This window comes from Nelumbo lutea, chromosome 7 (assembly GCF_056320005.1).
Source record: "Nelumbo lutea isolate HS-2025 chromosome 7, American lotus-T2T, whole genome shotgun sequence".
NCBI classification, from domain to species: domain Eukaryota; kingdom Viridiplantae; phylum Streptophyta; class Magnoliopsida; order Proteales; family Nelumbonaceae; genus Nelumbo; species Nelumbo lutea.
The window spans coordinates 59,694,650-59,816,545 of NC_142690.1; the positions used below are offsets into that span (position 1 = coordinate 59,694,650).

The 121,896-nt window shown below is 39.2% G+C and overlaps 2 protein-coding genes across 19 annotated transcripts; both read left to right on the forward strand.

Annotated features, from left to right (window-relative positions):
* Positions 1-5,390: 5,390 nt before the first annotated feature.
* Positions 5,391-12,243, forward strand: LOC148846604 (WAT1-related protein At4g15540-like). The gene is made up of 6 exons (XM_088952899.1): positions 5,391-5,616; positions 5,728-5,790; positions 5,926-6,241; positions 7,636-7,794; positions 9,862-10,013; positions 12,009-12,243. Exons 1-6 carry the CDS (start codon positions 5,417-5,419, stop codon positions 12,151-12,153), a joined length of 1,035 nt encoding a protein of 344 aa, XP_088809025.1. The 5' UTR covers positions 5,391-5,416; the 3' UTR covers positions 12,154-12,243.
* Positions 12,244-49,591: 37,348 nt separating this feature from the next.
* On the forward strand, positions 49,592-115,847 carry LOC148846605 (translocator assembly/maintenance protein). Of its 18 annotated transcripts, XM_088954882.1 has the most exons (13): positions 49,707-49,847; positions 50,076-50,218; positions 51,343-51,475; positions 51,597-51,653; positions 51,765-51,827; positions 51,945-52,013; positions 62,550-62,642; positions 65,551-65,655; positions 65,724-65,801; positions 97,109-97,237; positions 112,101-112,206; positions 112,489-112,653; positions 115,604-115,847. In XM_088954882.1, exons 3-13 carry the CDS (start codon positions 51,350-51,352, stop codon positions 115,702-115,704), a joined length of 1,092 nt encoding a protein of 363 aa, XP_088811008.1. In that variant the 5' UTR covers positions 49,707-49,847; positions 50,076-50,218; positions 51,343-51,349; the 3' UTR covers positions 115,705-115,847. The 18 variants fall into 18 exon arrangements, with proteins under 18 accessions (XP_088811004.1, XP_088811015.1, XP_088811003.1 ...); XM_088954878.1 differs by lacking the exon at positions 50,076-50,218 and having other exon boundaries at positions 49,592-49,847; positions 51,346-51,475; XM_088954877.1 differs by lacking the exon at positions 50,076-50,218 and having other exon boundaries at positions 49,597-49,847.
* Positions 115,848-121,896: the final 6,049 nt, after the last annotated feature.

The window sequence follows — 121,896 nt, forward strand, 5'->3', positions numbered from 1 at the left end:
TTGAAGGTGGTGGAGAAAGCCCCGCACATACAGGATTCACTGGCCCTTGCTAGGTGCATCTGTGACTGGAAGGCATCCACATGGTCGTTCGGGTCAAAGGATCCGTCATACTTATCCAATGGATGAAGCTTGAAGTCCTTCGGCATAGGAACAACAAGTTGTTCTGGAAATAGAGGAGAAGGAACTGAAAGGAGTGGAGTAGCTTTTACTTCACCCAAGATTACCTCTTCCTTACCCTGGAGCTCGGACAGATCGTGAGTCAAAGCTCGGTGAGCTCGGTGGCGCCTCCGCTCCTTCTTTGTTGGCTCAGCGTTAGTGCTGTTGGCCTCGGTATTATCGAGCTTGGTGGGGCCAGAGAGGGGCTTGGACTGCTGTCGGTAGCTGCAAACTGATGGGTCTTGCCTCAAATCTGCGGCCAGCACCTCGTGCTGAGGCGACGTTGGCCTAACTGGCTGGGAGGCCCCTGACCTGACTGCAGGCTGCGACGCAGGGGTAGCTGGTCTCTCTTTCCCGCCATGAGACGATGCCAAGGTCTCTCCCCGATGAGAAGGAAGTTCATTCCGGCGGCCGGGCTTAGCTTGTTGCATGGCCGGATGCCGAGGAGGGAGCGGCTACTGGGCCTAAGGCAGTGGAGGAAATTGTTGTTGATACTGATACTGGGAAACTTGGTGTAGCACTTGCTGCTGATAAAGTTGGACCTGCTAGAACTGTTGCATTTGAGCTTGCATACTTAACATGCATTGCATCAGGTCCTCAAGCTGGCTTTGGCTAGCCGTCGGAGGGATGATGGAGGGTTCAACGAAGGTTGTTCCAATCGTGGAAGGAAGTGGAATGTTCACGGGTGCCACTGTCTGAGGCACATTTAGACTGGGAACTCCATTTGCAGAAAGGGGGACGGTGAACTGTCCAATGCAGATAGTGGGAAGCTAGAGTTGTTCCTCAGAGGAATTTCAGTTTGCACCTCGTTCGGCATTGCTGGAAGAAGCCATGGATGCTGAGTTCTGAGAGTTACAGAGATTGGAGAAAGGCTTTTTGAAGTGCTTCCCACAGACGACGCTAAATGATACTGCGCGATCCAAAAACTCCTAGCTGGCGAAAATCTGGCTCCTAGTTGGTGATGGATGGTGCCTGAGATGAAGAGGAAGGTGAAGAATTCCCGGGGAGCTCGCCCGGCGGGAACACTCCGATGCTTAAGTTAGAACTCTGAGAGAACTGAAGAATATAAAGAGAGAGCTAAGAGTGAGATAGCACAAGTTCAGTACCTTGGCTCCTCGAGGGTCGGGGTCTTTTTATATTAGGGATCTCTCAAATCAGGCATAACCGCCTCTACCACAGCCGTTACTGCCAGAGCCAAGGTGGCGGATGCGGGTAGCCATTGCAGGGTCGGACGTGTCAGGTGTGCCACATCTGGCAGAAGTGGCAGGCACGACACCGCCTGACAAGAGACGTGGGCGTAGCCTCCAGATTCGGTAGGTACTATTGTCAAGCAGATCTTTCCTGCAGGTTGCGGAGCTACTTTGCACCGAGCTGCCTTGGTCTGATCTACCTTATACCAGGGTGCTGGGGGTACGCCGAGGTGCTTATGCTTGAGGCGAGCCTTAGGTAAGTATGGGCAGTAGTGTTAATGGGGTTGTCCCGAAGTGCTTCCACTTTGGGATACTTACCCGTAGATTGGGGTGTTCCCTTCTCAAGAAGGAAGAGTTCGGGGCCCGCTGGGAGGAGTTTGGAGATCCTCGCTTGGAGGGAGCTCGGGGCGCTCCTCCCTTAGGGAGAATTCAGGGTAAGCTGGATGCTTCTTCCCGGCAAGTTGCCATGCCCACCGAGTTGTATCGCCGGGCTCCGACGAGTTCATTACGCCGAGTTATGGCCAGGCTGCCACGCTAAGTTGTCATTTATGTCATGTTGTACCCACGTGTCCCCATACTATGAGGTCAGGCCAAATCACCCTCTATCAATATCCTTGCTGATAGTGGATAGGTTGGGTCAACGAGTGTTGTTTGCAATTGGTAGAGTTTAGATGTTTGTCTCACAATTAATGGTTGGAGGAGTAATGGCTGCCAAACTCGGAGATCATGGTAGGTTGAGCAAGGGAGACACTTATTTAGTATTAATTTTGATTCATAGTCCATTGGGGTGGTTGGTTTGAAGTGAGATTTTTCCACTAGAGATGGATTAGTAGGATAGAGTATTTTGTACAACTGAACAGCCTCGACTGCCTTGGAAGCCTGGAGGACAAGCTAAGGAGATTGAAAGTTGCAGACATTGGGTTCCTTAGCCATGTTGAAAAGTCATGATGAGTTTTAGACAGATTCCTTATAAATTATAATTGGAGTGAAAGTCAATTCATCGATGACCTGTTCATGGGCCTGACCCCAAGCCCGAATTTGACACAGTGTAAAATCAAACCAAAAGCCCAGCTCATGTAGTTGTTGGTTTGTTTGGGTACTGATGTAGGCATACTTGGCAGGCTTTAGACTGTGCCATGTGGCGTTAGCTAGATACAATCTTGACTGCACATCTCCAACTGCCTCCAACCACTCCAAGGCAAGTTCAGCTATAAAAAGGGGTTCCCATCCTAAGATAAAGGCACCTTTGCTCTCTTGCATTCAGAATCCCAAAAGATCTCTCCTTAGCTATTAGGCTGCATCGGTTCAATTTTGTAGGCGTTTGGAAGGAGCGTGTAATTATGATCGACGTAAAACTTCACTTCGGTTCAGTTTTGCATGTGTTTGGATGGAGTGGAGTTTTATGCCTATAATCAATGTAAACCTCATCAAGCATAAAGTTTTACGTCGATAATCGATGTAAAAACTACATCAATTTTATTGATGTAAAACTTTGCACTCTTCCGCCCATCGCGTTTTTTCAAAAAGTAGCGGTCACTTTTACGGTTCAGTGTAAAACGATATCAATGTATTTTTACATTGAATTCAAATGCAGCCTTGAGGACTAAGTTCTGAGCCCTCATCTCAAACCTAGTCTGATTCCTCCTTGGCACTTGGCTAATATAACCGTTGGAGTCTCCACCCCTAGGATAACACTTGGGGCCTCTGATGTGTATTCTTCTCCTGTCTACAGGTCGGACCCATCGGCATCAGACATCAACGAAATTCCCTTTTTTTCCCTTAGCCCCAACTTTAGCAGCAACAGGTACAAAGTAGTGACATTTAGACCTGTTCATGGGTCGGGCCGGGTCGGGCCCAGGCCGGGCTTTCACTTGTCATTAAGGGAAATATGCTAGGCCCAAGCCCGAGCCCGGCCCGACCAATGGGCCTATAACTTGGGCCTGAGCCCGACCCTATTAAAAAGCCCGAAGCCCGACCTAATAAAAAAAAACAATTTTCCCTATTCAAATTAGAATTAAAAATTCAGATAGTTTTTTTTTCCTATTTAAATGAACAATGGGCCTACAAAATGGTTTTTTTCCCCTTTCTTTTATATTTTAAAACACAGTTTTACATTCTTAAATCAAAAAATTTATTCAAATGGACATAATCACATTACTCATTTTAAGTATAATATTAGGTGAGACCGGGCTATTTTGATAAAACCTGAGCCCTGCTCGAATTTATTGTGGTCTGGGCTTTTTGGCCCGAATTTAAGCCTGCGGGCCTATAACCGTGTTCAAGCCCATCCGGGGGCCGGGCCGGCCCATCGGGCCACCCGACACATGAATAGGTCTAGTGACATTAGCCCCCTCTCAACTTTATTTTCACAACAAACAAAACCCCTCAACTTTTTACATTGTAGCACTTTGGTCGTCAATCCCACAAATAGATTTTCTCCACTCCAAAACTCCCTCTACCTCAACTGGTCTACCATCTGGTTAAAGATTTTAAGGTCCGTTTGGTTTGCAATTGGAATCAAAATCAAAATGATATATTCCCTGTTTGGTTCAGATAAAAATTAGAAAAGGAATTGGAATAGATTGGAATAAAAGTAAAATATTAATATACATTTATACTTACACTAATATGGCTTCCACTAACTTTCATAAAGTTAGATTTCTAATCAGTCCACTACGGATGATGTGCATCCACCCATGATGAGGGTCACATAATTTCTTTGTATGGATAATTGTTTATGGCAATTCAACAATTTAGTATGTTCAACAATTTAAAACCATAAAATAACATGGGTTCAACCCAATTAACATTCTAACAGAATGAGCCCAAAACAAAAATTATGTCAACTATTTTATAGTTGTCATAATATAATATAAAATAGGGTAAATTGCCGAAACTTCCCTTGAAGTTTTTGACTATTGTTGAAACCTCTCCTAAAGCTTGCTAATTACAATCACCTTCCCTGACCTTTATAACTCAATTGCAAGTAGACCCTTTCTATTAGAATCCTTTAATGAGAGACATGAAAATGTCCAAATTACCCATGAAGTTACTATTGAGGCTACTTTCTACAGGAAAGAGTGATTGATATAAAGGGAAGTTTGAAAAATAAATCAATTTCAAAAAGTAGGTGGTTTGGGCCAGTGATTCATACGAAGAGAAAATTTGGAAAATAAACATTCTGGTCAAAAGTAACTGCATGGGTGTAATAGACATTTCCATGCCTTTTTTAGATGATTATAACAAAGAAGGTCTATTTGCAACTTTGTCAGAAATTTCAGGGGAGGTGATTGGAATTACCAAATTTCACAGCAGGTTTCAGTAACAACTAGAAACTTCAAGGAAGGTTTCAGCAATTTACAACATACATATATTTGTATAAATAATAGCTACATAAATACGTGTGTCCCGGACTGAAGTATTGGGCCAAGGGCCCAAAAATTTGCAGCCCTGAACCCAAGTCAAGCTTGAACACAAAACCTAAGCCCAAACTGGGAATTTTCCAGACTAGATTGAAAATGATCACCCTAATTTGAGACACATGATGCATGCCTAAACCTTGTATAATTCGATCTATTTTATTCAGGCCTACTGGACTCAAAGACAACACTATTCATCCATATGAGAACTAGGATTTCCAAATCGAGCTTGAACTCTATAATTACTCTGCAAAGAAACCCGTATCCATGGCATTACTATCAGGTTAAGCCGGTTTAGTTGACAAGGACAACCATTACTACAGTCGAATGGCTGGCCCTGGTTAACCCCCATTCCAACCTTTTTCTTTAATAACCCTCAAAGGTGTTGCAGGCTATATAACCGAGTTTATGCATGCCTATCCACCCATTTGAATATATGAGCTATTCAAATTGCTACCTAACTCCCAAAGAAACTACACACACTAGTCGTCGATCCCATTATAATTTAGAGTCGACCTAACATTCCTTCTAAAACCCAGATGGATATTAGCACCTAACAGTCAGGTAGTGTGTGTGTGTGACTGAGAGAATGTGTATAAATAGGAAATCGAGATAGAGAAGGGCAAAAAGTTGCTCAAGAAAATAGACGAGATGGTGGGTTCTTCTATAATGAGCGGTGCAATAAAGATAGCTCCACATGCAACCATGATCGTTGTTCAGGCTATCACTGCAGGTTATTTTGTACTCACCAATACCATACTCGTTACAGGGATTAGCTCTACTGTTCTACTTGTGTATCAATACATATTAGCAACAATTTTCGCGGGTGCTCTGTCATTCATTTTTGAAAGGTAATTAATTCCAACCCCAATTGATCAAGATTCTCTCTTATTCCTTTTGTTTTGCCTGTAATGCATGCATTAATATACTACCTTCTTTCTTGTATTATTTCTCTGTTGCAGAAGGAACAGGCCCCCTCTCACATTACCCATTTTCTTCTGGATATTTTTTCTAGCTTTTGTTGGGTAATTTCTCTCTCTTTATATATATATATATATATATATATATATATATATATATATATATATATATAGATAGATAGATAGATAGATATTTTGTGTATTTGTTTGTGGATTTTCAATCTTGAGAATTCCTTGCAGGATAACATTGGCTCAGAACTTACTAGCAGCCTGTCTCTATTTCATCTCAAGTACAATAGAGACTGCGGTTCTCAACATGGTCCCCATTTTTACTTATATATTATCTGTTATCTCAAGAGAAGAAATGCTTGAATTAAACACATTGTGGGGCAAAGGGAAGCTGTTTGGTTGTCTTTTATGTGTTTCGGGTGCTCTCACCCTAATGTCCTGGCGTGGTTCTGCTATTATTCTCAAAACAAGCCTGGGAGAATGGATTCTTGGATTGGTTATGGCTGTCATAGGAATTCTTGCATTTAGTACATGGATTCTGATGCTGGTAAGTTTAATAGTCAGAGGGTCACCACGTCTCTTTCCAATTTTATCATCATCATATAATTTTTTTTTTACTACTACCTCTCAAGGAACCATTCAACCTAAAAGTTTAAGCTATAAATGAGCTGTTAGCTGAGGTCTATGAATAGGTTTTTATTTTTTAACACGCCCATGCAAAAGCCACAAAAACACCCATCCCTTGGTGTGTGTGTATATATATTATATATATATATATATATTCAAACCATCTTAATATACTTTTCCTTCTTATTTTATTGGCTATTGGAACTATTCCCAACTTTTCAATTTTATGACCATTACTTCATTCAAAGGTTGAATACCATTTTCTAACAAATGTGCTACATACTTAATATTTCCATTGTGTAAATGACCAATATTATTTGCCAATAAACAAGATGGGAATGGTAGAGTAAAATGGATATAAGCTAATGGAGTCAAAATTAGATAAAATCTTAGAAGTTGGGGCTAAGGTGGTGTTTGATAAATTTGAAATCTGAAAAGTTAAAAAGATATATTATTTGTATTTGAAATTTGAAAATAAGGATAGGTGCTTTCCTACTTTTTAGAGGCTCTGAATCGATAAATTTGTTTGTATTGGATCAACTCTATCTAAAATTCACTGATTTTACTATTTTACCTCTAGAACATATTATTTGGAAATGTTGAGTTCAATTCGCACTATCTCATAACAAATAATTTTCATCTTCAAAATAATATTGTAACAATACGAATAAAATTAATAAATTAATAAATAAAAATTGCTAATTAATGAATGAAACGATTAAAATTAAAAAATAATTAATGACATTCAAATATTAAAATAATTAATAATTAGTAAAAATAATTTATAATTAATAATTATTATTAATTATTGATCCCTCACCCTCTTGATAGCAAGCGTCGCTACTGAGAGTTGCAGCGGCAGTGGCGGGAAGACTAGAAAGAGATCGAAAGGGGTAGGGGTATTTTCGACTTTATGCCATGTCTAAAACGTATCTAATGCGTTAAGTAACGAAACTGGATCTTACAATTTCAGATTTAAAAAACTTTTCAAATTATATTTCAGATGCAACATCAAATAAGCATTGCATCTGAAAAGCAGACATTTCAAACTTCAGATATCTGAAAACTGTTATCAAACGTCACATAAGACAATAAAACCAAAAGTTATTGTAAAAATAAAATGTTTAAATGGGCGGATATATTCAGCCTAGTCTATTAAAAATAATAAAACCTAACGTAGGCCAAAATAGGTGAAGGATGATGCTAATAATGGTTTGAAGTTTAAAATATAATTTCTATTGTTGGATATGTTGGCAAGAATTAAGATGTTTGTATTTGTGTATAACTATGGATTTTACGACCATGATTGTGCAGAGACCAATGATGAGAAAATACCCAGCTGAGTTTTCACTGACCGCTATCATGTTCTTCTGCACAACATTACAAACAGGTGCATTAGCCGCAATTGTAAGTCATAAAGCATCGGAATGGCGCCTTAAATGGGGTCTAGAACTCATACTGGTATTATTTGGTGTAAGTATCAAGACATTATCAATCTTAATTAATGCATTACTCAAAAATATATATCAATATCAATGAATCTACCTGGCCGTTTATTTGAAACAATGCTAGTTAATCATTATATAGTTATGTTTATTAGATAAATGTTTGTTTTGGTTTGTGTGAGAGCTAATTATTGGGAAAATATAATTTTTAGTGTTTCTTCCATCATTCACATTATTTATTGTTCAATTACCTTGTTTCGTTCCTGCCCCAAACCCCATTGGGGTTTGAAATCCCAATCCCGTCCCCTTCCCCATGGGGAATGGGGATCCCTGAATTTGCCCTGTTCCACCCCGGTTATTCTTACTTGTAATTTATTTTTTGAAATCCACCTAGAAATAGTCGGGGTCGATTCGGGGTTGGGGCTAGGCTAGAGTGGATAAATACCATCCTTGCCCTGTCGTTGATCCCAAAAGTTTCAAGTTTCTCCAAAACGCACCCCAAACCTCGACCAATGGTCAAAAAACCCACCCCAACAGGGGTAGAGAGGGTGTATGTAGAGCCCTATAGGAATATGCCAAATTGCCATCTCTATTCTAATGGCACCTAATCGTCAAACAATAGTGATAAACATTTATACTCATTTTTCAAAATAAATCTTGTACAAAATGTTTCTTCAATAAAACAACCTCTATATTTTTTAGGTTGACCGAAATCAATCCCGATTAGACTGAGTTATAGATCTTTATACTCATGCATTCAATGTATTCGGGGTGTAACATAGGCGGGCCAGGTTGGGCTTTTGTCAAAACTTCAAAGAATAGACTTGAAAGACTAACCCCGAAGTAGTGTAAAGTGTTAATATAACACCAACCCTAGTTGCACCCTTATTACATATTTACATGTAGGGTGGTCTTGGAGTAAGACATAATTTTGCCCACTATTTTAAACCAATCCAATTAAATTGCACTCTTTTAGATGCCCTATATAGGATGAACTTTGTGGCTAGAGGTGTAAATTGGGCTGTGTCGAGACAACATGGCATGGCCCGCAGGCAGCCTGTGTTTTTAGCTGGTCGTGCCATGCCAGCCTATGGGCCGAGTCAGGCCATGCTTCTCTTGGGATACTTCGAGGGGTCAACCCGTCATGGTCCAGAACCCATGTCATGTCATACCACGAGCCAGCCGAGTCGTGGACCAAGCCAAGCCATGAAAGGTATATTTAAAAAAAAATGAAAAATTTTAAAGTAAATTAACAAAATAGACAAAAAAATAAAAAAAAAATCTTTAAATTTTATTTTATATGAATTTTGATGTATACAATTATTTACATATGCAATAATAAAATGAAATAGTATAATAAAAATTTAAATATATTAATATATTTTATATTTTATATTATTATAATATATATATGGGTCATGCTGGATCGTGCTGCATGTTGGGCCTTATCGGCATGTAGGCTACAAGCGACACAACCTGCTCAATCATGTCGTGCCATTTCGGTGCATGAACCTAGAAACCCAAGCCTGGCACAACTGAACCCATCATGCCGAGCCATGCCAGACTAGCCCAATTTTATGTCAGGTCATGGGTAGCATGGCCCGATTTACACCTCTATTTGTGGCATGTTCAAGGAAGAAAAAATATGTTGCAATTGTGATCACATGTAGTGGCAAAGCCAGGAATTTTCTCTTGAAGGGGCCAAGTTAAACAAGAAAATAAGATGAGTAGAAGAGGTATGGTGTGTAGGAAAATGGGGTAAAAGGTTTGGGTTTATTATAAATTTTTTTAAAGAAAAATAAACAAAAAAAACTTTAATTTTGAGATCTAGTTAGAGGAGCATTAGAGAATGATCCTACATTTTTAGTTCAAAATTGGGGCAAGTACCCATTTTATTACATTTTTAACCTTAGGGGGGAGGGGGGAACATCCCCACCAATATACTTGGCTCCGCCCCTAGTCGCATGTGAACCCATATTTTAATTTATTTCAAATTCTGGTGTATTTCCACTTCATGATGGATAACAGTATGCTGGATGTATGCGCAATATTCTTTCTTCTATTTGATAATTTGATCAAAAACGCATTATTGTAGGGTTTATTGAATAGTGGCTTATCAAATATCTTGTATACATGGTGTGCATCGGTCAAGGGGCCTATCTTTGTGGCCACATTTTCACCTCTAACATATGTGTTTACTATACTCATGGAAACAGTGTTTCTGGGTAGCAGCTTATACACTGGAAGGTATACTACTATTTATTGTGTTTTACATTTTAATTTTGGACTGTTTCAGTTTTAATAAGGATTAGAGTATTTCAGTTAATTTATCTTTTGGCTCAGTTTGGAAAGAGTATAAATACAAATATATAAAGTGTAAAACCTTATATTTTGTATATATTTGTATTGTGTATATTCGTATTTATACTTTTTTTCAAATTGAGCCTTAAACTCAGTTCGGAAGGAATACAAATACAATAATGCAAAACTTTGTATTTTGTAATATTTGAATTTATATTCTTTCCAAAATGAGCCTAAATTATGAGAACCAATGCTAGCCCCAATCAATGAAGTGTTAACAGGACAATACAGCTGTATATCAGAAACAATACTTTCACATGAAGGATCATATGTAGAAAACAGATTCAGTCAGTGCAAAGTTCGTCCCAAATAAAGCATAGAAATACAGAGATGTTCCCCATGCAAGGTTGTAAAGACTGCTCATATGGTGTTTGAAGTGCCTTGTACTGACTGAAGTTGACCTCTCGTATGCAATTTGGGCAGATGCAACTTGAGACCTAATTAATAGAATATACGTCTGCGTCCCACAGCACATCCTGATCTTATATTGGTAACATCTCTCCCAATGATGTTTTATTATCTCCCGATGTCATTGGGAGATGTTTACAATACAAGTTCAGAATGTGCTATGGCGCATTGTGGGGCACCCCCATGTGGGGTGCAGATGTGAACTCTAATTAATCCAGCTTAGAATATTACATGGGTTTGGTTTGGATTTTTGATCTTCAGGCTGGGTTCATGTCCAAAAAATTCGGATGCTTTAATTTTTCAGGCTGGACTGAGGCCTAGCCTTTAAGTAGCCCAAATCCAATCTGACTATATATATACATACAGATAGATATATATACATATAAGTGCATATATACATATTTGGGCCCAGGCCAGACATAACATTAATGCATCAAATTACAATATGGGTTGGACTCAGATGGAGAAGATAGGGCTTAACCTTGAGCTTGAGCCTTATAGTCTTAGGATTGGGCCTGGGTTGACCATAAACCCAGTCCAACCTGCCTGACTTGCATCCTATCTCTACTCCCAACATCGATTCCTCTGTGGACAAGGAAAAAAACACAGCAGATCCAGGCAGGCCAGCCCGAATTGCTTTGTCCACGTACAATTCGCAAGTAGAGAAACAATTGGGCCCTTTTCCGTCCCCCAGGTCAGCCCAAAGCCCAAATCCAATGGGTTGGAGCAACTGAGCAAGATCATTAAAGTGGAAATTGAGCTTGCTTTGATCCAATTGTTTCTTCTAAAAGACTATCCTTTCCCTGTAATCCAATCCAGGCCAACCTATATATTCCGAACAGGCCGAAACTCATACCACCCCTACGGACCTGATTGATTACATTTAGGGTGTCAATTGGACTGGATTTAATTCAAACCGATCCAGTCCAATGTGAGTCCATTATAATTAGATCAGGTTCAGTCCAATTGAATGAATGTTTTGGATTAATTTGGACCAGTCCAATTCAATGTCTGGACCGTTTAATCTGTTCAAATTTAATTTGATTTAGATTGATTTTAACTCAAATCCGGTACATTGACATATATATTCTTATCTTATATGAATGGATCAGATATTGGCTTAATCCAACCCAATCAAATATGAATTTATTACAGACGGACCAGGTTTAATCCAATCTAATAAATATTTTGGACCAAATTAGTCCAATCCAATATATCTTGTTGGTCTGTCCAATTCATCCAAATTGATTTTGGATTGGACGGGGACCAACCCAAATCCGGTCCATTGACGCCCTTAATTACATATCTTGTGCACCCCCTATTCTAATCAATTTTCATCCCACGAAAATTTTCAAAAAATAATAAAATCTAGTGCACTGCAAGTCTGCAACACATTTAAAGAGAAAACTCGTCTCTATGGTTTCAGCTGATTTGTTTGAACTCTGAAGGAATTTCGTATTTCTCAAATTGCAGTGTTATTGGATCCATTGTTATAATCGCGGGGCTTTACATCTATCTATGGTCAAAGGCTAAGGAAGAAGCTTACACATCAATGAATGGAGATGACTCTATCACTTCTTCACTTATATTAGATGCAGCTCCATCACAGGTTCCTTAAAAGCTTATGAGCTTCACTTATGTGCAAATTATTTCTCTCTTGTTATTATAAAGGGAAATCATTATTTTAGTAAAACTAGTTTCAGGTAAATTATTTTCTCTTGCCACACAGACCTGGGATCAAATCCCACTACTTTCAGGGTTGGGGGATGGGCTACTTCGATTGTGTAGCCCCATTGAACTAAAAGCAAAAGAAAAAGAAAAAGAAGAACAAAGAAAAAGAAAAAGAAAAGTTATAAAACAATTAGACACATTACCGTTCTGTGCCACCTTACACATGAGAGTGATTTTTTGCCTTTTATTCTTTTAAAGTTTTCTGCGTTCTTTTTCTTTCTTGAAAAATAGCCTTATGCTATTCAGTTCACTCACTATTTAAGGTGGCACAGAATGGTAATGTGTCGGTTCGTATCGGCCGATACGTATCATTCTGGGACCCTTTTGATACGCCCCTACAGTGGATGTATCGGGGGTCTGACCGATTCAGGGTGTGGAGGAGGCCTAAACCGGCTCCCTTGAACCATTTGTGAAAAAAAAAAAGTACCAAAAGCTGTATCAATTCATCAAATACGTACACCCATACCGGCGTATCCGACGTATCAATATTTCGAACCTTGATAGGGAGTTATAGGAACATATGTCCTCCAATAGCAAATTTTTAATACTCTTTCCAAAGGACAGTTCAACCAGCTCATAGTCTCAATTAGACAAAGAACTTTGAGCAAGAGAGTATGAGCAATTTGGTTACCATCCCTATTTTAAATGAACTAGTGGGAGATCCATTATGCACAAGCTTTGTATGTGAAATTGAAGAGGAAGGAGCCTATGACATATTTCCAATTGCATTATTTTTTGGGTTATGTATAGTCGGTCCAAGTATAGTTTTACTCATATATCATACCCAGTTGAAGTTTTTATTGTTTAAATGCAAACTTTCTTGGATTTCTAAAGAAAATTTATACGTGGATTTCCTCTCTTCTTTTCATCTATTTTGATTTCCTATAAATAAGAAAATTGTATGCCATTTGCTTGTCCTAAAATAATAAAATTATTCTTATTTATTTTTGAAATGGAATTTATATGAGTTTTAAAAATTAAATTTCGATGACTTCTATAGGGATAATTTAGCTTCACCCATTTAATGATGAAATGCATGGTGCCATGTATCATAAACACAAAGGAATCTTATCCCTTGTATAGTTGTATTATCTCAATGGTCAAGACCAAATCTGATTAGGTCACTTTTTGGGGGCGTTCTTTTTTCAGATTTTGAGAGGGGGAAGTTGGTCAATGGGATTTTATTTTCTATTGACCAAGAAACCCATGTTCTTTTATCAAATTTATGGTTAAAATAGTCATTGCCTTATTTACATGGGAAACAAAAGAACATGAACAAATGCAGTTACACAAGTAAGTCTTTCATGGGAAACACTTACCTATAGTATAAGTGCATTTACCTAGGTAAATAACTTACCGAAAAACAAACAGAGCCTTGAAGACCTTTGTGGTATTAGTAATTAAGCACATGCATTGCATATGAGAAAATTTTCTTCATATTAATTATTTGAATTTTATATATATCATAGTTGACTCCATAACCTCACCCACATCTACCCACAACACACTACCCCTGTACATTAGGAACATCTCCTCGTGCATAATACTATGTAGGAGTATGAGATATTTTCCACGTGTGATTGCGATGTTATGTGTGTAGACGTGGGTAGAGTTCTTATGGGTAGGAGATTTGGGTTCATCATAGTTAATATAGATAATGAAAATTAACAAAAGTAACAATATGATTAAAAATAAACTTAAACACTTGTAGTAATGTGCATGTGCATTGCATGTGGAAATTTTAAATTATGATAACAATTATTATTATTATTATTATTATATTTTTTATACCATTTATGCCATAAATAAAAATAATTTTTATTTTAATAATTATTTTTATTTAATATGATAAGTATATAATATTAGAAATGCTCCCAAATGTTTTCCACACAATTCTCTACTTTATCATTTTGTGTTCAATTTTTTTAAAATATTTATTATTCAATTATGGCATCATGAATTTCTTTGAAAAGTTGGATTACTTACCCACCATCTAGATAAGAAAAAATTTTGCTTTCAGATCAGTTTTCATTAATATATTCCATCTACATTATATATATTATTACTTGTATGTTTTATCACATTCTCAAGATTTATTATTTAACTATTATAGATTATTCCATTTAACTCAAACCACTAACCCACCATCCAAAAAGAAAAATTTTATAGGGTGCCATTAAATTTTGTATTACATTTTCGTCAATGATAAAATTATTTCTTATGTATAATATTTATTTTTGTTTAATAAAATGAATGAATAATATTAGAGATGTACCCAATATTTTATTTTTTATAAATATATAACAGTAGATGTGTGCCCAAAATTTTTTCTATTTTTTACTTTTTGTGGTTATTTGTATTTTCTGTTTTTACATAACAATAGATATGCACCCAATATTTCATTTCTAGGTTATTTTAAATTTAGCATTTCATCTTCATCATTAATAACAATTCTTCTCACATTCCATATTTATTTTTGTTTTATATAATGAATATACAATATTAGAGATATGCCAAATTCTTTTTTTGTATTATATATTTTATATATTTTAATTTTTATTATTTAATTATGGCATTATTCACTAACCCATTTGACCCCAAATGGTTGAATTGCTTACCCATCACCGGAAGGGAAGAAAATGGTTTTGTTTTCAAATTACTTTTCAAAATATTTATTTTTATACTATTAAAATTAATGTTGTAGATTTAATTAATAGAATTTAATGATGAGATAAATACATCTTAAAAATAGGATTTAATGAAAGAATATACCTTAGATATGAGACTTAATAAGAGAGAATATGAAAATAATTTTATTTCCAATTGGTTCTAAATTTTACATTCCATTTCCATTATTAATAAAAACATTTATTATTTATCATACTTATTATTGTTTAATATGCCAAATATATGATGTTAAAATTTTTTCTTTTTTTTTTAATTTCTATATATTTTTATATTTTATCTATTCTTGAATTTTATTATTTAATTGTAGCAACATGGATTGGCCCATTTGACCCAAAATGGTTTAATTTCTTACCTCCACCTAAATGAAAACACTATTTAAGGTAGATTTTAAAATTATAATTTTTTATGTTATTAGAATTATTAATTTATTATGTATGAATTTAATTAATATAATTTAACAATGAGTAAAAATGGCTTAAATATATGATTGAATGAAGGTGAATGCAAATTAATATCTTAAATATTGGATTTAATAAGGAATTGAATGCATTGAATATCTTAAAACAACCTCTTTTCAACTCATTTAATATCAATAACCAATTACCCTCATTTTTATCAATAAATTTAAATATAGAAGAACAAATTTTGTCCTCAGAAAATTCCAGAAATATTCTTGACCCTATTTGTGCTTTTTAAAGTAGTACAAATGTTGTTCACCCATCAACTTTAGCTTGCTCGTCTTCATCTTATCTTGGATCTTACCATGTGCCAAATGCTACTATTTGGGCTTCAGATTCGAAAGCCATCTATTCTCACCCCTCATCTCAGCCTCAAAACTAGAATGATCGCAAGCCATCAAATTATGGTAAAAATCCTTGTCGTTTCTATGGAAGCAAAACCCACATCATGTCAAATATTGCCATCTGCCATCAATTATATGAAGAACCAAAATCATATATGGCCACTTCTAATGGGTTCTAGATTCTGGTGCAACAGATCATCACTAGGTATAGGATCATAAATAAATGTCATTGTCTTTTTGAATACCTTTTAAAAACAATGTTGAAATTAGTCCAAAATCATCATTTTCAATGCAATATTATTTTATGGGAAAATCTATGATGCCATAAAGGCATGATACATGAAGTACTTTAACTAAACAAAATCCATCCATGAATTTTAATAAATACCATTTAATTGGTTAATACGTTTGTGATATCAATTAAGGGTGTCAATAAACCGGTTTTGGATTGGACTCCATCCAGTCCAAAATCAATTTGGGCGGATTGGACGGACCAATAAGACATATTGGATTGGATCAATTCGGTCCAAAATATTTATTAGATTGGGTTGAACCTGATATGTACGTAATAAATTTGTTTTGGATTGGGTTAGATTAAGCCAATATCTGGTCCATTAATATAAGATAAGAATATAGGTGTTAATGGACCAGGTTTGGGTTGAAACCAATCTGAATCAAAATGAATTTCAATAGATTGGATGGTCCAGGCACTGAATTGGACTGGTCCAAAATATTAATCGGATTGGATTGGACTTGGTCCATGTATAATGGACTCACATTGGGCTGGATTGGATTGGACCAAATCCAATCCAATTGACACCCCTAAGATCAATTGATTGGTTATAAGTTTTTCATATATGTTGTCTTTTTAGTATCATAGTCAAACCCTTATAAAAATAAGAAAGCTTATATATATTTTGGGACAAATTGTTCATAGAAAAAAAAGGATGTTTACTCTTAAAAATATGCCTTTGAAAGTGATGCTGAAAATTGGTTGTTTAGGCTCAGTTTGGAAGGAGTACAAATACAAATATGTGCAGTAAGAATACATACAAAATAATACAAAATGTAAGATTTTGCACTCTACATATTTGTATTTCTACTCCTTCCAAACTGAGCCTTAGTGAAATATCATGACTTTTGCGAATGATGTTGAAAATAACTGTTTAATAAAAGGGTAAAATACAAAAACCTCCCTTGAAGTTTCTAACAATAATAAAACCTCCCCTATAGTGTCATTTTAACAAATACCTCCCATGAACTTTGGAGAAGCTCAACAAAAACCTCCATTCCGTCACTATTCCAGACGGAAAACGTTAGATATAAATTATTTTACATACAAAATTACTAAAATAACCCCATTTGAACTCAACAAAAACCTCTTTTAACGATCATTTCAGTAATTTTACATACAAAATTACTGAAATATGTTTTTTTATTGAATTAAAGTGAGATTTATTTCAATAATTTTGTATGTAAAAGCATTTATAAAAGGGTATAATGGATATTTGGAAAAAAAATGGTGCATCAATCTAACATTTTCCGTCTGGGACAGTGACGGAAGAGAGGTTTTTGTTGAGTTTCTCAAAAGGTCTGGGGAAATATTTGTTAAAATGAAACTATTGGGGAAGTTTTTATGATTGTCAGAAACTTCAGGGGAGGTTTTTGTATTTTACCTTTAATAAAATACTGAAATGTTGTTGAGATTACATTTGTTTTTCTAATGAAAAAAGTTGAGATATTATGTATCATTTGAAAATAATGCTAAAATCAAATGACTCCTTAAGATAATGCTAAACTCGTGTGTGTTTTTAAAAAACAGGCAGAAATCACTTTAGGAAAACGATTATTAACCCAAAAAAGGCATGATAAAAAGTTGAAACTGTGGGACTAGTTAATGCTTCGATTTCAATTAAGACCGACAAATTTACATAGCTCCAGAAACAAATTATTGTGAAATGCAACACATCAAAATTTTGATTGACCATCACAAACATTGGTGCGAATAATTATACAATATGCCACATAGTTGTAAATATAGCACAATTATATTGTATAAACTACTTGGCCCTAGTTATTGTTATATCAGCACCTGTTTTTACTTGGGTTAATTGCTTATATATACCCTATAAGAAACTTTTTTTGTGCAATATTCATTTAAGAGACTTGAACTTTGCAAAAACAAAGAAAGTCAATTTAGATCTTAAGGCTTAATTTAGAAGGAGTATAAATAAAAAATAATATAAGGTTTTGCACTCTACATATATGTATTTGTACTCCTTCCAAATGGAGACTAAAGAATATGGTCATTTTTGCCCTCGAAGAGACTTAAGCCGGCGGTTCAGACTGCCTCCTAAAAATAGAAACAACATTTTGACCAAATTTAGGCGGTGGTCTAAAGAGTTCTAAGCTGGCGGTCCAGACCGCCACCTAAAAACAGAAGTAACATTTTGACTGACCTAAGGCAGCGGTTCAAAGAGATATAAGACGGCGGTTTAGACTGCCACCTTTATTAACTCTGAGTTGATGGTTCTGACATACTGCTGCTTTAGGAATGGTTGAACCGCATCGGATCAGTCTTCAAAGGTGGCACGATCTTTTCTGTCTAAGCCGGAGGTCTTGACCTAGGCTAGCATGGTTTAGGGGGCAGGCTCATGATCGTCGCCTTACCTGAGGCGACGGTCTAAAGGGCTAAGCCGGTGGTCCTACGACTGCTGCCTTTGACTGTTTTTCTTACAGTGAATGTTAGAAACTTCGCTAATAGATCCTTAGACAATGATAATAAAATAATAAAAACACGCTTATGTGTCAATGCTCAATTTTCAAAACGTCACTTTTAACCCTAAAGTTTGAAAAAGCCACTTTAATAAAGTCAATTAAATAAATTTCTTTAAAATCTATGATCGTATAGATTTAATTAAATAACGTACGCTAATTAAGATAATTAAGTAAATTAATCAACTATGTAAATTTAGCCATTGAATAAGTAAACTAAACTAATTTAAGAAAATAAGTTAATTAAGTAGAATCTAAATAAGTAAATTAAGCTAATTAAGCAATATTAAAAAAAAAAGGCTGGAAAACATAACCGCTTTGACCACCAGTTTTCGAGACAATGATTTTATCTTTTGGTTTGAACCGATCAGCTTATGACAAATTAAAAAAAAAAAAATTATAAAATAAAATAATATTTGAAATAAAAAATAACAATTCAACCACCTAAGTCGCATGTCACTAACCAATTCAATCATTTTTTGGCCAAATAGTAGTTTAGGGTAGAAACGAAATTGGTCTCTTAACCGATTTTCAGGCTAAATGGTCTGACCGTCTAGGTCAATAAAAACCAAAAGTCGTTCAACTATTCGAATCAGCAATTTGCTGACCAAGTGAACGTTTTTTAAGGCCATGTATAAAATAGAACTAGATAGTCGACAAGTTCTTGGGTCAAATGGTTCAACTGCCTAGACCAGACCAATGATAGTTTTAAAACTATACAATTAAGGAATGGATTAAGTAAATTAGGCTAAGTAAATAGAGTAGTTAAAGAAATTAAGGTAATTAAATTAATAAGTAAATTAAGTCAACTAAGTGAATTAACTATTTAATTAATTCAATTAAGTAAACTAAGTTGCTCGATGCTGGATTCATTAGGGAAGTCAAATACTCCAATTGGTTGACCAACGTAGTGATGGTGAAGAAGACCAACGGAAAGTGGAGAATCTACATCGATTTTATCGACCTGAATAAGGCCTTTCCCAAAGACAGTTTTCCCCTGCCAAGGATCGTCCAACTCGTCGATGCAACGGCAGGACATGAGCTCCTAAGCTTCATGGATGCCTTCTCAGGCTACAACCAGATCCGGATGGACCCGGACGACCAAGAGAAAATGACCTTTATCACTGACCGCAGCCTGTACTGCTACAAGATAATGCCCTTTGGCCTCAAAAACGTCGGCACCACCTATCAACGGCTGGTGAATGAGGTATTCAAAGAACAGATTGGTAGGAACGTGAAGGCATATGTCAACGACATGCTCGTGAAGAGCAAAAAGGCTGAACACCACCTAGCCGACATTCGCAAAGTCTTCGACACACTGAAAAAGTACAAGATAAGGTTAAACCCAACCAAGTGCGCCTTCGGGGTTGGCTCCGACAAGTTTCTGGGGTTTATGGTAACACAGAGAGGAATTGAAGCAAATCCGTAGAAGATAAAAGCCATTCTTGACATGCCATCCCCCTGGACCCACAAAGAAGTGCAACGGCTCCTTGGGAGAATAGCTGCCCTTGGCAGGTTTATGTCCAAGTCCACGGACCGGTGCCTTCCCATTTTCAAAGCCCTCAGATGGCCAAAGGACTTCCACTGGATAGAAAAGTGTGAGCAGTCTTTCCAAGAGCTAAAGTAGTACCTGAGCTCACAGCCCCTCCTCACTAAGTCGAGCCTAAGGGACGAGCTATTGCTCTATCTTTCTGTCGAGGATGAGGTCGTCAGCTCAGTACTGGTCAAAGAAAAGGGTTGGGTATAGAGGCCGATCTACTACACCAACAAGGTCCTCAGTGGTGCAGAGACCCGGTACTCCAATCTCAAGAAGTTGGCTCTGACCCTCATCATCACAACCAGAAAACTCAAACCCTACTTCTAGGCCCACAACAATCGAGTACTCACTAGCCAGCCCCTTAAGCAGGTGCTACAAAGACCGGAAGTGTCGGGCCGCCTAGTCAAGTGGAGCATAGAGCTAAGTGAATTCGACATCGAGTACGCACCCCGGCCAGCGATCAAAGCCCAGGCCTTGGCAGATTTCATCGCAGAATGTACATTTTCCATCGAGGAACCAGCCCCACTGCCCCTAGCATGGACCCTCCATGTAGATGGCTCGTCAAACCAGCAGGGCAGCGACACCAGCCTTATCCTCCTCGGCCCGGACGACGTAGTGTTGGAACACGCCCTCAAGCTTGAGTTCATAGCATCCAACAATGAGGCTAAATATGAGGCCATGATTACTGGGCTCCGACTTGCTTTGGACCTTGGAGCACGACGAATCGAGGCCATTAGCGACTCTCAGCTCGTGGTCAACCAAATCCACGGCCAATTTGAGGCTCAGACTCCCTCTATGGTGAGCTACTTACAAAAGGTGTAGGATCTCATTTAGCAGCTCAATCATTTCGGCATCTAGCAGATCCCTCGAGCTGAGAACACCCGAGCCAACACCCTTTCAAAGCTCACCAACTCGCCACAGACCGACCTTGACTCAACTGTTCGGTTAGACATGCTGGCCCAACCGAGCATCGCACCATCAGCCATCCTCAACCTTCCAGTGCAACATGGCTCATCTTGGATGGACCCCATAATTGAGTATCTTCGAGAGGGCACTTGAGGATCGAGTAGAAGCAAAAAGACTCCAACACAAAGCAGCCAAGTATTGCCTAATACAGGGTCAACTCTACCACCGTTCCCACACGCTTCCGTACTTGAAGTGCCTCCCCCCAACTAAAGCAGACTACGTCCTTAGGGAAATACATGAGGGCATTTGTAGAGATCACCCCGTCATGCAAACACTAGCCCATAAGGTGCTCCGACAAGGGTATTTCTGGCCAATGATGAAGCAGGATGCCGCCTAGTTAGTCCGAAAGTGCGATAGTTGCCAATGTCACTCTAATCTCCATCACCATCCTGCCGCCCCTTTGAAACCGATCGCTAGCATATGGTTGTTTACCCAATGGGGAATAGACATCCTTGGCCCCTTCCCCACCACGATTGCACAAAAGAAGTTCCTTCTCGTAGTAGTGGACTACTTCACAAAATGGGTAGAAGATGAAGTTCTGACATGCATCACCGTCCACAATGCCCAAAACTTCCTTTGGCAAGGAATCATATATCGCTTCGGTATCCCGCGCATGCTCATCACAAACAACAGAACACAGTTCACCAACAAGAAGTTCGAGGCCCTTTGTGCCCACCTAAGGATCGATCACCGGACTACCGCAGTACATCGACCTTAGAGCAACAGGAAGACCGAGGAAACCAAACTTATCCTGCTACACGACATGAAAACACGCCTAGATCAGGCCAAGAGAAGGTCGGTAGAGGAGCTGTCGAGCATTCTCTAGGCCTACAAGACGACCCCGCGAATTGCCAGTAGAGAGACCCCTTTCAGTTTGACCTACGGGACCAAAGCAATAATCCCCGTGGAAATAGGTTCCCTAACCCTTTGGACCAAGCTCTTCAACAAGGGGCAGAATGACGAATATCTGCGCACAGAGTTGGACCTAGTAGAAGAAGCTCAAGACCGAGCACATGTAAAGATGGTTGGACAACAACAGAAGATGACATGACATTATGATTCTAAGGTAAGAAGATGCGAATTCAAGACAGGCAACTCCATTCTATGCAAAGTCATAGTCCCCACACCAGGAGAAGGAAAACTCGGACCGAATTAGGAAGAGCCGTACATGGTCACTAGAGTCCTCGGACCGAGTACTTATAGGCTTGAAAACCTCGAATATCGACCAATACCGAGGAGTTGGAACCTGGGAAACCTCAGGATGTACTACCAATAGACCTACAAGCAATAAAAGTCTCCTTTTAAGCTACTTCCTCGACATAGAGGCGCGCCCACGCCCATTGCACACACCACATACGCACATGCTAAGTCGTACTGCCAACTGAGCTAACTCCACCAATCCCCAAATGGCTGAGCCCAATATGCCCAGCTCAATAGCACATTGTCGAGCAAGCTACCCTACTCAGCTGCCAATGGTTAAGCCTAAACATGGCGGAAGAACACCCTTGCCTGCCAAGGCTTGAGGGCGGTCAAGGAACTCTACACAACCGCCGGCTTAACGACTAAGCTAGTTGGGAAACGGCTAGCCCTAAAAGGGTTCCAAAGGCTCCCGAGGCCAAAAACTAAACATCCCATGGCTGAGACCTCGAGAACCAAAAGATCTTAGACAACGACACCTCGGTCAGCACAAGACTAGGGACACCGAGGCATAGCGCAGCCAGCTACACCTCAGCCAGCACAAGACTGGGGGCACTGAGGCATAGCCCGGCCGGCTACACCTCGATCAGCACAAGACTGGGGGCATTGAGGCATAGCTCGACCGGTTACACCTAGGCCAACGACACCTCGATCAGCACAGGACTGGGGACGTCGAGGCATAGCCTGGCTGGCTATGCCTCATCCAACCATACCTTGGTTGACTATACCGTGGCTAACGAACTAAAATCACGAAGTACAAAGAGGACACCCAAGGCACAACCGACCTCGGCCCACTCAATAGCGCGGCCGGCCACACTCCGACCAACAGAATCGCACAAGATAGAGGCATAGCCCAAACCGACACACACAACAACCCGACCAGATGGGCTTCGGCTGGAAAAAGAGGCACAAGTGTAGCAACACGTGATCAGATAAAGAAACATTAACATTTAACTAAACTGTTCATTACATCGTCTAAGGCTTGGCATACTGAGCCCAAAAAAAAAAACAAACATAGAAAACATAGGAGGCAGCCGATCAATCCTCGACGGCAAAGTCAATAGCACCGCCAACGGCTTCAATCTCATCTTCAGCTCCCTCAACAAACCCTTTCGGAGAATTTGGATCAAAGGCATCCAAACCTTGCAACTCAATGGCCAACTCCGGATGGTGACAAAGGATCCTTCGTCGGAAAAGATTGGACCCGGCTATGAAGGAAACCTCGACGTACTCGTCCATATTCAACTACATCTCCTCGAATGCCTTGTACTCATTGACGGCTTCCTGAGCAGCCTCCTGCCTCAACTTGTCTCACTCAGCCTTAAGCTCGGCGATCTCTCGCTTGAGCTCCCGGAGTGACTTTTATTAGGAATATCTAGCCATTTCTTTCCTCCCAACCTTCCCATAAAATAGCATCAGGTAGAGGGCCTAGAGGCTGCCACTACTAGAAAGTTTACTATTCCACAACTTTGTCACCAGTTTTGACTCTAGATCCAACATTTACCACTTCTCCAGCTACATTTGTAGCTGTTCCACACATATGTTAATCACAAATAATACATAGGCACATGGCAAGCTGAGTTCATAGTGGAGCTCTTAAATCACAAGACAGAAAATTGAGCCAGAGCTACACCTGTACTCTTGCCTTTTTGCACCAAATCCCATGTTTTAATTTGCCTTGCTTTGATTTAAAGTTCCATGTTCCTACTCATGATGCCATTAAAGCACCCATTCCGATTCCATCCATTTGGTTGGGCAGAATCGGAACCATATTTCTGTTCCTGGTGGAATAGCATTCCCCCGTTTGATAGAGTCAACATTCCGTTCCTCTCCCTTAGGAATGAGATCCTGTTCCAATTTATTCCAATCCCATCTGAACCAAATACACTATGGAAACAGACCATTAGGATTCCAATTCCGACTGCAAATTTTGCCTTTGAAACTTTTTCTCAGCCAACCCATAATGCAAGATGTTATTGGCACATTTTCCAGAAAAATTATGCCTACATAGAAAACCCAAAAAAGAAAAACAGGAAAAGCACTAAAAAAAGAACAATTAGTGACCAGAATTATAAAAAAAAAATATCATCATTATGTAAAAATGATCCTTATAATGCTTTTGACTGTCAAACTTTAAACCCCATTAACAACAATAGTTACAGCATGCACACTTGAAATTAAGTTGATCGCAGGTTTGTTCCTATTGAACCTTACTGGTTTGTACATTCACAGCTTTAATTTTCTCCTACCATGGTCATAGGTACGCCATATTTTTTCATGGATGATGTCCACATCATCCAACATGCAAAATTTTAGAAACAAAGAGGTAAGGCCTTATCCTCCACCATGACTCGGACCGTTCCTCTCTTTTATAATAGGAGCAAAAGTTTTTTCGTATGATTTTATTCACCAAGAAGTGATAATTTCTTCAACTTGGGGCAGCCTAATTTGAACCACGACCCTCACTAGCTCAGTCCAAACAGGTTTACAAAATTCCAGGCTTGGGTATAAGTTCTGTGCCTAAACCTAGCCCAGGTCTATTTAGTATAATATTACTCAGTATACAACACAAGGATCAAATAAGGCCTAAGCCTCTCTGCTAGTGTAGATATGTGTCCTTGACTTCTTGTATGCATTATGTGTAATAAGATTTTCAAATTGCTTGTGAATTGTGGTACTTCCCTGCTGGCTGCTGCTATTTTGGGGGGAAGAAAGCAAAAATAAATATTTGGACACAAATATTGTGTCTTCCTTGGAAAATTCAAATTGCTTGTGAATTGTGAATTGCGTCTTCCTTGGAAATTTCCTAAGCGATTTTAGAATCTTTCTCAACTTCCAACCATCCAATAACTATTATTCAAATGAAACCAAAACCTCAAAGGCTGCTCATGCTAGAGAAAGAAAGAAGGATGAAGACGCACAAAATGAGAAGACATACAAGCAGAAAAAGATACATTTTGTTCCAATCCGATCACAAGCAATTGTACCATCTGAGACACTATAAAAAGCAAGCATCCCTTCGTTCATGTTTCTACAGATATTTGGACACTACGAAAATAATGTTTCTGCACATTTTTTGAGTCATAAACAGGATGTCCTGGCTGCATGATGGGTGAGTGCCCGTTTGTGGTAAGTCATCCGGAGCTTCTTGTATTTTTGTATGGAAGTTGGCAGGTCAATCTCCCTATCTAGCAGTTGCCTGTAAAGAATTTTAAATTCTTCTTCTGCCTTGTTCATTGCCTCTACACAAATCAAACCAGATTTATCATCTCTAAACAACTTTTCTACCAGTCATAATGAAGGTATCTCTCACTGGATTATTAATTATAGATAATTAACCAAAACCTATTTTTGTTTACCTTGAAGCTTCTAGAGCAAGCTAGAAGCATAAAAGAACTTCTGTGCTTCTTCCTTCTATCTCTTAAGATCATTTAGTTTCTCCTAGGCAACATCCAACTCTCTTGTTTGGATGATTCTGCACTGTTATTCCATACACAAGAAACAAAATTCAAAACCAGCTCACAAGCTATGAAAAAAAGAATTGAGTTTTCAAATGCTCACCTGGTTTCTAAGCTCCAAGATGCGTGGTTCTTTCTTCAAGTTCTCCCCTATTTTAAAATATGTATTAGTATTCCCATCTATATATGATCTAACTACCTAGAAAATATAGTACATGCAAATCTGCAAAAACTTGCTTGCAAGCTGCAGAGTTTCCTTCCAAAGATCATCCCGTACCTGACAAGAGACAAATAATAATAATAGCCAAGGAAACTACAGCATGTTATTTCAAAGATAATAATTAGCAATTATAGAAGAAAAACCAAATTAGAAATAAAAACTTCAAATTTCCATTAACCACAGAAAAAATAATTTGAGCAAAGTGCATCCACACAACCCCTTGGGCCTCAAAATAGAAGCTTACAACACATCCTTAGTGAAGGCAAGGCTACTGATTTGTCCATTCATCATAACCATACTTGCAAATCTCCCATTATATGCTAGCTTCATTGAGAAGCATGAACTTGCAGATATGTTCTAAGAATTAAATTGTCATAAGACTATATGGTATATTTTGCAACATGGGCTACAATATAGGAGAGAAGCACCAATTCTTCCATGCTTAAGCACATCAGCTAAAATTAAATAAGAGACACCAAATGCTAAAATGCACAATTTTAGGCCATATTGCTCTCTACTCTCCTTGATTCTAGGCATCCTGTCCTCACTCCTCAAAAACCAGGCCAAAGCCATCTATAGTTTCCCCCAGTGAAAATTTATGCATTAAAGTAAAAAAAAAAAAAAAAAACAAGAGCTTTCAAGGGAAATATCGAGAAGACTTCCATTAAAGGGGCTGAAGGTGACTGCATTGTAGTGATTGATTGGATTTCTTGGTGGAGGTTAGCCCTTGGCACCAAAATATAGAATAATTACACCCATGTTGTCCCTAAAAAAACCACAAATACACTTCCCAAAAAAATCCACCTCCCAAAAGCACAAAGGCTTCCTCTTCCCAAAAAGCATTCCATCAAAATTAAGCATACTAACAAACTGATGAGGAAAGAGCCACCCACCCTATGTCAATGTTAATCCAAGGAAATCATGCTTAAAAAATACCACTCTCAATAGCAAGTCAACTAAGACGTCTCTAAACATGTCATATTCTTAAATTCAATAAATAGTTGTTTACATGCATCAACTCATAAGTGGGGATTGAGTATGAAATGCTCTAAAATTTCACACATCTCATACAGCCTAGAAGATTACGTGCACCAGGGCTTCCTCTTCCCAAAGAGAATTCCATCAAAATTAAGCCTAATAACATGCTAATGAGGAAGGATCCACCTGCCCCATGTCAGTGTTAATCCAAGTAGGAAATCTTGCTTCAATAAAACCACTCTCAACAGCAACTCAACTAAGATGTCACTAAAAATGTCAAATTCTTAAATCCAATAGATGAACCTTAATTTACATGCATCAAACTCATATGAGGGGGCTTGAATATGAAATACTACAAATTTCAGTCCTTCCACACAGCCTAGAAGATTACAAGTATAAGGCATCTCCATTTGATCTTCCTCTTGATATTGGATATCCAGACAAACAAGCCAAATGTTGGCATCCCTATTCCCTAAATAGTTTGAGGGCATCATTATTCTAATAGTGTCTCAAGCCTCTACTAGAACCCACATTTCATGAAGTACTAGTTGCATCAAAGTGGGCATAAGAAGTAATAGGGTAACCAAAAAGGTTGTAGACAAGTAGAGTTTAGGAAGAACTCAGTCAAGGACAGAATACATTTTTTACGAGACAGAGGTCAATATACAGAAACATCCCATGGATATGTAGAATTTGTAGAGAAGAGATGCAAATGCATTTTGGTAAAATATTAATCAACATGTAAAATAATAAAATAGAGTATGTTGGTGGGGGTTTGGACTAGATGATGTCAAAATTAAACCATTTTAGCATCAAATTTTCAGAAAGAAAACATAATAGTCTATAGCAGGTTTTCTTGTTTCACGTAACACCCCTGAACTGTGATGAATATTCTCTTATTGCTATTTGCTCTAAGTCAATATTGTTGCACTCGAATATCTTATATACTGTGATGAATATTCTCTTATTACTATTCATTTTTTTATGCATATTTGGTCTCTGTATTGGGACTTGATCCAATATCGTTGTCTTGTTCCTACTGCACGATTGCAAAGGCTATTGGGACTATGTCTTGGAACCTGATCCAAACTCGGAGTCAACCAAAGATATGTGAATGAATTGTTTTAGATATCAAATTAAATGTTTGTATATAGGTTTGCATAAGATTTGCATATGATAAGACAACTTTTCAAAACACAAATAAATGATCTTTAGAGATAGTCACAAGTGCCTCTAAATAAGACCAAATAATACTTTAGAAGCAGTTTTTAAGTGTTGCTATAAAGCTTAAATAGGGTTCTTAAAATTACTTTTAGAGGCAAATAAATTTGCCTCAAATTTAATTAAAATGCCCCTAAAAATGTATATTTGGTGGCATTTATACATGCCTTTGTAAAATGCTATTAATGTTAGTGTTTTAGAGGCAAGCTTATGTACCTCAATATCTCATTTTTGGAGGCACTTATTGTTAGACAGTTTTGTATGCCCTTAGATTCAATCAGAATAATGTACTTTATGAGTTTATTGTAAATGAATAAAAGTGCATATTTCCAGTATTTCCCTGGACCTATCTCAGTTGCCAGGGTGAGACCCTAGGCACATATAGTGTAGGATTAGTTGAATCCTTGAACTGGACCAGATTTCCAGTATTTCCCTGGACCTTAGAGATTGATGGGCAAAACTGAAAAGTTACACCCAACCCCTAGACTCGATTATGATACTACACTAGGTGTCAGATTGGGTTGTCTTTGATGTACCAATCAGTGAGATCCTTAGCAGGGGTCAAAACCTAGGTATGTTGGGACAGTCTGAGAATTCATCTGAGTGGGTGATCATAGTGACAGGATCAGCCACTTTGTCGGGCAAAGGTAATGATCGGGGATGCACTCTCACTGATGGAAACCAAGATTTTCAGTATATATATTATGGTTTCTAAAATGTTTGCAAAAATGTTTTAATTCCCGGGATCCATATAAGTAGAGAGTGCAACACTGTTCCTTACAGCCGAGGGAGAGGTCCTCTCTTGTTGGGCAGTGTATGATCATTATGGGCTGAGAGGTTAAGTGTAAGACCATTGAGGATAATACCTGATGGGCTAATCTTGCATCTGCCCACAGTCCCTGGGTGTTACAAGGTGGCTTGGCCCAGGGACCACTTAGGGTAAGTGTTGGGCCCATAGAGCCCATTTGATGGGTTTTAGGGGGTTCACTGTCTATAACAGTGTATTCGGCTAGGCCTTGTAACAAAGGCTGGGCTAAACCCATGTGGCTGATGTGTAGATCAATGCTTGGGTCCCGCGCCATACAAGGAAGCCCAACTGGGCAGTAGTTAGGAAGGTTAAGTGAGCATATAAACTTAATGGGCGTAAATCCCATTTTGAACTGGGCTATTTAATTAGTTAATTATAGGTTAAATTCTTAGATAGATTAGCAGATAAAATAGGGTCTTGACCCTATCCACTCAGAGAGTCCAGATCTGAATGTGATTCAGATCTAAAAACCTCCTAATGAGATTAGGAGAAAGCTAATCTAATCTACAGATAAGATAAGGGTTTATCCTTATCACTTGAAGAGAATGCTGATCCAAATATGATTTGGATAAGCAACTCCTAATTGGATTAGGAACTGATCCTTTAGGTTAACAAAAGAAGAAGGGGGCGGCAGCCTTCAGAAGAATGAGATTTCACATCCTCTTGAGTGCTGAAATCATAGAAGTCAGAATTAAGCATCCCTGCAGAATTCTTTCTTACCGCCTCCTTGTTCTTGCCACCCATGTTTGCCAGTTCGATCTCCAACTGTGGGAGAAGTGAAGATTCGATCTTGATATCAGTTCTTTGAGAAAGAACCGATAGGAAGCTATGCTCATGTGCCATCCTGTTGATTCTTGCGAAGGGCAGAGTTCTTGGAGAAGAACTCTGTTGGTTCTGCTCCATCCTGCACTGCGCCATTTTCAGTGGGAGCAATCTTTGGATCCTTCCTTGGGCGTGAACACCTTCGTTGGGGAATACTGTTTCTCCATATCAGGTATAATTTTCTACGACTCCTTTTGGTTCAGATCTGGTTCAGTTTATGGTTTAAGAATGATCCTTGAAAATATGATTTTCTAAATAGGGAATGTGATTCCCAATTGAAGGGAGAGAAAAATTTTTGAAATTCGCCCCCTTATTCCACAATCTTTGGGCATCCATACGATGAATCTCTCATCCCTTCACTTATCAAATGTGCCTCTAATTGTAAGTCAAGTGCCTCTATAACATTTAGAGGCTAGACATTTAGAGGCAATCACCTGAGTGCCTCTAATTCTTTTTAGAGGCAATTTATCTGTCTTTAGAGGCATTTTTTGTTGCCTCTGTAGGTAATTTTTCTAATAGTGTGGCATAATATTTCCCATAGCTCTAAAGGGGCAGTCATGTCATATCCTAAGCAAGTCAAGGGTTTCCTATATGATCTAACTGGATGAATTGTTCCTAAAAGAGGTTTAATTTTTTTTATTTTTTAATAATTAACTAGTAACTTTATTGATAGTAAAAAATAATGAATTATTTACAAGCTTCCAATCAGTTCCATAAGTGGGAAGGAGCTTCTTGAAAGAGCCAAAGAAACTGGGGTAATAGCTTGCTATCTAACAACACCATTAACATATATACTTGTTGATCTTGAGAAAAAAAAGCTCCCGGTTGGAATATCTAATGATATGGTTTAGGATCTCTCTAATGGCCTAAAGCTTCTCTTCCAAGACTGCATTACATTTGTTGCAAAATGTGGCAAGTGTTGTAGAGCTTCTCTTCCATGTTCCCTAGCTACATTAATCTGCATTCTGAAATATCTAGTATTAATGGTTTTGTTTGTTTGTTGTTGCTGGTTAATTATTAGGATCAAAGCAGAGTTATATCCCTTCACTTCCTCCTCTTATTAGATGTAGTCAAAGCTCTACATTTCATAAATTTTTGATGAATGCAGCCTCTTGCAAATATGGAGCAGAGTTTTCATATCCAAGTGTCATATAAATGTTATTTATTCTTCACTCTAATGATTTGGTGATTAGCTGATTCTTTGGTAGGGGAGGTTGGAATTGTGGGCAAGCACTAGGCTTGTAAAACCAAATGAAAGGCCATTTTTGTAGCTATGTTTATTTGTAATTTGTCATCTATAAGATATGGATTACATCCCTACACAAAAATTACCACAGGCTGTATAGGTTGGCTTACAATCAAGTATTGCAATCAGTTAGGCCTGGTCAACAGATTTACTTGGACACTTATACCTGATTTCACTAAATGATATTAGTGACTGATTTATCTGAATGTTGTTTTCCCGGATTCAGTAGCTTGGCATGGGCCTACTTTATTTTTAATTTGTAGCTATTTTTAGCAAAGAAAGGTATTTATGATGTTGGACACTATGGGGCTTCTACCAAAACCACAACACCGTAGATTATATGCATTTCTTTTCTCTTGTCTTGAAGTTATTATCTATAAAATTCTAATCATCTAATGTTCTTTGTGTTAATTTCAGGATGTCCAATTCCCCTTCAAGAGATCCTGATGCAATAGTTATCTCAAAGAGAAGAATGTCTGTAAATAATGATTCTCAGTCACTCCCACTATTTGGAGGGCATCAAAGCTGGTCACAAAGAGAACAAAGTTTTAAGCTGAATTCGACCATGAAGGTAAGCTAAACTCTTAATGCACAAACTATGCTTTGTTTGCTTATAAATTTTCTTCTTGTGCTTGTTATTCACATGATTTACTACTAAATTAGCAAGAATGCTTATTGATAGGGGGCTGAGAGTGGGTAGAGAAGGGAAGGTGGTCTCTCATTTGCAATCTGCATATGACACCATCATTATGGGAGAGTTTAGAGGCTTTCAGGACTTCACAGTTGTGAAGGGAATCCTAAATATTGTTGAGAGAGAGAGAGAGAGAGAGAGAGAGAGAGTTAAGGATTAATTGCTCTTAATGTGATTTAGTGTCAGGTAGAGCTGGAAGAGTATGCCACTTTACTATAGTGTAACATTAAGAATTGGCCTATTAAATATTTAGGATTACCCCTAAGAGGCTCTTCTCAAGAGTTGATCTCTTGGGAAGAGATCATTGAAAGGTTCACAAAAAAATAAAAAATAAATAAATAAACTAGTGGGTTGGAAGACATCTCCATTGGAGGTAGGTTGACCCTCATCAAATCTACTTTCTCTTATCTTCCAGTGTACTTTTAATCGTTTATAGCCCCAACCAAAGTTGCAAAGAAATTTGAAAAAATCATTAGAGACTTCCTTTGGGACCTGCCAACCTGGGGAATGGCAAGAAGGCAGACCTATTGAATTGAATGAAAGTAACAAATAGTAAGGAAAAGGGGGTTTAGGGATTGGACAGCTGAGGGATAGAATTACTACTTTATTAGGGAAGTGGTTATGGAGGTTTCCCATTGAGAACATTTTTTTTGTAGTATTTGGTAATTAAAAAGCATGCATGGCTTGTACTCGAATGGGTGGGATTCTAGAACTTCTAGGAATCTCACCTTTAGGAGTCCTTGGAAAGCAATCATTAACATCTTACCCACTATTTCTCAACATATTTACTGACTAGAAAAGTTATCAACACTATGAAAAGCTACAGTGCAACATCACTAAAAGTTTTGGTGTCCAATCCCTTTGAAAAGATTCGTAGAACGCAGTTCTAAAGTTTGATTTGATTCTTTCTGGAACAAGTGGATGAAGCTACCATCCATTTTAGAACAACTCAGTTACTAGTAGCAAAGAAAGTTCCAGATTAGCAGAATAACTAGAGCATGGATGAAACAACTAACAAACATCTTCTTTATTGACACTTCATTGGTCTTCTAGGTTATGGTGTTTGTTAAAAAGTTAGGGCAAAATTGGATCATAAAGACATGAGCACTTTTCAACCAACTAGTAGTTCCATCTAAGGGTGGCACATTGAATGAGTGGTCTAATATTTCTATTCATTATTTTTAAGTCATCATTTTTTTCTGATCATGATTTTTGCATTAACCTGGATTGGTTCTGCTTGTTGATCTTGTGTTGTGGCCTTCAGGTGCACTGTGGTTTTATGCACAATGGAGGTGCAGAGATGGATCCTGTAGACGTTGAGTATGTCAAGAAATGTAGGTTTTGTTGTTGCATCAAGCATTTTTGATGAGAAGTCTTTCAACTTCATTAAGAAAAATGTCACAATTAGAGATGATCATCAAGGGGGAAGTGGGTTGGTATTTGATGCCTTGTTCCGCTACACCATCCACCCTATGATGAGTCCCGAAGAAATGGGAAAGTTCCTAAGATACTAACCCATCGGCTGTTCCCTCAAGCACAATACAGTATCTGGATTGATGGAAAAATGAAGCTGATAGTTGATCCTTTGCTTATGCTAAAAAGGTGGGTCCTATTGATTTGGGTGTGGATGTTGCTTATTTTGAGTCTAATTGGCCAAGTTGCACCATCTCTCCCCTTTTCTATACTGAGATACACAAAATAAAATAGGTGAGACCATAAAGGTGATTAATATGGGACATCGAGTAGGAGATTTTCTAGGGAAAAAACTTTCTACAGTGTTGACCATCAATCTTGAGTTTTTTTGCCATAAGACCCACAATATTTTCAAAGAATACATTGACTAATAGTTTTTTATAGGAATACTATTGGAAAATAGTATTGTCAGGATTGGGATTGTAGGGTTCTAGTTTGTTTTCTGGTTTGCAAGTCTGAAACCACGTTTCCCATGGTGTCAGAGCAGGGGGAGTAATCAATCAAGCTTCCCTTCTACTCTTTTCTTCCTGGACATTCCTTTTTTGGACATGTAACTGGAAAAGAGGATTGAACTAATCTAAAAAACAAGAGTCTTAGTTCCAAGTCAACTAGGATTTGCTTTATTCCTAGTTAGTATCTTAGTTTGGTTTTGGTGTAAAGTAGAAAAACAAGGGGAAAAGGCTGGTCAAATTTCTAATCATTGTAGCTGTTGAATTGAAATGCGTACCACCATTTCAGCTGCCTTCTCGTTCGCAATGCTTCCATCTTTCCGTGTACGAGTGTCTATGTATATTTGTCCACGTGAAGGTCGCACTCCGTTGGCCTCCTCAGTCTACAATCATACATATTACATTTAATTAATAACACCAAAATACCTTTAAAACTTATTAAGCAAGACATTACTTCTAGAGATAATATAAAAATCACCTTTTCATGAATTAATCTAGAAAAAGATTTTGTTCCCGTACAATGAGGCTCTTCCAATTTCGCACGATTTTCTTTGTTTATTAAACAAATTCTCTATAACAAAAAGAAGATAAAAATTAGAATGTAATAATATAAATTATAATAATTAATCACTATTATCAACCTCTAATCATACCTTTCCTTTCTTAGAGCACCAATGATTAATAATGTCACGTCATTAATCTTTATCTACTCGTACCACACCACTACTAAGAAAACTAGGTAGTATATTTAATAAAAGAGAAAGCATGGAGAATTTAAAAAAATGTATGACATAGCAGCTTTGTCACACACAATTTCTAAGTCTTTAATTTGGTTCCCTGTTTGTGTTTCTTTGTATTATCCTTTCAGGTTATCTCATAACACATCCATAGATTATCTTATATCAAATTTTATTGTTACTTGGTCACAAAACCTGGTAATCACTATTGATGGTTCAATTAGCTGCTTGAAAGATTACTTATTTGAAAGCATATTTATAAACGTGACACATTGGGTGAAGACTACAAAGTTGTTTTGTGACTTTACTGTTGATGACATTACAAGAAATTGGGGAGTTATCACAGCTTCTTTAGCAAAGAAGAAATAAGTGAGAAAGTGGGAGCCCCTAGGGAATGATTTCTTCAAGCTAAATTTTGATGGGTAGTTGTCTTGGCAACCCAGGTTCTGCTGGAATGGGAGGGGTAATAAGAAATGACAAAGGAAAATGGGTTTTCTTGTACTTTGGACCTTTAGGCTATGTTTGGTTTGAAGGAAAGAAAGGGAAAGGTAAGGAAACCTATCACTGTATCAACAAATAATCTCACAGGATGTTATCATAAATGCATGTCGATTATCGTTTTATAACTTCTTAGGATAATGTCATGTTGCATGAAGCAACGATTCTATGATTTATCTGGCGGATTCACAATAAGAAAATTTCTAAACAGTAGGATTTCAACCCAATTTCTGTTTCTATGAGGGCCATGGTGTTTGCTGATTCCGTGGTCCATCAAGAGGAACAAAATAGTGTTGCCAACAGGAAGCTGCAGCAGGTGAACTATACCCCTACCCACTGGTCAAAACTGTAGCATAATATGGTGAAATAAATGTTGATGGAGTGGTCAGTTCTCGTGCAGTAGGAGATGGGATTGTGGTCCATGATCACCATGACCTCTTCTCTCAAGGACTATTCCTCTGCCTTCATTAATTAGGGAAGGCAATGGGGCGGGACAAGGTTGGGTTTTGCATGTCCCATTTCGACATAAAACTGAGAAAACCCGCCCATTCCCTGCCTCGTACATTAACAGTGTTAGAAATCCTAATCCCATTCCTGTCCCTATGAGGAGTGGGGACCCTGAATTTGCCCCACCCCACCTTTGTTCTATTTGTGATTTGAATTTTCTTTTTCTTTTTTTTTTAAACCTGTTTAGAACTCTATAATATAATAAAGTATAATATAAAGACATTTTTAACCTGCCTAGATGGTTCCCGAGCCGAACGGTCCAACCATCCGAATCAATGACAATTCAAAAACCATGACTTTTTGTGCATTTACATCAAAGAACCACGGAGGGCGCCCCACAAATGCCCCACATCATATCCCAACCGTGTATTGGGAACATCTCCCACTCACAATTTTGGGAGATGTTCCCAATGCACACTAAGGTGTGCATGTGGGGCAATTTAGAGGTGTAAATTAGGTTGTGTTGGGCTTACATGGCATGACCTACATGTGGGCCGAGTCAGGCGGTGCTTCTCTCCCTTGGGATATTTTCGGGGATCGGCATGGCATAACCCGTGCAGTGGGCTAAGCCTTGGGCCAGGCCAAGTTGCAAACTGGGTTAAGCCATGTTTTTATTTTTTTTTAAATAATAAAAATTTTAACATAAATTAAAAAATATATATATATATATAACCGAAAAGGATCTTAAATTTTTATTTTATATGAATTTTGATGTATATAATTGTTTATATATGCAATAATAAAATGAAATAATATAATAAAATTGAAAATAAAATGATATATTAATATAAATAACATAATATATACATATTATTTTATATATATATATATATATATATATATATTAATATGGGTCGTGTTGGGTCGTGCCGACCCATGGACCTGAAATCCCATGCCTAACACAACCCATACGATAGTGTCGTGCTTGGCACAACCCACAATTTGTCATACCGAGCTGGCACAAAATCGTGTTGGGTTGTACGGGCCATGGGCAGCATGGCCCGACTTACACCTCTATGGGGCATTTGTGAGGTGCCCTCTATGGGGTGTAGATGTGATCCTTGTTTTCATATGTTACCCAAAAAAAAAAAGAAAAAAAAAAGATCACTCCAACTAAACATCGGAGTACAAAGTTATGACCTTTAAAAGTTTGCATGCATCGAGTGTGCAACCACGACCCAATGACCGAGTCTTTTTAACCGAACCATTGGATTCATAGTTCAGTTAACTGAACCAAGGGTTGTTTTTTTTAAACCAGACCAGTCCTATCGGGTTTTCCATATCCCCAAACCAAATTCCAACCGATACTCAATTTCGGCTTTTGACCGGTTCAATTCTTTGGTTTTTGGTTTTTTATATTTATAACATATGTTATAAATAAATATATGCAATATATTATATTATAAAAGTAAATAACATATAATATATTATAAATATGTACATATAAATCGTTGACCGATTCAATGGTTTTTGGCCAGGGACCGGGTTTGGGGTAAAGCGGAATTGGTTGCCTAGACAGTTCTTGAGCCGAATGGTCCAACCTTCGGGTCAACGATGGTTCGAAAATCATGATTTAACCACTTAAATCATAGTGTTTTTACAAATGGTCAAGTGATGGTTTGAATGGATTGAGTCGACAAGTTCAAAACATTGGTTTCAAGACACCCCATTTCTAAAAAAAAAAAAAAAACATTGGGTGATCATGGGCCGAGCCAAGCTTGATTCCAGACCTATGTAATTTATGTATAAATAGTTACACACAAATTATATAGTATATATATATATATATATATATATATATATATATATATATATATATATATATAATTTGTTTTATGTATTATATGTAAAATGTAAATATACAATAAAACATAAAATAGAGTTTTTGATTTTTTTTTTATTTATTCAAAAAATGCCTTTTTTCGTATTAATGAAATAGTAAACCTAAAATACAAAATATGTATAATATATATAACAAAAAATAAAAAATATGTATGATATATATATATCTAAAATAAAATTTTGATGGAATAGACTAAAGTTATATAGTGACATAATAATATTCATTTTAGTTGGTATTTTATAAGATATAATGATGGCAAACATTAGGTTTAGCGACGGACTAATTCACCGTCGATATATTATATAAATTATAGCAACGAATGATATATTCTGTCGGTAGAGTGGGAACCTATAGCCACATATTAATATCCATTAGTAGACTATAGGAAATCTAGCAACGGATTCAATTATGTACATTACATTAATGATGGATACAAATATCCGTAAGTAAAAAGTATGTATACCAATGGATTTTGACTATCAGTAGAGGATGTCGTTGGTATACATTGGATTTCAATGACATTAATCGGTACACTGGTATAGGATAAGATATATAGTGACAATGCACATATCTGTCAGTAAAAAACATCTATACCAACAGATTGAGGTCGTCAGTCCAAATATCCGTTGGTATATGTACCTTTTGTTGTAGTGAATTTGTCATTCCACAAGCCGAAAAATAAGATTACTTGGAATAAAGGTGAAATGACAAGTCGATAACAAAGTTTACTGGAATCAAGATTTAAAGTGTTAAACATAAGGAGTTTTGTTTAAATTAGTTTATGTGGAAGTGGCAGATAAAAAACATTAGATGAGAATTGATGGATATGGATTTTTAACGACAATGACATATTAGACACATTCTGAATGTTCGGGGTATGCATATACAAGTTTTGAAGTTTAGGGACTAACTTGACACAACCTCTAAAGTTTAGGGTACTGATAAGGAATTCCCCCCTCCCCTCAAAAAAAACATAAAATAAGAAGCACAACAAGAAAATGATAAAAATATATTTTAGACTAGACATTGGACATGTGGACTTCCAAAGTTATTGCATTTCTCCTTCTCAACTTTCAAAGGTTTCTCTTCAAACCAATGAAACCGACCAATCCTGACCTAGCTTGACCTTGAGTTGTTTGATTTTTTAATATTTTTGATCGGCTTTGGTTCATTAAATTTTCAACCTAACTAGGTTGGGTCGATTTTGGTTTAGTCATTTGTAAACTAATCAAAACCAAAATGACCTGATCATAGATATATATTAGTATTTTATATTTTAAATATACATTTTTAACACAAAAAAGTGAAAAAAAATCCCATATTTCCTAGTTTAGAATATTTTATATTGTAAACATAAAAAATTTTAATTTATTTTTAATAATATTCCTATAATTTTTAAAAATTAAATTAAAATTTTAAATTAGAATCTTTTGAACTGGTTGATCAAATTGACAATTGATACAACCGAAGTTGGCCAATTTTCACTAATAGTCGGTTGGTTTCAGGTGACCAACTCCTCAACCCAACCAGGTTGGTTTGGTTGGCCAAACACCCTATAGCCAAACCGAACCATCCTATGAACATCCCTACTTTTAATCGAAAGAAAAGAAAATGATATATTTTAAAAAAATAATAAATATTTAAGAAGATTTTTGTCATTTACATTTTATCCATTAAAATTTTGAATGTTTTTATTTTCATCATCCTCGAGAGCCCAAAATATAGGGGATATATAAGTAATTAAACCTTTTTAGTTATATAATGATATTCAACCGAAAGGCTTAGGATGGTTTTCCCTATTCTATTTCTCCACTCTCTCGTATAATCGTATTGAGCAGCTAAATCTTTATTTTATTTTTATCTTATTTAAAAAATAAAAAAATAGATAACGATACGTTAACGGCTAAATCTTAGTGCACCCTGTCTCATAGCAAAGCCATTGCAGGAAACCTGACCTATCCCAAACTAAAAACGCTTCCCCGTCGTCGCTGAAATCCTCTGCCATTCGAGCTCGCATTTTGGATTTAGGGGTCTTTGTTGGGGAAGATGGGGTCACTGTAACTTAGGAGGAGAAGATCTGAAGCGCGTCTGAAGACACTCTCTTTAGAATGTTATTTGCCCCCACTTAGTTTTACTGAGTTTGCTGTTGGGTTACAGGCAAATTCAATCCCAGGATACAACAGAGCCATGGGGGAGAATCTACAAGCAGCAAAGTTGAAGAGTCTCCAAAGAAACCTTCTGTGAGACTATAGCAGACCGGACTGAGAGAGAGAGAGAGATAGTGAATTTCGAAATTGTATGTTTTGGAGTCTGATTCATGCTCCTTAAATAATTTGTGAAGAGGTATGAGGAAAAGGTAGGTGTTGGTTTAGAGAAGGCACCTTGAATAGTCACAATTTCAAACATTGTTACTATTTAAAAAGTTGTTACAGTTTGTGACTATTAACTTTGAATTGTGCCTCTTGATCACACCCGATCGAATCGTGACCGTTGATCTCATCAACGATGATCAACGGTCATCAACGCACCAAAACCAGAGCCGCTCATCGCGAGTCACGTGAGTGCGAGCAAAGTGCGCCACGCACACGCGCGCACACGCGTTGCACGGTATCGAATCCCAATACTCTCCTCTACTAATTCTAAGGAGTGTAAATTAGCTCCTATTGAAATACTGAAAACAAACGTTGTATTTATCCAATGTGGGACAAGTTCAAAACTGGGTTTTTTTTTTTTTGTAAGAGAAAAACTGATTTTTCAACCAAGTGTGCAGGTGCAATTTCTCATGTAATTGACCAATCAAACCCATTGGATTTAATCTCTTATGAGATTAAAATCCAACAATCCCCCACATTGATTAATCAATTACATAGTTCTCTTTCAATCCAAACTACTATGACACAATTATGCATACAAAAGGTGTTTATCAACTTAAACCTCTTGTAAGTATAGTTATCTTAGAGCCTTGTCAAAGTTATTGGTGGTAAGACCTTAAACCAACTACTCCCAAGATAGAACGGAGACACCTATACACATAAAAATGTTCAGTCTCTACAAGAGTTTCAAATTTTGCTCAGCACTGTTATGGCCATGTGCTTCTTTCCTAGTTTCATGAACAATCCCGAGAGCAAATCCAAACCATCATGAGAAGTGACACCACTTCTATATTCACATAGGTGAAGTTCCACTATGTGCTCTGTTATTTGACACATTTCAGAACTTCATTAAGAGTTTATCTCAACCTCTCACCATAACGGACAACACTGTTTATGTTGTGATGGGAAATTTCTCAATGTCAGTGCTAATAGTCACATTGTTGTAACTTGTTGTTACCCATTAAACCCAATACTGATGGCTTTTCAGTTCAGGTTGGGTTACCATTACAGGTGACTAAGTAAAGGGTTTTAATCTCATCTCTTTGGTCGTCATTCTTACCAATTCTCTGGCTAAACCCTTGGTAAGAGGATCAGCCAAGTTTTTACTTGACCTCAGATAGGTTATAGTGATGACTCCATCTTGAATCAGTTGCCTAACAAATTCATGTCTCAGACTTATATGTCTGGACTTTCCTTTGTAGGTACCACTGTAGGCCCTTGACAGAGCTGCCTCGCTATCACAGTAAATGGAAATTGGAGGCATAGGACTAGGCCAAAGTTTTATATCCAATAATAAATTCCTAATCCATTCAGCCTATTTTCCAACAGCCACTAAGGCTATGAATTTGGATTCCATGGTCGAGTGAGATATACAAGTTTGTCTCTTGGATGCCCAAGAGATCGCACCCCCACAAAGGACAAAAATCCATCCAGATGTAGACTTGTTATCTCCATTACCGGTAATCCAACTTGCATTAGTGTACCCTTCTAGTACAATTGGATAATCACAATAAAACAAGCCAAATTCCAAGGTTCTCTTGAGATACCCAAGAACTCTCCCAACTGCCTTCCAGTGCTCTACACCAGGTTACTTGTAAACCGAATAAGTTTACTTACTGCAAATGCAATATCAGGTCTGGTACAAGGCATAACATACATCAAGCTCCCTACTACACTAACATACTCAAGTTGTGCAATTGCTCTACCAGTACTTTCTCAATAAGGCGTGCTATATTCTTTAAACCCTAAATGCTTAAATTTCTTAAGTACTTTCTCAATATAATGTGATTGGCTTAACGCATAGCCCTACTATGCTTTTTAACTTGTATTTCTAATATGATATCTACTTCTCTTAAATCTTTCGTCTTGAAAACAGAGGATAAGTAGTTTTTAGTTTCATTTATGCCAACCATATTTGTACTCACAATAAGCATATCATCCACATAAAGACACACAATTACTCCATAATTTTCAATGAATTTTGAGTAGATGCATCTATCAGCACTATTATGTTTAAAACCAAAAGGTAGAATGTAAGAATCAAATTTCTCATGCCACTATTTAGGTGCTTGTTTTAATCCATATAGTGATTTAATCAGTTTACAGACTTTCTTCTTGTTTCCAAGAAGAACAAATCCTTCTGGTTGTTCCATGTAAACCTCTTCATTTAAATCACCATTTAAGAAAGCAGTTTTAACATCCATTTGGTGAACAGATAAGTGATAAATGGATGCTAATGCTATAAGTGTTCTAATAGAAGTTGTTCTAGCCAATAGTGCATAGGTGTCAAAGTAATCAATCCATTCCTTTTGACTAAATCCTTTGGCTACCAATCTAGCCTTAAAAGTTTGCGCAGTTCCATTAGTGTTGTATTTTCTTCTAAACACCCATTTACATTTTATCGGTTTTGATCCTGGAAGCAGATCTACTAGTACCCATGTGTTATTTGACATTATTGAATCCATTTCATCATTTATAGCTTCCTTCTAAAAGGCAACATCTCTAGAGGTCATGGCTTCACTATAGGTTTTAGGATCATTTTCAATGTTTAGGACAATGGGTCTTTTATTTAAGATCTTCTCTCTATCAGTCTCAACCAAAAATACAATTGACTGAGTAGAGATAAAATCAGAACCTAAGTGTTTCTCTGTTCTTTGTCTTTGACTTCTTCTAAGTCCTATTGTAGGTGTTATAGTTGTATCATTTCTTCTTTCAGTCTCATTATTATCGATAGATATTGAGATCTGAGTTTTCCTGTCATTTTCTATGGATTCAAAGACAACTTTGAATCCCCTCTTACAAACAAAATTTACTGAGACCAAGTTCTTTCTAATGTCAGGAACATGGAGAACATTCAGGAGAGTCAGTGTCTTTCCGGAGGTGAAGTTCAATTCTACGCTACTTCTTCCAACAACTTTGACACATGTTTGGTTTTCCATCTGTACCTCCTGGCCATCAGTCACTTTTTCATATGTCTTGAATAAGGTGTCCTTACAAACATGGACTGTGGCGCCTGAATCAAACCACCATCTAGAAGATGATTCTGCCACATTGACTTCAGTAATCATGGCCATGAGATTGTCTTCTACCATGTTTGCAAACTTGGTTCCGCCTTTCCGATGTCGGCAGACTCGGGCATAATGCCCATTCTTTCCACAAACATAGCAGGATCCTTTCTTATTGTTGCTCTTTTTGAAGTTCCCATCATTCTTCTTTACTTGTAATGCAGGGTTAGTCTTCTTCGATCCGTTTTTCACAAAATTTACCTTAGAGTTTAGCATACCGGCCAGGGTCTTATCCCTACTGTCTCTAATTCGAGACTCTTCTTCAATACGAAGGTATTGTTGAATTTGCTCTAAGGTAGGTTCTTCAGCCTTGTGCAGAAGCTTCTTCTTGTAATCCTTCCAAGAGGGTGGAAGTTTGGCAATGATTGCTCCCACTTGGAAAGATTCAAGAAGGATGATGTTAAGGGATCGGATTTTATTGACTATCACCTGTAGTTCATGAACTTGCTCCAGTATAGTTTTATGGTCGTTCATGGTGAAGTCAAAGTATTCTGCAATAAGATACTTATTCGTACTATCTTCTTGCACTTTGTATTTGAATTCCAGGGCCTCTAGATTTCTTTTGGAGATATAAGTTTCTTGTAGAAGTTGTAGAGCCGGTCTGATAAGGCATTACGTGTCATCAGCACAGAAGTGAGTCGTCTTCCCGTTTTGCTCTTTCCTTCTTTAGTTTCTCAAAGTCTTTGTCAGTGGACTCAGGAAGTGATTGCAAATTCGGGTCCAACAGATAGTATAGCTTCAGTGTGGTCAGAAAGAAGATCATCTTGTCTTGCCATTGGCTAAAATTTGCTCCATCGAACTGGTCTAGTCGAACAAGATCTTGGTTCATCATCTTGATCGAAGTCATGCTTGCTTCCACCTCCATTGCAGAATAACGTTCTAAAATTGTTGGGGAAGATGGGGTCACTGTAACTTAGGAGGAAAAGCTCTGAGGCGCGTCTGAAGACACTCTCTTTAGAACGTTATTTTCCCCCACTCAGTTTTACTGAGTTTGCTGTTGGGTTACAAGCAAATTCGTTCTCAGGATACAACAGAGCCTTGGGCAAGAATCTGCAAGCAGCAAAGTTGAAGAGTCTCAAAAGAAACCTTCTGTGAGACTGTAGCAGACTGGACTGAGAGAGAGAGAGAGATAGTGAATTTCGAAATTGTATGTTTTGGAGTCTGATTCATGCTCCTTAAATAATTTGTGAAGAGGTATGAGGAAAAGGTAGGTGCTGGTTTAGAGAAGGCACCTTGAATAGTCACAATTTCAAACATTGTTACTGTTTAAAAAGTTGTTAACAGTTGGTGACTGTTAACTTTGAATTGTGCCTCTTGATCACACCCGATCGAATCGTGACCGTTGATCTCATCAACGGTGATCAACGGTCATCAACACACCAAAACCAGAGCCACCCATCGCGAGCCACACAGGTGCGAGCAAAGTGTGCCTCTAAAGCGCCTCATTGCGCCACACACGCGCGCGCACGATATCGAATCCCCATACTCTCCCCTACTAATTCTAAGGAGTGTAAATCAGCTCCTATTGAAATACGTGCACAGGCGTGCGAGCGCGTTGCGCGGTATCGAATCCCCATACTCTCCTCTACTAATTCTAAGGAGTGTAAATCAGCTCCTATTGAAATACTGAAAAACAAACCTTGTATTTATCCAATGTGGGACAAGTTCAAAACTGGGTTTTTTTTTTGTAAGAGAAAAACTGATTTTTAACCAAGTGTGCAGGTGCAATTTCTCATGTAATTGACCAATCAAACCCTTTGGATTTAATCTCTTATGAGATTAAAATCCAACAGTCTCTTAACCTGATTTTTCAATATAAATCTATTCTCATCGCAGCGACAGATGATTGAAACAGCTTTGAACTGGAGTGAAAAGTTCAAATGAAAGTGTTGTGAACTTTATGAGCTTCTCAGAACTTTGTCTCTTCGTTTGTATTTCTGCTGAACTGATCAGAAACAGAAGAAAATATTTAAGAACAAGATCAAAGCAAACACAGATGCAGGGGAGCACCAAAGAAGAAATGAAACTGCATCTGTGTGTGTTGATTAATTAGATCCACAGTACAGCTATAAATAGATGCAGGATAACCGACTAACTAACAAGAAAGTGCTGACTAGGACTAACCACCGTAACTACCTCTAATATCTGACTGGCACTGTACAAACTAAAACAACAACTAACTGACTATTACAACTATACATAATATTCTTCATCCCCCCCTCAAGTTGGAGGCTGATGAGGATCAAAAAGCCCCAACTTGAACAGTAAAAGAGCAAACTGTGGAGCTGCTAAACACTTTGTAAAAAAGTCAGCAAGTTGCAACTTGGATGGAATATACGAAGGAAGCACAAAACCATCCTTATACTGCTCACGGACGAGGTACAATCAATCTCCAAATGCTTCGTCCATTCATGGAAAACAGGGTTCGCAACAATATGCAAGGCAGTCTGATTGTCACACCACAATCTAATAGGCAACTGAACAGTCTGATAACGGAGGATGTAATGGATCCATTGAAGTTCACAAACGGTAGATGCTAAGCTGCGATAATCAGCCTCGGCAGAGGAACGGGACACCGTGGCTTGCTTCTTAGTCTTCCAAGATATCAAGGAAGGACCTAAGAAGATACAATATCCTATTAAGGACTGTCGAGTATCAGCACAAGATGCCCAATCAGCATCACAATAGCCTTCCAACTTAAGTGTATTACCAGCAGGAAAAAAAGACCCTTGGAAGGAGAACCTTTCAAATATTTGAGTATATGTAATGCAACTTTCCAGTGAGAATCACACGGGTTCTATACAAATTGACTGAGTTATTGCGTTGCATAAGTGATATCCGGTCGTGTGAAACCCAAATACAATAATCTCCCAATCAATCTGCGAAATTTATCAGGTTCTGCAAATGGAGTATCCTGCTGTTGTGTTAACTTCTGTGTTTTCAGCAATGGAGTACTTGCGGGTTTAGCACCAATCATCCCTGTATCAATAAGCAAGTCAAGAGTATACTTGTGTTGATTCACATATGTTCCTCGTCATGATTGACATATTTCAAGACCCAAAAAATATTTCGCAGGACCAATATCTTTAATCGTAAATTCATTGTGCAAAAACTGTTTCATAGAAGTAATACAGCTTTCGGAACTGCTAGTGGCAAGAATATCATCCACGCAAACTAACAAAATAATGAACTCAGAACTTGACTTCTTAACAAACAAGCAGTGGTCATGTGCGGATTGCGGAAAACCAACCTGGAGAAGCTTAGATGTCAGCTCAAAAATCCACTGTCGAGAGGCTTGTTTCAAGCCATATAAAGATCGCTTTAATTTGCACACTTGACCTACTACAGCCTTAAGATATCCAGGTGGGGAAGACATATACACATATTCATTGAGATAACCATGTAAAAATGCATTGTTGATATCCAATTGATGCAAAGGCCATTGATTAGTTGTGACCAAAGTCAAAACAATTCGAACTGTGACAGGTTTCGCAACAGAGAAAAACTATCCACATAATCAATTCCAGCTAATTGATTATACCCCTTCGCCACTAAATGAGCCTTATATCGATCAATTGTGCCATCCGGTTTAAGTTTCAATTTGTACACCGATCGGCAACCAATGGCCTTTTTACCATTAGGCAACTCAGTTAACTGCCATGTATCATTCCTTTCTAAGGCATCAAGCTCAACATCCATTGCTTTAACCCATTTTGGACTGAGTTTAGCCTCATCACAAGAACATGGCTCTCGAACAATAGAGACATTAGCTAGGTAAGTCAAATATGTGGGAGAAAAATTCATAGATTTAACAAAAGGATAAGTTGGTGGGATATGTGGGGATGACAAATGAACTGAATTGGAAACATAGTCCTGTAGCCAGTTAGGTGGTTTCTTAGGTCTAGAGCTGTGGTGGATAAGAGGTTGTGTGGAAGGAGATGGCTGCAGTATGGAATCAAAAATATTAGAATCAGATAAAGGCTGATTGGTGGAAGATAAAGGTGCAGAGGGAATAAAATCAGTAGAGGAAGAATGCTCAGCAGAAACAGAAGAATCAAGTGAATCAAAATCCTGATAAATGGGATGTGGAATAATAGGAGTGGATGTGGAAACAGAAGATGTGGCCTTATAAGGGAAGACACTTTCATGAAATACAACATCTTGAGATATGATGGTGTGATGCTCATCCAAATAATACAATTTAAATGCTTTATAACCAGGAGCATAACCTATGAAAATGCATTTGTGAGCTCTAGGAGAAAATTTAGATTTGTGAGGCTGAACATTAGTGGCATAGGCTAAGCAACCAAAGACTCTGAGATATGAGTAATCCGGAGGCTTGTTAAACAATAGCTCACAAGGATTTTTCCAAGATAGAATAGCTGAAGGCAATTTGTTTATCAGGTGTGTTGCTGTTAAAAGAGCATCACCCCAAAACTTTATAGGAAGACCAGCTTGAAAAATAAGAGCTTGAGCTAATTGTAAAAGATGGCGATGTTTTCTCTCCACAACTCCATTATGTTGTGGAGTGTAAACACAAGATTTCTGATGTAGGACACCAAGATCAGTGAAGAAAGAATGACATTCTTGGCTTAAGAATTCAGTACCATTATCGGACCTCACAGATTTGATAACAGTTGAGAATTGAGTTTTAACAAGCTTAAAAAATGATTGCAGCTGTTGTATAGTTTGTGATTTATGACGCGTAAGATATGTCCAAGTAGTTCTTGTGAAATCATCTACAATAGTAAGCATATAATGTGCTCCGGATATAGTTGGTGTCTTATAAGGCCCCCATATATCCACATGTATTAATTCAAAAGGACTAGAAGTATGAATGCTGGACAAATTAAAGGGAATTCTGGTTTGCTTAGCCAAAGGACATATAGAACAAACTTCATTAGCTGCAGAATTTATTACAAAAGGAAAATGTTTCATAACAGTTGCAGAAGGATGGCCAAGTCTCTTGTGCCAATCCAAGTAATCAACAAACAACTGTACAGCAGCATTACAATGAGCAGAAGGAACAGAACTGATACAAGAAGCAAATTTAGAGATACTAGTTGGCAAAAAAGAAGTGTGATCAATAATGTAGAGATTCCTCATCACTTTGCCAACAACAAGAACTTGATTACTTAGCTAGTCCTGTAGAACACAATGAGTAGAGTAGAATGAGACACTAATATTTGAGCAAGAAGAGAGTGTATGGACAGATAACAGATTGAACTTGAAATCAAGTATGTATAGGACATTTCTCAGAATTAAGTTGGGATGTAAAACAACATCACCAATTTGTGTGACCTGCCTTACATTCTTATCAGGTAAGTGAACAATGCTGGTATGAGTAGGAGTATGGCTATGAGTTAAGAGAGTTAAATCTGCGCACATATGACTCGAAGCACCTGTATCGATTATCCAAGAACCATGAACTGTATAATGTGACTTATTAGAACTAGAAGAATAAATTGTACCTGCAAAATCTTCAGTGAAATCTCCAAAATGTGTTGCATTAACTTTGTTCTCCTCCACCTGCTGTGTATTCTTCACAAGCTTCCTCAACTCTTGTTGTATGATTTCTGCTAAAGATGAACTCAGAGTATCCATGTTCAGCGAGTTAAGTTGGTCTCTGCCTGCCTCAAGTGGCGAATCAGCCATATTGGCAAAAGTCTTCTCAGATTTCTGCTGCTTCTGCTTCTTCAAATCTTTAAACCAGTATGGATAGCCATTTTTCTTGAAAGAAGTTTCCACAAGATGACCAGGAGTGTTACAATAAGTACAAAATCTGTCTCCCTTGTTCTTTCCTTCTTTCTTCTTGAAGTTGCCTCAGTTGCCTGCCTGGCTGTAAGTATTGCAGATTGTCCTACAGATTTTGCTAATAAAGCACTACTTTCAACAGACTCACCAAAGTTAATATGAACTTGCCGTTGTTTTTCCACTCTCATTACCATAGCATACACCTTGTTTATACTCGGTAAAAGATCCATAACCAATATCTGATTCCTTACATTGTCAAACGAATAATTTAATCCCATTAAGAATTGCATAAATATGTTGGAGGAGTTGATTTCTTCCATTTTCTTTGAGGTAGAACATGTACAATTGCAACTGCATTTCAGAATTGGTTCCAAACAATTGAGTTCATCCCATAGTTTTTTTTTTTTTAAATTGTTCGAATACACAGCAACAGTATTGTTACCTTGCTCTATTGAAGCTATTTGTCTCCTAAGTTGATACAATTGCAGTCCATTACTTTGGCCAAATTTCTCTTCTAATTCCAACCATAATGCCCTAACAGTAGGAGTATACACAAATGCCTTTGTCATCTCCTTTGACATCGAGTTCAATATCCATGAAATCACCATAGAATCTACATGAGTCCATTCTTCATATTCAGCTGATGTAGGATCAGGTTCCTCGCAAGTACCGTCTATAAAGTCTGATTTGTTCTTGGCCTTTAAAGAAATTCTCATAGACCTACTCCAAATCATGTAATTGTTCATGTTAAGTGGATTAGTTACGAGACTTATACCAGGATGATCGGACGAGTGCAATTGCATTGACGTCTTCACCGAACGATTACACGAAGCCTGGTTTCCATCTCCTGTACTCGCACTTCCGTCAGTCATCTTCGCAGAGATAATACTCTCGAAGCAAGAAAAAACTTCAAATACAGATTACTCCAGCGTAGCGCACAAGATTTAGAACCGCAACTCTGATACCATGATAAAAAACAGAAGAAAATTGATCAGAAACAGAAGAAAATATTCAAGAACAAGATCAAAGCAAAAACGGATGCAAAGGAGCACCAAAGAAGAAATAAAACTGCATCTGTGTGTCTTGATTAATTAGCTCTACAGTACAATTATAAATAGATGCAGGATAACCGACTAACTAACAAGAAAGTACTAACTAGGACTAACCACCCTAACTACCTCTCTAATATCTAAATGACACTGTACAAACTGACTATTACAACTGTACATAATATTCTTCACGAAGAAATAAAAAATGAAGGAGATGCGAGAACACACTAAAATACATCAGCACAGGGATAGAACGAAGAGGTGGATACTGGAGAACGAGTGGAGTTAGGAGGAGAGACTATACGCCATGGTCGGAGTCGGAGTTTCAAAGATTAGAGAAGCAGCGGGAAAAAAATGGAGTTCCTTGTGGTGATTCCTTTTTCAAAGAGACAATCTAAAGACGAGCTGTTGCCACTAACAGCGAGGTTGTCTTTCCTCCAATTTTTCTTTTTTTCTTTGATTATCTTATTGTTTTATGTTTAGCGATATTTGAGCTCTGAAACTGTTATTTGGCTTCTCATATTTGTTCAGAACTTTAACTTAAAAATTTTAATTCTCTAATTTTTTTTTGGGAAAAACTTGTCCAATGCAATGACATTCTGAACTTCATGTATTTGCATGCATGGGGACTTGTCACTTGTGTTTGAGAACAGTGTCGTTCCCTTGTTGGGATTATCATCAATGTGAATACTGGATAGAAAGGAGAAAATAGAGGATCCCGGCCCTTTTTTACTTCCCCCCTAAATAATAAACGACCATTTGAAGCTCTTGATGCCATCCAAAAGCTTAAAAGGAAGTAAGTTCTTTTGGTTTTCGTAGAAGTTGAGTATATGTTTGTCTTTTACCGTTTTGTTGCTTCCGTTTTGGTTTCTGGATGTAATATGATTACAACATAACAGTAATCTGAATGGTACTTGTTTGTTGAAAACCCTCTGAGAAAATAATAGTGTCCGGTGGGTCACTTATGTGCACAAGCCGACCGTAGATCGTAAGTAACGGTGATTCTGAACTTCTGATATTAGATCGTAACCAAGGTTCCTGAAATTCTCTTTCCAATACTCAAGTAAGTAATGGTAATTCTTATCAGCATCTCCAATGGACTCATTTAACTTTCTCGACCCATAGTAGTACTTCTACTCGGCCCACTTAACTCCAAGCCTTTTTACTTTTGTTTTTCACCTCTGCGTCTATGAATTTTTTAATTTACAATTTGTTTTCCTCCTCTCTTCGACCCCTCGACTTCTCCTTCAACTTCTTGCTTTGACACCGAAACCCTAATTAGGAATTTCAATCTCCACCTTCCCTTCTGCTTTAGGGACTTCTGCTTCATTGACAAGGATAAATGTGGGATCTACCTGCCACCACTATATGTAACAGGAAAGCTTCTCCTGCATATAACAAGTCTAGCAGAGCAGGAATGGATTTAACGTCTTCTGTTTTGATTAAGATTCGTGCAAACTGTACCTGCTCCCACAATCTGTTACTAAGTCAAATCGCTTAAATCTACCACTGGCATTTCCCACTTCCTTGAATGTTTGAGTGCTCCAGGCATGCAAAAGTACCCCATAAACATCTATCCACACAGAGCTTTTGCTTTCTGAATGTTTTAGCTAATCATATCCATGAACTTGAATTAGGTAACCGTTGGGTGTAGGTTGTAGGAAGTGATTAGTTGATCTAGCCAGTTCAATTTAGTTGGCAGTGTATAAGATGACCCAGTCGGCATGATAAATCCATTTTAGTCTTCAAATTTTCTGTTGTGTGAGAGACCTATTTCCATCTTATAGTTGATTTTTTTTAACCCCAAAAATTTTTCATCCTTTTATTAATTCATATATTTATAAAAGTCTTCTCTTCTCTTTACCTTACTACGGAAAGAAAAAGGGAGAGCTTTAATTTAATTTCTATGTTTCTGTTCAGTAGAAAAATGGGTTCTTGTGTTGAGCAAAAAATGGAGAATGGAGAAGAACTTGCAAGCCTTCTTGATGTTCTTCCTCGTGTTGAATTCTGCTGTGTTTATGGCTCCTCTCTTCTTACTAATAGTCATGACAAGGTGCTCCGTTTTTCTCTCTTGTTTCCCAACTTGTTTTTCTTTGCCTTCTTTTCATTCTGCTAAAGGGAAACTGCATTTCCTTTGTTGAGTTTCATTTTGCTTCCATGTTTTTTTTTTGTAGAAAACCATGGTAGACTATATTCTTGGTGTTTCAGATCCAATGCAATGGCATTCTGAGGTAAATTTTGGTTTACAAATATTTCGTCCTTTTTCTTATGTAAAATGAAGAGAACTTAGTTGGACCATTTAAGACTCACCTGGACTTGATTTATTGGTTGTTGCAAACTAGAATCTGGAAATGAACAAGGACCACTATGCGTCATGGATGGTGCACCTTGGTGGTTCAAAACTGGTATTACTTCTTGTCTCTTTTTTTTTTTGTATTTTTGTTAAATATTTCATGATCTATTTTTTGTTTCATTCTGTTCTTAACTTCTATCATATTTTATTCTTTGCTTGACTGTGTTAGATTACTGAAGTTGCTGATGAAATTGGTGTAGGAGTACACTTCAACCCGTTTGTGAGTTGGAATGACAGGGTACCTACCTTCGAACTTATTTACTTTATTTGTTGAGTATGAGTATAAAAATGAAGAAATTACAAATAATATGTTCATGTGTATTGATTTTATGGTGAATTGTACAGGTTAGTTCATTAGGGGTGACATTCATGCTTAGGTGTAATCAGGTCTTTTTACGTTTTAAAAGTAGAAAGAATAGATGGGAGAAAGAATTTGGGATTTAATTGAACAAAATTTGGAAGAAATGACGAGGAAGGAGCTAGAGGAAAATAGATACATAGAGAATAAGGAGAAAATTGAGGAAGCAAATGCTACCATAGTAGAGGGAGATATGAACAAGGGGGTAGTTTTGGTGGCTGACAAAAAGGAAGAAAACAGGGAAGAAAATAATGTGGAGAAATTAGGATGTAAGGTGAAGAATCCTAAGGACCTAAAAACTTATCTAAGGACCAAGAAAACTGAGGTGAAGGTGAGAAAAAGGAAGATGAGTGAGGTAGAGAGGCAAAAGTTTGATGTGGAGGGAGATAGGGAGTTTAGTGAGAGGAAGGGTAGAAGAAGAGGGGGCAAGTAAATCAAGGGGCTGAGGCAATGGATACAAAATCAGAGTGAATTGATGAAAATGATTAGTTGGAATGTTCGAGGTTTAGGGAGTGCGAGGAAGAGAGCCATGATAAAGGCATTGTTGAAGAAGGAGAAGCCAGATGTTGTTTTGTTGCAAGACACTAAGCTTTCGACATTTGATGACAGATGGGCTAGAAACATATGGAGGTTTATGGGCATAGGTTGGGCAATGTCACCGTCATGGGGATTCTCAGGTGGTATGGTGGTACTATGGAAGAAGAACATGTTGCTGGGAAAAGAGGAACTGATGGGGAAGTTTACAGTGTCTCTGAAATTTCAACATGCAGATGATGGTTTTGAATGAGTGTTAACATGCATTTACGGACCTAATAGGTATAGGGAGAGGAATGAAATGTGGGAAGAGCTTGAAGATATACGGGGATTGTGGAATGGACCATGGTGTATTGGAGGGGACTTCAATGTGATAAGATTTGTCGAGGAGTCTAATAAGATGAGACAAAGGGTAACCACAATTATGAGGAAGTTTAACGAATTCATAAACAATTGCGAATTGAAGGAGTTGCCCCTTGTGAGCCTAGTCTAGTATGCAATCAAACCCAATTTGCTCTAAGCTTGATATATTCTTATTTACAGTGGATTCGGAAGCCCACTGGGGAGGGCTGGTCTCACTGGCTCTACCTAGGTTAACCTCTGATCACTGGCCTGTTTCCTTATCCAAGGTTGAGTTAAGAGGAAATGGCCCAGCCCCGTTTCGGTTTGAGAACATGTGCTTAGTCACCAAGGTTTTAGAGAAAAGGTAAAGGACTGGTGGATGGAGATTAATATTAGGGATAAGTGGGAGGGTATGAAATTTCAGCATAAGCTTAAAGAGCTGAAAGTAAGAATTGGAATTTGGAATGCACAACAATTTGGGAGATTAGAAGAGAAAAAACAAGAGGTAATTGACAATATTGAGATGTTGGATGATAAAGGAAATGATGAACTCTTTGGAGGGTTTTCCGGCTGAATAAAGCCTTGTATGGACTAAAATAGTCCCCTAGATCTTGGTTTGAAAGATTTAGACAAGCCTTTGAAAAGTTTGGCTATGTGTAGGCTTAGTCAGATCACACTTTGTTTATTAAGAAGGTGGATTCTGCTTGCTGTATATGTGGATGATATTGTAGTGGCAGGAAGTGATAACAGTGAGATTGAGTCTCTTAAGCAACTTCTTCATCAAGAGTTTGAGGTAAAAGACCTGGGAGAGCTACAATATTTCTTAGGTATTGAGGTAGCTTGGTCCAAGCATGGGATCTTTGTTTCTCAAAGGAAGTATCTCATTGATTTGTTGGAGGAAATAGGAAAGTTGGGTGTTAAGCCAACTGACACACCTATTGAACAAAATCACAGGATCAATGCAGAAGGTGAAGAGTCTCTTGAAGATAAAGCTATGTTCCAACGATTTGTTGGAAAACTTCTCTATCTTTGTCTCACACGACCAGACATCAGCTATGCAGTCAGTGTTGTTAGTCAGTATATGCACTCTCTTAGAACCACTCATCTACTTGCTGTTGAGAGGATATTGGCATATTTGAAGAGGTGTCCAAGCAGAGGTGTACTATTTAAGGATAATAATCACATGAAGATAGAAGTTTATACAGATGTTGATTGGGCTGGGTGTGTTGATGATAGAAGGTCTACCTCTAGATATTGTGCTTTTGTAGGAGGTAATCTTGTTTCTTGGAGGAGTAAGAAGCAAAATGTTGTTTCTCGTTCTAGTGCTGAAGCTAAATATCAGTCCATGGAAAATGGTGTGGCTGAAATACTATGGTTGAATCACTGTTTGAAGAGTTGGGTATTGCCTATGAGAAACCCCTAATGTTGTACTGTGATAATCAGGCTGCTATTAATATAGCCCATAATCCGATACAACATGATAGAACTAAGCATATTGAAGTGGATCGACATTTTATTAGAGAAAGGGTTGCATCTCAAGAAGTATGTCTTCCATATATCACCTCTAACATGTAGCTTGCCAATCTTCTCACCAAGGTGGTTTCAAAGAAGAAGTTAGAAGCGGATCTATGCATGTTGAGAATGACAAACATCTATTCCCAACTTGAGGGGGAGTGTAGAGAACACTGGTGTGGTCCCCACTATAATGTACTCATATGACTATAGTCAACAGTTAGTTGTTAGTTAGTAGTTGGTAGTTATTTCAGTCGGTCTATAATTATTAGTCTTTTATTTTTTGCCATGTAAGTAGTAAGGGTATTTCGGCCCTTTTATCTTTATTTGAGAATTAATATAAATAGTAAGAGAGAGGCGGCATATCTACAATCCTCTCCTTTTCTAAATCTCCCCTTCGAACTCTTCTTCTCCTCTCTTCTCTTATCCTCTTCCTCTCTCTCAAATTTTCTTGTTAATTGAACACTAAAACTAGGACTAATTGTAGTCTTATTCGACTGCAAACTCCAGTTTCCCAATATTTTTTTGATAAATATCCTTAAGGAGATTAAGGACATATTTCCTCTGTGAGATGAAGATACCATGTCTAAGAGTGGCCCACTTCAATTCCCAAGAAATATCATAGGTCGCCTAAGTCTTTCTCTTCAAATTCCTTATTAAGCAACTATTTAAATGAATGAATCTCATCACTATCATTGCTTGTCACTACAATGTCATCAACATACATTGCAAGAAGGGTGAGAGAATCACCATTTCTCTTAATGAAGAGAGTATGATTGGAGTAGGATTGTACATAACCAAAGCTTTCTAGTGCCAATCTAAACCTGTCAAACTAGGCTCTTGGAGGTTGTTTTAAACCATATAAAGATTTCTGTTATTTGCAAACTTTCTTCTCTACAGCTTCATCATAGAACCTAGGAGGTAACTCCATATACACCTCCTCTTGCAAATCACCATTAAGGAAAGCATTCTTGACATCTTGGTTGGAACAGAATCTATGAAAAATTTGTTGCAAGGGATAACAAAATCCTAATGGTATTAATCTTGGCTACAGGTGCAAAGGTTTCTAGGTAGTCAATGCCATAAGTTTGAGTATACTCCTTTGCAACCAGTTGGGCTTTATTACCTTTCACCTAAACCATTTGTGTTATGCGTCACAATGAACACCCATATGCACCCAATTGGCTTCTTCCCTTTTGGCTTGTCTATTAGCTCCCAAGTCTTATTCTTAATGAGGGCATCCATCTCTTCCTTCATTGCATTCTTCCACTCAGGTACCACAAGAGCTTCCAGGACAGTTCTAGGAATAGATACAATAGAGTTAGATGCCAAATAGGATTTATAGGATGGTGAGAGATGATCGTAGGTGATGAATTGAGAGATGCAATGGACAATAGATGAAATGCACTGCGCTTCCTTTTGTGGATTGCAATGGGAAGATCAAGGTCATTTGGAGGAGGATGAGGTAAGGAATTTGGAAGTGAGAGTGATGTATTAATAGGAAAGGAGGTGGTAGTACATGAATCTGGAACTACAGAAGTGACAGGAACCGACTGGACTAATCATGAGCACCAAAATCAACTTGCCTCCACCTCCTGTGAAAGACCCTCAACTCCTTACAACTTTGACAAGCACCCTCATTACACAACTCACCTTTAAGGATAGGAATAGGCAAAGGAACTTTAAGACTAGGAATATCCTTCTCACTATTCTCCCTTGAGAAGAAACCCATAGGTAATTAAGGTACATCCTTAATGAAAGTAACATCCATGGACACAAAATGAGAGTCGGAACGAGGATCATAGCAGTAATATCCCTTTTGATTTTGTGCATAACTGAGGAATATACATTTAGCAACTTTAGGATCCAACTTAGAATGATGATGTCCCAAAATGTAAACAAAACAAGTGCACCCAAAGACTTTAAGAGGGATGGTGAACAAATCTTTATTAGGATGCAATAATGTAATATGGACTTTCATAACCAGAACACGGGAAAGAACTCAATTGATGAGATACACAACTATATGAATAGCATCCCCCAAAAAACGAATAGGGACATTAGAATTCAGCATAATACTTCTTGCAACTTCCAAGATGTGTCTATTTTTTCTCTCAGCCACCCCATTTTGCTGAGGTGTATGAGGACAAGTGCTTTGGTGAACAACCCCATAAAGAAAATATGAATTCAAATGTTTAGTGAAGTATTCTTTGGCATTCTTAGATCTGAAAATTTTGATTTTAACTCTAAATTAAGTGAGAACATGAAAAGCACAAGTCAAATTGGGGACCTCATCACGAGAACACATAAGATAAACCCATGAGAAATGGGAGTAATCATCAACAAACAGTAAGAAATACTTATATTCCCCCATAGCAGGAATATGATATGGCCCCCACCATCAGGTACTCTTATTTTATTGTGTTGTTTTCTATTTTTTTTTTTTTTTTTGCAACAAAAGTTTTTATTGGCTTTTATACAATAAAATTTTGTAGTTCTTCAAATATTCTATATGGCCAACTATTATAGAGAGTTATTTGTGTGCTCTTGCTGGTGAGCATGGTTTGTAATATCAGTGATATTTGGCAAGATTTCCCTGAAATATCCCTATTTTGCTAGGTGGTGATACAAAACCTTCTAGGAATCTTTTTTCTTCCAAATATCCCCCATATTTTTCTGATATGATTGCAATATTTCAGATTTCACTAATAGACTATATATTTAAAGTTTACATTTTTTAATATTATTATTATTTTTGATATTTCATTAAAATCATCATAATTTTTTAAAAATGATTCCCTAAAACAACCAACATGGAATTGGTTATTGGAAAGTAGCTTACTATTTTGATATGATTCACTTATTATGCCACTATAATTCTAAAGAAAAAGAAAAATGCATATAATTACAAAAGGGTATTCTTAATCTAATCAAAACATATAGTAACAATTAAGACAAAAGTCAAAGTGGCAGGTAAGTGACATATTTAAGGAATAGAAGATGGCTAAAGACTAAGGGGGAGACAAAGAGAATGATACCTATGATAGTATCTTAATTTTCTCCTATTTGATTTGTACAGTTCCTTGCTATGGTTTTGAGACTTAAATGTACAATTATATTTCTTCTAATGATTTCTTGAAGGTTTATTAAGTAAATTCACATTTCTAGAAAACTTTCTTGATTTTTTAAATTTCCAAATATCTTAGTGAAATATCTTTGAAATTTCTCTAAAGCCTATAGTAGCTTGGAAGTCTCCGGCAGAAGGAATTATCAAGCTAAACTTTTGTGTAGTAGCCTCGGTAATTCTGGGCCTTTTGGTATTGGAGGAGTTTTTAGAAATACGAATGGTCAAATTGTTGCCTTATTTTCTGGTCCAATTGGAGTGGAGGATGCGGCTAATGGAGAGGTCCAAGCAGTCTACAGGGAGTACAGATTGCTAGAGAGGTGAACTTTGGGAGTTAGCTAATTGAAGGTGATTCTAAACTGGTAACTGGATGGCTGAAGGAGCTGGAGACTGTAGCTTGGTCCTATAGGGTAGTGATGAGAAGGTTCAAGTGGATAACCTCCAATATAATAGTAAGAGTTCATTGGGAGAGGAGATCGGCTAATGGGCGGGAAGATTTTCTATCTAAAGAAGGGGTGTATAGGGATAATTTATTTTTGGTGCAATTGTAATCCTGAAATACAGCTCCACAGAAGTCATATTGCCCACTCCTGCTATCAGATATTCTATGTTTTTTGACTTGTCTTCAAATACCCTTCTGTTCCTTTCTTTCCAAATGGCCCAACACACTACAAATGGAATACAGCTCCACAAGATTTTGGCTTTCTTGCTTCCTCTGGTTTTATGCCACAAGGAAAAAAATTCTGCTGATGTCGTTGGATGAAAAGCAGCCACTCCAAACAGATGAGGGAAAAACTTCCACATAAAGTTTGCCACATTGCATGTGAAGAATAAGTCGAGAACTGTTTCTTCTGCTTGGCTGCACATATAGCAACAATTTGCAAGCTGCAATGGATTTCGGATGGTTGCTAGTTAAGATACTATCATGTGCCGCCAGCCACACAAAAGCCTCTTCCCTTGTGGGGACAGGATTGCCCCACACATCCTTTATCTGATTTGAATCCCTACCATCTCTCAGCAGAGCCTTGTAAAAGGATTCAACTGAAAATTGTCCTTCTTTGCAATCTTTCCACCATAAACTATCTGATGTATCTCCGGAAATGTTAGCCTCTTCCAATTTCTCCAATAGCTGAATGCATTCTTCCACTTCTTGGTCCAATAACGGTCTTCTAAACTTGGATTCCAGACCACTTGCTCCCCCCTCCACTTGTAACACTGCTCAATAGGCACTTGTTGATCTGTCAATTTATAAAGTTTAGGACATACCTCACATAATCTTCCCACCTCCAACCACTCATCTTCCCAAAACCTTACCCTAGAGCCTTACCCAACTTTAAACTTAACTTCTGAAATTTTAATTGAAGCTCATGATTCCCTTCCATACACTCACCCCATAGGAACTTCTAAAATTTTGCTTTTATTTTTAAATTTTCATTTGAGTATGCTTTACATGTTATGTTTATGTATTCTAATTTTAGATAATAGGTTATTTAAAATTTAAGTTTATATTTTTTATTAACATTATGTTTAATATTTTTTGATTTTTTTTTTTTGCATTTTTTAAATTTTTTTGGCATTTTTTTTTGAATTTTCTGATTTTTTTTTTGTAGGTTTGCGCCTTGCTTAAAAAGGTGCGTGCCTTGCCCCTCAGGCGCAAATTGGCCCTTGCGCTTTTTTTGCGCCTTGCGCTTTTAAAACACTGGCTGACCCATCCACTTGCACTTCCTTCCACTTGTTTTCTATCCATTCTACAAAGTTTGATTGAAGAAGCCATTCATTCTTGAACCTGAAAGGGTTGAAGCTTGTAGCAGCTGCAAATTTTCTCAACAGGATTGGTCTATGATCTGATAGTTGGATGGTTAATGGTTCCTGAACCACTTCACCCACACAACCTGCCCAATCTTCTGAGAATAAGATTCTGTCCAGCCTTCTGAGAATGGCTGGAATTTGGCCATTCGACCATGTAAACTCCTCTTCCCTCCAACCAAAGGTGGATCAATCAGCTCATTATTGGTTATAAATTCTTCAAACCTCCTCATACCTGCAGAAGTTCCTCTCCCTTCCCCCTTCATTTCATTCCTCCTCCTTACCATGTTGAAATCCCCACTCACACTAAGGCCAATTCCACTTTTGTCTCAACCCTTCTAATTCCTCCCACATCTTCTTCCTCTCCCCCTCCTCATTTGGCCCATACACATTTGTTAAACCCCATCTCCAATCCCCATTTACATCTTGTAATAATACTAATACTGAGAACACTCCAACATCCTCCCCAACCTTTTTAAAGACCCCTCGTTTCCATATGATTACAGCTCCCCCTGACAGACCCAAAGCTTTAAGCTCCACCCACTCTCCTCCCTCTTACCCCCATATTTCATTTTCCAATTTCATATCAAAGTTTTTCAATTTTGTTTCTTGGAGTAAAACCACCTCTGGTTTAAAGCTCCGGAGCAAGTTACTATCTCCCTCCTACGATCCCTCAACCCTCTTACATTCCAACTAAGAATCCTCATCTTCCTCCTCCCCCCAAATTACTCGAGCTCGTCCAACCCTTCCTCTTCTCCTCCCTCCTCGTCCCACCCCTTTATTTTTTCTAGATATTCTTCCCTCTTCTTCTTCTACTAGCAAAGCCTTCCCCTCCCCAGAAGACTAGCCCGAGAGACTTTCCGATCTCCACCTCCCTCTCCACCAGTTTATTAATATTTACCTTCCCATTTTGTATTATTTCCTCAGCTTCGTGATCCTTTTGTAGATGTTCTTTATCTTTCTCTCTGTTCCTTTCCCCAATCGCTGGTCCTTCACCTTCTCCCCCTTGTTCCCCTCCTTCTAATCTCTGTGAAGAGTCTTTAGGTCTTCTTTTTCTATTGTAAACTTTATTTCGTCTTCTACCCCCTTTCTCCTCCTCTCTCAGAGGTCTCTTCGCTGAAGCTTTCTCCCTTATCCCTCCTGTTTCTTTTCCTTCTTCCCCTTCCTCTCTGATTGGAGTTTCTAGCACCAGAATGCTTGGCACTCCAGGCTGACTTACCTCTTCAATTCTGGACGATGATACCAGGATGCTTGAATTGACACTCCCATACTCTCTTTCTTTCCTTCCTTCTAATTCCTTCTCTGTATTCTCTATAGGACTCGAGTCCTAGTTGACCAGGAGACGCTCCCCCTCCTGAATGTGCAGCTTCCCCGATGTCCCTGACTCTTCTTCCTCTTCTACTCGAGATTTTTTTTCCTTAATACTCTCTTGGAGTGGAGTTCCCTTCTTTCAGCTTGTTGGGTGAATCTTTTTTGGTGTTCTGGCTGTCTGGCTCTTTACTTCTTTCTGACTCCACCGACTTCTCTTCTATATCTGTTCTATGCACCTCTTCTTCCACTGCTGAGCTTGTCGTTCTTCTTTTGTCCACCTCGCTGCCTAGAATCTTAAACTTTCTTCCCTTCTCATGCTTGGTCACCACCCAGGTCCAATTTCCGCTTTCTTCTTCCTTGTGCTCAGTTTTATCTTGTTTCCTGGATCTCAAGCGTTCAAAACTGGATTTCTTCGAACATAGGCCCGTTCTTCCTTTTTTACCCCTCTTGTTCTCCTTTCCTTTCTTCCTGTTCCCTCTTTTAAAGTTTACCGCTAACCTATTAAAGCGGTAACCTTTTTTAACACTTACCTCCCTAACCCCGGTTGGTGACGGTTTCTTTCCCCAGCGAATTCCTCCCTCTTTATCGCTGTCTCCTACTTGCCTGGGCTCAATAACCTTCAAGTGTCCCTTATGCTGAACTGCCCACCTTACTCTTGCCTTCCACGTGCCTCCTTCTTCTTAATGATGCTGCCACCTCATCATCATCTTCTTCTTCCCTTCTCTTCGTCTCCTTTGGCCTCTTCATCTCCTCTCCTGTTTCTGCACTCTTCCTCTCTCCTTCCTCCTCCGCTTGATCTTCTTCCTCTCTCCTCCCCTTGTCCTGGGTCGTCTTCGCCCCTTGACGCCTCTCAGCTCTACAGTAAGTACCATCCACTCCTTCTACAAACAATCTCAGATTGTACCATTCACCTGCAAAACCCAAGCACAACCTCTTTGGGATGTTAGAAATGTTTTCGACTTCAACCAGTATCCTTGTCATGTCCATTTTTTCCCAAGTCCTATTTCTTCCGTCCATTCTAATGAATCTTCCGCATGCAGTAGCTAATTCCTCGAATGTATTGATACACCATGCATGTAGTGGGATCCCTACAATGTCTATCCATACTGCTCCCTTCCACCTACCTTCTACCAGTTCTCTAGCCGCCGCCAACCATCTATCCAGCCTCAGATCGAAATCTCTTACTTTTTTTTTTCTCTTCCTCTAAAACCTGTTCAGCAAATTGGCTACTGTGAAACATTACCAGTAAGAGCTCTGCGTGCAGTTTCCGTATTCCCAAAACCTTTTATCTTCCCCATTCTAGCTTCGCCCAACTCTCGAAGTCCTTTATTTCCACTTCTCTCCCTTCTACTCTACCGACCAAGCTTGCTCGAAGGACGTTCAATCTCTCCTCCAACTTCCCTGACTTTCTTACCTCAACTACTACCTCCATCTAGTCAGAGATCAGATATATTCAAGGTCGTATTATAAATGGTTTTCCCATCCATTGACGCTACAACTAGTGCCACTTTGTGGAATTTTATGCTGTATCCTTTTATAGTTCCTATTCGAGCATTAATAAGATGCTTATTATTATTTATCAAAAGAAAAGTCCATCAATATCAAAGTTACAAACCACGTTGGTGAGTAACTTTTGTTCTTCTAATAGTTTGCTATTTAGACATACTTTTGTTGCATTAAAAATGAATTCATTTTTTCTTTGTCATGACCAGTTTTTTTCTACTTCTTTGCTTGTGATGAATTTAACTAGAGCTTAACATGTTCTTTCTTATTGAAAACTTTGCTAGATGATCAAATATGGGGTTGTCAGAATGCATGATTTGGTTCAGGATATATTGAATTGGGAGAGGTTTTATTTCAGTGGTCGTCTGCAAAAACCTGTATGCATTCCTCACTGTTAATTCTTTTTTTTTTTTTTAGTTTCTCTAGTTTGACATGTATGTCCGCACCTTAAATTACTTTCTAACACAAACTTGACTTATTGGTAATTTGCATTTAAAGTTTTATGTTTCCCATTTAAATAGCTTGGTATCATTCAGTGGGATGTTTCACTTTAGTCGTTTCTTTTTCTTGTTTTGATTTGATTATCAAGATCTCCCTAAAACCACATACATAGTTTTCATGCATGCATGCATACTACTACACTCTGTGCAATTGATGGACACAAGGTTTTGACCCAGTTTTATATTCATGTGAAGAATTGATGGAATAACAGATACACTCTTCATCAGCATGATACACCTCTGCCGATACACAGAGGTGTATTGATACTTTGAAGCATGTGTATATCCAATCCCCTTTTTTATGTCTTGTCAGATCTTGGACACATTTGTTTGCAATTAGATTTTGGTTTGTAATTTGTTTACCTTGGACATACAGACCCTTGATTTTGAGAGGAAGTGCCTGTTTTAGATGATCTGCTCCCCCCCATAGTTAGTGTTATGCAACTTCATTCTTCTTAATACTAGATATATTTCAGAAAAAAGAAACAAGAAAAACAAAATGACATCATCCTTCTCCTTCTTCTTCTTCCTCCTCCTCTTAAGGAGGCTTTACACCTCCATGTTTTGAAACATTGATATACACTACTCACCAAGCTTATTGGCCTAAAATCTCTAGAATCAAGGGCTTCTATCTTTTTGGTAGGGTGCAAGTCAGGTACCCAATTTCAAGATTTTACACTGCATTGTGCTAGGGCTTCCGGGCTGGGTCCATTCAAATCTTTATAAAATCTTGACCCAAACCTGTCCATGTTGCAACCCTACTTTTTGGGGATTAAAGTAATAAGAGTGGCATTCATTCTTGCGCTGATTTTGCCTCTTATATAGAATTCTTGAAAAGCATTCATGGTGAAGCGGAAAACGGTTGGGATGCAAAACTAACCTCCAATGCAGCTCCATACTCCCCTTGGAAGGCAATCTTTGAGGTACTACCAACCTTTCTTAACTTTATCCGCTTTGATGTTGGGTGTGGCAATAAAGTGTTATTCTGGGAAGACCTATGGGTAGGGGATGTGCCCTTTAGTGTTAAGTTCCCTGACCTCTACTCCTTGTCAAACCTTAAGAATGAATTTGTTGCTCGGGTTGGTATGCTCTCAGACTTGGGTTTTTCGTGGGACTTTGGCTTCAGAAGGGGTCTAAGGGATAATGGCTGGGCTTCCCTATTGCTCTTGATCTCAACCTTGGAGAAGGTCCACTTAGACCAAAATATAGCTACAGTAGAATCTGGTCCCCAGTCTTTGACGGCTTATTCTCTTGTGCCTCTTTCTTTACTATGCTCACTCATTCTGAAATATGGGGGGGGGTGAATTTCCTAGTGAGAGAAATCTGGTGCAAACTGATCCCTCCTAAAGTATAAGCCTTCTGTTGGGAAGTGTTCCTAGGGAAGGTAAACACTTGTGTTGTGCTACAGAAAAGAAAGCCAAACAACTGTCTTTCTCCTCAAGTTGTGTTCTTTGTAAGGCTTGTGGTGAAACCCTACCCTTTTACTCTTGTCATGCTCTTTTGTTTCTTGTACTTGGGAATTTGTTGTTTCTCTTTTTGGATGCAGATGGGCTCCTCCACAGGATGTAGTAAATCTCTTCAACCCTACTTTCCTAAGGCAACAGAAAAAAAAGAGGAAAGTGTTTATGGAACAGCAAGAGCTGCTGTGGTGTGGAATATATGTGAGGAAAGAAACCAAAGAATTTTCTTTGAGAAAAGAAATCAAAGGAGGAAGTCATTGAAGCCATAAAAATTAGAGCTGCACATTGGGTGATGGCCATGGACCTATTCAAGAACTTCTCTACAAATGACATTCTAAGGAACTGGACTGAAATGACACAAACAGATGTACCCAAAGAAATGGTGGTGAGAGTGGAGTGGAAGCCACCTGCATTAAATAAACTAAAACTAAACTCTGATGGGAGTTCCTTTGGCAACCTGGGAAGGGCAGATATAGGGGGGTGTTATGAGAAATCATCAGGGGGAAGTTGTGGTACTTTTCTCAGGACCAATAGGTATTGGTGAGTGGTGACTCGATTGACTCTCCTACAAGTCTTAAAGCTGGCTGAGCAGATTGGAGTAACAGATTTAGAAATTGAAGGAGACTCACTACTGGTCATTTCTTGGGCAAAGCAGATCACTACTGCACCTTGGAAGCTCAACTTTATCTATAGGGAAATTGACATACTTGGAAGCTCCCTAGCAAAATAGGGAGCAAATAGACCTACTTTGTTCTGGGCAGAGCTGTAATTGTTTTGTATTTGTTTGTAGCTTGGGTGAATGCACTGCTGAAACCTAACTCTTGTAATTTAATTTTATCTCTGATTTTAATAAAAGTCTTATTTGCTAATCCAAAAAGAAAAAAGAAATCCTGAAAAAAAACTCTAGAAATTCATCTTTCACTATTTACCAACAGGCTTGGAAGAAAGCCATTATACAACCATCCAGAGGCGGTGCTTTAGATCTTTCAATAGAAAATACAACAATTTTTATTCTTTTCTCGAGATTTGATTCTCTAAGATTTTGGCCATTTTCCCTTGCCAATAAAGTCCTATATATGTCTTGGGTAGGTGAGGTGTACCATAGATAATTTTGAAATGATCCAAAACATGATTTGGCTATGTTGTCGACACAGTTTTTTACATGATACCATCATCATTTTTATTCTCTCTTATTGGTTCTGCTATTGATTGTAGCCTGTCATTTAAGGATCTGAATATTGTATCTGTATCTTATCCTTTATCCTCCACAAGCTTGATTTTAATAGTCCCAAACTCACAATGTTGAGTTCCTCCCACTATTCCAGGTTCATATGTTAGTGGACAATCTGGACATACGAAATGTAAACTCAGTTAACTTGAAGGCTGCAATGTCTGCTGCACTCCTTCTTTTGCCAACTAAGTTTACTGAGGTTTGCTTCTTCATCACTTTCCAGTCACTCTATATTGCTAGAATGATGTTATATTTCCATTCACACAGGTTGAGCTGTATGCTAGAATATGTAGCCTCTCATACATGGGTGACTTGCGCATGCTATTTGCAGAAGACAGAAACAAGGTGAGGCTGGTTATAACTTACAAAGGTGTTTTGCAATAAATTACTGGCTTTATATCTTATTGCCCATAATACCACACACACACACACACACACACACATATATGTATATATATATATATATATATATAGAGAGAGAGAGAGAGAGAGAGAGAGAGAGAGAGAGAGAGAGAGAGAGAGAGAGAGAATGGCAGATATAGGAATAGTGCTCCAAACTCATTTTCCTTGTGGAAGATTCTTGGGTCATTTTGACATTTTTGCTAAATGACTCAACTAGCATACCTGCATATATACAATAGGCTGGTGGCTGGTCTGTCCTCAGAATTAAGTCAGCTGTTCGATCCTTCTTGTTTTGTGTGGCCTACAAAAAAAGGAAAAACGATGTGGAGATGCATTAGAGCAGCAGCCTTGTGGACAATTTGGGAAGAAAGGAATGCTAGGGTGTTCAAAGAAAAGGAAAGAAGCTTACAAACTGTCGAGGATTGTATACTGACTAGAGCCATTCATTGGCTAAGAACTTCGGACTTCTTTCATACGTTTTCCTTTGATGACATTTGGAGTAACTGGAAGGCGGTAGCCACTAGTCATACGAGGAGGGACAAGGTAGCTGCAGTGTGGAAGCCTCTGCCCGAAGGTTGGGCAAAGCTGAATTTTGATGGTAGTAGCCAAGGAAACCCAGGCCCTTCGGGGATAGGAGGGGTGCTGAGAGATAGAGAGCATCATCCTAGCTTTGTTTTCAGGCTCTGTGGGAATAGGAGACTCAAATAGAGCAGAGATCTTAGCGGCTGTACAAGGCATCCAGATTGCTGAACAGTTAGGAGTTCAACACTTGATAGTTGAAGGAGACTCTAAAATTGTTGTGCGATGGCTGACAAAGCCAGCTTCAGCTATGTAGTGATATAGAGGTTTATTGAGGAAAGTCAATTGGCTCACAAGAAATATGACAGTTACCTCTCTTTGGGTAGAAATATCAGCAAATTCCTTAGCGGATGGACTAGCTAAGCAAGGGGTTTTAAGGGATCATTTGTTTTGGGCTGCTATGTAATTTTATTTCTGCTTATCCGGTTCTTAATTGATGTAATACTTTGTTAGAAGAGGTAACAGCTCTTGCCTCTTCATGGGTTTTCTGTATTGCCTTATATTCTGTTTTAATAAATTATTTTCATTCATAAAAAAAAGGCTTTTACTCAAGGGAGGAAAAAAACCTGATTCCATGGCTAATCCCAGCTAGTATCCTTAAGAAACAAGTCCAACCTGTACAAAAGGTTGGGTTTGGCTAAGCTGGGCTCAGATTGGGCACATCCAAGTTACATTCCTAGCATCTTGCCCCAATGGGGCCATTTTATGGAAAATACTACCATTTTGTTGAAATTTTTATGTATTTTGCTTTTATTCCTCTTAAACACTCTAATATTAATATTGAAACTCATAGGTTGCAGCCACAAAAATAGGAGAGAAATAGTTTGCAGCAAGAAAACTAAAAGTGAAGATGCAGAAAAGAAAACAAATTTCAATGGTGTATCTGCCTATTTAAAATTTTTCTAGATTAGTTTTATGTGCTAATGGCCGATCTACACGTTCTATGCTGAACTCCAGATTTGAAAAATGTTTTAGCTTGTATGATCTAGTCAAGCCAAAGATGTCCTCTAATAGAAATAATACATCACACTGCTCCCCTTTCTATTGCCTATATAGCATTCAAGTTTGGATCTATTGGGCTCCAGTTAGAGTTGAAAAACAGCCTTTCGAAGTATGGGACTGTGTAAGATTAGATGAGAAACCAGAAAAGGCAAACAGCTGAAAAGATTGGTGAAGATGGAGAGAGAGAGCTAGCGGCAAGGAGGGTTAGAGGATGAGAGGTTCGAACTAATCTCCCCCTCTAACACTCTAATACAATTTTATTAAGTTAATTCTTGAATAATTACAAGAGAGGCCCTTGGTTGGGCAAGAAATTACAAAAACACAGCATAGAAGAGGATGGGCCCAGAATAAGGCCCATTACAGAAAAGAACATAAATATAACATAGAATAACAGCCTATGGGCCTTTCGGCCCATCTTCTCTACACTCCCCCTCAAGCTGAGCATAGATGTTAATCATGCCTAGCTTGCCAGTGCCATGCTGAAGCCTTGCCTTGGGAATGCCCTTGGTGAGAAAATCTGCCAATTCTCCTTCAGAAGTGATGAAGGGAAGACACACTTCATCCGAAGAGACTCTTTCTCGAATAAAGTGTCTATCAACTTCAATATGCTTAGTTCTATCATTTTGTACTGGGTTGTGGGCAATGTTAATGGCGGCCTGATTATCACAGTACAACATCATTGGCTTGTCATACTCAATCCCAGGTTCCTCCATCAATGACCTTAGCCACAACAGTTCAGAGACTCCATGTGCCATGGCCCTGTATTCTGTTTTTGTTAAGGATCGAGCCACAACTGATTGTTTCTTGCTCCTCCAAGAGACAACATTACCAGCCACCAAACTGCAATACCCTGAAGTAGATCTTCTGTCATCAATATTTCCAGTCCAGTCAGCATCAGTATAGGCTTCAAGTTTCATATGACCATGCTTGGTAAACAGAATTCCTTTTCCTGGAGAGCCTTTCAAATAACACAAAATTCGTTCTGCGGCTGCCATATGAGTATCTCGGGGAGCATGCATGAACTGGCTAATACAACTGACAGCATATGCATTATCTGGCCGAGTCATGCACAGGTACAGGAGTTTCCCAAGAAGTCTCTGAAAGACCCCTTTGTCTTCCAACACAGTTCCATCTAAAGAAGAAAGTTTGTTACTCATATCAATAGGAGTTGCGGCTAGTCTAGCACCCATCTTCCCAGTTTCAGAAAGCAAGTCAAGGACATACTTCCTTTGGGAGATAAGGATCCCATCCTTGGATCTAGCAACTTCTATGCCAAGTATCTCAACTCCCCCAGGTCCTTAATCTTAAATTCTGTACGAAGGAAAGACTTAAGAGCACGAATTCTTGAAGCATCATTACCAGTCACAACAATATCATCAACATACACAATGAGATATACTATCAGAGATCCACTTTTCTTCACAAAAAGAGTATAATCAGACTATGTTTGAGCATAGCCGAATTTAACAAGTGTTGCTCTAAATCTTTCAAACCATGCTCTAGGAGACTGTTTGAGGCCATAAAGGGACTTCTTCAATTTGCATACCTTTCCTTGCATATCACTTCCGTACATTCTTGGAGGGAGAGACATATAAACCTCCTCATGTAAGTCACCATTCAGAAATGCATTCTTTACATCCAATTGATAAAGGGGCCAGTCAAAGTGAGTTGCTAGAGATAAGAAAATTCTCACAGATGTCATCTTAGCAACATGTGCAAAGGTCTCCAGATAGTCAATCCTATACGTCTGTGTGTAGTCTTTTGCAACTAGCTTGGCCTTGTACCTCTCAATAGTCCCATCAGCCCGATATTTATTGGTAAAAACCCACTTGTGTAGGGCATCTACCACTTTCCAAGTATCATTCTTGTGTAGGGCATCCATTTCAGATTTCATGGCATCTCTCCATTCTGGAATCTCAATAGCTTTTGACACAGACTTGGGAATAGGATTAGAAGCAACTGAAGAGAGATAAGAAAAGTATGAAGGAGAAAGCAGGCCATAAGAAATGTGTTTTGAAATGTAGTGTGCAGTGCACTTCTGTTTTCCTTTCCAAAGGGGTTGAAACAACACCTGTTGTCTTATCTGTGATTGGAAGTGCACGAGGCTCACTTGTTGGAAGGGAAACAACCTGCTCATTCCTGGATCTTTGCTTTTGATACACCTTAGGATTGTGGGTAGGACGAGGAGGTAAAGAGATAGGAACACTAGGACAAGGAGAATGGAGTGACTGATCCTCCCTTGATTCATTTGGAGAGGACACAGGCTCATCATGAGACTCAACTGGGACAGGGAGAGGAAGAACAAACACTTGTGACAAACTCTCCCCACAATGTCCTTCCTGAGAGGAACCATAAAAAGGAGAAAATTCATCAAAGGTAACACCCATTGAGACATATTGAGTGCCAGCCTTTGGATCAAAACAATAGTAACCCTTCTGTGTAGGGGAATAACCAAGGAAGATACACTTGTGGGCTTTTGGTTCAAATTTACGTCTCTGGGCACTTGGAATGTGTACATAACAGGTGCAGCCAAATACATGAAGAGGAATAAGAAAGAGGTCATTGTCTAGATGAAGAAGACTGAAGGGGGATTTAAACCCTAGAACCCTGGATGGCATACGGTTTATGAGGTAGGTAGCAGTGAGAATAGCATCACCCCAAAATCTTGTAGGAACATGTGAGGCAAACAAAAGGCTCATTGCAACTTCAACAATATGTCTATTTTTCCTTTCAATAACTCCATTCTGTTCAGGGGTTCTAACACAGGAACTTTGATGAATAACCTCCATGTCAAAGAGATATAAGGATAGTTATTCTCAAAATATTCTTTTGCATTGTCAGATTTGAAAATTTTAATCCTGGTATCAAACTGGGTTAAAACATATTCATGAAATTGCCTCACATTTCTTGGAACTTTATCACGGAATTTCATTAGGAATATCCAAGTGAATCGAGAAAAATCATCAATAAACATATTCATGAAATTGCCTCACATGTCTTGGAACTTTATCACGGGATTTCATTAGGAATATCCAAGTGAATCGAGAAAAATCATCAATAAACAGGATGAAGTATCTGTAGGCCCCCATAAAGGATAAGTGGTAAGGCCCCCACACATCAGAGTGCACAATATTAAAAGGAAAAGAAGATCTTTTATTGCTCAAAGGGTAATAGTTTCTACGCTGTTTTGATAACTGACATGATTCACAATTAAGACTGGACACACTGATTCCCTTGAACAATTCAGAGAATAGATGACTTAAAGCAGAAAAAGGCAAATGACCCAAACGACAATGACTCAACATAATTCGTCTGGAAGACTCTAAAGAGGTAGAACCAAAAGCAACATTCCTAGGATGATCAAGGCATTATGCAGGAGTATCGAGAAAGTATATTCCATTCGCTTCATGGCCACTCCCAATCACTTTCCGAGACTCCAGATCCTGAAAAACATAGTGGGAAAGAAAGAAGGTTACACAACAATTTAATGACTTGGTTAAGCTACTTATAGATAACAAATTTGTATTTAATCTAGATACATGAAGAGTGGAAGGTAGGAGTAAGGAGTCTGTAGCCTTGACGGTTCCCTTGCCAGAAATAGAGGCAAGAGAGTCATCGGCTAAGATGATTTTATCACAACCAGGGAGCAAATTATATGAAACAAAGAAAGTAGAAATGTTGGTCATGTGATCAGAAGCACCTGAGTCGATGATCCAAGGAGTCTTAAGATTACCTGAGGTGGTTGCATGATTAGCAGAGGTTGTTATACCTGAGTGAGCAAATGCAGAGGTGGATGGACTTCCTGAAGGGTTGGAAGATGAAGTTACGCCTTCAAGATGACTGATCATCTTTCCAAATTTTTCATACTCAACTTTCATGGCTGCCAACTGTGCACAGGCAGACTCAACTTTAGTATTTGTACCAGTGGCTACATTTGCACTCCCTGTCTTTTCTTTATCATGTTTCTTCTGGAATCAAACAGGAATAAGATCGGAATGTAATTTCTAGCACTTGTCTTTAGTGTGCTTTGGCTTCTTGCAATATTCACATACAACCTCCTTCTTTCTAGAGCCACTAGGAGCCCCTACAACTCCTTTGGGTTTAACCCCCATCTTTGCAAAGTGATCACTAGTGCCAACCCCTTGAACTTGTACCTGTTTTCTGCTTTCTTCACTACTGACCAAAGCATATGCTTGTGATAATGAGACACTTTCCTTGGATAAAATATTTTGTTTTGTGATGTCATATTTAGGGTTTAGTCCAGTTAGGAACTCAAAACCCCTATTTCTTTCAACTAATTTCCTATAGGTTTCTGCATCATTGGAAGTGTCCCAAGTCACAACCTCTATTAGATCAATTTCTTGCCATAGAGATTTCAAGGTTGAGAAGTATACCGCAAGAGAATTCCCCCCCTTTCTTAAATTCTTCACATCACTCCTCAGTTTATAGGCTCTGGCTACATTTAGTTTTTGGGAGTAGGTTTCTGCAACACTATCCCAGATTTCCTTAGCTGAGTTCATCCATAGATAATGTTGACTAATCTGTGGCTGCATTGAATTCACGAGCCACCCAATAACGGTGTGATTCTCTTGCATCCATTTCTCATAAGAGGGATCATCCTCTGGGGGAGCCTTCTTGCTTCCGGAGATAAACCCCCACTTTCCTCTACTGCAAATATAAATTTTCACAGATTGTGACCATGCCAGATAGTTGGTTCCATCCAGTTTAACCGTGGTCACAGTCAACAAAGAATCAGTTGGGGTTCCCAAAGCATGTCCATATTCAGCAACATTCTTACTCTCAATATCTGAGGAGTCCATCATGTCAAAATTCAATTAGGGTTTCGGTCAACTTCTACTAGTGTACTGATTGTTGATGAACTCAGATTGGGTTAAATTGGCAACAAAACACAACAACTCACAAGGCTAGTTCAGACCTGACAGCCGTGAGAACCAAGCTCGGTGGCAGCTCTTTCAAGAAGAAGAGGGCCTGATTCATCCTTCAAGAGATAACCAGCAGACCTCCAAACATTGTGTACCCGATTGGAGTAACTTCCTAGTTAGGGATTCCAGGTTCCCAACAATAGGTGCCCTAAAGAGAGCAAAACACAATCCACAGTAATTAAAGGGGCCTTTTTACGAACACTATGTATGCAGCAGTGAACACCCTACTGTCACCAAGTAAGAACCACTTCAGGAGCAGTCCATATAGGTCCAAGAAGCAACTGAACTGAAGTAGGAACTCGCGCCACTAAGTCCAAAAAGTTGAGAAACCAACCCAAAAATCTCTGAGTTAAATCAGGTTGACCACAGCTGAACAGCTGAACAGATTTAGAGGGGTTTCGAACACTCTAACAGTCCCCCCAAATCAGAAATAAAACCCAGAATTAACTGAAGCAACTTACAGTTTTATCAATCTCTGATTCGAGCTCCAAATCAGGTCGAACAATCCTTCTCTCTGATTCTTCCTTCTCCAAGCGATTAGAGTCTTGGGCACCCTCCAATGACCTCCAAGAATCAGGCGAATGAGTCTAAACTTCCAGCCCTAGAACACCCTCATGCAGTCGGCTGGACTTTACCCACATGAGAGCCACACCAAGCTCAGGCCTGCTCTGATACCAAGTTGAAAAACAGCCCTTCGAAGTATGGGACTGTGTAAGATTAGATGAAAAATCAGAAATGGAAAACAACTGAAAAGATTGGTGAAGATGGAGAGAGAGAGCTGGCGACAAGGAGGGTTAGAGGATGAGAGGTTCGAACTAATCTCCCCCTCTAACACTCTAATACAATTTTATTAAGTTAATTATTGAATAATTACAAGAGAGGCCCTTGGTTGGGCAAGAAATTACAAAAACACAGCATAGAAGAGGATGGGCCCAAAATAAGGTCCATTACAGAAAAGAACATAAATATAACATAGAATAACAGCCTATGGGCCTTTCGGCCCATCTTCTCTACAGTTAGGGTAGATTGAATTGCACTCTATTGGGACTCCTTAATAAATCGACTCTGAAAACGTTTATTATAGATAAATATTTGTGTATAATATTTATCCTACTTCAAAAACTCTTTCAAAGCAAAATACTAGAATACTCGAGTGGACCTAAGAGTCACTGCCTAATTAGAACACTTCAGGAAAATCCCTAGGACACTATTCTTGAGAGTTGTAGTGTTACAGGGACTCTCCCTATATTCATTCTAGAGTCATTTAAAACCAGAATACTAGAGACCTAATGCAACTAGGATTCCTCCCAACGAACATTAGTTTAACCAAGGGTGCCAATACTTATTTCAGTGTTACCTAGGGACTTATGTAGGAAAGTCCTACCCTCGTTAAGGTTCTTTTGCTGGAGTCCTAGTCCAACTAGGATGGTGTTTGATAAAATTGAAGTCTAATATCTGGAAAGCAGAAAAAGCTCTTTTTATTAGATCTAATATTGGAAAACAACAAATTAGCTTGGCCAAGCAATGGCTAACTGAGCTGTTCAAAAGTTTCTCAGCTGAGGATATCCTGAGAGGTTGGTCAGCAGTGGCTAACTCTTCAGCTGCAAAAAATGTGGTTCAACCCCTTTGGACACCTGCAACACAACAAAGAATAAAATTGAATTTCGATGGAAGCTCTTTGGGAAACCCAGGGCCCTCTGAAGTTGGGTGAATTTTCAGGGATGGGGAAGGCAGAATGCAAGCACTTTATTCTGGTTCAATAGGCATGGGAGACTCCTTAAGGACTGAAGTTATGTCTCTACTTCAAGGTTTGAGATTGGCCAAACAATGGGGATATCAAAACCTTGAGGTGGAGGGAGATTATAAACTTCTAATAGGGTGGCTGCAGGCACGAAACTTGGGTGGATGGACACTTAGACAACAGATGAGGGAAATAATTTGCCTAGCAAGAGAAGTGGGAGTGATCTTCAAATGGGTAAGGAGATCAGCAAATTCTGTGACTGATAACTTGGCAAACCAGGGGACTCACAGGGAAAGCTTGTTTTGAGCTATATTGTAAGATTTGAGTTTTGTATGGGGTCAACAGTCATGCTATGAGTGGTTGACACTTTTGTATCCAACTTTATATTAATGAAAGCTATCGTTTCCAATAAAAAATAACAAATTAGCTTGGCTTTTCAGAGTCTTTGTAATACTAAAAAAAGGAGGGCATTTTAGTTATTATGAGCCAGTTGAAACACATTCCACGCTTGGGCCACCTCTCTCCAAATCGGACCTGTTATCACTTTTCAGAGTTATGGTTCAGATGTTAACACAAATGAGATCCAATCTCTAAAGAGCAAGTTTTTTAGATATCAAACCTCATTTCAACATTATTGAACGCCATCTTAGCTTCGTGACAACAACACTCTCCTTTTATCTAAGGGTGTAGATTCCTTGTTGGACACTTCTAGACCCATATAATCAGTCTCTGCTATCCACAACTAGAACCGTTTAGTGAATAGTGATCTTACCCATGGTATATTAAGGTGTCGTTTGGTAAGTCATTTTAGGAAGATCTTCTGTCAACTTAGATGGCCAAATGATTTAATGAGCTTTTGGGGTCTTGTCTTTAAAGATTTGGACTGTTTGGTAAGATATCCTAGTGGAGGTGGAAGGGGACTCAAAAGTAATCATTTCTTGGGCAAGATGTAACAAAAATATTCCTTAGACTCTTGTTATAATTCAGGTCTGCCTTAGAGTTCGGCCTGACTGAGTTCAGTTATGTAGAAGAAGAAAAAGTGATAAAAAAAGAGAGAAATAGAGAAAGAGAGAAGAGAGAATTCTGGTTCGAACTGAAAGAGTCAACTTGACTTCTCCCAATCGGCCAATAAGTATTTATATTATTATTAAAACATAACTGAAAAGACCTATGTGCTCTTACTTAAGTTAAGAGCACATGTTTCAACACAACATTACAGATCAGCAACATCAATCAAGGTATAAAGATAGAAATACCCCTACGCTAACACTCCCCCTCAAGCTGGGAGTATATTATATACTCACCAGCTTGTTACATATGTAGTCCACTCTTCCCCGACTCAAGCCTTTTGTAAATAAGTCAGCCCACTGATTTCCTGTATTAACATGTATAGTGTCTAGTTCTCCATTCAGCACCTTCTCTCTCACAAAGTGACAGTCAACCTCAATGTGCTTGGTTCTTTCATGAAACACTGGATTAGAGGAGATATGAACTGCAGCCTGATTATCACAATAGAGCTTCATTGGAGTGTTAATGTTGTACCCTACTTCCTGTAGAATGCTCCTTAGCCACACTAATTCACAAGCGGTATGCGCCATAGCCCTATATTCTGCTTCTGCATTGCTTCTTGCCACAACTGTCTGCTTCTTACTTTTCCATGTCACTAGGTTACCTCCCAGAAACGTGCAATAGCCTGTAGTAGATCGCCTATCAGACATAGAACCAGCCCAATCAGCATCAGAATACCCTTCTATTTCAAGTTTTCCCCCACTCTTGTATATCAAACTGGGACCCGGGGCCCCCTTTAGATACTTCACAATTCTCAGAACCGCATTCCAATGAGGAGTCAGAGGTTTTTGCATGAATTGGCTTATCACACTAACTGTAAATGAGATGTCTGGTCTGGTAATGGTTAGGTAGTTTAGTTTGCCCACAAGTCGTCGGTATCTGCCAGGGTCTTCAAACACTTCACCCATATCACTACTTAGCTTGGTATTTGTGTCCATGGGTGTTTCAGCTGGTTTGGCACCCAACAAGCCTGTTTCTTCCAGCAAATCAAGCACATACTTCCTCTGGCACAGGTTAATCCCATACTTGGATCTCGCTACCTCTATCCCCAAGAAGTATTTCAGTTTACCTAGATCCTTTGTCTAAAAGTGATCCTACAGATAAGTGTTCAGCCTGTCAATACCAATGTTATCATTCCCAGTAATAACAATATCATCTACATACACCACCAACAGTATTTTTCCTTCCGGAGAGTCATGACTAAATACAAAATGGTCAACTTTGCACTGTTTCATGCCAAACTTCTTTACCACCTCACTGAACCTACCAAACCATGCTCGAGGAGACTGTTTAAGCCCATATATAGCCTTCCTTAGTCTGCACACCTTACCATCCTCCCCCTGAGCAACAAACCTTGGAGGTTGCTCCATGTAGACCTCCTCGAGTAAGTCACCATGCCAAAAGGCATTCTTGATATCAAGCTGATATAGTGGCTACTCATACATGGCTGCAAGAGAGATGACAACACGAACTGACCCTATCTTAGTAATCGGTGAGAAGGTCTCTGTGTAGTCAATGCCATAGGTTTGGGAGTACCCTTTTGCAACTAATCACGCTTTCAAGCGTTCAACACTACCATAAGGCAGATACTTAACCGTATAAACCCACTTACAACCAACAACTTGCTTCCCAGGAGGAAGAGCAGTGAGGTTCCAAGTATGATTATGATGAAAGGCTGAGAGTTCTTCCATGGCACGACACCACCCTGGAGAGGCAAGGGCTTCCTGGACATCTTTAGGAACAATAACTGATGATAACAAGGTAACAAGCTAGCGATAGGAAGCGGAAAGATGAGTAAGAGAAACATAATTAGAAATGGGATGAAGGGTGCAAGTACGTTTACCTTTCCGCAAAGCAATGGGTAGATCAATCTCAGATGCTAAGTGGTGGTCTGGTGTCGGATCCGTCGACGGAGATGTAGCTGGAGGAGTAGTAGCTGGTGCACGTGGGCGATGTGTATACACATGATGGATAGGTGGGCGTTCAACAGGTGGTGGCACCGGAGGCAAGGATTTGGTCACGACTGGAACAAAGGGAGGAGGATTGACAACGGGATGTGGAAGAGGAGGAGGTGATGAGGAGGAAGAAGCATCACCAGACCCCAAAAAAAACGGAGTAGACTCAAAGAAACTGACATCAACACACACAAAGGACCATCGAGAACTAGGATGGTAACACCTATACCCTTTCTGGTTCCGATAATAGCCAAGGAAGATGCACTTGAAAGAACGGGCATCAAACTTGTCGTTCCCGGGATCCAGATTATGGACAAAACAGACACACCCAAAAACTCTCAGCGTAAGAGGAAACAGAGACAAAGTGGGAAACAAGACCTGAAACAGAGACTGACCATCAAGGATGAACGTGGGCATCCGATTAATCAGAAAACAAGAGGTAAGCACTGCATCACTCCAAAAAGGTTTGGGAACATGCATGTGATGCATTAGGGATCTTGCTGTTTCAAGGAGATGGCGATTCTTTCTCTTAGCCACCCCGTTTTGTTGTGGGGTGTAGGTACACGAGGTCTGATGTATAATGTCGTGTTGGTCCAGGTATTCCTGAAATGATGAGGATAAATATTGGCGGCCATTATCAGAACGAAAAACTTTGATGTGGGTACCAAATTGGTTACGAATTTCAGCATAAAATTTTTGAAAAATGGTAAACAATTCACTTCTTTCTTTCATTAAATAGAGCCACGTCTTCCTTGAAAAATCATCCACAAAAATGACAAAATATCTGTATCCATTATATGACATTACTTTATAAGGACCCCAAACATCTGAATGAACTAAAGAAAAAGGACTCGACACACAGTTATCAACCCTAGAACTAAAGGGAATACGATGGTGTTTCCCAAACTGACATGACTCACAATCCAAAACAGAAAGCTGACTCAAGGACAAAACCAAGGACTTCAAGACTTTGAGCGACAGATGACCAAATCGGCAGTGCCACTGGAGAGGAGAAAGAGATGACTCGAGAGCTGTTGAAGTTCTACCACCACCACCGTCAAGATAATATAGTCCACCTGCTTCATGCTCTCCACCAATCTTCATCCCCGTCTTGAGATCTTGAAAGACACACATAGAAGGATAAAAGGTAATGGAGCAGTTAAGTGATTTGGTCATCTTACTAACAGACATAAGGTTAAAAGGCAATTTAGGAACATATAGAACTGATGAGAGGGATACAGGATCTAGGTCAACGTTACCAACACCACAAATTGAGAATGTGGAACCATCAGTAAGGGTAACAGATTGTGATGTTGAGCAATGAGATAAGGAGGAAAACACACCTGGAGTTCCAGTCATGTGATCGGAGGCTCCAGAGTCAATGATCCAGGGATTGGGTGTAGATGCCAGACAAGCCATACCTGAGTGAGCAAAAGTCGTTGTGTTCTGCTATGATTGGATAAACCTCTCATATTCATCACGGGGAACACTCACCATCTCTTTCATGGGACCATCTGTGGATGTAGGAGGCAATTGGTCAGATGAATGATTCTCCTGTCTAAAGCTAGAACTTGAGTCACCGGTCGCGGCATGATTGGCCTAGGTTGAGGGGGGACCATGTAAATCATAACAATAGTTGATGGTATGTCCATCCATACCACAATGAGTGCACTTTCTCGGGCCTGAGCTATGTCCTCTACCACGGGCTCCCCCTGAATCTCTGCTCCCAGTACGACCACCACCACGATTATAAGTAGACCCACCATTGCCACTTCGGCCATATGCAGAACCACTACCAACACTATGTCCAGACTGATCTCCTCGAGTTCCACCTCTACCACCATGGCCTCTCGATGCAGCAAAGGCAGATCTATCTGAGATATTAGACTTCTCAGTAGATCCGATAGAAATCCTCCGAAGTTGAGCAAATACCTCTTCTAGGGACGGAAGAGCTGATCCCCCTAATATCTGAGCCCGTACTGGTTCATATTCAGGCTTTAGTCCCACCAAAAATCTAGTCACATCAAGCTGCTCTCTTTGTTGTTGCTGAATCTTGACATCAGAAGTGAGAGGATGATAGACATTCAATTCATTACATATGTTCCTCATGTTGGCATAGTACTCTTCAAGACTCTGATTGCCCTGTTGCAGATTAAAGTACTCTTGATAAAGCTGATAAACTCTGGTTGTATTGTCCTGCCCCGAATACAATTTCTTTGCATGGTCCCACACATCTTTGGCAGTATCAAGGAACATGAAGTTCACACTAATCCCAGGTTCCATATTGTTCCACATCCATGTGATGATCTGAGCATCCTCTTGCTCCCAATCTTCATACTCATGAGAGACAGAGGAGGGTTTTTCCTCTCTGATGTGTTTTACCTTCTTCTTTGCCTTCAAAAAGACTTCAACGGATTTAGCCCGAGGCACACAATTCTCTCCATTTAACTTAATGGAGGTCATCTGAACATTCAAGTAGTCTGTAGGCACCATCACACTAGGTTTATAATCCTTATGTCTCCCATTATGTTATCACCAATTCTGACTGAGATCTGCACACTACACACCACTAGGTCACACTTGTCACACTGATTGCAGCACTAATTGTTGCTGGAATCTGTGCTCTTTACACCACAAACCCTACTCCTACAACTACCTGAAATCTCACCACTATATGATCATATCTCTTCTTTCAAAAATGCACAAAGAAACCAGCATAAACCCTAGTACTTACTGCCGAAACCCTAGCAAATGGTCTGAAACACACCTCCTATTTAATCCATAACAGATATCATGCATTGAAATCCCTTACCTTATCGTTGAAGTAACACCCATGCGAGCAGGAGAGCAGTCCACACACAACAGCCGCTTCACACACAACAGCCACACACAGTTCGGCCCTCTATTCTTCCTCTACTAGGAGAGGGCGATCTCAGAAATCACAACAACCGACCACATACGACCTGATTGGAGGCATAGAGACCCCCAAGGGAAGAGGGCGATCACTCCTTTTCAGCCCTTTCCCTTATCTCCAATCGAGCACAGAAAAAAAAAAGAAGAAAACCCTAGATAGGGTGCGCAGAGAATGAACCCTAGGCAAGTAGAAATCTAGGCAGATTTAACCTAGCTCTGATACCATGTTATAATTCAGGTCTGCCTTAGAGTTCGGCCTGACTGAGTTCAGTTATGTAGAAGAAGAAAAAGTGATAAAGAAAGAGAGAAAGAGAGAAAGAGAGAAGAGAGAATTCTGGTTTGAATTGAAAGAGTCAACTTGACTTATCCCAGTCGGCCAGTAAGTATTTATATTATTATTAAAACATAATGGAAAAGACCTATGTGCCCTTACTTAAGTTAAGAGCACATGTTTCAACACAACATTACAGATCAGCAACATCAATCAAGGTATAAAGACAGAAATACCCCTACGCTAACAACTCTCAATAATGCTTATTAGGAAGTAGAAAGGACTGCAAGAGATCTGAGTGCTGAATTCAAATGGGTTAGGAATGCAAATGGGCTAGCTGACTCTCTTGCTAAACAAGGGGTAGAAAGGGTGCAATTGTTCTGGGCATCTTTGTAACATAGTATTGGTATTGGGACTGATTTCATGGTCATCAAATTAAACTTCTACTGTTTTTCACATATTATTCATATAATCAAAATTTTACAAATAAAGGCATTTCGGCCAATATGTATTGTATTGGCGACTCTCTGATGGGTCCAAACTATTTCAGGGGGTAGGTGGGCCTTAACCCCCCCTCCCCCGAACTTGTTTGGGAAAAAAACTTGAAAAAAAAGCAGCTAAAGATACAGATTGATTTGCCCCATCCGGTGTATCGGCCTGTAAATTAAGGTACCGCTTTTGAAAGAAAATCAAAAGAATACTTAATATACAGGAATACAGAAATCCAATGCTGAAAAAAAAGTTGAAAAGCCTATCAACACATTTGGTTGGAGTGTCATGTTATTAATATGAATGTTATAGTCTTGTAAGTTGAAGTCCCACATGGGCTAAAATGTTTAAACTATAAGCATCATAAGTACAATCTACAATACACAAAATTACCAATGCAACATTAATTTCAAGGGTTATTCATCAAAATGTAGAAACAAGCCAGTTGAGGCACACATGGGTTTTGGTGATGGGCCATGCCTATGAGTCTAGAATCTAGATGTGCCTGAGGCTTGCCTCTTTAAGCAATGCCTAAAAATCATTTACTTCTTATTATAAAATGAAAAAATGTTATCAATCAAAAAAATGAAAAAGTCTTGTGAGCTGGCTGGATAGTAGAAGTTCAGGATTGTTATCAGTCTTGAACCCTAATGGATTTCAGGTTCGAAAATAAGAAGAAAGGTAAAGAGAAAAGAGGAGGAAGAGGGAGGAGAAGCAGTAGAACACAAGAGTTGAAAAGGAGTAGAAGCTTAATGTTCTGCTGCCGCCACTTTAATTAATATTTATATGTTATGCACATTACATGGAAAGGATAGATCTGCCCTTAGTCTTTACAGAACAAATAGAGCAACATAAGACTGAAATAAATAACAATTGAAACAACTAAATGACCAATAGCTAACCCTAGGAAGAGTAGAAGACCTTCTACCCTACGGACACAGTGGGACCATAGCTGTGGGGCCCACATCAGTGTTCTCTACACTCCCCCTCAAGTTGGGAATAAATGTTTATCATTCCCAACTTGGATAGATCCACCTCTAGCTTCTTCCGTGGTACAACTTTGGTGAGGATATCTGCCAGCCGCATATTGGAGGTGATGTATGGGAGACACACTTCTTGTGATGAGACCCTCTCTCATACAAAGTGTCGATCAACTTCAATATGTTTAGTTCTGTCTTGCTGCACCGGGTTGTGTGCTATATTAATAGCTGCTTGATTATCACAATACAGCATCAGGGGCTTCTCATACTCAATACCCAACTCCTCAAGTAGTGATCTCAGCCAAAGAATTTCATCCACTTTGTTAGCCATTGACCTATACTCAGCTTCAACAATCGGGAGACAACACTCTGTTTCTTAATCCTCCAAGAGACCAGGTTACCTCCCACAAGAGCACAATATCCAGAGGTGGACCTTCTGTTGTCAACACTCCCAGCCCAATCGACATCCGTATAGACTTCCACCTTCATGTGGTCATTGTTCTTGAATAGTATACCTCTACCCGGGCATCTCTTCAAGTATGCTAGTATTCTTGATGCTGCTAGAAGTTGTGTGGTTCTAAGAGAATGCATGTACTGATTGACAACACTAACTGCATAACTGATATCTCGTCGAGTGAGGCATAGATATAGGAGCTTTCCCACTAACTATTGGAACATAACTTTGTCTTCAAACAGCTCCCCACTCTCTACACTAATCCTGTGGTTCTTTTCAATGGGTGTATCTGCAGGTTTCACACCCAGCTTTCCAGTTTCAGCCAACAGATTTAGAACATATTTCCTCTGAGAGACAAAGATCCCCTGTTTAGATCTAGCAACCTCAATACCCAAAAAGTACCGTTGTGCACCTAAATCTTTCACCTCAAACTCTTGATGAAGGAGCTGTTTGAGGGACTCAATCTCATGGCTATCATTTCCTGTCACCATAATATCATCAACATATACTACAAGTAGTGTCAGTGAGGACTCCACCCTCTTGATGAACAGTGTATAATCTGACTAGGGCTGTACATAACCGAACTTCCCAAGGGCTAGTCTGAATCTGTTGAACCAAGCTCTAGGTGATTGTTTCAAACCATACAATGCCTTATTGAGCCGACAGACCTTCTTACCTGCCTCTGTATCATAGAATCCAGGAGGCAACTGCATGTAAACCTCTTCCTACAAGTCCCCATTCAGGAAGGCATTTTTAACATCCATTTGGTACAAAGGCCAAGTGTGGCTTGCTGTAAGAGATAATAGAACCTGAATGGTGGTCATCTTGGCTACCGGGGCAAATGTCTCCAAATAATCTATACCATAAGTCTGAGTGAACCCTTTTGCAACTAGCCATGCTTTGTACCTCTCAATGGAACCATCCACATTGTGCTTCACAGTAAATACCCATCTGCATCCAACTGGTTTCTTCCTTTGGGCAAGTCAACTAGCTCCCAGGTATTATTTTTCAACAGGGCATCCATTTCAACTTGCATTGCACCTCTCCACTCCGGGATTGATAGGGTTTCTTGCATTCTTGGAATAGGGACATTAGCAACGGAAGTGAGATATGACCTGTAGGAGGGAGATAGGCGATCATAGGACAAAAATTGGGAGATGCAGTGGGCTGTAGATGTAGTGCAATGCCGTTTTCCTTTATGGATGGCAATGGGAAGGTCAGGGTCATCTGCAGGGGGTGAGGTAGCAACAATGGAAGAAGTCTCTGTGGGCCCTGGACTGTAATATCTGGACTTGGAGCTGCAAAAGAGGTTGGAGCTGACCGGGACTGCTGATGACCGGGATCAACTTGCCTACATCGCCTGTGATAGACTCTCAACTCCCGATCCCACTGACCACCCTCGCTACTGCAGCCCTCATCACCCACTGGAATAGGTAAAGGTACAGCCCCAAAAATATTAACCCTGCCCTCGCTGCACTCCCCTTGTAGAAAAGGACCCAAATCTCCACGCTCACTACTCTCCCTTGGAAGGTTCTGCCACATCTCCCAAGAGATACCCTACTTTGCCCCTTCCCCCAATAGCCATCATGGCTGATTGGGCCCATTCCAAATAGTTTGATCCATCAAACCTTATGGTTGTAATCTGAAAACCTGTCTCAGAACTACTGTTCCCAAAACTGCCTTCTGCCTGATTCTTAAACTCCATTTCGGTCAAGAACCAGAAGTCTCAAAATTAGGGTTACTACAGTCAAAACAACACTTGGACTATCAACCACAATCACAAAATCAGTATAGAACCAATCTATACTCACAGTACATGTGCATGAAACTGGTATAAAACTGATCTGAAATCACTAACCACACACAACAGCAACAGTCCGGACTGTTTTCACCCTCTTAGAAGAGTTCGAAACCTCAACAGAAAACTGAAAAACAGTTTGAAGAACAATCTGATATGCTGAAGCCAAATTGGGGCTTTTAATCAGTCCTAAAAGCAAATTCTCAGCCATACACTTCAGACAGTACCGTACGGATAAGGTTTGTAGTAGGGTTAATATAAAACCCTAAATTTGATTAATGTTGAGAGAACTATTAGGGTTTGCCGCGGGGTTAAGACAAAACCCTAGAGAATAGAAAGATAAAACCCTAGAGTGGTTCGGTCGCCCTTGCTAGATAGGTCCAACCTATCTTCTCTGATAGTACTTCTCTTAGAAAATAAAAGACTTACAATAGGATGTTGTTCGCTGCCTTCCAAGGTTACCCGAACCCTAGCCTTCTCTGATTCTTCCTGATCACCAACTCGCTACGACTGTGGCAATTCTTCAAACAGTTGCTAATCCTCTGGAGATCTCCAAGAACCAGTCAATGAACTCTACTTTCTCAGCTTCCAGCCTTAGATGGTTCTCATGTGGTCGGCTGGACTAGACTCACATGAGAAACTCTAGCTCTGATACCAAGTAGAAGTTCAAGACTGTTATCAGTCTTGAACCCTAATGGATTTCAGGTTCGAAAATAAGAATAAAGGTAAAGAGAAAAGAGGAGGAAGAAGGAGGAGAAGCAGTAGAACACAAGAGTTGAAAAGGAGGAGTAGAAGCTTAATGTTCTGCCACCGCCACTTTAATTAAGGAGGATATGTAATTTAGATTGTGGGGACAAAATGTAAATAAAAGATACATCATATATTAGCCACATGGAACATGCACTGCATGTGCAATCAGGGGGGATAGAGAAAGAGGGAGAACTTTGTTGTAGATATTGAGAATAGAGCGGGAGATACAGAGAGGTGGATGACAATTGGAAATAAGAAAAACAAGGGTTGTAATTGGAAAGTGAATGTTTGAGTCTCAATGGTATAGTTTTTTGATAGATGGAAACTCTCTTTTATATAAGGCAATAGATATAAATCATAAAATTTTACGTAATATCTATATAAGGTATATATAATATGTAATATTCTGGGCAGTTCGGCCTTCCTAGCTAGGCTTGTTTCAGTCACACTAACCCATATCCTGTGGTTTCCTTTGTTTCTGAATCAGTAGGCATCTCCTATACATTTTAGCACAAACAGAAAGTTGTAATAGATACCTGGGACAAAAAGCCTCTTGGAGAGGATATACAAAGCCAAGGTAGTGGTGGTAAGACAACTTAAATGAGAAGGGTGAAGAAGTGGTTTTGTTTATTTTAAGCATGGTATGCAATATCAGCATGATATGACAAAACTTCCCATAAATCTCCCCATTTTGTTAGGCAGAAATATGAAAATTTCTGATAATCTTTATTTTCCTATTGTTTTTGATATTTTGTCATAATGTTGGAAATATTTGAGATTTTATTGATAGTGTTTCGACTGCTGCTACAGTAGTCCAAACGGGAAGAAGAAGAAGAAGAAGAAGAAGAAGAGAAGGGTCAGTCGAAAATCTGATGGTTAACCCATCCAGTCGACCTCCTTAATCTATATTAGATTCTAATAATGTTTACAAAGACAGGAATGCCCTTACTTAAGTGTGGGGCAGAGTAACTCTACTAACACTGCCACAAAAGCAAGTTACTTAATAAATAGAAGAACTACCCCTATTCGGCACATCTTAACACTCCCCCTCAAACTGGAGAATATATGTCCTATAATCCCAGCTTGTTACATAGATAGTTCACTTTCCCTGAGCTTAGAACTTTTGTAAACAAATCTGCCCACTGGTCATTGGAGCTCACATGTTCTGTATTTATCTCTCCGGCAAGAACCTTCTCTCTCACAAAGTGGCAATCAACCTCTATGTGCTTTGTTCTCTCATGAAAGATAGGATTGGATGAGATATGGAGTGCAGTTTGGTTGTCACAGTACAATTTCATAGGTTTATCCATGTGAAACCCAATTTCTAGTAGGAGATTCCTCAGCCACACTAATTTACAGGTAGTGTGAGCCATGGCCCTATATTCGGCTTCAGCACTGCTTTTGGCTACAACCGTCTGCTTTTTACTCTTCCATGTCATAAGATTTCCTCCCAGAAATGTGCAATAGCCTATAGTAGATCTTCTGTCACTCACTGAGCCTGCCCAGTCTGCATCTGTATACCCAACTACTTCAAGTTTTCCTCCTAGTTTATACAGTAGCCCATGGCCTGGAGCTCCTTTCGGATACCTCACAATTCTAAGGACTGCATCCCAGTGAGGTATATGAGGGTTCTGCATGAATTGGCTCACCACACTGACTGCAAAGGAGATGTCGGGTCTCGTGTTAGTCAGATAGTTCAGCTTTCCCACTATTCGTCTATACCTTCCAGGATCTTCAAATACTTCTCCTGTATCACTGCTCAACTTAACATTTGGTTCCATAGGGGTCTCAACCGGTTTTGCACCTAACAGTTCTGTTTCTTCCAATAAATCAAGGACATATTTCCTTTGGCACAGATTCACACCTTGTTTTGACCTGGCAACCTCTATTCCCAAGAAATACTTTAATGTTCCAAGGTCCTTTGTTTGAAAATGATTTTGCAGAAATACCTTTAGTTTGTCAATCCCCAATTTATCACTACCAATGATGACAATATCATCCACATAGACCATTTATAAAATCTTCCCAGCTTCTGAGTCATAGCTGAACACTGAGTGATCAACCTGGCATTGCTTCATTCCAAAACTCTTCACCACTTTGCTGAACTTCCCAAACCAAGCACGTGGAAATTGCTTTCTTCAGCTTGCACACCTTACCACCCTCCCCCTGAGCAACAAACCCAGGTGGTTGCTCCATATATACCTCCTCCACTAGATCACCATGGAGGAAGGCGTTCTTTATGTCAAGCTGAAGGAGAGGCCAATCATACATAATTGCCAAGGAAATTAGGACACGAACGGAACCAATTTTAGCCACCGGAGAGAATGTCTCCATGTAGTCCACACCATACAACTGTGAGTAACCTTTAGCAACAAGTCTGGCCTTCAGACGCTCTACACTACCATCTGACAAGTATTTCACAGTATACACACATTTACAGCCCACAACATGCTTCCCAGGTGGGAGAGTAGTAAGTTCCCACGTTTGAGTATGTTGAAGAGCAGAAAGTTCCTCCTCCATTGCCCGCCGCCATCCAGGTGAACTAAGAGCTTCTTGAACATTGTTAGGTATGGAAATAGAAGACAAAAGTGAAACAAACTGGCGATGTGAGGTAGAAAGACGAGATAATGAAACAAAATTGGAAATTGGATGGAGTGTTGAACTACGTTTACCTTTCCGTAAGGCAATGGGTAGGTCAAGATCTGAAGGTTCAGCAATAGGAGCCATGAGAGGATCCGCAAATGAGGTAGAAGCAGGAGGAGGGATCCGTGGTCGTTCAGTGGTGACCTGCACTGGATGAGGAGATGAGTCTACTCCAACAACAGCCTCTGGAACTGAATACATGACAGGAAGAGGAAGAGGAGGTAAGGGTGAGGACAAGGGTGCTTCATGATTGGAGAAGAAGGGGACAGACTCAAAAAAGGTGACATCAGGGCAGACATAGCACTTTTGGGCAATGGGATTATAACACTTGTACCCTTTTTGAGTCCGAGAGTAGCCAAGGAAGACATTTAATTGAGCGTGCATCTAGCTTATCTATTCTAGGACTCAGATTATGAACAAAGCACACACAACCAAAGACATGAGGAGTTAAATGGAAATGGAGATAAAGCGGGAAACAAAATGGAGAAGGGGGACCGACCATGAAGAATAAAAGAGGGCATCCGATTAATGAGAAAACATGCAGTGAGTACAGCATCACTCCAAAACCGTTTAGGAACATTCATGTGGTGAAGCATAGACCGAGCAATTTCAAGAAGATGACGATTCTTCCGTTCAGCCACCCCATTTTGTTGAGGGGTGAAAGCACACGAGGTCTGATGAATAATGCCATGCTGTTCTAAATACTGTTGAAATGCAGTAAGAAAGTATTCACGACCATTATCTGAACGAAGAACTTTGATTTGAACACCAAATTGTGTGCATATTTCAACATGGAATTTTTGAAAAATGGAAAATAATTCACTTCTTTCTTTCATTAAGTAAATTCATGTCATTCTTGAACAATTATCAATAAAGGAGACAAAATGCTTGTACCCATTATAAGACTCTATTTTGATTGGACTCCAAACATCTGAATGAACCAAAGAAAAATGACTCAACATACGACTCTCAACTCTTGGACTGAAGGACACACGACGGTGTTTACCAAACTGACATGACTCACATTGTATAACTGACAATTGACTCAATGATGGAACCAACATCTTGAGAACCTTGAGAGATGGATGTCCCAGTCGGCAATGCCATTGTAGAGGAGTAAGGGAAGTCTGAAGTGCAATTGAAGATCCACCGCCGTCAAGGTAATACAATCCACCAGCTTCATGCCCCCCACCAATCTTCTTCCCCGTCTTGAGATCCTGAAAAACACAAGTGGAAGGAAAGAAGGTAACAGAACAGTTAAGAGCTTTGGTTATTTTACTAACAGACATAAGATTGAATGGAAACTTAGGTACATATAAAACAGATGATAAGGGGACATAAGCCAAGTCAACATTACTAACACCACAAATGGGAGATGAGGTCCCATTGGCAAGTGTTACAGTTTGTGATGTGGAGGTTTCAGAAAGAGAAGAGATCACACCTGGAGTCCCGGTCATATGATCTGAGGCTCCAGAGTCAATAATCCAGGAAGGAGTTTTAGATGACAAGCAAGCAATACCTGATTGGGCATATGTGGCAGTGGTATGCTGTGAAGTAGTTTGAAGGAACCGTTCGCGGAACACTCACCATCTCCCTCCCAAAAGTAGATGTAGATGTGGGAGGTGTTCGGTCTGCCAGTTCATTGTCACTAATAGCAACCTTGCCAGTTATAGCATGATTAGCCCATTTAGAGGGAGGGCCATGTAGGTCATAATAGAAATTCACTGTGTGTCCATCCCTACCACAATGAGTACACTTCCTTGTAGAGTTGTTTTTTCCTCTGCCACGGCCACCCCGACCAATCAGGGAATTTCCACGGCCCCCTCTGGAATGCCCTCCCCGTCTTGTACCATGTCCACCACCTCTAGCTGTCACAAGTGCTGATCTATCATACTGTGTGGGGTTCTCTGTCTAGCCCAAAAAAATTCTACTAAGTCTTGAGAATACTTCCTCAAGTGTAAGAAGAGTAGAGCCCCCCAATATTTGAGCTATAACTGGTTCATATTCCGACTTCAGCCCCACTAAAAATCTTGTAACATCTAGCTGCTCCCTTTGCTGTTGCTGAACTTGAATATCTAGAGTAAGGGGATGATAGACATTGAGTTCATTCCTTATATTCTTCATGCAGGCATAATACTCTTCTAGTGTTTTGGTTCCTTGTTGTAAATCAAAGTACTCTTGATATAGCTGATATACTCTTGTTGTGTTATTTTGTCCAGAACATATCTTCTTAGCATGTTCCCATATATCCTTAGTTGTATCAAGGAACATGAACTTGGCACTAATTTTGGGTTCCATACTATTCCACAACCAAGTCATGATTTGAGCATCTTCTTGTTCCCAATCATCAAACCCTAGAGAGTCAACCAGTGGCTTCTCATCTCTTACATGTTTTACTTTCTTCTTTGCCTTGAGAAAAACTTCCACTGATTTAGCCCATGGAACATAGTTCTCCCCATTTAGCTTAATTGAGGTCATTTGTACCCCTAGGTAGTCGGAGGAAATTACTACACTAGGTTTTTGATCATTGTAGCCATCTCCTATTACTGCCATTGTACTCTTTCACAGTTGTCTCTAACTTTACTTCTCAGCTACAAGCTGATTGATGTTGTTCACAGTTTGATATTTCAGCACCTATTGCAGCCCCAAAACACCACAGTGGAAGCACACACTTGTTCTTATTCACACTACTGCTGACTTCACACACTTACGTCCCACATAAGCATCAGTTTACCATTCACTAATCACAAGTAGAGGCCCTCTTACAAACCACTCAAGCACCACAACACAGCCAAAACTGCTACACCCAGTTCAGACTTGTTTAACACACTTAAGAGGGCATTACACAACCACAAGGAGTTCGGCAAGGTCACTGCATTCTACCTTACACTACTCGGCCACTTACAGCAGCCCTAACACCATTCAACAACTTACAACAGCCCTACACCATTCGGCTACTGCACACCCAGCCCTTCCTAACGCAACAATGAACCTAATTCTCTAGGTTCTACTCAATACTAACAGCTTCTTGTAGGGTTTCTACCCAGAAATATAAGTAACACTAGAAGAAGAGAGAACCGACCTTTTGAGAATATCAATCAACCATTCACTGCTGAAGTCACTTTCCTTGTTGAAGAAGGTTATGCGCAGCAGAGAGACAAGCTGTAATGTTCCTGACCTAGGGCGAACCAGTTCTCTCCATCGACTGACCAGAAACGAAGGTGAAGAGTCACGAACAATGCTGAGGTGCTTTACCAACTAACGTAGGTCAGGAACATGGCTCTGATACCATGTTTCGACTACTGCTACAGTAGTCCGAACAGGAAGAGGAGGAGAAGAAGAAGAAGAAGAAGAAGAGAAGAAAAAGGGTCAGTCGAAAATCTGATGGTTAACCCATCCAATCAACCCCCTTAATCTATATTAGATTCTAATAATGTTTACAAAGACAAAAATGCCCTTACTTAAGTGTGGGTAGAGTAACTCTAATAACACTGCCACATAAGCAAGTTACTTAATAAACAGAAGAAGACTAAACTACCCCTATTCGGCACATCTTAACAGATAGATTACATTTATTAGAACTTAGAATAGTAGAAGTTCAGGATTGTTAAAAGTCTTGAAACCTAATCGATTTCAGGTTCGAAAATAAGAAGAAAGGTAAAGAGAAAAGAGGAGGAAGGGGGAGGAGAAGCAGTAGAACACAAGAGTTGAAAAGGAGGAGCAGAAACTTGATGTTCTGCCGCCACCACTTTAATTAATATTTATAGGTTATGCTCATTACATGGAAAGGACAAATCTGCTCTTAGTCTTTACATTACAAATAGAGCAAAAATAAGACTGAAATAAATAACAACTAAAACAACTAAATGACCAATAGCTAACCCTAGGAAGACTAGAACACCTTCCACCCTACGAACGTAGTGGGACCGTAGCTGTGGGGCCCACATCAGTGTTCTCTACACTCCCCCTCAAGTTGGGAATAAATGTTTATCATTCCCAACTTGGATAGATCCACCTCTAGCTTCTTCCGTGGTACAACTTTGGTGAGGATATCTGCCAGCCGCATGTTGGAGGTAATGTATGGGCGACACACTTCTTGTGATGAGACCCTCTCACGTACAAAGTGTCGATCAACTTCAATATGTTTAGTTCTGTCATGCTGCACCGGGTTGTGTGCTATATTAATAGCCACTTGATTATCACAATACAACATCAGGGGCTTCTCATACTCAATACCCAACTCCTCAAATAGTGATCTCAGCCAAAGAATTTCAGCCACTCCGTTAGCCATTGACCTGTACTCAGCTTCAACACTAGATCGGGAGACAACACTCTGTTTCTTAATCCTCCAAGAGACCAGGTTACCTCCCACAATAGCACAATATTCAGAGGTAGACCTTCTGTCGTCAACACTCCCAGCCCAATCGGCATCCGTATAGACTTCCACCTTCATGTGGTCATTGTTCTTGAATAGTATACCTCTACCCGGGCATCTCTTCAAGTATGCTAGTATCTTTCTCCTGCTAGAAGGTGCGTGGTTCTAGGAGAATGCATGTACTGACTGACAACACTAACTGCATAGCTGATATCTGGCCGAGTGAGGCATAGATATAGGAGCTTTCCCACTAACCGCTGGAACATAACTTTGTCTTCAAGCAGCTCCCCACTCTCTGCACTAATCCTGTGGTTCTGTTCAATGGGTGTATCTGCAGGTTTGACACCCAGCTTTCCAGTTTCAACCAACAGATCCAAAACATATTTCCTCTGAGAGACAAAGATCCCCTGTTTAGATCTAGCAACCTCAATACCCAAAAAGTATCGTAGTGCACCCAAATCTTTCACCTCAAACTCTTGATGAAGGAGCTGTTTAAGGGACTCAATCTCATGGCTGTCATTTCCTGTCACTACAATATCATCAACATATACTGCAAGTAGTGTCAGTGAGGACTCCACCCTCTTGATGAACAGTGTATGATCTGACTGGGCCTGTACATAACCGAACATCCCAAGGGCTAGTCTGAATCTGTCGAACCAAGCTCTAGGTGACTGTTTCAAACCATACAATGCCTTATTGAGCCGACAGACCTTCTTACCTGCCTCTGTATCCTAGAATCCAGGAGGCAACTGCATGTAAACCTCTTCCTACAAGTACCCATTCAGGAAGGCATTTTTAACATCCATTTGGTGCAGAGGCCAAGTGTGGCTTGCTGCAAGAGATAATAGAACCCGAATGGTGGTCATCTTGGCTACCGGGGCAAATGTCTCCAAGTAATCTATACCATAAGTCTGAGTGAACCCTTTTGCAACTAGCCGTGCTTTGTACCTCTCAATGGAACCATCCTCATTGTGCTTCACAGTAAATACCCATCTGCATCTAACTGGTTTCTTCCTTTGGGCAGGTCAATTAGCTCCTACGTATTATTTTTCAACAGGGCATCCATTTCAACTTGCATTGCACCTCTCCACTCCAGGACTGATAGGGCTTCTTGCACTGTTCTTGGAATAGGGACATTAGCAACGGAAGTGAGATAGGACATGTAGGAGGGAGATAGGCGATCATTGGATAAAAACTGGGAGATGCAGTGGGCTGTAGATGTGGTGCAATGCTGTTTTCCTTTACGGATGGCAATGGGAAGGTCAAGGTCATCTGCAGGGGGTGAGGTATCAAGAATGGAAAGAGTCTCTGTGGGCCTTGGGACTGGCCGGGACTGCTGATGATCGGGATCAACCTGCTTGCATCGCCTGTGATAGACTCTCAACTCTCGATCCCCCTGACCACCTTCGCTACTGTAGCCCTCATCACCCACTGGAATAGGTAAGGGAACAACCCCAAAAGTCTCCACTCTGCCCTCACTGCACTCCCCCTGAAGAAAAGGACCCAAATCTCCACGCTCACTGCTCTCCCTCTGAGGAGAGACCCGATAATAGTGGGGTGTCTCCTCAAAGAAAGTGACATCCATGGATACAAACCTCTTCGCTGAGACTGGATCATAGCAGCAATAACCCTTTTGAGTTTGTGCATAACCAAGAAAGATGCATTTGGAGTCCTTGGGTTCGAACTTGGAGTGATGGGGACCGAGAAACTAAACAAAACTTGTACAACCAAATGTTTTGAGGGGAACATTGAACAACTTCTCATCTGGGTATAGAAGGGAAAAAGGAGATGACATATCAAGAACCTGGGATGGAACCCGATTAATAAGATATACCGCCGTGAGGATAGCATCACCCCATAAGCGAATAGGGACATTGGAGGTAAACATAATGCTTCTAGCCACCTCTAAGATGTGCCTATTCTTCCTTTCTGCAACCCCATTCTATTGAGGTGTATAAGAGCAAGTGCTCTGGTGAATAACCCCATGGGTAAGAAGGTAAGATGCCAATGGCTTAGCAAAGTATTCATTTGCATTATCAGATCTAAGAACTTTGATCTTGGCATCAAACTGGGTTAGGATCATTTGGTGAAAGTTTTGGGTCAGGGTGGGAACCTCATCTCATGAATGCATAAGATAAACCCAAGAAAACCGGGTATGGTCATCAACAAATAATAGAAAATATCTGTAACCACCCATGGAAGGAATGTGATATGGCCCCCAAACATCCGTATGCACAAGATCAAAAGGACGATTGCTCCTTTTTTTGCTCAACGAATAAGAGTGTCTACAATGTTTATGAAAGAAAGGTAGGATCCATCTAACGGATGCCATAAAGATTGCGGAATGGGTGGATGAATTTCAAAATTTTCCTACCTTCTTCCAATTGGGAATCGTATTCCCTAAATTTAGAATACAACATTCAAGAATCCTACTTGTACCATAGTCGAACTAGATCTGAACCAAGAGGGAAGGAAGGAATTATACCTGATCCAGAGAAGCAATATCTCCCAAAGTTGGTGTTCACGCCCAAAGAGGACACCAAGATCCGCTCCTGCTGAAGATGACACAACTGTATGTGGAACGGAACCAGCAGAGTGCATCCTACACACTGAATCCTTCGCAAGAATCCACTGGAAACTCAAAGCACCAAATCTTTTCAGTCCTTTCTGTAAAACTGATGTCAAGAACTGATTTCTTGATTTCTTTCTTCTTCAAAGATCGAATCTTTTTAGAAAGAATGGCGGCGGCTGGAGGAGAAGTGACTTCTTATCCCCTGGCTCTTTCCGACGAGAACTCTCCCCGAGCAGATAGATCCCATTCGTCTCACGGCCAATCCCAATCACCTTCTTCATCTTCAGGTCCTTAAAAACACACCGGTTAGGGAAGAAGGTTACTGAGCAGTTCATGTGTTTGGTAATACTACTGACTGAAAGGAGGTTAGTATCAAGCTTGGGGACATGTAAGACAGAAGACAAGGAGATGGTATTCGATAGCTTGATGTCACCCTTGCTAGAAATGGGGACAAGAGAGCCATCAGCAGTAGATACTTTATCCCTACCAGAAGATAAATGATAAGTGGTAAACAATGAAGGCAAGCTAGTCATATGGTCGGATGCACCTGAATCTATTACCCAATAGGGTTCAGTGGTACCTGGAACTGAGGCATGGCAGGTTGAGGCTCGAGTACCTGAATTTGCGGAAGCAAATGTGGCGGGGGGTAATGGTGACTGCGGTGACTGAGCTGAGTTCCCAACTTCCCCTTCCAACTGTATAAGAGCAGCCCGAACTGTGGCTAAGTTCTCTAAGAATGTGCCTCTCGTGCCAAACGAGGATGCTGAATTAGTATGCACTGCCACATGAACGTTACCCTTCTTGCTTCTTAACTTTGCCGATACCAAATAAGGGTGTAGTTTCCAACATGTTTCTTTTGTGTGTTTGGGTTTCTTACAATGCCCACATACCACATAACTGTTGTTCCCAATACTGCCTTCTGCCTGATTCTTGAACTCCATTTCGGTCAAGAACCAGAAGTCTCAAAATTAGGGCTACTATAGTCAAAACCAGCACTTGGACTATCAACCACAATCACAAAATCAGTATAGAACCAATCTGTACTCACAGTAGATGTACATGAAACAGGTATAAAACTGATCTGAAATCAGTAACCACACATAACAGCAACAGTCCGAACTGTTTTCACCTCCTTGGAAGAGTTCGAAACCCCAAAAGAAAACTGAAAAACAGTTTGAAGAACAATCTGATATGCTGAAGCTGAATTGGGGTTTTAATCAGTCCTAAAAGAAAATTCTCAGCCGTACACTCCAGACAGTACCATACGGATAAGGCTTGTAGTAGGGTTAATATAAAACCTTAAAACTGATCAATGTTAAGGAGAGAACTATTAGGGTTTGCCGCAGGATTAAGACAAAACCCTAGAGAATAGAAAGATAAACCCTTTAGTGGTTTGGCCGCCCTTGCTAGATAGGTCCAACCTATCCTCTCTGATAATACTTCTCTAAGAAAATAAAAAACTTACAATAGGATGTTGTTCGCTGCCTTCCAAGGTTACCCGAACCCTAGCCTTCTCTGATTCTTCCTGATCACCAACTCGCTACAACTATGGCAATTCTTCAAACAGCTGCTAATCCTTTGGAGATCTCCAAGAACCAGTCAACGAACTCTAATTTCTCAGCTTCCAGCCTTAGATGGTTCTCATGTGGTCGGCTGGAATAGACTCACATGAGAAACCCTAGCTCTGATTCCAAGTAGAAATTCAGGACTGTTATCAGTCTTGAACCCTAATTGATTTCAGGTTCGAAAATAAGAAGAAAGGTAAAGAGAAAAGAGGAGGAAGAAGGAGGAGAAGCAGTAAATGACCAATAGCTAACCCTAGGAAGGCTAGAACACCTTCCACCCTACGAACGCAGTGGGACCGTAGCTGTGGGGCCCACGTCAGTGTTCTCTACAAGAATTTTATTCAAACTTTTTGCTATTTCATTTAAATCATCATAAGTTTTTTTTTTTTTTTTTAATATTTTCCTTAAAGAATCAATAGGGAATCGATGATTGGATGATTGACTTACTATTTTGACATGGTTCACTTACCAAGTCACTATAATTCAAAGAAAAAAAGAAAAAATTCACTCCACTACAAAAGAAGATTCTCAATCTATTTGAGAACATATAGTAATGAAAAAGAGAATTAAAATGGTAAATAAATGACATATGCAATGAAGAGAAGATGGCTAAAAGGATAAAAGGAAAACAATGAGAGAGATACCTATTTTAAGTCTCTTAATATTCTCTTCGTTGATTTATATAGTTCTTTGCTATGGTTTTTGAGCCGTAAATGTGCAATTATACTTATAACAATTTGTTAAAGGTTTATTATCTGATTCCATATTTCTAGAAAATTCCCCCATTTTAATTTTTTTTTCAAATATCTTAGCGAAATATCTCTGAAACTTCCTCATCTTTACGTGTTGAAATGTCTATCGATATCAAAATTGCAAACCATGGCTGGGATTGTATCTTCTATACTTAAATAGGCCCTAAGGAAACATGAATAATCATTCCCTGCTCAGGAATTGAAAATCTGGACCAAAAGAACTTGAATTTCAAGAACAAAACTTTGAAGATCCAAAATCAAGATTCAAGAAGTTTGTGTCAAGAGCTAGAAGGAAGATTTCAGAATAAATTATACTTGTATTTAATTTGCTGTATTCTAAGAACAGAAGATAGTGTTTTGTTTTGAAGTTTCTAATGTGTTTATGTTGAACTTTTTATAGGTACAAAAGATTGTCAAGGGGCAGTTCAATTTATTCCGTTCCATGTATAAGCCATTTTTAGATGACTATGCTGCTAAAGATTTGCTTAGATTCTCCTCTTGGAGTGATAACCAAGGAATCATAATTCAGGTATTTGCTCATTCCTAGTTAATGTCTTGCAAAACTGATCTATCATTAGGTTAGCTTCTTTGGTTTTGAGCCTTTGTTTCCGAATGAAATGATTTCATTAACTATAAATAGATTGAAAAGTAAAAAGGAAACAAGGAAAGAAGGAAAGAAGCAAAAGATGTGAACATTTATTTTTTATAGAAGGATTGCAGGCTTGGTATTGCATTCAGTATCTCCTAATGTGCCTCGCTTATGCACCTAGGCTTTCCTGCCAAATCACTGCCCATTGTTTCTTTTCCTAGTCCACCATCTACGGGGACATTTGAATGCATCTAAAGTAGACATAGAGTGGTACAATAGATATTTGACTCAGATAGAGAATAAGATGGTTGGTAGCTCTACTTCAAAAGCTTGCCCTCCTACTGCATCTACTCATTCAGGTATTAAGAAGATCCATTGTCAATTTAGCTTCAGTTACAGGTAATTTTGACATTCCATTGTTTATTGACTTAGGAGACTCTAAACATGACTAGCATCCCTAACTTATTTTACTCTTATCAATTATGTTTGGGTAGGACAACGATGAGAACTATGACACCTAATATCGGCAACCAGGATAGATAAACCCACAAGTTGTTTACTTGGCTTTGTTCATCTGGTTTTCGTAAGATGTGGTTCAGAGGTGTTCAGGTTTTCCGAGTAGAAAGGGAGGTAGATGGGGGGTGGAGAGCTGGCACAATCCAAACAAAAAAGGGTTAAGTTTGAAAACTTCTCCTATAAAAGCGAGGTAGGTGTAGGGATTTGGCCTGGATTTGGGGAGACAATCATTCGAAGGGAGGGGGATTGGCAATTTCTAGAAACAGAGGAAAGGGGGGTGGAAGCCAGAATGAATTTTCTGAAGGGCTGCTTAGTGGGTTGCTTCGAGAGGAAGGTGGGGGTGGAAGAAATCGAATCTTGGGCAGCAAGAAGTTGGGGGGAGGTAGCAGGGGTGAGGATCAAGAAATTAATAGATGATCGATACTTGTTTATCTTCTCTTCTAGGGAGGAGGTGGAATGGGTGTTGTGCAATGGACCTTGGAGGTTAGAACAAAACCGGCTTGCAATTGACTGGTGGGTAGACTCAGCAGAACGGAGAGATACCCCGACCAAAGGAGACATGGATCAAGGTGTTTGGCCTGCCGCTACAATTCTGGTGTCCAAACATAATAGAGGGGATAGGGAATATCTATGGTGGTTTTTTAGGGACAAACGATTCGGTGGAGGAGTTGAGAACCTGTGAATGGGTTCGCATCAAGATTAGAACAGAGGGAGAGGTGCCGGAAAAGATTAAAATCGTGACAGGTGACTCCACGTTCCGGATCTGGAAAGAGAGAAGACCGGTGGTGGAGAAAAAGAAGATGTTAGAGGGGGAAGAGTTTCTAGGGGAACTGAATCCTCCTGGAGGAGCTAGAGAAGATCTGGAGTAGGAGATAAGTAGAACGGTAGTTCTAGAAGAGGAGGTGGAGGATAACGGAGATTAGGGGTGGCTACTGGAGAGGAGGAAGAAAGAGGAAAGGGAGAGGGGTCATTCGAGACCCGTACCCAAGATGGGGTCGGAGGCTATGGGGTCAACCAAGGGGGCTGGCTTGGGAAGTCAACAATCCCTCCCCCACCGTGCGATGGAGCCGAGTATCAATGGTCAACAGGAAAAGGAGATTCAAAGTTTGAATAAGGACCAAGGAGGAGCGGGATTTTCGAAAGAAGCCTTAAAAGAAACTACTCTGGAATGCTTAAAAGAATTGGATTGGATGCCATCTAGGCAAGAGCACCAAAGGGGGGACCATTGAATTTGGCAAGCCCAATAGGAAGAAGGACCCTTGGGGGTGGTTCAGGCGAAAGAGAACCAAGGGTAATTAGTGGGGAGAACTACCCCACCCCAAACGGTCTAAGCAACCCGATTGAAACCTGGACCCAACTAGTTTCTCGTCAAGCCCTTCTAGGATCTCAGGAGGGTGAGCAAACCTGGCCACAGGGGCCAAACTGGTTAGTCTCAACAGAGAAGATCTTCCTTGTAGAAAGGGATAATTGTGCTCGATTGAAGGCTGGTGTGGAGCGGAGATGCTCAAGAGACCTGCAAAGGCCTTTTCATAAGCAAAAGATGCCTTCTAGGGTCTCCAACACCTCAGTTGTGATGGGGGAGGATGTTCAGGTGGCTGCTGCGACGACGGAGACAGGACTAGAGGACTGAACTCCAGAAGAAATTACCCAGTTGGCCATATTGAAGCCAGAGAAGAAGCTACCCCATAGTTCCATCCGCCAGCCGAAATCCCAAATTATTAGGTACACAGTTCTGTTTTGTTTCAAGAGGGTGAACAAAGAAGGGGAAAGGAGGTGGTTGTGGAGGGGGAGAGGAGTGAGGAAAATGAGGGAAGGAAGAAGGTCAATTCTACTTCAGCCTGGGTGACCTAAAAGCTGTTGGGGTTGGGGAAGTTTTTGGGGGTGCTAATAGAGGGCCTGGAGGAGGAGACAATCAGCTACTTAGAGAGGATAGAGAAGAGGTTGTCGGCGGAAAAAGAAAAACTGAAAGCCAGAAAAGGGGGAAGCTCTTTCAAGAAAAACAAGGAAATGCTAAGACTCTCTTGGGGTTTGAATGAGAAGGCAGGAAAAGGTGAGGGGAGGGGGAAAGAAGGGGTAGAGAAAAGTGAAAGGCTGGGACAAAAGGGGGGGTGTTCTTATTGTGTTTTCTTTATGGAGTTAAAAATCTTGTCTTGGAATGTGAGAGGTTTAGGGTTAGGGAGAAGAAGGATGGTGGTGTGCGACTTCCTGAAAAGATGGAGGTCGGATGTGGTTTTCTTGCAAGAATCCAAATTGGAAGTGGTGCAAGCTAAAACAATCAGAAGTATTTGGGGAGAAGGGGAAGTTAGATGGATCTACAAACCATCTAGAGGAAGTGCAGGAGGTCTAATTACCATGTGGGATAGATCGAAATGCAAGATGATTGACTCCCATGTAGGGGATTTCTCCATTTCAGTGGAATTAGAGTGGGAGGGGAGAGTAAGGGGTTTGTTTACCAATGTCTATGGCCCAACTTAAATGAAGAGAAGGAAAGACTTTGTGGGGATTTATCTGATGCAAGAGGGTCTTCCACAATCCCTTGGGTAGTAGGGGGAGACTTCAATGTAACCAGATTTTTGGAAGACAGAAATGGGGGTAGAAACGGAGCTAGAGATAGAAGGCGTTTTGCAAGTTTTGTAAATCAATTTGAACTGATAGATCTTCCACTAATTGGGGCTCAATTTACATGGACAAACAACCAAGAGGAGCCTGTCCTAGTAAAACTTGATGGATTTCTGGTGTCCCCAGGATGGGAAGACGTATTCCAAAACTTGAATCAGCAGGCTTTGCCAAGGCCAATTTCAGACCATTCCCCTTTTCAATTGGTTTGCGGTGGGCAATTCCGAAGGAAGTCTAGCTTTAAATTGGAACGTGCATGGTTTGAAGAAAAAGACTTTGTACCCTTTTTAAAAAACACTTGATCGGAAACTCAGGTGGTGGGAACAAACTCTTACTATTTAGCAAAAAAATTGGGTGCAATTAAGGAGGCTTTGAAATCTTGGAAGGCAGAAATTTGGAATAAATCTGAAAATGAAAAGAGGAGGTGTCGGGGGGAAATTAAAGAGATAGATTCAGCGGAGGAAAGAGGCCCCATCTCAGAGGAAGAAAAGAAAAGAAGACTGTCAGCAAAACTGCTCTTAGATAAATTAGCATATAAGGATGAACTGAAGTGGAGACAGAGCAAAGGTGAAATGGCTCAAGGCTAGAGATAGAAATTCTAGCTTTTTTCACAAAATGGTAAAGGCTAGAAATAGAATTGAAAAACTGGAACTGGAGGGGGAGGTTGGGGAATCTTGGCGATATAAGAAAAGAATGGTTATAAATTTCTTCGCAAAGCTCTTTAAGGAAGATTGGAAAAAAAGACCTCTGCCTGAGGGAGTTAATTTCAAAAGAATCTCAGAGGACCAACAAAGATGTTTGGAAGCTCCTTTTTCGGAAGAGGAAGTTTGGCAGGTGATAAAGAATTTAGATTCAGAAAATTCCTCGGGGCCGGATGGTTTTACCATTTTATTTTACAAAAGTTGTCGGGATGTGGTGAAAACAGATGTGATGCATGTTTTCCAGGAATTTCATAGAAATGCCTTATTGGAAAGAAGCTTAAATGCTACCTTCATATCTTTGATCCCAAAAATTGAAGGAGCCATAAATTTGAAGGATTTCATACCTATTAGCCTCCTAAATAGCTTCTATAAGATTCTGGCCAAGGTTTTGGCGGAGAGGTTGAAAAAGGTGCTGTCGAGTGTGATCTCCCAAAATCAGTTTGCGTTTGTTCCCGGTTGCCAAATGATGGACAATGTCTTGGTAGCCACTGAATTGATTGATTCAAGGTTAAGGGAGGGAAATCTGAGTCTACTTTGTAAACTTGACCTCGAAAAGGCCTATGATAATGTCAATTGGAGATGTTTGGACTGTGTGTTGAACAAAATGAATTTTGGGCTGACTTGGAGGAACTGGATTAAAGCCTGTGTCACCTCTCCTAAGTTTTCAGTCATCCTTAATAACCAATCAGTAGGCTTCTTTAAAAACTCTAAGGGGCTCAGGTAGGGAGACCCTCTTTCCCCTCTTTTGTTCATTTGTATGATGGAACTACTTACAATCTTCATCCAAAAAGTAGGGGAGGGGGTGGTGGAAGGGCTTTGAGGTGGTTCCAGGAGGGGAGAAGGTTCAAGTTCTGCAATTCGCAGATGACACCCTATGTTTTATGGAAGCCAATGAAGAACACTTAGACCTCTTAGTGGGAGTTCTAAGCTGGTTCGAAGTGGTGACAGGTCTGAAAGTTAATTGGAGTAAGAGCAGTTTGATCCCAGTGGGAAAAGTGGAAAATGTAGAGGACTTGACAGAGAGGTTAGTGTGTCAGGTGGGATTCCTCCCAACAAAATATCTGGGACTCCCCCTAGGAGCAAAATGCACTTCAGCTCTGATATGGGAACCAGTCTGAGAGCGGCTAGAAAAGAAATTGGCATCTTGGAAAGCTACTTGTCCTTGGGGGGCAGAATTACTTTGTTAAAAAGCTCCTTATCCAATTTGCCAGCATTCTAGTCTCTTTATTCCCAATCCCAAGTAAAGTGGTCAAAAGGATTGAGAGGCTGCAAAGGGACTTTTTATGGAAAGGATGGGAGGAGGATATGAAGAAAATCCACTTGGTGAGTTGGGATAAGGTGTGCTCTCTGAAAAGTAAAGGAGGTTTGGGTATAAGGAGAATGAGGACCTTTAATAAGGCTCTTCTTAGGAAATGGATCTGGAGGTTTGGGTTGGAAAAAAATCACTGGTGGAGGTTAATGGCATCAAAATACAACACAGACAAAGGAGATTGGACCACTTCTTCTCCCCCATCCTTAGGCTGTTCGGTATGGAGGAAAATAATGGACATTCTACCTATTTTCAGTAGAGGCTTAAGCCCCATCCTTGGGAAGGCTGACAGGCTGTCCTTTTGGAAAGATCCCTGGTGTGGAAATACTACTCTTTCAGAGATATTCCCACATCTATTCCAGTTAGCAGACCATCAAGATGCAGTGGTTGCTGATTGTTTTGAGGTGGTGGGGAACTTAGTAGTCTGGTGCCTTCTTTCAGAAGGAATTTTCAGGATTGGGAAATTCCTGCCCTGGCTGATCTACTCGAACTGCTCTCTCTTCAACCCCTAAATCTGCTCAGAGAAGACAGCTGGTCCTGGACTTGGAGTTCAGATGACCTTTTTTCAGTCAAGTCATTTGCCACCCACATGACAATGAGTACTTCTGAAGATATGCCTGCTTCCAGAATCTGGAATCCAACCGCTCCCTCAACAATCAATGCTCTTGTGTGGGCTGCAGTTCTAGACAGGTGTTTAACTAAAGCCCACCTATGTAAAAGAGGGGTTCATATCCAAGACCAGAGGTGTGTGTTATATGGTCAAGGAGTGGAAGATAGCGGCCATCTGTTTCTGCATTGCTCAATTTCAGCTAGAATATGGAATCATTTCCTTGGTTTGGTGGGTCTTGCCTGGTCAATGCCAGCTTCGGTGAAGGAGATGTTGTGGAGCTGGGGATTACTGGGTTTGTCAAAGCTTGCTTCAGCTGTGTGGATGTCCATTCTGGCTTCAGTCATCAGCACCATTTGGGCAGAAAGGAACAAAAGACTATTTCAGAATATCTATAAGGATCCGGAAGACCTGATTTCCATTTCTGTTGGAAAGCTGATTTCTTGGATCTCAGCCTCGAAGGAAATCCAGGCTGCTGAGTTGGGGGCTAGGCTGAATTCTAGGAGCCTATGGCATCTGTAATTTTGTTATGTTTGGGCTGTTTCCCCTTCTAAAGTGTTTAGTTGGGGGGCCTTTGTACTAGTTTTTTCTATCAATAAAATTTACATTACCTTTTCTCAAAAAAAAAATTATGTTTGGGTAGGAATATATTAGAGTTTCTGATGGTCTTAATCCTTCATCTATTTTACATGTATCTAAGTTGAGTAATAATTTATTATAATTTAATGGTCTTATCAAGCTATCTACAATACCTGTTAGAAGAAGTGATTTGTTACAAGTTTTAAGGGGCTAGAAGAGCTAGGGCCAGATCAAAAAGGACTTGGGTGGAAGTGGTAGAAAAGATTTAAGTGCCCATAATTGATGATGGATATGACATTAAACATAAGGGAATAGAAAAGAAGGATTTAGATGATGATGATGGGTCTTACCAAAAGCTTGAATTTGTTCAGTGAGCTTTTTTTCTAATCATTGTGTTTTCTAGGATTTGCCTTCAAGGTAAATGATTGGAAGTTGTGAGAAGGATAGGATATACTAGCTTGAGTCAACTTCATCTGCCTATGAGAGTCAGCATTATGGGTGGTCTGTCTTTAGAATCTATTGATCAGATTATGACTTAGCATATCCAATTGGGTCATTTTTCTTAATGACTTTTGTAGAGAACACTGATGTGGACCCCACGGCTGTGGTCCCCACTGTGTTCGTATGGCAGCACAACATGTATTCTTTGTTAGTTATGTCAGTGTTAGTTGGTAGTTATTTCAGTTTTGTTGTTACAGCTTGTTATTTCAGCTTTATTATTAGTTTATTTGCCATGTAAGCATTAAGGGCAATTCAGCCTTTTTTACAATTAGTAAACATATAAATATTAAGAGTGGGTCGGCAGATCAATGCAATTCGACCCTCTCTCTCTTTTCCTAAAACCCTTCGTGTGCTTCTGCTTTCTCCCCCTTTTTCTTCTTTTTCTCCATCTGAAATCTTTCTTTTACTTTCGGATTCAAGACTGATTGTAGTCTTGATCAACTACTTGGTATTAGAGCCAATCTAGGGTTTATCATGTGTCTAATCCAGCCGACCACATGATAATTGCCTAGGGCTGGAAGCTTAGAAAGAACTGTTTGTTGGCTGATTCTTGGAGGTTACCAAAAGGGTTTAGCAGCTGTCCAAAGGCTTGTAGAGGCTTGGAGAGTGTTTTGGTAATCAGGAAGAATCAGAGAAGGTTAAAAGAATCAATATTAGGGTTCAGGCCAATATTGAAGGTGGCGATTAGAGTTTTTTGGCTAAGTTTTTATCTTTTCTTGAGACCGTCACCAGTCAAAGATAGGTTGGACCTATCTAGAAGGAGCGGTTGAGCTTTCCTTTATTTTCTCAGAGGCGATCAGAGTTCTCTGGTTTTTTTTAGGGTTTGTTCTTAACCCTACGACCAGACTTGACTGTGGACCTATTTGGAAGGTGCGGCTGAGAATTATTTTGTTCTCACAAAGATTTCTCCAAGTTTTCCTTAACCCTAAATCTGTTTCAGCATTCCAGATTGTTTTCTAAGTGAGTTCTAGACTTATTGCAGCTTCAAAATCTGTTTTTGGGGGTGAGAACCTTTATCAAGAATTGGACTGCTTACAGTCAGAACTGTCGATTGGTTTCAGATCAGATCTGAACTGAGTTCATACAGAATTTTGTTTTTCCCCTTGTTTGTGGAAGACCTAGGCTGGCTGTTATCAGTTGTTTAAGTGCTGTTTTCTATTACAATAGCTTTAAAAGCCTTTGATTGCTAATTCTTAACCAAGAATGGAGTTCAAGAATCAGGGGGAAGGTGTTTTTTGGAATAGCAATTCTGGTAATATGTCTGAGACTGCATTTCAGATTATAACTGTGAGGTTTGATGGATCCAACTACTTAGAATGGGCCCAATCGGCCATGATGACTATTGGGGGTAGAGGAAAACTTAGCTACCTATTGGGAGATGTGAAATAACTATCCAAGGAGGACCAAATGTATACTAAGTGGATTCAGGAGAACTACTTGGTTATGACATGGCTGTGCAACTCTATGCAGCCACATCAGCCGAAACTATTTGTGGGCAAAAACAGCCAAGGAGATCTGAGATGTCATGAAAGAGACATACTCCCAACCCCTTAATGTTGTTAGGGCCTATGAATTGAAGTGTGAGGTTAATAACCTCAAGCAAGGAGACAAACCAGTCTCCGTTTACTTCTCCACTTTGAAATCTCTGTGGCATGAAATTGACCATCTGGAAACACTCGAGTGGGAAAGTCAGAAGGATACACAGACTCATAGAAAGCAAGTTGAGACTAATAGGGTTTTTGAATTCCTAGCTGGTCTGAATTCTAATTATGATATTGTGAGATAGCAGATACTAACAAGGGACAGTGTGACCTTATCTCATGCCTACTCATTGGTGCATAGTGAAGAGACCAGGAGGAAGGTTATGGTGCAGCATCAGCCCTTTCCACCAGTCTTGGCAACAGTTAAGCCTAAGTCTAGGGGTGATACGGAAAGGGATATGAAGAAGGAAGATAAGCGGGATCTAGTGTGTGAACATTGTAAGAAACCTAAGCATACTAAAGACACATGTTGGAAGTTGCACCGTCATTTAGTCCCAACAAAACTGAGGAACAAAAGGGGTAATGCTCATATGGCTGTTAATACCGATTCTGCCTCCTCATCGGGCACAAAAGGCACGCCTCTAGACACCTTAGCTGCTGTTCGGGTTGCCCTAACAAAGTTGGAAAAGGAGGTTGGGAATTCAACTCAGTCATCTCAGTCATCATCAGCTCCTTCAACATCAGCCTTTGCTCATTCAGGTACCCGGACCTCAGCTTACCATGCTTCAGCTCCAGATAACACTAAACATTGTTGGGTAATAGACTCAGGTGCATCTAACCTTATGACTAGCTTGCCATCACTGTTCACTACCTATCACTTATATTCTGGTAGAGATAAAGTGTCCATTGCTGATGGTTCCCTTGTCCCCATTTCTGGCAAGGGTGACATCAAGTTGTCTAATACCATTTCCTTATCCTCAGTTTTGCATATTCCTAAGCTTAATACTAACTTGCTTTCAGTCAGTAGTATTACAAAACCTCAGAACTATTCAGTAACCTTCTTCCCTGACCGATGTGTTTTTCAGGACTTGGAGACAAGGAAGGTGATTAGGACTGGCCGTGAGACGAATGAGATCTAGCTGCTTGGAGAGAGTTCTCATTGGAAAGATCATGAAGATAAGAAGTCTTTTGTTTCTTAGTCTGTTAGTCCGGTTATGCTTTGGCATAATCGGTTAGGTGATTTGTCATTTCGGTCTTTGAAGAGTTTGTTTCCTAATTTGTTTGAGTCTATTCAGATGTCAAATTTTGATATGTGAGAGTTGTGAGCTTGCAAAGCATTGTAGAGCATCTTATTCCTTGAGTAATAAAAGAAGTAGTAATTCTTTTGATGTTGTGCATGCCGATGTTGGGGGCTCGTATCACATCCCTTCTATGGGGGGGTACAGATAATTCTTGTTGTTTGTTGATGACTGTACCCGTTTTTCTTTGAAGCCTTTATTTCTAGAGGATAATTTGTCAAGCATTGTAAAAACTCTTATTTTCCTAGTAATAGTAGTTTTCCTTCTGATATTATGCATATTGATGTATTTGGGCTATATCATATTCCTTGCATGGGTGGTTATAGATATTTCATGGTTTTTGTTGGTAAATTCTCGTTACTCTTGGTTGTGTCTTATGCGATCTTTGGATGTGGTTCTTGTGTTGATTAAGCAGTTTCACTAAATGACCATTACTTAATTCTCCAAATGCATCAAAGTATTTTGGTCTTGTAATGCTAAGGAATACTTTGAGTTTCAGAGAGGAAGAATTGGCATATCCTAGAGGTCTTATGGTGTATGTTCCCATTCAATATTAGGGGTATTTTATTCGTACAACACTTTGTTTCTTATTAATAATGTTTCATCTCGGGTTTTGGGATTTAAAACTCTTTTCAATCTCCTATATCCCATTGATAATCTCTCTATTGTTTCCTCATGTGTGTTTGGATGTACATGTTTTGTTCATATTCTTGGGCCACACAAGTCTAAATTTGATCGGCTTTGAAGTGCAATTTCTTAGGATACATGCAAAATAAAAAAGGAAGAGGTATATGTCCATTCCTTTTCCTGATCTTTCTCCTGGGTGTACTTCTATTCCTGAAAGACAGGGACGTCTATCTACCATATCATAGCGTACTACAGGTCACCTTTGAGAATGATGATTCGGAGAGTACTTCTACCATATCATAGCCTACTCAAGTCATTCCAAAGTTGATGGTCCAGGTATTAGCACTATTCCTCCATATGATGATACTACTTCAATATCTGATTTTGATCTTCTTATTAGCTCTTAGAACAGAAAAACATGTGTGTTCCTCTTCTATGGCTCAACTTGAATTGAGAAATAACATACTACTAGTTGCTGGGTCATTGCCCCATGGATGTGTACATGTGTTTCAAGGAGTCAAGAAGATGGTTTTCTCCTTTATTCTATTTCTCTTCAATGTTCCATTTTGAAACTCTAAAATGAGAACAATGATGGTTATAACAACTTTCAGTGGAGTAACAAATTACTTCTTACGGGTGCTATTGATGGTCTTCTATGCACCTGACCATACCATGTTACTCTACTTTCTCTCATTTATTACCTATTCCTAGTACTCCTATGTTCCTGTGAATGACTTCATTTCTAATCCTATTCTTTCTAGGTTTTTTCACTTGTCCATCTTAGCATATGCATTTCTGCTACACTCATTTTCTAGACATGTTGTTTCTTGACTGCCCAATACTCTACTTCATACAACATAGCAGGCCTTACAACTGTGTCATAGAATTTTCCTTTTAATCTAAGTAGTATTCACCTATTGCATAAAACTCTAGATGCAACCCTCAATTTTGGCCACCGTGCTCAAATTTCATAGTTGACATCCTCAATATCTCCCTTGTAATGAATTTTCGAACCAAGTGCCAAAAAAGGTCACATTGAATTATCTCTTGCTCTCCAATCCCAAGTGTACTTTGATTTGCACTCCCAGTGTTATTAAACTTACATGTCATATATGTTGTTCTAATCAGTATTTCAAAAGGTGTGGGGCGACTCCTGGTGAGGCGCCCCCAAAACACCCTGAGGCGTATGCTTGAGGCATTGAGGCGTATGTCTCATGCACTTTTTTCATGGGGTGTGCTAGAGGTGTAACCTCATGCGCCTCAAGCACACCTCATATAAAAAGACAAAAAAAAGAAAGAAAAAATAAAAAAAGGAAAGGAAAGGAAAGGGAAGGGAAGGGAAGAGAAAGAAAAAGAAAGAAAGAGAAGAAAAAAGGGAAAAGAAAGAAAAGAAAAGGAAATGGACAAGGGAAGGAAAGATAAGGGAAAAGAAAGTGGGTCGGGGGCAAATCCCCCCAAATCCCCATACTCCTTTTCAATGCAACCCCCCTTTCAACTAGTTCTATGCATTCTTCATTCTTCTTATTATAAAAGACTTTTATTAAAAATAAAGAAAAATGCAATCCTCCTTCCTCTTGTTCCTTCTCACCCCTCTCTTAAGAAGGCTTATGCCTCTTATGCTCTAAACTACACCTCATGCCTCTAGGTAGTGGAACACCTCACGTCACACCTTCACGTTTTAAAACATTGGTTAATCCACTACTTTAAAACCTCTTTGTTTATAAAGAATTTGTCCATAAGCTTAATTTTGCATTTAATCCTTAGTTCATTTCATCAATTAATTTATCACTCATCAGCAAACATGTACCATGGGACATCTTGCTGAATATGTTTAGTCAAATCATCCATGATCAATGCAAACAAATAAGGGCAAAGTGCTAAACCTTGGTGAAGGCTCAGTGTAATTGTAAAATCTTATGCTTCTCCCACTAGTGTTCTAACATTAGTTGTTGTACCATCATATATGTCCTTAATTAGGTCTATATACCTATTTTCATCCCCTTTCTTTTCCAAGATCCACCATATTATTTCTCTAAGAATTCTATCATATGCTTTTTGTAGATCAATGAACACCATATGGAGATCTCTCTTTTTCTCTATGAATTTTTTTATCTATCTTCTCAAAGGCTGCGTCTGTTTTTGGTGTAAAGTTTTTATTGATGTAAAAGTACGTTGATTGAAAAGTATATCAATCGATTTTATTATGATTCGGCCTGCCCTTGAGTTTTGTTAGTCTGATAACAACCAAGAAGAGAGAAGAAGAAGGAAGAAAGAAAGAGAGAGAGAAAAGAGGAATAAAAGGATTGGGCTTTCACCTACTGGTGTCTTGCCATTTTGCGAGGTCAATTTGGGATTGGGCTTTCTCCCTATTTGGATGTAGCTCTGGAATCCTCCATCAGACTTGCAGGGCCTTTTTCCCCTTCTTTTTTTAGGTGGCGGATAAAAAGGGGAAGGACTATGTGGAGAGGACTAAGGGCTGCAGTATGTTGGACACTTTGGGAGAAAAGAACTCCAGGATATTCTTAGAAGCTAAGAGAGGAGCAGCAGATCTAAGGGCTATCATACATATTAGGGCGGTACAGTGGCTGAAATCTTTGGAGCTATTAACAGATTACACTGTGGATGACATGTTGAGGAAGTGGGGTGAAATTGCAAATTGCACACAGACCAAGTCAATAATGAGTGTGGCTTGGACCCCTCCACCTGGTAGATTCTTGAAATTAAACTTTGATGGGTGTAGTGGGGGAAATCCGGGACAATTGGGGATTGGGGGTGTTTTTAGGGATGAAAATGGGGTCATTTCTACCATTTTCTCAGGCCCCATTGGAGTGGGTGACTCCCTTAGAGCTGAGATCTTTGCAATTATGGAAGGAGTCCGGAAAGCTAAGGAGTTGAACATTAGGAAACTCATAATTGAAGGGGATTCAGAGGTGGTGAAAGGGTGGCTGATTAAAGATCACAATGGTTTATGGAAGTACAACAATGAGAGGAGGATTTTCAAGTGGTTGGTGCGGGAGGTGGAAGTTAAGACATTTTGGGTTAAAAGATCGGCTAATTCCTTAGCTGACGGTTTAGCTAAACAAGGGGTAGAAAGGGATTCACTGTTTTGGGCTAAGCTGTAACTTTAGTGTTTTTTTTTCTTTTTTTTTCCTTTTCTTGAGGTTCTTTGTTGCTCTTGGAAGATAAATGTGTTTGTCTTCCTCTTGTAAATCTTCTATTGATGATTTAATGAAAATGTTATTCATCAAAAAAAAAGAGAGAGAGAGAAAAGAGGAGAAAAGGAGAGAAGAAAAGTCTGGTTCGAATAAGAGAAAAATTACCTCTCCCATTCGGCCAGACATGTTTTATATTACTAACATAATTAAAAAGACACATGTGCCCTTACTTAAGTGAGGGACACTAGTTCTAATATAATATTACAGATCAGCAACCTCAACATAAGTATAAAGACATAAATACCCCTACACTAACACTCCCCCTCAAGCTGGTGAGTAGACATCATATAATCCCAGCTTGTTACATATGTAGTCCACTCTATGTATGGTCTGCAGGGGCATTTTTATCCTTTTTATGTTTTGTTTATTATCTGTACTGTCGCCCTAATATAAAATCTAATAGAGGTGCCGCCAGCACTACTTTTGGCCCTTCACTCTCTTCTCTCTTCTTGCCATCTTCTCTTCTCCTCTTCTCTCTCTCTCTCTCTCTCTCTCTCTCTCTCTCTCTTTGACTTTGATAATACCTCCATTAGTGTTGGCCTAAGATAACAGCTGGTTATTCTTTTCGTCAGTCGGGCAGAAAAGTTGCTTTGTTCACTGGTCTGATATGAAGTTGAGCATTCAAAAAAATAGACTATTATTATGTAATGAAGAGAAAAAACTAACAGAAAGTAGTCAAGAAGATATAGAAAGATGAGTGAAGTACGAGAAAATGGAGTTGAGAGACCTGCTGCAGGAGAAGAGAAGAAAAATAAGGGAGTAAGCCCCTTTCGTTAGGCTCTTTATTACCTTGGTTTACAATTGTGTAAAAAGACCCCCCCCCCCAATTACATAATCGCAATTCACAAGTAGAAAAAGACTATATATATTGCCCTCCCAATATTGTAAACAGAAAAAACGGGTGAAATAAAAACAACAATCTACCATTTGATGATTTTTCCCATTCAAGCATCCAGTCCTACCTGGCTTGCAGAACATGATTAGTAGCCTGGTTGTCACTCATCATTTGTTATATGCTAGACACATCTTCCAGCTTGTCAATGTCATACTTTTTCTTTAATTTTATTAACAAGGCTTTAAATGTCTCATTTAATTGAGCTCTTAATATTTTCCAATTGCATTGGCTAGATAATTGGTTGGGACTAAGAGAGTAACTGATAAGACAAAAGCAAGTGAAGAGATGGTACTAGTATTAGTATCATATCATGTCTATGCTGAGGTACAAGACATGTAAAAGTATTTGGGAGTCTTGATATAATTAAAAGTGAGCTTGCTTCCAAATGATATTTCTGTCAATCATTGTATCCAATTTTGTTTCATTAGTTCTAATATGTTTCAGTGTCTCAAAAACAGGATTATGGTTTATCTGCAGCTGGCTCTTTTGTTTCCTCCCTGCCTCAAACAGTCAGAACCCGAATGGGGATGAAATTAGGAGAGAAGAGGAAACTGGCTGAATCTGGTACTGGTTTTATGTGGACTTACAGATATTACACATTGGGTTAAAAGAAAAAATAAAATAAAAAAAAGACTAGCTTCTCAAGCATCATACAGTGGAATCTTGCTAGTAAATAGCAAAACAATGAACATGTATGTCCATGCCCGGGTTTTCCAACATTCAACTTTCAAGTTTGTCTTTGAAACCATGAATGGTGTTCACCTTTAACCATTGGACCATTTGATGTTTGAGAAGCTAAATTTTCCTTGTGTATATGGTTACAATTGCAATATTTTTTATTTGCAGGTCGAGCTATAAATGAAGTTGTAATCAACTCAAGAGAAGAGGCTGCAGAGTGCATGCGAAAGGTTGTCAGGCGTATAGTTATGGTTTCAAGTGCAAGGCAGGCTATTGCTGGACTACTGGCTGCTGGTGGTGTCAATGCCGTTCGATATCTTGCAAGGAAGATGGGTAAGGCATGGAGATCCTGAACATGATTATTGTGCCTTGTGTTCTTTTCGGTTTTTCTTAATGTTAGCTTGGGTAACAAAACCTTCTAAAAGAGAGCAAGCATTAAAGACAGTCTTGGGTCAAGCTTTGCTGAGCAACTTGCTCCAACAGGGATCTTACATCCAAAAAGAGAAAAAAAACGGAACAGAAAAGAAATAAACAAAAACAAAACAAGCACATATTTTCTTAGGTGCAAATACAAATGGGATATTTATGAAGGATGACAATCCTTGAACAATGTTGAGAAGTCCATTGAAAACTGTAATATGCACTCTTACAAATTTTCAGAGCATTGTCAGAATGAAATTGACAATTTTCTGCATTCATTTGAAATGAACTGTTTAAATGCATGTGCTGGTTTTCTGCATAGAGGCTATGTATGATCTTAGTACATTTGTTGCTGATATAAAAGAAAAAAGAATGTTATACTTTTATAGAACATTGATACTCTATCCCTCTTGATTTAATGCATCTACAATGTGCCCATTTATTGTAGTGTTGAATATCTCATCTCTTCATCCTTATCATCTAAGCCTTGTCCACATTCCCTATTATATGGGGTTCACCACATGAATCCTGTTTTGCATTCCATTCTGTTTACTGCCATTATCATACCCATTGTTAAACTATGAGTGCTTAAATCATTTCTTACTACTTTGGCCCATGTTCTTTTTAGTCTGCCCCTAGCCCTCCTAGCCTCTTCAACTTTTAGCAGATTACTTCTTATGGGTGCTGTAGGTGGTCTTTCATGCATGTGACCAAACCATCTTAGTTTGTTTTTGTTAGAGTCAACAGTCCAGGGGTATTTGAGTCATTTGGTAGTGCTTTACTTCAAGGTGTTTTGTCTATTATGTCTGATATCAAGTAGAGTGTCCCATGCATAAATTCTGGTCGGCTGATGGAGCGATTTTCTCTCTTAGAGATCATTTGAACCATCCCTTTTTCTTCACTTCTTCCTCTCTTTTTCCTTTTATTTCAGGAGGGAAATCAAATGTGATCAAACTAATAACATGGTATCAGTCTATCAGAGCACTGATTTCTTTCCAGTTTTTTTTTCATCGCCTTACAGCACACCTATTCTGAGATTTCTTGGTGATTACTTATTAGGATCGAAGAAAGAACAAAAAGGAGTAATCGTTTTTTATCTAGGGTGGTATTCAAGGCTCCAATTGTTGTAGTAAGTGTTGTTTCAATGGAGTTTTAGAGAAACCCTCTAATCGATGTATCAAAGAGGGACTGCCAGTGATCAGTTTGTGTGCAACAGTTTGTGTGGGGTGTTTCAGTGATCTGAAAGGGTACAGTTGTGGATTTCTGGACTTATTGCCTATTAGCAGGTATGCATAAGTAGTGAGTTTCTGTGTTTCTTGTTAATGGAAGTGAGTGATAGTTGTGAGAATAATGCTGAAATCTGTTACAACACATGTTTCTGCTGTAGTTGATTGGTAGTGGTGTAGTGTGGCGTTGTGAGAGTGAAGTTCCCTTTTTTAATACCCATGGCAACCCTAGGAGAGAACAGTGATAAAAAAAATCAGTGTTATGATTCCCTTTGTTTTTCTGAATGTACAAATGACATCTATCAAGTTGAATGGTGAGAATTATGTGCCATGGGCCAAGTCGGTGTAGGTCTTTCTTAGAGCCAAAAAGAAGGTAAAACATGTGAAAAAAAGACAAACCCTCGGCTGATTCCCAAGGATATAGTGATTGGGATCAAGAAGACGCACAGACTATGACGTGGTTGTGGAATAGAATGAAACCCAAAAGCAATGAGTTTTATGTTTCTTGATATAGCTAAGGAGATATGGGATCATGCCAAGAAGTTTGTTCTAGACAAGATAATACTACAAGAGTATATCAGTTCTATCAAGAATATTTTAATCTAACAAGGAAATCAAACCCTTGAGGAGTATTATGCTAGTATGAGAAACCTTCGGAATGAGCTCAATATCTATCATCCTTGGACATCGGATGTTAAAACTCAGCAACAATAAAGGGAGGAATTGGATGTGACTAGATTTTTAGTTAGTTTGAAGGCTAAGTATGAACCTGTTAGAGCTCAGATGCTAGGAGGCTCTGTTCTTCCTTCTCTTGAGGAGGTGTTTGCATGATTCCGTAGGATTACTATTGGGTCTTTAGAGAGTTCCACCATTTAAGATAGATCAGTCTTTGCAATGATGAGAGGGTGAAGCTGTGGAAATAGAGGAGGTCGTGGAGTTCAAGGAGGTCATGTGGACCTATGTTAAAACATGGTGGTGGACGTAGTGGAGGTCAAGACTCAGGGGGAGGTTGTGGTTATGGGCCTAGGAAGTGTACACATTGTGGCATGGAAGGACGCACTGTAATGGGTGACCTTCTACATGGGCCAATCATGTAGTGGTAGAAAGTGGTGGTGAAGCATTTGATGCCCAATAGACCGACCAAATACCCTATACATCTAGTGCCTCTGGAAGGAAATGATGAGTATTCCATGTGATGAGTACGAAAAGTTTCTTTAGGATACCTCTCAGTAGAATACTATCACTCTTGCCCACTTAGGTATGGTCCATGTGATTGGACTATTGATTCTGGAGCTTCCGATCATATGATTGGACTCCAAATTTGTTTTCCTCCCTTTCTTCATCTTCTACATCACAAATAGTTACTTTAGCTAATAGTTCTCTCTCTCTCATTTGTGGTGTTAGCAATGTTGACATTGCATCATTGTCTTTATCTTCAATTCTATATGTACTCAAATTCCCTTTTAACCTTATGTTTGTTACCAATTTGACCAAATCTCTCAATTGTTTTATAACTTTCTTTTCTAGTTGTTGTGTTTTTCAAGATCTTAAGATGGGCATAATGATTGGAGGGCATAAAGTTGGTGGATTGTATTATCTCTCCACTCCTCTCTTACACCTCTTTGGTGGTGTTGCAGGATTGGTCATCATTCCCTCAAGACACTTCAGTTACTTGTTCTGTCATTGCTTCTTTTTTCTTCATTGGAATGTGAATTGTGTCAGTATGGGAACACCATAAGGTTTTCTTCAGTCCTAAAGTTGATAGTCATAGTTTGAGTCATTTTGCTTTAGTCCATTATGATATTTTGGGCCCAAACAGAGTTGTGGTGTACAATGGTTATAAATACTTTGTAATTTTTGTTGATGATTATTCAAGGATGACATGGCTTTGTTTTATGAAAGAAAAAAGTGAACCATTCTCCATTTTTTCAAAAAATCCATGCTAAAATTTGCATTCAATTTGGTGTCACATTAAGATTTTTCATTTTGATAATGGGAAAGAATATTTCTATACATCAATTCAAGAATACTTAGAACAACATGGTATCGTTCATCAAACCACATGCACTTATACACCTCAACAATATGGGGTGGCCAAACGCAAGAACCACCACCTACTTGAGACTGCTCTGTCCCTTTTGAACCATATGAGTGTTTTCTTTATTAGCAAAATGAGTTATTTATTAGTGATTGAAAAAGTTTACAAGTCTTTGCTACATTGTAGCCCAAATACAACAGAAACCAGATTGGTCACCCTAATTACCTTGCCCCCTTTTTCCTATTACAGATTACAACATTGCCCAAAATAGGGTGGATCTGTCCACTCCTTATTTTGTGAGAACATTTGAGATCATCTGCAAGCCCATTTGCTGTTCTTTTTACCCATCCAAAGCTAATGTTACAATTTTTTGCAAGGTAGTAAATTTCCCTAAAGGAAAATTTATATTTCTAAGGAGGAGCTGAATTGATTTATTTTGCCCAGAAAATAACCAATAAGGAATCTCCTCCCACTTCAAGCTCTCTAACACCCAGCTGTGTTTCCGGTTTTAATTCTTGTAAGATGGCCATTGTCTCATCCTTAACCAAGTCACCAAATCTAATTGACCTAGAGAATAAGGCCACAATTGCACCTTGATGGTTTCTGAAAGCTCCCACTATACCCACCCTCCTCGGATTACCAAAGGAGCTCCCATCAAAGTCATTTGTTGAAACATCTCTGAAAAGCTCCATTGTTTTAGCCTAATGTACAGATCTGATCCTTATGGATTCAATCACTTCCTCCACTAACCTATTCTTTTCATGAAAGATTCTCTGGTTTCTCTCTTTCTAGATGGTCCATACCAGGGTTGCTCTTGTTATTTTCCGAAGGCATCTTCCCCTTTCTTCCGCTACATCAAGAAACTGGAGATGAATAGGCTAATCACATCTTGTGGGGGTACTCATATGAAACCAAAAAGAGAGTAGAAGTAGTCCCAAATACAAGTTACAAACGAACATGAGTGTAGTAAATGAGGAAGGGTCTCACCGTTGGCCTTGCAGAGGAGACATACATGAGGAGAGGGGCAATTATTTGGCCTTCTTTTCTGTAGCACGTCATAGGTGTTAATCTTCCTGAGGAAACTTTCCCAACAAAGAGGATGCACTTTAGGAGGGATTGGTTTGCACCAAATTTCTCTCACCGGGAGATTTACCCCCAAGGGTTCTAAACTAATAAGAAGGTTAAAGAAAGAAGCACAAGAGAAGTGACCATCAGGAGAGGGGTACCAAACTCTACCATCCAAGAGATTTTGATCCAAGAAAACCTTTTCCAAGAAAGAGAGTAGGAGGATAAGGGATTCACACTCATTGTCCCTCAACCCCCTTCTGAACTCAAAATCCCAATTTAAACTAAGTGTTGAAGGCCATCAGGAGAGGGGTACCAAACTCTACCATCCAAGAGATTTTGATCCAAGAAAACCTTTTCCAAGAAAGAGAGTAGGAGGATAAGGGATTCACACTCATTGTCCCTCAACCCCCTTCTGAACTCAAAATCCCAATTTAAACTAAGTGTTGAAGGCCTGTTGAACCTAGAGACTGGTTTGTTCTTAAGGTTTGTTAGAGAGTAAAGTGTTGGGAATTGTAGTTTGAGTGGTAAGTCCCCAAACCAGAGGTCTTCCCAAAATAAGACTTTGTTCCCACATCCCACATCATAACGAATAGAATTTAAAAAAGTAGGCAGTAGCTCATAGATTGCCTTCCAAGCTGAAAATGCAGAAGTGTGAGGCGCCGGTTTTGCATTCTAGCCATTTTCTGCTACACGATGAATGCTTTCAATGACCTTGTGCCACAATAATCTGTCTTCTTCTAAGGGAAATCTCCGTAACTACTTTCCTAAAAGAGATGCCTTTCTCTTAGTCAGGTTCCCAATTTCCAGGCCTCCTTGCTCCTTTGGTTTATACGCCTGTTCCCACTTAACCAAATGATCTTTCTTTTCATCTCCTAGCTCCTACGAAAAATCCCTCATCAATTTTTCTAATTGCTTTGCAATTTTCATCGGGATTTTAAAGGTGAGAAGGTAATAGGTGGGCAAATTTGCTAAGGTGGATTTGATCAACGTAATTCTTCCCCCTAAAGAAATATGGTTTCTCTTCCAAGAAATATTTTTTGGCAAATCTTTCCACTATTGGTTTCCAAAAACTCCCTGCTCTAGGGTTTCCTCCCAATGGCATACCTAGGTACTCTAGGGGCAAAGTTCTCACCTCACAGCCTAGGATTTCAGCCAAAAGTGATATGTACTCCTCTCCATAATTTATCCCAGTCACACAGGTTTTCCCCCAATTGACTTTCAGGTTTGATATTCTTTGGAATCGGTCAATTAAGGCTTTCAAATTCCTTGTACTGATATGTACAACTCTCACAGAAAGTGATTATGCCGTTAGTAAATTGCAGATGTGTCGCAACCTCATTTCCTCCAAGATCAGCCTTAGTGATCAATTTACTCAAGACCTCTGCAATGAGGGTGAACAAGAAAGGGGATAAAGGGTCTCCTTACCTTAAACCTCTTTTAGCCAAGAAATCCTTTGCCACACCATTAATCAGAATTGAGAAGTGTGTTGAGCGAATACAACCATTGACCCACTTCCTCCATCTTTCTCCCAGACCTATTTTTTCCATCAGACTCATGTGGAAAGTCCAATCCACCACATCATAGGCTTTTTCCATATCCAATTTGCAAATTAAACCTACCCCTCCTTGCCTTTTCTTTTCTGCTACACACTCATTTGCCACTAGATCTGGTTGATTATTTGCCTTCCTTCAACAAAGGCTCCTTGATTTTGAGAGACTACCAGAGGCAACACAGTTTCAAATCTTCTTGCCTACACTGTAGTTATGATCTTGTATAGGCTACTAAGACTTTTAGGTAGGGGTGGCAATTGGGCAGCTTGGGTTGGGTTCGGTTTGGGTTATGCTTCAACCCCACCCATCCAACCCAATTAGGAAAATTTAAATGGGTTGGATTCAACCCAAAACCGCCTTAACCCAATCCAACCATCCCAACCCATTAATCCTACATATATAAATTACAAAAAATATAACAAAAATTATAAAAAACATAAAAACAAAATTTACAAGAAAATACAACAAAAGTTATAAATAAACATAGAAAATGAAAAAGTAACAAAGATTATAAACAAACAGAAAATAAAAATAGCAAAAATTACACCATAGGTAAGAGTTTTTGTGTTCAAACTAGGCTTTGGGCTTTATATAAGGGTCAAGCTCGAACTCAGGCTTAGACATTCTCTGTTAATAAAGAGGCAAAGCTCAATCCAAACCCGATGAAACACAATTCATGAATAGGCTTATTCAACACCAATTGATGAAGACTCTTGCATTGTTGGGCCTGACCCATTACTATTAGCACATGGGCCATGCTACAACATAACCCATACCTCCAGGCCGTGTTTGGCTTTGATTTCTAGGCACACGGGCAGGCATGACACAACACGATTTTCTGCCACGGGCCATGGCCCTACACAACCCATATTATTTGTATTATTATATATAATAATTATATAATTATCTAATAATATATAATGTATTAAAATACATTTTTATTTTCAATTTTATTCCAATTGTATTGTAATTTTTTTATTTCATTTTATTATTTCATATATAAACAATTATACATCAAGCACGACCCACATAGGCCTGCTAAACATTGGCAGTTGACAAAGTCAGATCGTGCCGGCCCGACATGGTCCAATTTACACCTCTACTGTTGCAAGTCACATGATAAATAATAAAAATATAAGAGGAAGAATGAAAATTTGTTTGTCTTCACATGCACCAATTGTTGTTACAGGTTATATCGACCTGTATTGGTATTTTTTTTGTGTTTTATTTATTTTTTTCAAAACCGGTTCAGAGGGGTTGGTTTAAATCCTGGCTACCCTCTGAACCATGGCCTGACCCGATACACCCCCTATGGGGTGTAGCGGGAAGGCCTCGATACAATACGTATCGGCCAATATGGGCTGATACGTAATGATATTTTCAACTTCGGTAAGATTTGGAAATAGGATCCAATGTAATCTAATAAATAGTGGCTTCTCTATGCATAAAAAATAATCATTTCCAAGGAAGCAAACAACCAATTTTTTTTAATAAAAAATAGGTATACCTCCCCTAACATTTTTTATAAACAATAACCTCTCCAGACCTTTAAACGTTGCAAAGACCTCCCACGACCTTTGTGTAAAATATGCTTACTGACCCCTTTCAATAATTACATGTTAGAAACTTAATAGAAATATAAAGCCCTAGTTGGCATGTCTTTTTGCATGGACTGTCGGATTTTTAGAAGCTCGGTAGTCCACATTTTGATATTTTCCCATTTGGTTGGAAAAAGATCTAGTTAGCGAAAGCCGCAGCTTCGAAAAGACGTGGAAAGCCCATTTCGAGCTATTTTCAGGAAGTTTCAAATGGAGTTTTTCGCCTTTTTTTTTTAACTCATCTTCGTGGGGAAAGACGTGCCTTAACCAAACAGTCTTTAAGCTGTTAAGATCTTTCAAAAAGTACTTGCCAAACGGCCCCAAAATCTATTGCTCTAAATTTTTAAAAAATATCTGGTTACCCATGAACAATGTCTTTTGCTCTTTTTTTACTGAAATTACCCTTATACTGGTTTAAGGTAGTTTTCTTTGTTGTTTGCACGTAGGTTTTTTTGCAGAATCTTCGAGAAGAGTGAGTTGGGTGAAACTTGGAGAATATGAAACTAAGAATGGTTAATAATCATAGAAGGGTAATTTTGGTAATGGTTAATAATAATAGAAGAGTAATTTTGATATTAAAAACTTTTCTGATAGACAAATAAGGGTAACTTTGGTGTTAATAAGCATATTTTACACCAAAGGTCACGGGAGGTCTTTGCAACATTTAAAGGTGGGGAGGTTTATGTACTTATAAGAAACGTCAGGGGAGGCAAAAATACTTGTTATAATAATACAAGAAAAAGGAGAAAACTTGGTTGTGTATACGTGTGAAAGTGAAGCACAAACGAGGATTAAACATGTTGAGAATTGAATGTGGACTCTATGGTCACTCTTTCATCAATATGAACTCTTGTACACAGTTTTCTTGCTATCTTTTAGGCTATGTTTGGTTTGAGGGAAAAAAAGGAAGGGAAAGGTAGAGAAACCTTTACAACCCTTGTATTGATTTTCCTGTCTTTCCTTTCCTTTTCCTATCTTTTCCTTCAACCAAATATAGCCTTAGTTCCTTGATCTGTTTTGAAGATAGTCAAATTTAGAAATAATATTCTATATCATTGTTTTCTTTTTAATTGTCCAAAACCCACCATCACTTTTTATGAATTCTCTTAAACTCACCATAACTTTTTAAAATGTCCAAAACTCATCATGTCAGTGAGATAACGGTAACTCGACTAACGGGCATCGTTAACTTACTATTTTACCCTTCATTATATTCGGTCCATTTTGTAATATATCAAAATTACCCCATCGTTCTTCAACCCAAAACAGTAAGAAAGCATTGGTCGCTACTTTCTTCCTCCATCGGCCTCTGCTTCTCCCTTCGTCTGAGAACTTGAAGAAGAACAAAATGCGTCTCCCATCAACAATTAACGGACAGAATATTCTCTTACGAAGTTTTAGACAATCCATTGGCCACTACTTCCTCCATACGTATTCGATGCTCATCAAGACTGTTCCCATCGTATCCCACAATGAGGATTGCCATCCCCGTTTTTACATCGTCATCCCGAGGTATCCTCAGTCCTTTACTTCTTCCGCTGCTGAAATCTTTCTTTTCTAGAACAATATCCAGAGCAGAATCAGACACGGCCAGAGCAACACCCCTCTCGGCAAGGCGGCTTGCTACATCCCTCATTTGGAGCCTAGCAATTTTCCTTAGTTGCTCATGAGAAAGA

Coding starts and splice junctions, on each gene's coding strand:
- LOC148846604 (XM_088952899.1), top strand. CDS start 5,417: ATGGTGGGTTCTTCTATAATGAGCGGTGCAATAAAGATAGCTCCACAT. Junction 5,791..5,925: donor TTTTTTCTAGCTTTTGTTGG/GTAATTTCTCTC, acceptor AATTCCTTGCAG/GATAACATTGGCTCAGAACT. Junction 6,242..7,635: donor GTACATGGATTCTGATGCTG/GTAAGTTTAATA, acceptor ATGATTGTGCAG/AGACCAATGATGAGAAAATA.
- LOC148846605 (XM_088954877.1), top strand. CDS start 49,777: ATGGAGTTCCTTGTGGTGATTCCTTTTTCAAAGAGACAATCTAAAGAC. Junction 51,828..51,944: donor ACCTTGGTGGTTCAAAACTG/GTATTACTTCTT, acceptor TGACTGTGTTAG/ATTACTGAAGTTGCTGATGA. Junction 65,656..65,723: donor TGCCAACTAAGTTTACTGAG/GTTTGCTTCTTC, acceptor CCATTCACACAG/GTTGAGCTGTATGCTAGAAT.